At 35.9% G+C, this 144,179-nt stretch overlaps 9 protein-coding genes across 16 annotated transcripts in view; 5 read left to right on the forward strand and 4 right to left on the reverse strand.

The window, feature by feature from the left end:
* The first annotated feature begins 7,297 nt into the window (after window positions 1-7,297).
* On the forward strand, window positions 7,298-9,399 carry LOC133864744 (histidine-containing phosphotransfer protein 4-like). Of its 2 annotated transcripts, none has more exons than XM_062301154.1 (6): window positions 7,298-7,440; window positions 8,297-8,427; window positions 8,524-8,592; window positions 8,708-8,779; window positions 8,974-9,046; window positions 9,182-9,399. In XM_062301154.1, exons 1-6 carry the CDS (start codon window positions 7,381-7,383, stop codon window positions 9,233-9,235), a joined length of 459 nt encoding a protein of 152 aa, XP_062157138.1. In that variant the 5' UTR covers window positions 7,298-7,380; the 3' UTR covers window positions 9,236-9,399. The 2 variants fall into 2 exon arrangements, with proteins under 2 accessions (XP_062157138.1, XP_062157139.1); XM_062301155.1 differs by having other exon boundaries at window positions 9,185-9,399.
* A 6,635-nt stretch (window positions 9,400-16,034) lies between these two features.
* LOC133864975 (histidine-containing phosphotransfer protein 4-like) lies at window positions 16,035-17,933 on the forward strand. Its single transcript, XM_062301432.1, has 6 exons — window positions 16,035-16,189; window positions 16,832-16,962; window positions 17,079-17,147; window positions 17,287-17,358; window positions 17,613-17,685; window positions 17,777-17,933. Exons 1-6 carry the CDS (start codon window positions 16,124-16,126, stop codon window positions 17,822-17,824), a joined length of 459 nt encoding a protein of 152 aa, XP_062157416.1. The 5' UTR covers window positions 16,035-16,123; the 3' UTR covers window positions 17,825-17,933.
* Window positions 17,934-31,020: 13,087 nt separating this feature from the next.
* Window positions 31,021-38,436, forward strand: LOC133863451 (protein PAF1 homolog). The gene is made up of 12 exons (XM_062299381.1): window positions 31,021-32,719; window positions 33,276-33,344; window positions 34,807-34,914; window positions 35,008-35,188; window positions 35,281-35,357; window positions 35,471-35,590; window positions 36,276-36,381; window positions 37,026-37,106; window positions 37,261-37,329; window positions 37,414-37,485; window positions 37,581-37,724; window positions 37,809-38,436. Exons 1-12 carry the CDS (start codon window positions 31,683-31,685, stop codon window positions 37,950-37,952), a joined length of 2,208 nt encoding a protein of 735 aa, XP_062155365.1. The 5' UTR covers window positions 31,021-31,682; the 3' UTR covers window positions 37,953-38,436.
* A 3,315-nt stretch (window positions 38,437-41,751) lies between these two features.
* On the reverse strand, window positions 41,752-69,702 carry LOC133864359 (MMS19 nucleotide excision repair protein homolog). Of its 5 annotated transcripts, XM_062300662.1 has the most exons (21): window positions 69,455-69,702; window positions 68,281-68,343; window positions 68,117-68,171; window positions 66,547-66,644; window positions 64,402-64,560; window positions 64,208-64,267; window positions 59,710-59,898; window positions 54,059-54,112; window positions 52,158-52,244; window positions 51,696-52,050; window positions 51,339-51,500; window positions 50,624-51,003; window positions 50,230-50,303; window positions 49,680-49,785; window positions 48,602-49,506; window positions 47,640-47,712; window positions 47,440-47,551; window positions 45,391-45,467; window positions 42,526-42,606; window positions 42,242-42,316; window positions 41,752-42,114 (listed from the first exon to the last, which is right to left on the reverse strand). In XM_062300662.1, the coding sequence occupies exons 1-21, from the start codon at window positions 69,524-69,526 to the stop codon at window positions 42,058-42,060; spliced, it is 3,294 nt and encodes a 1,097-aa protein (XP_062156646.1). In that variant the 5' UTR covers window positions 69,527-69,702; the 3' UTR covers window positions 41,752-42,057. The 5 variants fall into 5 exon arrangements, with proteins under 5 accessions (XP_062156646.1, XP_062156643.1, XP_062156645.1 ...); XM_062300659.1 differs by having other exon boundaries at window positions 51,339-52,050; XM_062300661.1 differs by having other exon boundaries at window positions 51,339-52,050; window positions 68,281-68,374.
* Window positions 69,703-70,222: 520 nt separating this feature from the next.
* LOC133864064 (uncharacterized) lies at window positions 70,223-74,812 on the reverse strand. The gene is made up of 4 exons (XM_062300260.1): window positions 74,518-74,812; window positions 71,792-71,902; window positions 70,759-71,701; window positions 70,223-70,655 (listed from the first exon to the last, which is right to left on the reverse strand). The coding sequence occupies exons 1-4, from the start codon at window positions 74,728-74,730 to the stop codon at window positions 70,426-70,428; spliced, it is 1,497 nt and encodes a 498-aa protein (XP_062156244.1). The 5' UTR covers window positions 74,731-74,812; the 3' UTR covers window positions 70,223-70,425.
* Window positions 74,813-86,566: 11,754 nt separating this feature from the next.
* LOC133862965 (clavaminate synthase-like protein At3g21360) lies at window positions 86,567-88,301 on the forward strand. The gene is made up of 3 exons (XM_062298902.1): window positions 86,567-87,123; window positions 87,408-87,661; window positions 87,850-88,301. Exons 1-3 carry the CDS (start codon window positions 86,764-86,766, stop codon window positions 88,208-88,210), a joined length of 975 nt encoding a protein of 324 aa, XP_062154886.1. The 5' UTR covers window positions 86,567-86,763; the 3' UTR covers window positions 88,211-88,301.
* Window positions 88,302-88,476: 175 nt separating this feature from the next.
* On the reverse strand, window positions 88,477-96,434 carry LOC133862964 (lysM domain receptor-like kinase 3). Its single transcript, XM_062298901.1, has 11 exons — window positions 95,553-96,434; window positions 94,438-94,515; window positions 93,471-93,770; window positions 92,811-92,956; window positions 92,621-92,710; window positions 92,409-92,514; window positions 90,517-90,668; window positions 90,324-90,421; window positions 90,094-90,241; window positions 89,328-89,435; window positions 88,477-88,985 (listed from the first exon to the last, which is right to left on the reverse strand). Exons 1-11 carry the CDS (start codon window positions 96,169-96,171, stop codon window positions 88,821-88,823), a joined length of 2,010 nt encoding a protein of 669 aa, XP_062154885.1. The 5' UTR covers window positions 96,172-96,434; the 3' UTR covers window positions 88,477-88,820.
* A 30,442-nt stretch (window positions 96,435-126,876) lies between these two features.
* Window positions 126,877-130,561, forward strand: LOC133863462 (auxin-responsive protein IAA26-like). The gene is made up of 6 exons (XM_062299392.1): window positions 126,877-127,474; window positions 127,617-128,191; window positions 128,777-129,051; window positions 129,635-129,785; window positions 130,014-130,078; window positions 130,200-130,561. Exons 2-6 carry the CDS (start codon window positions 127,671-127,673, stop codon window positions 130,247-130,249), a joined length of 1,062 nt encoding a protein of 353 aa, XP_062155376.1. The 5' UTR covers window positions 126,877-127,474; window positions 127,617-127,670; the 3' UTR covers window positions 130,250-130,561.
* Window positions 130,562-142,993: 12,432 nt separating this feature from the next.
* The window catches only part of LOC133864105 (hexokinase-1-like), a 6,330-nt gene continuing 5,144 nt past the window's right edge, over window positions 142,994-144,179 (reverse strand). The window contains exons 9-10 of one of the 3 annotated variants that reach the window (XM_062300325.1): window positions 143,314-143,671; window positions 142,994-143,129 (exon numbers count right to left, since the gene is read on the reverse strand). In XM_062300325.1, the coding sequence (XP_062156309.1) occupies window positions 143,324-143,671 (348 nt within the window). In that variant the 3' untranslated portion in view covers window positions 142,994-143,129; window positions 143,314-143,323. Of the gene's footprint in view, window positions 143,672-144,179 lie in introns of all 3 variants that reach the window. The other 2 variants (XM_062300324.1, XM_062300322.1) reach the window with 2 other exon arrangements.

Raw genomic sequence — 144,179 nt, forward strand, 5'->3', positions numbered from 1 at the left:
AAAACATCCTAACAGAAACATCCGTCGGTGAAGTTGTCGTTGAGCATCATCCTCCAAACTCCCAAAACGCCCTTGAGCACCGAAAGCCACCATACACAACAAAAGGGAAGGAGCGTAGCTCTCACGCGTGACCAAGGTATGAACACACCCTGGCACGTGAGAACCACGCGTCGAGCTCCAGCGATCATTTCGACCGTTACAACGCGGCGGTTGGACCAGAAGGCGGCGGCGGCGAGCAAGGCTGGAGGGCGCATGTCGAACTGAGGACGGCGAAACTTTGTAGATTTAGAATCAAAGAATGGAGACAAACTGAAGTTCACCAAATCTCTGCTGCCAACGACACGAGCGGTGGTTGCTTCCCCCTTAGAGCTTCTCTGAAATGTTTTATTGTCAACAAACAAATAAGAACTGAAAAAACAAAACACAAACCTCCCTAGTCCTTTCAAACTTAGAGGACCAAAAAACCACCATCGGATCTGAGATCGGAGGGACGAAAAACCACCACCGGAACTAGTCCGGGGGGAACAAAACTCCACAGTCTTAGAGACTGGAAAACTCTAACCTCCATTGAGAAAACCCAAGGAGGACCAAAAGGACCCCTTAGTCCAAGAATACCAAGGGTACAAAACCATGCCGGGGGGGAGAGAGGTTTGGACCCCTCTCCCCCTGCAACACTGACTTCGTAGGAGGGGCATTCTGCGAGAAGGTTCGAGAGAGAGTGAAAATTGCTTTTGGTATTCTTCCGTGCAATTCTTTGGTATTACAAGGGTTTGCAATTTCATTTATTCAAAATGAACCGCATGAATTGAACTATTTGTAGTTAACAAAATAATGCAAAAAAAAAAAAAAAAAAAAAACCAATGGGTAGTTGGGCTTCTCTTTGAGAGGGTTTGGAGATGGTGCAACCAACCCTTGAGAGTTTGGGGGGTTGTGCGACTACCCCCAAGTGCACCACACCTTAGGGCTTAGGGAGGCGGTTGCAAAACACCTGATTGCTCCCTTAAGGGCTAGTTTAGGTTACCCCTAATTGTTTGGGTGGTGGTGCATAACCCTTGATAGTTCAAGGGAGTGGTGTGACCACCCCAAGGGTTCTAGAGTGGCCAACCACTCCCTCACAGGGTAAGACGGTGATGCGACCACTCTTTGGAAATAAAGAAGTGGTTGACCACCTCAAGGGATTGTCTAACGTACCATCTTTTTACTTTTTTGTTATTATTATTATTGTTCTTTAAAGTCTTACGTGGCTCAATTTAGGCCTCCTTTTTTTTTTTTTTTTAAACAAACTACCTGAATCCTTAAAATTGTAGGCCCAGGCAAGTCAAAGGAATGGCAAAGGACCTCAATCCAAATGCATATACAACTTTAATTTCTCCCTCGTACATGTATGAAAAATGTAATCATTTTCGTTTTATCTAGGGAGATGTATCACTTGTGAAACAAAAGTTCCCCAAGAATGGCATTAGGAAAAACTATTTGATGGGTATTGTGGGCTAACAATTTTCTAATTTGGCTCGTCTTTAAGTTGTAGGGGGTGATATTGCTGCTATTGTATTATTCGGTAAATATGGTGAGGCTGTCAAGCTGACTACTTAATTGGGTCATCTCTTGGATGATGCATAGTCTGCTCTTCGAAGAAACATTGATATTTGTTGTACAATCGAAGACTTGTCCTCGACATGAGGTCTTCCTCAACAAAGAAATTACCAGAGGTCAAAACCAACATGAATGATGAATATATTCCTAATGCATTGGAAAATAATAAACCAAGCTCAATAAATTGATTTCTTGTAACTCAATGTTGAAGCGCAAAAATCCAACTGTCAAACAGACCCAAATTAAAGCTAGCTTGCTTCAATCCAAGAGGTCCGAAGACTTCGTTAACATATCGGGACACTATTTAATTTGAAAGTTTAAACTAATGGGTTTGGGATAAATTTATTATATTGACCACTCGTTTTTATAATGTTTTTAATTTGGGACTTAATAATTTTTCACTCGCATATGTATACTCAACAATCTATCCCAATCACGCATGAGTCCATCGTTACATTGACGTCACTCTCCCTCGAATAGAAGTTCTTTTATCAAGTGTTCATGTGTCATCCATACATAGAGCCCAATGGGCGCTCAATTATACATGCAAGTCATGCGCTTCTTTAGTTCATTCTAAGTACTATGGGGGGTGATAACAGATCAAGAATTTCATTAGAATCTACCATATTGACATTGTGTTCAACGCTCTGATACCACTGTTGAAATTTGTAAACTCACATTGCGCATCCTAGAGGTAGTTTGAGATTTCATAAGAGAGGGAGAGAGGGAGAGAGGTATGGTTCATCTGTAATTTTCCTTGATACTAGTAGATCAGAAGAAACATCGTTGTTGCTGCCTATAGACGCACATGGGCAATCTTGTCAAACCACGTTAAATTCTTGTCTTGGTAATATAGCTTCTTCTTTGTTGATATTTTTCTAATATTTGGAGAATCGATCATGATGTTGTTTGGTTGTTTCTTCTTCAGGTTTTGAACGTGAATATATCACATCTCATTCAGTTGATATGATCATTTGGATAAAATTTGGGGGTGGAGCAAAAGATGGGTATAGTGGGGATGGTACTTTCAATAATGTCTAGCAGGCAATGGAAGCAATGGATTCTGAAGAAGATGAGCAGAATCGATGCTGCAAAGAGGAGAATATCTGTGAAAAGGTCACTGAGAAAGCAAGCTTAAAGCTAACTTCTGTACGATGCCAATGCCCACAAGTTTGGATTATTCGAGGAGGTCCTGAAAGCAGCTAATTCTTTGATGTTGCAACCAAATGTCCCTCTTTAGGACAATATTGTGGCATTGGCATCACAACCCCCCATGCTCCTTTCTTCTCACAGATTCTACTAGCTTTAGTTTTCTCTCTTTCTTTTCTTTTCTTTTTTCTTTTTCAGCAAACAGTAGTTAAGCAAGCTAGAATTTTGCTTTTGTCATGGCAAGTTTCGCCTTTTTTTTTAGGTGGATGAATTAAATATTTTATTAAACCAAACAACAATTACAACCACATGCACTTCCAGCACAACACTAGAACATAAAACTACACAGCCAAAACCAGGCCAACCCCAACAATCAAGTCTTTCCCAAAATAAAAGGGAAAGGAAAACTCAACGTAAAACATATATCCAAATCAACTATTACAAAGCTCAATATTTACATTAGAAACCCGAAAATTCTTCTTCCAGTTAATCCTATGCTTAGTATCCCAAATCACACCTTTCATGTACAATATCCTTTTCAGATCTCAAATTGTTTCCATGTCTAACAGCATTTCTCTGAAGCTTTAAGTAATTAATGACAGCAATTAAGCAAAGCTAGCTTGCATAAACTAGCTAGCTAGCCAAGAGACTAGTTTTCCTCCGATGCTGAATGTCATAACTCACGACATTAGTCCAACCAATAGGAGTAATAGAAATCAAGTTTTTCAGCATTGAAGTTTTCCAGATTCTGGCACTACTTAGCTGGGTTTCCAAGCATTTAACAGATTTCTCTTTGTGCCAAGCATATATATATATATATATATATATATATATATATATATATATGCAAAATGACTCGACCAGTAGTAAGAGAAGTTTGTGAAAGGAAAAACTTTTGTGGCTTTAATCCAACCTATTATATCTGAAAAATAAAGATGACTTTTATTTTACTAAGTGTGTGATAGTGTTCAACAAAATATTTAAATTGTGGAATTTAAATGACAGAAATATTTTGTTGACAAAGTGAAACTCAATTAAGAGAAAAATCATTCCGGGGCAGCCAAACCCAGGATATCGACTATTCAGAATACAAAATTAGTTACAAAGTAGTAGCACTCACATACCCTTATGCAGTGGTTGTACCTTGAACTCTGACGTGTAACCCAACACAAACGTTTCCCAACCAAGTAACCTACTTGAAGGGGCCTTCAATGAAATCCTTTACCTTAGGGCCAACCCCTAAGATAGACTTCAAATTCAGCACAGCAACAACACTTGGCAACGGCTTGAGAGTGAGTGGATCAGCACAATAACTCTTAAAATATTCTCTCTAAGCACTATGGAATTCAATACCAAATTCTTACAAATTACATGCTTAGGGGCTCTATTTATAGGCTACAGAAACCTAAATTGCATCTGATACGATTTTCCTAGGCGGCGTCCGGATGGTAGCTGTGGGTGTCTGGACGGACAACTGTGCAATTGGCTTTCCAAATTTGCTTGAAATTCTTTCCTGAATAGGGCCGTGTCTGGACGGTGTTGCCCTAGCGTTCGGACGGTTGCACTTTTGCTGCACGCAATTTCTATATTAAGGCTTGAGCGTCCGGACCATGGAGTCTGACGTTCGGACGGTTGAACATCTTCTGCACGACTTGCCTTGACAAGGATAGTGTCTGGACGAAATAGCCACGTTGTCTGGATGGTTGCAGCTGTCTTCCCATATCTGTGTTTTGGAAAAAAAATCTTTTAACTTGTCGAACATTAAAAGGCGTTCGGATGTATTGCTGATACGTCCAGACAGATGCAACCAAGAGCAGTTTGAAGCTTCTGGACATAGGAACGTCCGGACGGAAAGATCTTGTCATCCGGACGGATGATGCTTTGACAGATGAACGCCCGGATGGAATTCCACGTCATTCGGACGGATGCAAGGGAACTGAACTACACTGTTTTGAATCTTGCACAAAGTCTTCTTGAAGCTCATAACTGAAGGTAGACTCTGAATAAACAACTTTGTATAAAAAGCATCATTACATAGAAGCGATTTTGTCCAACAGAATGCAACCAATCACAAACTAACAATACCTTATTGCCATCAATTGAGACAAGAGTTATAAGAATTCAAGAGACAAGAGTTACAAGATGAGAAATTAAATTTATTGTTGTTAATATAGAAGTAAAAAAGATTTGTAACGTTCAGACTCTTTCTCTATAAATAGAATCTTGTATACAATCGAATAAATCAAAGAAAGATATAGCCGAGAAAAAGCTGTAACGTGTGGATGTAGGCCATATGTCGAACTACCTTACTTGGATAGAAAGTAAGATCATAACTTTTCTTTGGGCAGAAAGTAATAGGTCATCACTAGTAGCTTGTAGATGTATTTCATTTTTATGCATGCAAAATCATATTTCATTTGCAAGCACATGGTAGAATATTAATTAAATGATAAACTCATTTTTTCCTATCAGCTTAAGCTACTCTAACAGTACCCTCTTCTCACGTGTGTGCTCAAATTCTTCTCTTAATATATAGATGTTGTTTAACACGTAAAATATTTAATTGAAATGAAAGATGAATGACGAAGACATGAATTCGAATAGAAGACCGACGTCTTCTTCGATACCATGTTAAATCACAACCGGTATTGATCATCGTCTAGGGTGGGATTCTTATCAACATCGGGGAAAGTGAAAGGAAAAAAGAATCGCAATCAGTGCTAGGTATAGAGAACATATAAACATATTCTGATCCCACGCTCTACACCCCAAAATCCCTCAGCTTTTTACTCTTTAACAAAGTAGTATATGTGACCACGCATTTGCAAGAGAGAGAGAGAGCGAGCGAGAGAGAGAGAATTTTAAAACATCTCTGTCTCTCTCTCTCTCTCATCTCTCTTGGGCGTGGCAGAGGAATAAAGGATTATCTTTTCTCCAACACTCTTTCTCTTTTTAACATCTTGCTAAAATTGCAGGCTCAAGAAAGAGAAAGAAGGGGACATGAAAATGACCACTTCTTTGCAAGGTAATAAAGATCTCATATCAATGATTGGTGGGATTTTTCTCTCCTAATTAAATATTGTTTCCCCTTTTGCTCACTCGATGATTCTCTACTTCTTGGTTGTGTCTTGTCATTATTCTCCACCCACCAAATCTACCATTTTAACTAGGACCTTTGCATAGTGAGAAGCAAAAAAGGAATTACACATATTAGTACATTACAATAGAATAAAACTAATTAATAAGCTAAAGATTTAAATATTATAAACGGATATGATCCAATTTAGCTTAATGTATATGCAGCCATGCACTCATCACTAAATAACCTTTAATTGATCAAGAACATTCTTTATGTCTTTCTTCTTTAAATTAGTATTGATTTCCACCCTTTCTACCTAACGATAGAATATTATTATTTTTTATCGGCTTAAATTTTTGAAATATATAAAGTGATGATTTAACACGTAATATTAGGAAAAAAAAATTTCTAAGACAAATCAATCTGAAAAGGGCAAAACAAAAGCCTCTAAGAAAAACATCTTCAATTGACAATATATAGTATATAAGGAACAACTATAATATTGAGATCCATTTGGCAGAAGACCGTTAAAAGCTAGCTAGTGAAAAGTAAAATTCTGTTTATTTGTTAGTGCTTTTTAAAGTGTACCTTCTGTTTTTTTTTTTTTTTTTTTTTGGAAAAAATGTTCTGATGTGTAGAAAAGTGAAAATAATCTTGAGAGTTTTACGTTTTGGATAATTTTTTTTAAAAAAAAAAAAAAAAAATCTCCTCTCTATTATCCATAGAGTCTACTGTTGATATTATCCAAAGAGTCTACTGTTGATTTCATGAGGCCATCACAATCGGATGTGACCCAACCCTTCCCATGCTACAATTGTGTTCGGTGTTTATTTTATTTGGGTTAAATGTTGGTTAAATTAGACAAAATATCCTTAATTTCCCTCCCCTAACTAAAGTTGACAAAAGTTGTATTATTCTTTATTGTTGACATGCAGCAAAGCCGATATTCTTTTATTAATTACCTCTTCATTCTTCAGTTGTTTTGGCAGAATATTGGGGATTGAGTACAAAAAACGCTAGAAATATCGATTTCATTAGAAAAGGGTACATTTAGGAAACGTTATGTATAGAATCTGCGTGGATTTTGTTCTGGGAGTACTGAAGGTAAAATATAACCAGAAGACATACAATATATATATATATATATATATATATATATATATATATATATATATATGATAATATGATATGATATATTCTTGGTTTCTTTTTCTGACCGACCCCCTATACCTACCTACTAAAACATGCTTACAACATTACTCGAATCTGCCTTTTCACTTCACCCTAACAATATGTCCACGTATGTTGTTTACCCTCCCCTATATTCTTGAGACACAAAATAATAAATGAAAAAAGAAAAGAAAAAGATCAGACACTGTTGCCTCTCCTCTACTATTCATCTCTCTCTCTCTCTCTCTCTCTCTCTCTCTCTCTTTTCTCTTCTATATAAACCAACTCTGGCCTTGCCATGTCTATACATCGCATTGTCATTCAAGCGTTTTCTCTACTACATAAACTCTCTCTCTCTCTCTCTCTCTCTCTCTGTGACGTATTCTGTAATGGAGAGGAACCAGATGCTCAGACAGGTTGCCGTCATGAGGCAGTCCTTCTTTGATCAGGTTTGATCTTTTTCTTAACATTTGTTGCTGTCACTGCCCCAAACTTACTGTTGTTTCTTTTATTTGCAAATTGGAGAAACACCCACAATTGATCTTTTGCGTTTTAATTTGTTCATGGTAAGGCTTAATTCTATTAGACCACAACAACACACTTGCATGAAACAAATGTTCGTACACATTCATGGTACATGACACATGACACTAGCTTATCCCCGGCATAAATTAGCAAAAATGTAACGATTCACCCCAATGACATAATATTATCTACTTTTGGCTTCTCCGAATTAGACTTTCAGGATGTCATCCATTCTGGTACTACGTACTCTCATATAAGCATACTTAGCTGTGGAGTTCTCATAAATTTATCGTCATCACGATTTTAAAATGCATTTACGTATAAGTATGAACATCCCTATTCCATACCCAGGCAACTTGGAACGTCGCAATAAACACCCATAATAATCTCTTTTCTTTTAGAGTATAATATGGTAATGATTTTCTCTCCTCCTTATTATCATATATACGGTACTCTAACATATCCTATGAGTGTCTATTTCATAAATTATTTGTATCTATCTATGAGGTTATGTCAGCATCCGTATCTATTTGAAAAGTTGTGAAGCATGGCAGAGCTTATTACATTTCATAATTTAATCTTATTATACGGGATTCGATTCATTTGAGCAATATATATATATGCAGTCATAGAGGGTCGAGACTCAATATTAAATCTCAATATTCATGGTATATAATATATATGGATGCACATGTAAATTAGCATTCGAAAGTTTATGTTTGGTCTTCGATTTTCTCGTCGCGTTTCTGATGGAAAATTGGATATTGGACCTTTTTGCAGGGATTTCTTGACGAACAATTTGTCCAGCTGGAGGAGCTTCAAGATGATGCTAATCCTAATTTTGTGGAGGAAGTTGTTACATTGTACTATCGGGATTCATCCAGGCAAATCCTTAACATAGACCAGGCACTGTAAGTTTTTTCTTTTTAAAATAATTTTTTTTGTTTGTTATTTTATTTTCTTAATTGTGACAATATTGATAATGTTTCTATTAATGTTTTATACAGGGAGAGAAACCCTCTGGATTTCAATAAGCTGGACACCTATATGCATCAGTTCAAGGGAAGTAGCACAAGGTACATGCACATATATATATAATATAAATTGAGAACTAAAAAGTATATATATATAGTTGGTATCATGAAAAATATTCTGTTCTTTATCTCAAATTTTCTGCTGTAATGGGTGCAGCATTGGAGCCAAAAAGGTAAAAGCTGAATGCACACAGTTCAGGGAATATTGCAAGGCAGGAAATGGAGAAGGGTAATTAAATTATCACTTCATTTTATATTCATATATATATATATACTCCACGAACCAAAAATGATATTATGTGAATTGATCAGAGGTTTGATAATAAACCAAAAAATAAAATAAATCTTTAAATAGGTTGTGGAAAAATCCATGCATATCATATGTCATATTGAATTAATCATGTTTGCATGAACGTAAAGCAGATGCATGAGGACTTTCCAACAAGTGAAGAAAGAATATGCCATTCTCAAAAGGAAGCTTGAAGCTTATTTCCAGGTGCATGCATGCCTTTCCCTTTCCCATACTGAGTGGAATTAATGTATATTATTCTATATATCAGTTTTCCCACAAAAAGCTTATTTTAACTAATCATTTTTATATATCTCTTATTTCTTTTTTCTAATTATTCAGCAGGTAAGAGTACAATCTGGGCCCTCGGAGACGGCATGTCGCCCTAGGAATTGATGGCTAGAGAGCTAAAAAGGATACCACGTGGCAAGAAGTGATTGACGTCGAGTTTCACATTACATATGTATTATTGTACTTGAATCGAAATGTTCGGTTAGTGGGATTATATGTAGGCTTTGTTTTCCATTAACGATCGATAATGCTATCGAAGTTTTGCTCTATCTACTTTCTTTGCACTACTGTCCTGATCATGAACATGTGTGTACTGTACGTGTGTGTGTGAGAGAGAGAGACAGGGAGACAAGGAGATGATCAGGACCATGTCCATGTTCGTTCCAAACGTTGCTTGAATCGTTCATGCTTTGTCAATTTCATTTAAATAAAAATTCTAATAACATGCATGCATATGTTCAATTCTTTCAGTCCTGATTCCTTTAAAACTAATCCAAATTCATAACAAACTATAAAAGAGAAACCTTTGGAGTTTTTATAGCAATGGAAACTGCAATATTGCTGAGTACTGTGCCTTGATTAAAGAGTACTGTATCTGGGCAACCCTTGTAACAATTAAACACTGAAAGCACCAGAATCTATATAACCTAGTTTTTTTTTCCTAAAAAAACGTTATTTAGATTGCAGGTAAACTATATTGTGGGGAAAAATCGGATTTCCTTGAAGAATGAATCTAATTCTATCGTAGCCTAAGGTAAACTGTAGTACGTACTGGGGAAAATTTGGACTTCCTGATTGTCGTTCCACAAACACAAAATATGATTTCATAATGCTTTGTGTAAGTCAAACAACTGTGTTAATTAGTATACAATTAATAGCTTCTGTCTAGTAAACAAAAAGCTGATCAGTAGGCGCGCGGCTATATTATTATTGGCTAGCTACCCTTTCTCGATCTTATTCATAGGTCAAGAATGAATCTAATTCTAGATTTTATGGTGGGTGCATGTGAGCCTTAAAAGTCAGCGCAAAGTCACTAGCTAGCTAGTGGAAGTGGTTCCCGGCCTTTTGTATAAAGGACATTTCGTCTCTTTTCTTTGGGTGAATGCCATGGAGTGAAGGTATTTAACCTTCACATGAGTCAGTTAAGACCCCTTAATCATAAAGGTAGAATTAAATCGTAGCATAAGGCTTGTATGCTATTAGCAATGACATAAAAGTTGTCATTGATAACGTTATTGGCCATCGCGAATAACATAAAAAAAACGTACCTAAACTTAGGTGTCATCGCTAATAATGTTACTGCTTGTCGCAGATAACCTACCTACCCAAGCCATAATGTCATCGTGGATAATATTTATCAACAATGACTGTAGGTGTCATTGTTGATGAATGATTATGCATATGATCATCAATGACTAGCCCCTATCGTATTATTAGCAACGACTAGACCTGGTCGTCACTGATAATTAATCGAGATTTTTTTGCCAAATATATATAAATTTTAAAAAGTAATGGATTAGAGATATGATACGTTTACAACATCTGTATAACTCCAACAACTTTTTTTTTTTTTTCTTAAAAGAAAAATCAACTATTTGATGCATATGACTCATATGTAGAGTTGTTAGAATTGTACAGAAATACTTGTAAATGTATCATTTGTCATTAGAGTAACTCCCTTTGTTTTAAGTCCACCAGATAAGGCAATGGACCAAGTTCAAGATAACAATGGGTAAACTTCATCTTAAGTTTCAAATGTATTTGATTGTTTGTAACAAACTCACCGGCCGGAAGATGAATTTCATAGATTTGTATTTTAAACTTTGGTTATATATCCTGTATCAATCATTATAAATAAAAGAGAAATGACTTATTTCCTCCCATGGTTATTCTCCCATACTCACATTTTTCAAAATTACTATTAGATCTGTGGAGCTCATGTGTATCTCACACATGAACCTACATATCCAATGATGATTTTGAAAAGTATGAGGATGAGAGAAAGACCAAGGGTATAGCACGTCTCTAAAATGAATGACAAAGTACTCAATGAGGCAATTACAACACCTTGCTGTTAATAATTATATGGTATGAGAGCTCTAGAGACAAACGTCATTTGTTATTTTCCACCTACCTTCTTTGGAACATGTCAATTGAAACCCAACAATCTTCTACCATAATTCGTATGGTTCTTAGAGGTGAATACTTTGATATTATATTGTAACGTCCCAATAAATAATTAACTGGTAATTATCTCTCGGTACACCAGCTTCTCGTCGAATTTTCCCAATGAGCCGTCATCAAAGAGCCTACAATGTAAGACTTTTCTAATACATCAAGATAACAATTATAATATCCATCATAACAATAATACCAGAGCAATCACGAAAGAATCAACAAAAACATCAATTGTCTCGGTCTCAGACCAGTCATCAAGTCACAACCAAATCTTAAATAAGTAACTATAGTCTAAATAAGTAATCCATCAATCCATCAAAGCGTTACCATAAAACTGATAATACTGCAAAAAAGAAAAAACCATAAAGGTATCATGAAAATGGTCATCGAAATCATGCCACAAATCTATACTTAAAGGTGGGTCCAACTCCTCAAATATCAACTTAGCGAGGTGGTCCAAAGCTGGCTTCCTGTCTAGTTCTTCAAAGTCCATCTTCAAAGGGGGTTCGACATGTATAGAACACGAATGTTTTACAAGTGAAAAATATAAAGTGGACATCCATGACTTAGTGATTACGGATACATAGAATTACATGTTATCATATTGTGAACTTAGTTTAAATTAAAAAGGTCATTTCATTCTCCAGGCATTTATATGCATTAGTTATAAATCATGCGGATGCAATATAGATATAGATATACGATAATCAAGTGAACATACCATAATGTACTCCATATGGTCTATTCAAATCTTTAACCCATTGCTTGCTAGGGTTGGGGCTCTCCTAAGTAACATGTAGTACAACATCGGTGCCCTAATGTTGCCGCATAGCGTCATTGTTAATGTCTTGATGGGATTTAAACTCCGTATGATCCATATCACTAACGATGTTATCATTGTGACCACCAATCAAACATGGTTTCGCCGATCACCTATAAAACCATTGGATCTAAGGCCAAACAATAAATATAAATCTCTTGACCATGGGGATTAACCCGTATAATAATAGCACATAGTCTTTATCCGTACATCAAGTACCGCGTGATACGATGCGATTGAAATTGTATTTTACATGCATGCATTTACACACTCCCATATATTTACATCATTCAATATTCATCTATTTTTTTTTTTTTTTTTACAAAAATAGAGTTCACATTGCTCTAAAACATATTTTATATGCGTTGTAAATATGCATGTTTATCATATAAAGTAATCATGTTATGAAGTAATCTAAAATAACAAGCATCTGTGTGAGTTTATTTGCCGGGGTCGCAAGGCTCCACCAAATAACCTTCGAGAGACTCACCAGTCACCACCCACAAAATCTTTGAAAGAATCATGAATCAGAACTTAATCTAAGCTAAAACACCCTAAATCTTAATTTGAGGGCAAGATGGTCATTCTGCCTACCAATCGAACGTTCATTTCTCGGGTCAATCAATCAATGCCGATCAGCGGCTAGATCGACCACCGAACATTTGGTTCTCGAGCAAAAAGTCTAATTTCTAAAATTAGTCCAGTATAACCTATTCTAACATGATCTAAGGCCTATCATGCATCCTAACACTATCCTAACCGTAAACACAATAATTCAAACACATCCATGCTTATCAAACCATAACAAAAATCCAACTCATCACAAAACCAACCATAAATTCATGTCTAAGCACAAAAATCAACTTTCATACTTCCAAACATAAGCTAATCACCACAAAGTAACCATCTAACCATCAAACCATCAATAACTCATCAAATCCAATCCTAACATCTAAAATCTACTAAACCCTACGCAAATCTATGATCAATAAACTAACACAGCAAGTAATACAACTAATAACATGCTAGAAACAACATCTAAGACGAGATTATAGTAGATTGTTACATTTTCTTAAGTGCAAAAACCAAGATCCAATTTCTCTTCCCTCTCTCTCTAAGGTTTCCATAGGCTTGGAATAAAGAAATGAGGCTGAAGGATCCAAAAGATGCTTTAAAAACTGAACCATGCACGTATAAGAGGGTGGAGATCGATGTCTCACTGCAAAAAAAGACCAATTATTGACGGGTTTTTTTTAGACGGTTTTAAAAACCATCTAGAATTAAATTTTTAATGACGCTTTTCTGAAAAGCATCATGAATTAAAAATTTTACATAAGGTTTTCTAAAAACCGTCAGTAAAAAAAGAAATCATGACGGTTTCTTTTAAAACCGTCGTGAAATTTGTTGACGGTTTGGGACAAACAATGTGTAAATTCACTCAAATTCCTCCTTACAAAAAAAATCAAATTCAAATTCAGTGTGAATGAAACGCTTTAGCCATTTTCTTTCTTCCCCAAAAGCTTTTCCCTACAATATTTTCCTCCCTCTCTCCATCTCGTCCCTCAACCCCACCGACCGCCACCCACAAGCCCGCCACCGTAGACCACCAGCTACATCTCCACGGCCACCGGTACGTCCAACTCCATCTTCAGATCTCTGGCCAAAACATAACGTGTGTTCTCCATCTCCGGTTCGAGCCATAGGTCCTGGGCAAATCCTTCGAACAAGACGAGTCCCGGAACGTTAGGCCACCAGTTCGGCGATGGCACTTGGCGAAGTTGGAGGAGCGGTGGGGCTTTAGGGTTCGGCTCTTAGGTGAGGAATGCGAGGTTTGTTTCGAATCCAACATCTTTTCATGTCGAGACTGTTTGTTTCGAAAACAAAAAAGAAAAAATTTATGGGTGGGTGAGAAACAATGAATTTGAGCTCATTCCGCCCATGCTGTAGCTCGACGCCACCGCCGCTCCACCACAATCTTGGATTTTAATTATATATTTGGATTGTGAAATGTATTTGGATTTTAATTATGTATTTAGATTTGAATTATGTATTTGGATTGTGAAATGTATTTGGATTTGAATTATGTAATAAGTAAGTAGAATGTTGTTGTGAAGAAGTGTATCTTGGATTTTGTATTTGGATTGTGCATGTATTTGTATTATGGATTTTGTATTATTAATGATATTAATATATATAAAAAAGTAACTATTAATTCTGGACGGTTTGGGCAAAACCATTTAGAATTAATTCTAGACGGTTTTGCCCAAACCGTCAAGAATTAAATTTCCCGACGCTAGATTCTGGACGGTTTCAAACCGTCAAGAATAAACCATCAGTAATTGATTCCTAACGGTTTTTCACCTAGTTCTGAACGGTTCAAAACCGTCCAGAAATAGGGGAATTTTTGTAGTGTCTCAAAACTAAGTTGTTGTAACCATCCATCGATCATTCGGTCACCTCGTCGATTGTTCGGGTATTCTTACCAATTGTTTGCTGAGAGCCAAAACCTACAAAAAGTATGTCCAATTTAATACCCTTATCCCGACTCCAAATATTCTAGGTTAATATTAGAGCACTCCTAATCCTAATTATTTTTTGAGGTGTTACAATGTCTTACACACATACTTGTTGAAGTAGTTCTACACGTACATATTGTTGTACCTAAATTAGATTGTGGTACTATTCAAGGTATTTCTGTTAGTCCTTGAAATGGGATGGTGCCCAAAAGAATATACGCCAACGTACGTCGACCCACACTCTCCCTAGCTAGGCTCCTTCTAGAAAATATATGTGACACCATGCATGTGTCAAGGTACTTATGTTCGACGTATGTTGATGAATCCATATATATGCTTCGATCGGCTTTATTTGTTAAAAAAAATAATACTAGCTTTTGGGCATTTTAGTATAAATTCTTTGTCGATCTCATGCGATGCCCATTATTTTTTTTTTTCAGAAGCAGACATGGCATATGCCAAATCATTTTTATTTTTTATTTTTATTTTTTATTTTCATATTCGGCTCCTTCTATATATGGAAATGACTTTTTTTTTGACACTTACTTATAATATCAAAAAAGCAAAACAATATAGGAATATTTCATAGCATTAATATAGCCTAAATAGGAATATCTCAATGCATGCATCTTCATCTTTCTACGTCCCATCACGATTTTCTTCTTTCTTTTACTTATTAATTTCTTAGCTGTTTGGTGGGTAATAGCGGGTTTTATTGCCATGGTGTTGTTAATTAATATTATTGGCGCTAACTTTTGCATATATATATATATAGTGCAATGACAATTGTCCAATTTAAGTTGAATCAAAGAGATCGAGATTGCAACAATCTCATATATTGATGTCTAGTTAATTAGGTTTGATCCCAAAGAGATTTCACCGACCTGTTTCAATATTGATCTCAATCGGTAGCTTGAGTATGTATATATATTAAATTTCAAAGGGTGATAATAGGGTGCATAATATATATTATAAAACGCTAAAAATGATTTTTAAATTTAATTATGGGGTATATTTAGAATCCGCATACCTTTAGTTCATGAGTTAACATAAAATCATAAACAAATCAAATAATTGTGTCCCTAGCTGATCGATAGAATCAAATCTGCCAATCCCCAACGCCTGCCCTCCCAAATTGCTTAGATTCTTCTGGAAGAGTACTCCCTTAATTTAATTTTCACATGAATCCACACTTAAATACACGTCCACATACATTAATTATTTGCGCGCCCTCTAATCTAAGCAAAAAGAAAAAGAATTAATTAAGGAACTAATTAAACGTACGTGGAAGTGTGTTCGATCGATCCAATATCCATCCTCTCCGCAATATATTATATATATAAACACGCCGCCATATGCCTTAATTCTCACTACTCAAGCCATAACTTAACGTTGCAGCCTTCTCGATCCCCTGATCACCATCTTCTCAGAGACACACCGCCTGTTGCTTGTTTTCTTCACATTAATTCCCTTGCTCTAATGGCGGTGAACCGCTGCCGCTTGTCTAGACAAGTTGTCCTCGAGAGGCAGTCCCTCTTTGATCAGGTTTTTATGTCTTCTTAATTAAGATTTGACGTTGTCAATAGCCTGAATTATCTTTTAATTATAGCGACAAAGGGTTATATCTTTTTTGTTGAGCTGATGTAACAGTGTCTGTTAGTCATTGAATTTTTCATTTTTTTAATAAAAGTTGATGTAAGGGTTAATGGGCTCTACTACATCAGCTTAGTGGGACGATATTCCAATAGCTTCTAAACCTTCCTACGTTATTGTTGTGGGATATTTGTATGCTAAGAAACATTTCTCTTTTCTAACATCAACCGTACCCCACAAAAAACGCATAAATGAGAAATATTCATCAATTATATGTCACTAATTAATCATGTAGCACAATGAGTATATAACCCCACAATGGTAATGTCTATGTGCATAAATTTCAAGCCTGAGTGGAATATTATTATTAGTGTTTAGTTTATGAGCAAATTCATTCATTTATAAAGATCGAGTACTACTGATCATGATTCATGATTAAATACTAATTAAATTTAAAACACTGGTCGTTAATTGTAGTAATTAATTAGATAGAGAATATATAGATTTGCATGCACACATAAATCATAAAAAATGTGATCCATATATGATATTTTTGGGGGTTGTGATAGAGAAATGAATGATGGGACGTTGTAGGGATTCTTGGACGAACAATTTATCCAATTAGAGGAGCTGCAAGACGATGCTAATCCTAATTTTGTGGAGGAAGTTGTCACATCGTACTACCAGAATACATCTACAGTAATCGTTATCATCGAGCAGGCATTGTTAGTTTCTTTTCCCCCTCCGATCCTCTTTTATCTTGGTTTTCTTTTTCTTCTTCTTTTTGCATGCCTTTTCTGTAAAGGAGATAACGATGATAATAATGTTCTATTTCTCGAAGGGAGAGGAGCCCACTTGATTTCGATAAGCTCGATAGCTATATGTATCAGCTTAAGGGAAGTAGCTCAAGGTAAATATGTTTAAACAAAATAACAGTACTTAAGATTTATCGAAGTTTTCTGTGTTGGGCTCAACCGTTCAACACATAACATTAACATTAATGTTCTCTATCTCAATTTTTATTTTATTTTTAATTATTATTGGTGCAGCTTTGGAGCCAAAAAGGTGAAAGCCGAGTGTACACTGTTCAGGGAATATTGTAGGGCAAAAAATGAAGAAGGGTAATTCATCTTCCAACTTAATTAATTCCTTAATTAATTATCTTCACGATACTCTCCATGCATGGAGACTGTCAAGTTTGAAAAAGCTTTATCTAAATTTTATATATGTTAGAGCCTCTAGACTAGGTGGTAAAGTAATCTGTCCTAGTTGTTCAAGGATCGATATTAATTCAGAGGTTCAAAATCATGCCCCCATTTGACGTCACATAATTGGATTATTAAGTAATAATCATTGTGTTGCATGAACAAGACAGATGCATGAGGACTTTCCAACAACTGAAGAAAGAATATGCCAGCCTAAAGAGGAAACTTGAAGCTTACTTTCAGGTGAATGGGATTCTATAGAATTTATGTCAATTTTATTCATTAAAAAAAAAAAAAAAAACAGTATTAATTGCTTTTACTCCTAATTATTCAGATAGCAAGACAACCTGGGCTCACCGCGACAGCATCTCGACCCAAGTAAGGAATTGACAGAAGGAAGGCTGATAAGGATTCTATCTGTTAAATTATCAAGTTTGATCGAGGAATTTGTACTTTTCATATGTACAAATTCACGAAGTGAATGTTTTGTAACCTACTTTATAGATATCTTAATTACCTAATAAATAAAAATGATGCGGAAGTTTTGCTGTCTATACTACTATCAGGGACGGAGCCAGAAATTCTTATGGGCAGGGGTCAATGGCCAAAAAAAAAATTTTGTTAGAGGCTAAATAAGCTAAATTTTTACTTTTACCTTATATTTTTATAATTTTTTAGAAAAAAAAAAAAAAAAAAATTCTACCTAATAATCTTTTTTTTTTTTTAGAAAATTGTGGGGAGGGGGGGGCCAGGCCCCTGCCAGCCCCCCCTTCCCTCCGTCTCTGACTACTATACTTTGATGCAATAATATGCAGGGGTGACATTTCGTGTTTGCATGTTGGTTTTAGGTCGTGCATGTGGAAATATGGGTATAACCGTATAAGTAGGAGTATATATGCAGATGTGGTTATTTGCAATATTTACAACCACGTACATCCGCAAAATGCATATATCACTTTTGGATCTCCGCATGCATCCACATCATGTTATACGAGAAAGCAACACAACCAGTCAAACCAATGTAAACATATTATATACCTAATTCAAAACGACGTTGTTTTAATGAATTTATAAAATATAATATATATAAGAAATATATATTATATATAAAGGGTTTGAGGATGCGGTTAATAACAGCATCTACATACCCATAAACAGCTATCCGCATCCGTATGTGCGGATAGTCGTTTTTGCTAACCTTATCCGCATGTGCGGATATTTGTAGATAGCGAATGCGAGCAGATATTATCTGCCCGCATGTACACCCTTAGATATAAGACTATATAGGTAAACTCTAACCCGACCCAATTAATTAAACGGGTCAAATTCCTCAACCCTAACTCTCTAATTTTGTATTGGGTTCATGTCGGGTTCGCAAGTCATGTCAAAAATTGTCTGCTATTATGTCAGGTGTTGGGTTGGAGTCGTGTCAAAGCATGGCCGGGTATAAGACTATTTAGGTCAATCATAACCCGACCCATTTAATTAAACGGGTAAGACTTCTCAACCTTAATCCTTTAATTTTATGTTGGGTTCTTATCAAATTAACAGACCGTATAAAAAATTGCTAGCTTTAATAATATGTATGCGCATCAAAACGGAGAGTCCAACAAAAAAATAGTAATATAATCTTTTAAGTAGAAGATGTCATTGAATGCCATAATAAAAAGTGAAATACAAATTCATGATTCTATTATGACGTTACCACCAGACACATGAGTGGAAATAGTTATTCCATTAACAACTTTTATTATTATTTTAAATTACTAAAAATAGCTATTCCCTGATATTCTCATTCCTTCAATTTGTTAACTTATACTCATTCACTCACATTTACTGTTGCAGATAAAGAAATTATTAAAGGTTAAATGTTGTGTGACTTTTGAATTATACATGACAGTAATTGGATTAAATGCGTTAGTAACTGAAGGAAGTTCAAATTAATGTCTTGTGACTTTTGAACTACGAAACAATAGCTGGCTTAAGGAATGCGTAATTGAAGGAAGTTGATCATGTTGTTTAAAGTTTAAATTGTAACATTTAGTACTGCCACTTTATTGTATATGAAAATAAAATTAGACTCCTAATATTAACCGCAACCAAGCATGCAATCAAATATGTAAAGCAATAAAGAGATAGACACAAATATTTGGTTACGAAGTGGAAATCTTTGTACCAAAGAGAAAAATCACTCCGGGGCAGCCAAACCCAGAAAATCAACTAACTGAAGAAATAGCTAGTTACAAGACAGTCGTACTCACAAAATCTTTACAGTAGTCGTACCTTGAACTCTAACAAGTACCTATACTTGAATGCCTCTCTATCAAACCCGTCTGTAGAGTTCTTCAATTGATCCATTAACTAAAACTAGGGGTGAGCATGGGGCGGGGGGTTCCCCCTTTTTTGGCCCCGCCCTGCACCCCTGCGGGTTCCTTAAAGTGGACCTGTAAACCACACAGAAATGAAGAACCCGTGCGGTGCGGGGTGATGCGGGGCGGGGATGTGCCGGGGGTGGGGGGGGTGGGGTGGGTTTTCTCAGAAACAAGCAACCAACCAAACAAATCAACGATTTTCTCATGAACCAAACAAAACATAGTGAAATTTAAGCAACAGAGAAACACCAACTTACGGTTCGACGAGGAACGGAGGACGCAATTGCAATCGACTAGTCGGAACAGTGATGCCACGCCCGTCGCTCTCCATGGTCGCTATTCCGCAAACTCTAGAAGAACTGAAGAACCAGAAGAAGAAGAAGAATAAGTGGAGGAGCGAGTGAGAAAGACCAAAAGCCGGTGTCTGTAAAGAGATGGGCGAAGAAGATGAGGAAAATGAAAGAAGATTCTAGAGACTAGAGAGAGACCGAGAGCTAGCCTAAACGCACCATATGCGTGGCCCGTGGGAGTTGTTCTCAATTGTTCTTTATTTGTTTATTTCCACCCTTTCCTAAACGCACCGTATCAATATGCAGCCTGATAATGTCCATCAAACGACCAAACACACTGTTTGGAGTGGGTGAGTTGTTAACAGCTGTAGCATGCCTGTAAAACACTTTGAAATGTATCTCACTATCTCAACCTTCATTTTTTTTTTTTTTGAGAAAATGTATCTCAGCCTTTAGATTACCCACGTGGCTTCGTCTCTTTCTTTTCCTTTCAAAGTTTCAGGTTTCAGTGTGTTTCACTTTCATCGTTTCAAACTTTCAGTTTCAGGTTTCATCTTCTTTTGATCTCTTCGCAAATCTCAGCCGCTGTCCAGGCCCGTCCTCCTCCAATCCTCCTCAGTCATCAGAGCCAAAGAATCCAAAGCTAGTATTACTAATGAAGATGAAGAAAGGGTGACTCGTGAGGGACAGCCGGAGTCGTTGAAGTCGCCGGACAGGGGGGTTAGGATTTTTTATTTTTCGGTGTTTAGGTTTATCTGGGGAGGTGCGGGGATCCGGTGTTGAAAAAATCCTAAACCCGTGCCCCACCCCTCCCTGCACGGTTTGGCAAAAATCGAACCCGTGCTTGCAAATATCAACGTAAAAACCGGTAGGGGCGGTGAAGGGTGGTGTGGTTCATGCGGGTCGGTGCAGGGATGTGCGATTTTTGCTTAGTCCTAACTAGAACTTCTCTTTAGTTAGACTTCAAACGGTTGAACAGTTACAACACAAATAACTCTAAGAGAAATAGTACATAAAACAATTTCTACCTAAACTCTATTCTCTTAGCACACTGGAATTTTATTCAAAATTCTTAAAGAAACAATGCGTAGAAGCCCCTTTAAATAGGCTTTAGAAATCATAATTCTACTCAAATTTGAATTTCTTTTTGGTGGCGTTCGGGCAGGCAACAACAAACCCTACGTTTTGCTGAAGGGAGTTCGGATGGCTTGACCTAGCGTCAGGACTACAAGGAAAAGCTTCTCCGTCTGCAGTCTTCACTTTTGCGTCTGGACATCCTTGCAAACAGGTGCTCTTGGTGGTTCGCGTCCGCTAGGCTGTCCGGACAAGTTGCGAACAGGAGCTCTCGGTGGTTTACGTCTTATGGGCTTTCCAGACAGGTATCGAACTCTGACTTTCTATGGCTAGCATCTGAATGCTGATTCTAGCCGTCCGGACAGTATGTAGAAAAACCAAATTTGTTGAGCTGTAAAGTTTCCAAAATATTTCATTCACCAGAACCTTTCATTCTTAGTGATATTCTGTGCAGATCTTGCCTTGTTCAGCCCTTTCTATTCTAGAATAAATATTCTGCAAGAAATCTTATGGAAATACGGTGTCTCTGATATGGCAGTGTTTTGTCATCAAAATGCAACCAATAAAAATAAACGAACAGTAGATACCTTCCAAATTCCAATGTAACTTATGTTGTCTGTAATTGTATATATATAAACCAACAGTATATAGGTAACTTATGTTTTCTGTTAAAACTGTTGATTAGATGTTACGTTAAAGCCAATAAAATGATGATACGTGTCACTCTTAATAAAAAAAATATAAATATATTAAAAATATATATTTATAAAACTAATAATAATAAAAGGGGTGGCTGCCCAACCGACAACCAACTCTATCTTTTTTTTTTTTTTTTTTTTTTTATTATTATTAGTTTTATAAATATATATTTTTAATATATTTATATTTTTTTAATAAGAGTGACACATGTTATCATTTTATTGGTACTGTCGTTGACACTAACGAAATCTGTCAAGTGTTTTAATGGAATTTGACTGAAATCACTAAATTGTTATTTTGGCTTACCTTGAAGACCTTTGAATTATTTTTTATTCCGCAGGAAGCGATTTGTAATTTAGGTCAACCACAGAGACTAAATTTGCATTTATCATATATATATATATATATATTTTTTTTTTCCTTTGTTCTTTTGTTTTAAAATTTTAGTTTCGTTTAGTTTTTTTTTTTTCATTTTATTATTATTGTTTCTTATTTTAGTTTTTAAGAGAATTATGATATTATATGAATGCAATTAAAAAATGACATTTTTGGCAGACCTTGGTAAATTGATGTATCACTTTAGTATACTCGTCTCTTTAGTTCATGAGACTTTTTTATATTTTTTTTTCCATATATGATTCTTTATGATTGATGAGAATTGTTAACTTTGGAACTCCTTCATGATATATCTTAATTGATGGCTGCGAACTAAAACGAGTCTGATCTTAACTCCTTGATCTTTAATGTTTTTTGAAATTTTTCAAAAACATCATGAAAGTTTTTTTGCCTTTCCAAATAAAAAGATTCTTTTTATTTTTTGAAATTCTATATTTAAAACTTCATTTTCTAATAGATCAAAAAGACAACGGAAAATATTTAGATTTTTAAAATTTTTCTCTTCATCCTAATTTGTCTATTTGACAAGATTGGTATAGAAATTTTTAAATTTTTATAACTTCGTTGTTTTATCACATAGTTTTTCTGCCAAACAACTCATATGTTGTTTGAACTATGGGTGAAAATGCAGATGTGGTTATCATTTTTAGGTATCCATATCCGCATCAGCGCGGTTATGATCCACTATCCGCGTATGAGGTGATACGCATTTTGGATTACTATATAAATCTATATAATAGATTAAACAGTACGGTTATTACTATATGCAAGCTTAAATAAATTAAGATATTATTTGTTACACAATTCACGATCACTTCTAAAAAAAAATGGCAATTTCTACCGTTTTGGGTAGTGTATTTTTTTTTTTTTTTAAAAAACAACACTAGCCCACGTCGTTTACTGTTGAAATGACGTCACTCTTGTGAGTGAAAGTGACGTCGTTTCAACAATAAAGAGCGACCTTGTTTTGACCCCAAACAACGTCGTCCCCCTTTTATTTGGGGGGGAGGGAGTGAATTTACCTATCCCGCTTACCCTCCCGGGATATTAACTGTGAAGCGTGTCGTCATTTTATTGGTGCTGATGTAACACAATAACGGAATCTATCAAGTGTTTTAACATAATTTGACTGTAGGGAGTGATTTAGTTTTATAAATGTATAATTTTAATATTATGATATTTTTTTTTAGTAAGAATGACACATTTAATGATTTTATTGGTGTTAATGTTAAAACTAACAGAATCCGTCAAGTATTTTGACGGAATTTAACCAAAATGACTAAATTGTTATTTTTTGCATACCTTGAAGAACTTTGAATTATGTTTTATTCCGCAGTGAACGATTTGTATTTTAGGTCAAGCATAGGGATTAATTGACTTTGTATTTATTCTTTTTAAAAAAAAACAAAATAGTTTAGTTGTGTTTTTTTCTTCATTTTTAATAGAATAGGAATATTATAGAAATATAATAAAAAAAAATGGTATTTTTGGCACACTTTGATAGTTTAATAGGTCACATTAGCACACTTGAAAATTCAATTAGCTATTTTAAAACGGCTGTTAGTTCAATGAACCTTTTTATATTTTTCCCAAGTTTGTTTATTTGATTGTGTAACATGTTTCTGACTATATTTAACTTGTTTAGTGTAACAAGACCCTTTATAATCAACAATGGGTAAACTGCAAGGGCAAAGTTGATGATAGATAGAAAAGGTAAGGAATTCGGATGCAAGCAAGGAGAATACTCTTTTCTCTTCTTTCATTCCTCTTTACCTTTTTAGGACTGCTTTACTTCTCTTAGCATAGCAGCAACCAAGCTTGTAATCCAAGTTGTCATAATAACCTCTACATACATACTAGCATCTCACAACATGGACACATCACATTAGAAATCATAACATCGCAATGGAAAACAATTAAAAGTAATATTACATAACACGTAGAGCTATCAGTCAACATCAATGTTTTTATAACTTTAACACTCTATCATTATATAATTGAAACCATTGGCTATATAAAAGTGTCACAAGCGACACAAATCCATATACATCATGAGTGTTTATGAACATACCAAAAATGATATACAACCCAAAAGATAGACTGAATCACTAGTCTAACCAAAATGCATGTTGCATCCCATGACCTCAATTATAGTAGCCTAATTATGTGGCTACCAGATCCGCATCAACATCCTCGTCACTTGCAATCACAACATTATCTACGTGATCGTGGGGTTATCATGTTCGTATAGGCGGATATGCAAGTTCATGGTCTCAGCAAGTATAAAAATTACCGACTTTTCGCACTAAGTTGACTTTTCATTTTTCTACCATGAGTTTACAATAATAGTTACACTAGGCTTTACAATGCTTACAAATATTTTTGTAACTGATGAAGTAAACAGTGTAAACATGAAAACTATTAAAAAAAAAAAAACTATTTTAGCTATGAGTATATAAGCACATCCAATCTCCCGCTTGGAAACATGCGCATATAAGCCCATCTAAATCATATAATTTTTATACATCATATAACTCAACTATCTACTTATATATACATTCCACAACTTAAACAAACATATGAGCATATCTAAGCAAGAAAACATATCATAAACATCATATGCAACCAGTTGTAACAGTGTACAGATGCTCTATTCCATTCAGACACATATACATAATGATACATCTAACATGAAATCCATCATAAAACATCATCATATATCAACCATAAGACATTTGTCATACATGCTTTCATTCATTTTCTTCTTCCCATTACCTGTATTAACTATTACGGTTCTGACCTAAATGTGCACATTTGGATATTACAGCTGACCCCTGTAATTCTAGGTATTATGGCTGCCTCCATAATTCAGGTATTATAGCTCTGACCACCGTAATTATGGTATTATAATTCTAACCTCTATAATTCTAGGTATTACGATTAACTAACCCCCGTAATTTAGGTTCATTGTCATCATTCATCATCATAACATCTCATATCATTACATTTCATCATTTGTTTACCGTTAACTTCTTATTCTCATTTACTCATCCATGCTCATACTCATCACGCCTAATAATGAAACTAGTTTTACTTTTTTACTTCCATTCTCATGTAGCAATCAACATCAATTTCATAAAACACAACTTAACACTTGTATAGTCATATCAAATTCTCATGAAACATCCATCAAAATATTTCACTAATCAATTGAAATCATCGAAAGAAATCATAAATCATTTATCATTATAACATATCCTTAGCTTGATTAAAATACACATATCTCATTTTGAAAACCATTTTTTAAATTGTTCTTTTGTTCCATAAGTAATATACTTACATATCATTGACAATGCTTACGGAGGATTCCCCACAATGCAAAATATGATAAATATCATTATACTCTATTCATAATCATACTTTAACTCTAAACAACCCATAATGCTCAATTTTCTTTAATTAAGCACTAAACTTCCATAACCACCCATTAGCCATCAAGAATTTACTTTTACTACCCATTAATTAATTAAATTAACCTATAAACTCTAGAGTTTACAACCAAAAACTTTCAATTTATACTACCCATGCCATTATTCATATAATCTAAACCTCATAAATACCCATTAGTACTTAAACTCTATAAACACCCGTTATCCATGGAACCCATAAAAGACTTAGGGTTAATTAACAATTATAAATGCAATTAACCCAACTAAATAATAGTGTTTAAACATCAAAAGCCCTAAATTAATCAAAACTACACAAATTGGAGTTTTAACCCGCTTAATCAACAACCCAAAGCTTGAATAGTGCACAGCAATCCACTACACACAAAAGTCCTAAGCCAATTTTAAGACTTGAGCCTCACATTTAAAATTAACCTAATGTAGATAAAACCTAGGTTTCATGAAATTACCTCAATTCAATTGGTAAAATTGAAGCGCGAACGTTGATAAACGCTATTCAAAGCTTAGAATTGATGGAAAATTCAATTTGAATCAAGAGGCATGCTCCAAATGAAAGAAGAAGAGATAGAAAAAGAGAGTGGAGAGAAATTGTGTTAGGTGTGAATGAGGGGAAGAAAAGAGGTGTCCCACTTTTTCTTCTTCTTCTTTCTTTTTCTTTTGCTTTTTCTTTTTTTCTTTTTTATTTTTATAGAAGACTACATGTGGCTTGTATTTTAGTGAGGAATGAAAAAAAAAATACCCCTCTAGCTTAATTGAATATAAGAGTAAAGTGAGTTTTAAGGATTTAACTAACACTTGGGCCCTATATTGCCACCTTTATTTTCTTTTATTGGGCTACAATTTTCAAACCTTACAAGCCCATGGTATAATGATAAAAAATACATGGTTTTATTTTACCACACTAACCCATAGTGTGAGAATAAAACCATCTTATATTATTTTACCATACTAAATAGACTAAGTATAATTCTTAAGAAAACTTAACAAACTATTTCTATTAAAACTTCGACTGTGATTTTACCACACTAATCCTGCTTATTTTTATTTAATTATAATAAACTCATTAAATAATTTATTGGGCATTACATTTAGGATATTATTAAATCAGTGCATGATGTGTTTCTTCATGTATTCTTGAAGTTATGGAAGAGTGTCTTCAAGTTATTGGTCTAGAATACATGATTGATTGTTTAACATGTGTTGATGTTTAATTGTTTTCTTTTATGGGTGTTTTTGATTCAAAAAATATTTTTGAATTTTCTAACACATGTTTAGAATGCAAAATGTTTGTTTTGGGGCTAATTGCATGATGGCAACCACCATGCAATGAGGGCTACGAGTCCAACCCGTGGTTGGCCAACCACCCTAACGTAGTGGCTAAAGGGTTGCCACACCACCTTGGGCCATTCCCAAAGGGAGCTACACCACATAGGTGGTGGCTACCCTTGAAAACTAGGGTTAGGGTTTTCTAATCCTAACCTTAACCCTAAACCTGATTTGAATTTAGATTTTAAACCCTATTAAAATTTGGACCTTTTATATCTTTTAGATGGTTTATGTTTAATGTTTTCCTAATGGGAGAGTGAGTTTGACTCTTAAACCTAAGAGACAATATTCCAATTTTATTGGAATGTGTGATAACCATGTTATGTTGGATAGGGTTCCCATTTTAGGCATTCTAATTAGATTAAAATGCATAAACGCTACTTAAAGAAAAAACCTCAATGTGATTAGGATTTCAAAGACCATGTCCAACTAGGATTCCCAGTATGACTAGGATTAAAAGTAGGATTAGGATTCCTAGTTCGACTAGGATTCTTACTGTGATTAGAAACATTTGATTAGAATTTCGATCGGGACTTGGACTCCTATTTTAAATAGTATTCTAATGGTATTAGGACTTCTAATTTAAATAGGACTTTCACAGGATTAGTTTTCCCGCTTTGATTAGGATTTCTACCTAAACTAGGATTCCTAATGAGATTATGATTTTAGTTCAATTTTGGAATGATATGATAGGTTAAGGTTACAATTGTGGTGAGATCACAATTGGTTGAATGATATGATAGGTTAAGGTTACAATTGTGGTGAGATCACAATTGGTTTAATAAAACCCTAACGTTTGAAATATCAAGTGTGAAAGAGATTCAAGAGTTGGGTCTCATGACCTCTATTGTTGGTCTATAGTAATGTAAAGTAAAGCACCTCACCCAACCATGGGTAATGCTTCATGGGGAGGGTGTTTTACTTTACGGATTACAATAATAGACTTATTTTGAATAGATGAGATGTGATTACATCTGGAATGACTATGTTGCTGTAGAGTCACTCGAGGATCACTTTAAATCTATACAATGGTGTACACTTGATTAAGTTAAGATAATAATCTCCCTGCGGAGTTCTTGTCATCTTAAAATTAAGGGAAGATCGGAAAATTATTAATTTTTAGTATGAGATACCTAGATGACAATAATAATGAGAATAGTTCTCGCTTAATTATATTAGTTATTGTCACCTCGCCGAGGGATATTAATTGTGAGATTAGGTTGTCATTGCGTTCTAATATATCAATTAGAGATATGTTAGCTGTACAACAATTGCACAATAATGCTGATGTGTCCAGCATTTTCATTTTTAAAAAAAATATTGGACACATTAGCATTGTTGTGTAAGAGTTATGCAAATAACATATCTCTTATGGTTTTTTGGGTTCCATATTATATGTGTTGTTTGCATAATTATATTTGCCCTGCTTATGTTTGTGTTTATTTTTCATATTATAAATGCTTTCATTTAGCCCTCTTGCTACTATTTTAAATCAGAACAAATTGATTGGACCAAATTAATTTGAGTAGAAACGTAATTTGGATTTTGTGCTCACAGCTAATGGGTACAAATATGTGTTGTCTTATCCTTATCCAACCAATGATCATGTGGCAGACCAATGATCATGTGGCAGTTTCAACCAACCCTTAGATCAGTTCTTGTTAAAAAAAAAAACAAAAAAACAAAAAAAAAAAGTGGTGAAATGCCTCATTAGTACCTGTGGTTTGCCTCTTCATCAAATGGACCTCTCGATTTTAAAAACTATCGTATATGGTACCTGTATTGACTTGAAAGACCCAGATGGTACTTCTGCCTAATACTTTTAACGGGGTGTCATTCTACCAATGAATGTCTGCCACATGTCTCGTATGCCTTATTAATATTGTTTAAAAATTAATAATAATTATTATAATAATAATAAAGCTAAGGGTGGCTCGAGCTACCCCCTATTGTCGGCCAATGGGTGGCAGCCATTTATGGGTGGTTCGTTCACCCCCAAATGGCTATGGGGTTGCTAAAACTACCCCCAAGGCCCATTGGCTAAGCTATTCCCTAGCCAATTAGGGCTAGTCAGCCATAGGGGTGGCTCAACGACCATTGATTTTTTATTTTTTCTCCTTCAAATATGGGCGAGATGTTAAAGATGTGCCAATCTAACATGTTTAGTGTAAGCATGCTCATTGGATGGTCTAAATAGGGGTGAGCAAAAACCCGCAAACCCACCCCGCCCCGCACCCTCCTCCTCGCCCCGCCCCGCCCCGCCCCGCCCCTCCTCGTGTAAATAAATAAAAAAAAAAAAACCCCTAATTTTTAGTGTTAGAGACTTAGAGTGCCGCCCCCCTCCTCATATATTTTCCTTTTCTTTTTCTTCTAGATTCTTCTTCTTCTTCCTGCACCATTGCCCTTCTTCTCTTCTTCTTCACAGAATCACAGCCCCCCCTCCATATATTTCCTTTTTCTTTTTCTTCCAGATTCTTCTTCTTCTTCCTGCGCCTAGCCCTTCCTCTTCTCTTCTTCCTTCTTCTTCTCTTCTTCTTCACAAAATCACAGCCCCCCCTCATATATTTTCTTTTTCTTCCAGATTCTTCTTCTTCTTCTTGCGCCTAGCCCTTCTTCTTCTCTTCTTCTTCTCTTTGTTTAGGTGTTCTATACCCGCGGATCCCCGCCCCATCCTCATCCGCTCCGCATGGATACAAAGGGATTTTAGCGGGATGCGGGTGCCCTTTGGGAAACCCACACCCCTGCGGGGTAGGGCCAAAAAAGGGCATCCCCCCCCCTCCCCCCGCCCCCCCCCCCCCCCCCCCCCCCCCCACCCCATGCTCAGCCCTAGGTCTAAATACATATCGCCTTTTAATTGGATATGACGTGGTCTGATGGCCACATGCCACGAAGCACCATTAAAATTTAAATTGAAAGATCGTTCGAACATTATAGAGTGATTTGAAAAAGTTTAAGGGTAGAGATTTGATAGATGAGTAATGCAATAAATCACATTTATTTCACAATGATGATGTGGCAATTTCAACCAGCCCTTAGATTAGTTCTTATTGAAAAAAAAAGGGCTAAATGCTTCATTAATACATGTGGTTTGCCTCTTTATCAAATGGACTTTTCGGTTTTAAAAAGTATTGTACATGATATCGGTATTGACTCGAAATACCTAAATGGTACTTTCGTTCAATATTTAATGACGTGCCCATGTAAACCAATCAGTTTCTATCATATGTCACATATACCTCATTAATATTATTTTATTTTTTAAAACAAAAAAACTAAAAAGCTAAAACTAAAAACAAAAATAAAAAAAGCTAGGGGTGGCTCAATTTACCCCTATTGCTGACTAGGGGTTGTGGTCATTTTGGGGTTGTTCATTTACCCCCAAATGACTATAAGGGTGGTTTCAGCCACCCCCTAACTGGCAATGGGGGTGGTTTCCATTTGGTGGTAGCTGAATTATTCCCTGGCCGGCCATAGTGGATGGCTCGACCACCTCTATTTTATTTTATTTTATTTTTATTTTGGTTTTTTAAATAATGTGATGTGGTTTATAGGAGAAGTGTCACATTGTGAGAGGCATTGACATGTCTCTTTGTTAAAATATTGGACGTAAGTACCGTTTGTGTCTTTCAAGTTACTACAACGAGTGATGATATTTCATATTTTATAACAGATTCAATAGTTAATTTGAATGAAAGATGCTCTACTACAAATACCATTACAATTATTTTGAGACCTATGAGTCCATTTGATAAAGAGACAACCAACATGCATTAAAAAAATCAATTAACCAAAAATTAATTTAAAAAATTAATTAGAATTGTTATAAATAATTGTAGAATAAAAATATAATTTTTAGGATTCATTTAAATATTATGAACTCCTTTTTGCAGAAAATAAATTACAAAACAAAACAAAAAGAAAAGAAAAGAGTGACTTAAAAGAAATCTAAGCTCACAACCAAAACAGTGTTCCGTGTGTCTCTCTCTTAATCACACACAAGCGTCAGCTTTCTGTGATCTCTCTCACCGACAATCTCTTCGGTCACTGAGCGCATTTATACAATTCAGGGTTTTGGAGGGATTTATCTTTGTGATCAGATAATTTGGGCCTTCTCTCTCCCCTAGGGTTCTAGTCCATTTTGCGACAAAGGTTAAGAATTGGGCTCGGAATTTTGGATTTTCTCTCTCTCCTAGGGTTTTACTCTGTTCGAAAATAAGAACTAGAACTGGGGTATCGATTTTCATCCCAGGGCTTGTTATATCATAAATTTCGTTTTTATGTTTTATTTTTTTTTTATTTTGCTTCATCAGCGATTCTAGAATCTGCAATTCAGTTTTTGCGTTTTGATCTTATTTTGCTCACCTAGGGTTTCTATCTCTGTTTTTTCCCCATATTTCACGAATCAGAGATTGGAAGTTCTGTGTCCTAGGGTTTTATTTTCTGTGTTCATTTTGAATTTACAAAACTTGGAGTTCCAGAGCTCTATGTTCTAGAGTTTTGATCGGTTTCTACAACTGAGCCAAGAGAATCCTGAATTGGGAATTGAATTCCCTCTCTCTCTCTCTCTCTCTCTCTCTCTCTCTCTCTCTCTGTGTTTATTCGGATCGAAAATCGCCATGGCCTCGTACAGGCCCTTCCCTCCACAAACCTCATTCGCCCCGCCACCAAATCAAAATCCCCTTCCACCACCACAGCCACCACCACCACAAGCACATCCACCGCACCATCGAGCTCAGTTCAATCAGAATTGGGGTGGGTATAGTGGTGGTGGTGGTGGTGGTGGTGATGCGTCTATTCCCTCAGCTTCTCTTCCTCCACCCTCTTCTTCATATCCCCCAAACTACAACACCACCCAAATGCAACCCAATCCCAATTACCACCACCAACATTACAGCCTGCCGAGAGGTCAACAGCACCCTCCACCTCCTCCTCACCAGCAGTATCCCTATCAACCGCCGCCGCCGCCTCCCGAATCTTCTTACCCTCCACCGCCACCGCCCCCAGCACCTTCTATGCCACAAACTTCGGTGAATATGCAGCCCCCACCAGCTCCTATGTATTACCCGTCTAATCAGTATAATCAGTACAGTCATCAGCCAATGCAGCCAATGCGGCCACCACCCCCGCCGCTACCACCTTCCTCTCCGCCCCCGAGTTCTTCGATTCCACCACCACCTCCCCCGAGTTCACCGCCTCCTCCTCCTTCTGCCCCTCCGCAGAATAAGGAGAGTGGAGCAGATAGGGGGTCCCATGAGCGTGATAAAGGGGCTTCCAAGGAGTTATTGTCTTCCGGAAGGCGAGAGCTTGGGTATTCGAATCATGGGGTTCCTCCTAAACAGCAGCAGAAGCCCCCGGTCCCTCCAGTGCCGGTGAAGAAATCAAATGGGCCTCCGGGGAGGGTGGAGACAGAGGAAGAGAGGAGGTTGAGGAAGAAGAGGGAGTTTGAGAAGCAACGGCAAGAAGAGAAGCAAAGGCAGCAGTTGAAGGAGTCCCAGAACACTGTTCTGCAAAAGACCCAGATGTTGTCTTCTGCAAAGGGGCATGGGTCGATTGTGGGGTCACGGATGGGGGAGAGGAGAGCTACTCCACTTTTGAGTGGTGAGAGGATCGAGAATAGATTGAAGAAGCCAACAACATTCTTGTGCAAGTTGAAGTGAGTGTGTTGATGATGATCCTTGGTTTCATACTTGAATATTTGTTTCTTAGCATATTTTAGCTCCTACTCTTATCGATGAAGTAATATTGGACTAGGACTGCAACTACAGCTAGCTGGCTGAAATGGAGTTCTCTTAAATTGTAACTAAAAATTTAATCCTAGCGGCTTGACTAGGAGTGTCTAAACATCAACCTTTTTGATCATTCTCTGTTGTCAGTAGCTTTTGATTTGGGTATTTTTGGGACAATGTGAGAGCACCAAATGTAAAAGTCGATCATAAATTTGTGAAGAGTGCAGATGGGAGGGGTGAATATATGAAACGGCTTTTGGATTTTTAATTTGATTTCTTCCTATGCATACTATAAATCTACTTGCATAGAATATTTGCATACTCTCATGCAAATGAGTTTATAGATACTATATGTAGGCTAGGATCTTTTGGTTAGAATTGATACTCCTGCATCTGCCCTTGTGATAATGTTTACATTGTTGACTTCCCATGCTGACTCTGTTTCTTTATTGCAATATTTACTCTTGTTTCTGCTTCTTTAAGATTTCGCAACGAACTCCCAGATCCAAGTGCACAACCGAAGCTTATGGCTATGCAGAAAGATAAAGAACTGTATGTTTCTCTGCCTCTTTCTCTTCCTCTCTCATGCCTACGTAGATGTAGCGTTTGTTCGTTTTGGTGCTGATACTTATAAATTTGTAAGAATTAAAGGATGAATTACTTGCTTTAGTATATTTGCAACTTTCAGATTCTAGTAGGCACTATATGACAGCAATAATGAGTACTCTTTTAGTTGGTTTGTCTAAATACTTGTTTAGGTGTTGCTGGGATGAAAAGTGATATGAGGGGTTCCTCGTTATCAAAAAAATTGAGGAATTGTAAATTTTATATTTAATTTTTTATAAGTAGATTTTATATTCAATTATTAAATGGAAAATTAATTCTATATGATTCCCTTAATCGTAATCAAAGTAGAAAAATTGGTGTAACCTGTAGAAACCGGAGGTTCATCTAAAGGAAACAATACTGATTTGAAGGAGTTGAGAAGAAGGAAGCTGAGGGTTGATACATCTAGTATGTAGTTCATGTAAGGAAGGAGAATTTGCCCCAGTTCTTAGGTGGCTGCCATGATTCTAGTGTTGTTGTGCTACTTTTCTCCTAGCCATTGTTAGTGAAAAGTGATGGAGAAGCACAAGAGGAAAGGACAAGAGAAAAGAAAAATAGAAGGAAGAGTGATAATCCAGTAAGGCAGGTGGTTTACACCTAATGGAGTGTACACAAAACTGTAAACAATCTCAGTGTCACACATAGCTTACACGTAATGGGATAGGCCTCTTGATGTTACGAAGAGGGCATCTAAAAGTTATAGGGAATTAAGTATGGCACTGGGAATGGACAATCAATATAAGTGGAGCCTCGAAGACTGCAACCCTCAACACTTTGATAGTTTGAAAGCAAATGTAAGTGGAGCTAGCTTTTGCAGTTTCTAGTAGATTTATGTGACCTTTCATGGAAAATAATTTTAGGTTGAGGTTCACTCATTTTTCTGAACTCTGGTCACATGGAAAAGCAGTTGTTGGTATATTAGTTCAATGTGTAAATGGACAATCATGATAATCAAGCATGGAATTGCAAATGGACAATCAAGATAATATGAAGGCAGTGCCACTTGTATTTCTTAGGTCCTTGAAGATTGCAAACCTCAATATTGTGATGGTTTGGAAGCAAATGTAAGTGGAGCTAGCTTTTGATTATGTGGCAGTTTATAGTAGATTCATGCGAGCTTTCATGAGAAAATATAGGTTGAGGTTCACTCATTTTTATATACTCTGGTCACATGGAAAATGGTCATATGGGGCATATTTTGCTCCTCCAGTATACCTTGGTATTTAAAGAAAATCTTTATCGAAGCTGGTTTTTGTGATTGAAAATCTAATTGTTTGACACCAAGGGTTTTCTCTGATAAGCTTCTGGGCATTTTTTTTTTTCCTTTGTTAGGTCCTTATGTTTAAAGAATTATGCTCCAAATCCATTGCCTAAATATTGTGGTAATTTTTATGCTCTACTTTTGCAGATATACAAAATACACAATTACGTCTTTGGAGAAAACTTACAAGCCCAAACTTTTTGTCGAGCCAGACTTGGGGATACCTCTTGACATTCTTGACCTCAGTGTATACAAGTATTGTCTCTCAATAGCTTTAAATTTTGAGAACCGCAGCAGTTAATTTATAGCATGACAACTCAGATCATCTGTTTGTACTCGTTTAATCAGCCCTCCCAGTGCTAGACCACCCCTTGCTCCAGAAGACGAGGAATTGTTGCATGATGATGTAGCAGTGACCCCTGTAAAGAATAACGGCATAAGAAGAAAAGAAAGGCCTACTGATAAAGGGGTTGCGTGGCTTGTTAAAACACAGTATATATCTCCTCTTAGCACGGAGTCAACAAAGCAGGTAATTGAATACATATACTACTCCTAAAGAACAATACTCTCTTGACACATATACTTTGCTTCTATGTCAGCTAACTATGTTGGTATTTCCAGTCTTTAACTGAGAAACAAGCAAAAGAACTAAGAGAAATGAAGGGAGGCCGTAATATTTTGGAGAACCTTAACAATAGGTTTGTTCTTACTTGAACCTATCCTTTTGAAGAGAATTTTTTACTGGAAATATACCATGAGAAACTTGTTCACATTCTTTGACTGATAGGCATTAATAATTATTTGTCTTCAGAGAACGACAAATCAAGGAAATAGAAGCCTCGTTTGAGGCATGCAAGTCACGGCCTATTCATGCAACAAATAAAGATCTATATCCTGCAGAGGTTCTGCCTTTGTTGCCTGATTTTGATCGGTATGGATTTTTTTAATGCTATTGCATAGTTTTTAGTTTGGTAAATTTAATGTTTAATCACCTCGCTCTCATCCACAAGACCTTTCAGTTAATGTCATTGCATTGTTATCCTGTATACATCCTGTGTGCTTGGGCTGCGCCCCTCTGCGCTTTGAATTAATATATACATTATTTATCAAAAAAAAAAAAAGTTGATGTCAATTGCATTGCAAAGAAGGGAGCAACAGCTTCTTGTCTGTTGCATGTTTGTTTATTAATGTGTCTGTCGCTGGCCCTAATATTGTATGTTAATTGATAGCCATAGATTAGTGATTTGTGGTATCATTGGTGTTGACACATTGACTCATTTTATAGTTTTATAGTGTATGTGTTGCTGAAAACTGAAGTATTTTGAGTCACATCTGAGCTGCTCGCTAGTATCTCATTATTTTAACCTCGTGGGTCTGGGCTTTTGAAAATCAAAAGGTTGCTACAACAAACACGCACACCTCTTTTTTTTTTTTGGTGGTCCTCTATTTCAAATCCTATTTCTTCCTAGAATAACAGGTGTTAGGGGCCTTTGAATGAGGGATTTTGCTAATGACTAATTAATTATAAGATCTTTACCATTTAGTCATTAAGGATCATATTGCATTGAACTGTATTCATATTGATTTGTGAGTTTTCTATGATGCTATGGTACTAGGTACGACGACCAATTTGTTGTTGTGGCATTTGATAGTGCTCCTACTGCTGATTCAGAACTTCATAGCAAGTTGGACCAAACTGTTCGTGATGCCTATGAATCACAGGTGAGTTCAGCGTCATGTTGAGCATACAGATGGCTAAGGAAAATTTGGAAGTAAATACAATTTGTACCTGCAGACTTGTATGCTATCTGATACCTTGTACTTGTCTGATCACTGTGACATCCCCATGCCTATCTGACTATGTGGATTACAGTTTGCTTTCCTTTGTTTAAAAGAATTGATGTTTGATAGGATCAATGTTCTTGGTTTTTGATACATTATTTAAAAGTTATAACAATCAATATTTTCCAGTCATTGTCGTCCACTAGATTCTAAATACCATACCCTTTTCCACCAATCCCCTTACCCCCTTCCCACAAAAAAAGGACAAAAATCATAATGTGGCATTTCTTATCAATCATTTGGATGGTGCTGTTTTGCTATCCCCCTTTCATATGTTCATAAATTTTCAAGGAGTTGCAAATTGGAGTTTGAAAGGCTAAAACTGGAAGTTCTGCCCATATTAGAACTCATAATTTGTTGACACGTGCACTCCATATATTGGTGGTTGATAAGAAGCTATTATGAGCCAGTAATACATAGACTTGAATTTATACTAGCTATAGTATTTTCAGGAATTTCTATTATTTTATTTGTGTGCTATTGATGTGTACATGTTGAACCTCACCTATTATGGTCCACTTCAGGCCATTATGAAGAGTTATGTGGCAACAGGCTCAGATGCAGACAAATCATTTTTAGCGTACATGGTTCCTTCTCCAGATGAGGTAGATATTGCCTTACTTTACCTTCCAAATATAATTCACTTGAATAAGTAAAATGCAATTCTGAAACCATTTTTTGTTGCTGTTGTTCTATCATATTAGTTATGATTGGTAAACTTTATTAATTTATTGGTCTGCATATGTTTTATGGTGGCAGTTATCCAAGGATATGTATGATGAACGCGAAGATATCTCATACTCTTGGGTTCGCGAATACCATTATGAAGTAGGTTCCTAGATTTTTGACATCATACTCCCTCAGCAAGCATTTAATCGCTTACTGAAAGATTTTTTCTTTGTACCTCAACAGTTTCGTCTTGATGATGCGGATGACCCCACAACATACCTTGTTTCTTTTGATGAAGCAGAAGCACGCTATTTGGTATCCACTTCAACCTAGATTTATCTCTTTCTGCGTGCGTATGCACAAACCTCCGTTGTTAGTGAGCAGCTTTTACACATTGTCTTTTAATGCAGCCTCTTCCAGCAAAAATTGTTTCAAGAAAAAAGAGGGCCAAAGAGGGAAGATCTAGCGATGAGGTTGAACACTTTCCCGTACCTTCTAGAGTGACTGTAAGGCGGAGGTCAGCTGTTGCTGCGGTTGAACTGAGGGATCCCGAGGTATGACCATGGAGCTCTTTATTGATTAAAGCAGCAGTATTAGATTTTTGTTATTCGATACCATTGATTTGATTATGGTTCCAGGTTTATTCCAATTCAAAGGGTAGTTCTTCAAATTCTAAGAGGGGAGGATTAGACATTGAAGATGGTCTTGGAAGACCACAGAAGGTTGCACGACATAACGATATTGATCAGTACAGTGGAGAAGAAGATGAAATGTCGGATTGATTTTCTTCTAATCCAAATGATGCTGCCTTGAAGTGAAGTTTCGAAAATGTTCTCGCAGGAGGACTGGTGGCAGATTTCTTTGTGTAATATTATTGTGCTAGATGCTGCAGAGCAGAGGAGTAAGGTAAAATTTAATGTATCTTTTATATGTTCATTCCAATCTCCAGTCCATCTATATAAAGAATATTTTCAGATTGTAGCTGATTCTAGTTTGACATAGGTTTTTCCTTTTAACACCATGGATCGAAAAAAAAAAATGAAAAATTAGGTACTGTAAAAAGAAGTCAAGATGTAATAGAATTTTGTTTTGATTTCTCTAACGAGTTGATTAAAATCATTGAAAAGATGTAGTCCTTTCCAGCAAGGATAGTTGTTACTTCTCTACTTTCTACTCCATTAGATGTTGTTTGGTATGGCGATTCAGTGGTTTATACTATTTTGTGTTTGTTTCATATTGAGCATAGATTTTTGTGCTCATTACCAATCGAGTGTTATATTCTATTCCCTCTTGTGAAATAAGATTTGCCAGAACTCTACAGCAGTAAAGCCACCATTCTAATATTCGGGATATAATCTGCGATGCCATAAAAGAGAAGTTTTGTATCCTGTATGGTAATGGTAGAAACTTAACGTGAAGAGCGTTTACGTCAGTCATATCGTTCACAATTCTAATCAAATCATGTTCTCTTGATAATAACAAAAAATAAATAAATTTGCAGAAGATGGGAAAGGCTAAGGTCTCGTTTGGTTTGCGAATAAACCCATAGAATGGAATGATTATTTTTATGAAATAGTTATTCTTCTGTTTTGTATGGATCTATTCTTTCGAGTAGTTATTTCCTTACGAAGAGGAATATCGATTTTTTAAAAAAATGAAATGAATAGCTATTCTAATGAGAATGAATTATAATTTTAAAGAAAAAAAAATTCTTTCAATTTTATTTTTCAAAAAAAGAAAAAAATGAAAAAAATGAAACCCAACTCCCAACACAGTGGCTGGGGTGGTCGCACTGCCATCCATTTTTCAAAATTTTCTTGTTTGCTTTTATTTTTTTTATAATTTAGGTTTTATTATATATATATATGTGGGTATTTTTAGTAATTTTGATTGGATTCCAAGTAAAGTGTGTGTTGTTACCAAACTAAAGATTATAAATAATCATTCAATTTCTCTCTTTTGTATTCTTGGGAATAACTATTCATTTTTTCAATTAAATACTCATTCTACAAACTAAACGAGGCCTAAAACATGAAGTTGAATAATAAACATTTTGAAAACTAAATTTTATGACTTGGAGGGCACTGCGAGGTTGCCTTCGAAGTCCAAAGAAGCCATAAGGAATGAGCAAACCTTCTACATACTGACTCATAGTCATAGGGTTGTCAAACGATCAAATTAATTTATAATGGCTGAAAGTTGGGATGGTAAAGTGTTGTGGCTGGATATATGAATTAACCAATTTCAAAACGGTACTTGGTTCGGTTTGATATTTTTTTTTTGCTTGGGTTAACTTCACAAAAGAGTATCGAACTATCAGCCGTTTTGAGAAAATGGTACTGAACTATCAAACGACTCAAACTGGGGTAAGAAGTTTCCAAACGTCTCACTTAAGGATACTCCGTTAGAATTTGATGTTAAATCCTGCCAAAATTTTCAAAATATCCATGTGTTTATTTTTTTTAAAAAAAATGTAAACTTTTTCAAAGATTCAGGTATGGTCTTTTTGTAAATTCTGTTAAATTCTTACCAACATCTAAATTCTAGCATTTTTTTTTTCTTAAAAAATGAGGGGTATTTTGAAAATTTTGGCAGAATTTAATAGTAAATCCTAACGGAGTACCCTTAAGTAAGACGTTTGAAAACTTGGATACACTAGTTTGAAACGTTTGATAGTTCAGTACTCTTATCGTAAAATGATATCGAGCTATTCAATTTAGTTTTTGAAAGGGATAAAAATGTTTGACTCAAAAGTAAAAGCTCATAATACGGATGGACCAAGCTCAAAGTTGCTGGCCAATAGGGATGGGCTGGGTGGGCCAAGAAACTCAACCCAAAAGTAGGGCTTGGCCTAGGTATTAGGCCTCTCTAGTAGCCATATTGGGATCAATTTATTAGATATTGTTAAATTTTGGGTTCAGGCCTGGGCTTGATGAACTTTCGGCTTTGGCCGTATTTTATGTTTTGTTAATTACTTTTTCATATATTTAACAAAAAAATTAAATTTTTTTTTATTTTTTTTTTCTAGGTATGAAATGATTTGAGGTAGAACCTTTTAGTTTAATATTTGAATTTCTAAACTTTTTAAGCTTTTGACGGTTTTATGCACACTTGAAATATATGAGAAAAGAGAAATGATTGAAGGAGACCTTTAACCGGCTCCCTCTCTCCCCCTTTTTGAATATAAAATGATTTTTGAATAAAATTGCATTTTATATTCAAAACGAGGGGAAGGGGGCCGGTTAAAGGTCCCCCTCAATCATTTCTCATGAGAAAAATATTTAAAAGTAATCGGAGCAGGGTCAGGTCTTTGGTTTACCTAGGCCCCCCTACAATTTGAAGCCCATGACACTAAATTAAAGGTGTAAAAAAAGGGGGGATTGATTTCTATAATCATCTTCCCTACTAATAGGGTAGCTAGAAAGTTGGTTTTATCTTTGACCTTCCAGTGCCATGCCTGCTGATAAGCAATTTTTTGCAGACACCAACCGGATTAAAGTATAAGTCTTTAATTTATTTCTGGTTTAACTCTTAATACCAAATCAAATTGATCAGGACAGACTAGTTACCATTTGGTGATGGTTCTAACAAACCCTCACTCCTTACAAACAACTAAAAATGTGTACACATCGACTCAATTTAGTCCCACTTCTACGGGTTGCAAATTGCAATGTCAGGTGGCTGCATGAATAAACAAAGTGTCCAGACAATTAAGGGACACCATCTTTTCATGCAACCTTGCTATACAACTTACTTCTCATCATCTAATATTCGAGAATAACTTCTATCAGGTCAGGACAAAAACCAGACCTGTGTTACCTTCCAATTAGGAGTTGACACGTAAGCCTGGAACATGAACATTAAATACATTGAAAACACTCTATCTGAATCAAAAAAAAAAAAAAAAAAAAAAAAAAAAAAACACCCGATCTGATTTCTTCAACGTCCGCTCCATTACTACAAAACACCATTTTTCACTCTGATTTCTACCAATGCTGTTGTTTCCATACGCCGCTCAAGATCAAAGCTGAAATCCTGAAAGAATGCTCTAGCCGGAGGGTAGAAAGCTTCAAAAACTTCCCCAGAAGCCATCTTAGTGTCAATAATCGCTATAATCTTCCCCCCTCTCTCCACCCAAAGCCTTCTATAAACCACAATCCAAATTCAATTTTAGACTAGCCCTCAATTAGCACAAGGAAAAAAAAGGAAACATAAATATCTAAGCAAATAAGATCAAGACACTAGAACCGCACCGCAACAACAAATCGTGCAAATTTGAGGTGGATGGGCGATGATGGTACAGATCTTCTGGTTGGGGGAGTTTTTCTTCCGGTGATGGTGCAAATCGTGATTTCATTGATTTGGGCGGCGGGGGTTTGAGTTGTGAGAGGGATCCGGTACTACAACAATATTTTACTTTTTAGTTTTTAATTGACGTGTCGACTGATTATTGGTGGGCATAAACTCCTCGTTCTCTACCATGACTGTATAGAAGGGGCTCTCCTAATATTCACATGCAAAACCTTAACGACTTCTCAAATCCCGCGCTATCCGGATCTAGGTCTGTTATTTTGGACATAATGATGCCAGATTTGTCATCTAAGTTGTATTAAGAAGACAGCCTCTTCTCATAGTAATGAAGTTTTGCTGCTTTATCGAAATATGATTCTGTAAAAAAAAAGATTCTTACTGGTTTGAAAAGAGAAATGGCGCAACGGAAAATTAAATTTCTCACATAAATCTCTTAATAACAACAAAAAGTCTTGTCCAACTAGGATATCTACAGGTACTATAATCTTCTAATCCTGTCCTAAACCTAACATTTCATCCACCATGCTTACTAGTAGTAAAAAGAACAAAAACAAGTCACCAATCTTCCAACCAGCCTCAGAAAAACTCTGCTGCGTCATTCAGAAAAGAAGACTTCCCGAAGCAAGTGATGCCCTAATAGATGACCAACAGAAATCAATTAAAATAAACACAAAAATCTCTACCAAAGCCCCCCACATACATGCGCACTCGTGTGTGTGTGTGTGTGTGTGTTTGTGTCTTAGAAAAACACCAACCATGCCTGTCGGCATCTGACGGCTTCCTGACGAACAGCACTCTTGGGGTCATCAAGAGCCTTTGATATAGCTCGTAGTACCTGAAAATGATGCATATAGACACTTAGTTTCGATGATAAGTGGATACAAAAGTGCTTCTTATTAAAGAATTAAATGGAAAAAAGGAAAGGAACGAAAGATATGTTGGTGGAAAAGTGCTCCAGTGAAGCATTGTTGTCAATGTCAATGTCCTTGCTGGGATAGTTCTCATGGATAATAGCAACTGGCTCTTATGCTAAGTTTTACAGACCTGTATTCTCATGGGATAGATCCTTGCATGGGGCAGCTCAGACATGGCGACCAGACACTGAATTGCTGTCTCTCGGACAAGCTGAGCACATGAAAAAGAAATCCTCACTAATTCAATTTGGCTCTATTATGAATATATATTCTAAAGCCTTGTATGCACAACAGCTATAACACAACAACCACCAAAAAACACTCAAAAGTATAGTAATTAATAACAAATGGATTCATTTCTAAATTCATATCAGTTCTTAACGAACTTGTAACCTAATCATACTTCTTTAAAAGACAGTGAAGTTCAATCCATAGTTGATAGTATCTTACAATACAAATCCGTTCTTATAATACAATCGATCTTTTAAACCATTATGATACATATCTTATAAGAGTATCTTAAATGTAAATGTATCGCACGACAAATACATGTATCTTATGATTCGATGCCTAATATTGATTTGCATCATTTTCATTTAATTTTTGGTATTTATTTATTTATTTATTTTAAAAAAAAATATATAGTTTCCTGTTAAACATTTTATAGTAAAAGATCTATAAAAATAATATTTTATCTAATTCTTTGATTGAAAATGATTGAGAAGTAACACATAATTATACATTGAATTTATCAAACCATTGTACACGTCACATGAGTAATAGATGATAAATAGCAAAATAAACAAATACATGAATAAAAAAGAAGCAAAAGAGCAAATATAAATTTTGCCTTAAACAAAGCTCTCAAAGGAAGGCCTAGATATTTCATAGGAAGAGATGAGACTCTGCAACCCAAAGTACTAGCTAGACCTTCCACATTATTGACTTTGCCAATGGGGACCAACTCTGATTTAGCTAGACTAATCCTCAACCTTGACAAAGCATAGGAACAAACAACGCAAGTTATGAAGATGATCAAAGATTAGCCTCACAAAAAAATCAAAGAATCATCCGCAAACACAAGGTGGAAAATGTTGAGGGTTCCAACATTCCTGGAACCCACCAAAAAGCCTGATAAGAGGCCCCCATTCACCATAGCAAAAATCATTCTACTTAATGTCTCCATAACAATAACAAACAGAAAGGAAGACAACGGGTCACCCTGTCTCAAACCACGCGATCTACTAAAAAAGCCTATCAAACTACACCATCTCTCCCCCAAACCGCATCTCCTCAACATATACAACAAAAAATCCCAATTAACATGATCATAAGCCTTTTCAATATCCAACTTGCATAGCACGCCTGGATTCCCGAATCTAATCCTACTATCAAGACACCCATTAGCAATGAAAACAAAGTCTAGAATCTGCATACCCCTAATGAAAGCATTATGAGGATTGGAAATGATCTTCTCCACTACCATTTTCAACCTGTTGGCTAGGACTTTGGCAACAATTTTGAAACTCTGCCCACTAAGCGTCCTGAATATGAACGGCCCAAGGTTTCTTCGGAATAAGAGTGATGAAGGTGGTATTGAAGCTTTTCTCAAACAAACCTCTAGCGTGAAACTCATGATATCTACTTTAAGAACATTCCAACAAGCTTGGAAGAAACTCATAGTAAAACCGTCAAGGCGGGGCCTTATCACTATTCATGACTTTCACCAGCTCAAAGACCTCATCTTCCTCAAAAGGCTATCCAAACTAAGCCTCCAACTGTGTTGTTCGGTAAACATGTTATCGTAGAACTGCACAATGTGATCTCTAATCTCAGATTGATTGGAAGAGACTATATCATTAACCTCCAACTGTTCAATGGAGTTATTCCTCCTATTCGAATTGGCCACTCGATGGAAGAACGTTGTGCACTTGTCACCCTCTCTTAACCACAAAGCCCTCAATTTATGTCTCCAACTCACCTCCTCCAGAAGAATTGTCCTCCCAAATCATTAATCACCATAACCTTCCTCAACTTCTCCTCACTAAGAACCCTCCCTTCTTCCAAAACCTCAAGAACCCGTAAATCCTCCAATATAAGCTTTTTCTTTCTTTCTACATTACCAAACACCTCCTCATTCCAAACTCTTAAATCACCTTTCAAAGGCTTAAGTTTGCAGGCCAAAATATAACTCAAGAACCTAGAAAGTGATAGGAAGACCACCACTGTTTCAGCCTATCTACAAAACCCTCTGATGTGCACCACATGTTCAATCAAGACGGATAGGGAAATGATCCGAATACAGTCTAGGCAACCTCCTCTAGATCAAGTCAGGGAACTAGGCTTCCAATTCAGAGGAAACAAGAAATTGATCAAGTCTAGACCAAGAGGGAGGATCTTTGTTGTTTAACCAGGTAAAAGAACCTCCTACAAGAGGAATATCCATAAGCCCCTACTCAAAGATAAAGTCTGAAAATTTCGCCATAGTTAGACTGAAGCAGGCATCACTGGATCTCCCACTAGGAAAACAAGACAAGTTAAAGTACCCCCCCCACCCCAAAAAAAAACACCAGGGCAAATTCCACCAAATAATCTACCCAGCCAACTCATCCCATAAAAGCCTTCTATCACCATCAATATTAATCCTCAAAATTGGTCCTCAACATTTCTGAAAGAACATGCTACCGAAAACTCCCCCACACACTCTTCGACCTTTTCTACTGCCCTCCTATCCCATTTGATAAAAAAAATAAAAAAAAAATGTTGTATTCATTGAATAAAAGCAGATAGGGAGAGTGGCAACAGTTGGCTTGCCATTGCTGAATAATGAGGGAAGACTCTACAACTCAACGAAAAACTATAGTAGAAACAAAGAGGAAAGATGACGACATTTGAGTAAAAAAAACTGGTTATCAATTTATATCTAACAGTGATCTAAAGGGAATTAGCAAGTAACAAAGTAAATTTGTTTTGCTTTTGAAGAAAAACTGAGTACCATCTTATGAGGGTAGGAAATAAGTCCTGTGAGGCAATTAACGACAAGATGAGCATTCTCAATGACAGCTTCTTGCCCTGCATGCACAAAAAGAAAATAGATCATTTAGTACTAGAACTGGGTGAAGAGTCTTTGTAAAATGCAGATCATAATCCACTAAGTTTGAAGTAGTCATCTACTCGAAGAGACACAGTATTGCATTTTTCATAAGAATCATATTTCTGTCAAAGGCCTCTTTAGATCATGTATATTTCTTTCCCCATGAAAAGCAAAAGAAACACAGTCTGCAACAACTGCAGATACTATGTAATGACTAACATGAAGGCTGAGGAAGAAAAGAATGACACTGGTTAATGATCAAGGTATATCTGGGCTTTTTTCCCAGAAATACTGTCCTTTAAGCATGCATTTAAAACCATTACTTCTCTATGGAATTTCCGAATAAGTTTATAAAGATTATGCCTTGGTGATAAAATGACCTGCTCTGCACCGATTAGGTTTTCTTTCTTTGTTTTTACATTTTTCTGGATGAGTGTAAATTATATTATAAAACTGCTGGAGAGAGAACAACCCTTCTGCAGAGGAAATATGCATAAGAAACCCCTAGGAAAAAGAAAATAAAAAATAACATAAACAGAAAGGTAAACATTTCCTTAGTTCCATTTAGTGAAGAAAATAAAGAGATTACTTAGCACCATCGTGCAAGGAATCTACAGGTGAAAAGGAAGGTCACTTACCCCCTCTCCCCTTTCATGGTCCGTGGCAGTTTCGTCATGCACAGAATTCATATCAGGCCACATTTCATGATTGTTTCTTTTGCTTATTTTCTGCACCAATGTCTAGTAGTTATGAAAGGAATGAGCTGGACGGCTTTAAGAGACATCCACTTCCCAGTCAAATTTCTCAGTTTTGGAGTAGGTCAAAGCACCTAATTGGTGCAGAACCTTTGCCCCCGTGGCAATAGGGGTGAGGGAATCCATCATGCATTTAGCCAGCTGCCAAACCAAATCTCCCCAATCCTAGATTTAATTACTCATGGCTCTTTTTGAGAAATCCAGCATTTGGAGTAGTGATGGAAACATTATTTCCATATTAAGAACCAACTGGTTACAAATGGACTATATAGCATCTCTTGATATGTCAATGCCTCCACAATGCACTTTTCTCTAGATCTCTAGTGAGCTTAATTTAACCAGATTTCATATCCAAGTAGAGAACTACAAAAATAATTTCTCTCGCCTAATTTTTTTGCTTTTCACACATTTGTTTTCATCTGTTATCGCTTATTTTCTCACTTTCCAATTTCCTTGAGAAGTTTGTACTTCCTATATGCGACATATTTTTTCAATTCATATCATAACTGAACAAAACCTATAAAGTCAAACCATAGTAGTGCTGGGGCTGCACAATCAGAAAAATATGATTAAAACTTTCAATACCCTATTGGAGCCCAAGCCTAAAAATTGCAGCTTACATTTGAAGGATAAAAAAATGAAAAATAAAGGCACGAAAAAAGAAAAACATTCTCTCAAACAAGAATCAACCCCAAGTCTAGACCCCAAATCTCAAAAGAGCAACAGCAAATCAATCTCAGAGCCCCACAACGAGATATACACCATTGTAAAATCTAATTTGGGTAATGACCACATAAGCTACAAAAAAAATTATTCAGTTAGGGAACTAAAGTCCTAATGGGCAGGAGAGCCATAATATAGTATTTCGTATTTAACATAACAATGGGGATATGCCTGCAACTTATCCAGGCCAACAATTGAGAGCGCATATCAGAATTGCTCCAGAAGAATATGTTGTTATGGACAACAGCCTTGAAAATTAAGTTAAAGTTCCACTTTTTACACAGAAATATCTTTTATAGCTATTTTGGTACCTAAAACATCTCTTCCCTCTATTTTCTTTTTCACGAAATTAAAAATCCACAGGGATTAAAGGAAATTTGTACAAAAATTAAAGAATGTGCTAAACACACAAGTGGGCACAAAGCTGATTCACTCTGAAAGAAGAAAGATACAAGCATACATTTAGCATTACCATTTTTATCTGTCAATATCCCAGATAAGACTAGCAGGAGACTGTACAATGAATGTTTGTCCTGAATATCCTTGTTCAACATGGATAAGCAATCCAGAAGAATAGGTAAGAGCTGCAAAATTTGTATGGCATCTTTTAATAATTAGTTGCTTGATGTAATCTAAGATGTATAAAAAAGTATTGAGATGTTTGATACTAACCTTGGCTTCGCTCAAAATAGCAATTAATGGAGTATCAGATATAATATGTGCAAATGCCCGATACAGCATAGATCTGAAATTAAAGCGCAGTTAAGAATATGCAGGATAAAAGACCATAAAAGGGTCAAAATTCCATTCTTTAAGGTGATGTAGCAAGTAAGTTAATCACATGCTGTGCAAGTTCATGGTCCATGCAACTATGTCACAAGGATGTATCATCTTTTGCTAGACAAATGAGTTCGACTTCAAATACCCACTTCCAGCAACATGACTAAAGTTACCACTTTTAGAGATAAACAAGATATAGATAGAGATGAGGATACAATGTGATGGTCAATTTGACATATATGCATATATATGGACTAGAAAGGAGAGAGTAAGCAAGTACAATGTGAAGAAGTCCTGTGATAGTGATCATGGCATCTATATGGACTTCTATGCTTTTGCGAACTATTGGAATATTAGTATCAAATAAATGTACATATATGCATCTATATGCATAAGGTGATGGTCAATTTGACTAATATGAAGTAAAACAGAAAATACTCTGTGGAAAATAAAAGTGATAAAACTGAGCACAGAGTTAATTAAGTTTCCAGGATATAGTTCAGAATGTAGCAATGCAAACCAATCCTTCTGATATGTAGAAAACTGCAAGTTTGCAATGACCGAAGTGCTTATTGGCATTGGAAATATGATGACATGTCATAACAAAGGCAAAATATTTTAGGAAAGGAAGACAAAGAAAAGTTAAAACTATATGAATAGAACAGATGTTTCGATTCATTCTAGAAAGGATCAACCATTCTGAATTTTCTTTCATAACTGGGTAACAATCATTAATCAATATTACAATTTTACAAGATGAACAGTGCACAATTACACAAAACAGCTACACAGCATCTGATGACACTAATACAAGCCAAGTGCAATTAGTACTGAGACATATGAAAGGTCTGTACCTGGAAAATGACGAATCATTTTTCATTATCAAAGGTTGCAATATAGGCATCATGGTAGAGAAAAAACGTTGCTTATAGAGTGGCCGTATTATTGCATGAAACTTTCGATTCAAACAAACTTCAGAATCACTCATAAGAATATGAAATGCATCTGCCGCACTTTTCATCGTGGAGGGATGCAAATCCTGCTCAAAACTTTTCTCCAGTGAATGATGCTTTAATGACAAGGCATCCATTCTGTTATTTGACAGTAAAAACTCCAGAAAAATCATTGTTACATCTTTAACTTTTTCATGACCACGCAGAAGCAAACCTTTTCCAATCCATGATAGTCCAGCAATGGCATGTATCTGGGGCAACCTATTGTTCGCAACACTAAGGCATAAATCAGTATCACCCATTTCACTTCCATTAGTCATTCCACTACAGCTCATTAAAGCAGCATTATTATGAGGGTTCCATAATTTCATTTGAAAAATGATATCTAGTGCTTCTTCCAAGGTACAGTCACTTGAAATCTCTGATCCACTGGATTTTTTACCCATTTTGTTAACCATGGAACCCAATGCCTGAGCTGCCGGAATATAACCCTTGAGAAGAGTTGTCATAAACAAATACAAGATTCCTTTTACATCTGGAATGTGTGTTTGGGGACGAACTGCTATAACTACAGATGCAAATAGCAAAAGAATCCATTCATCTCTATGGGACAAATTGTCAATCCTCTGAGTGAGCTGTAGCCAATCCAGTTGGGATGGAATGGTGAGAGACGTGAATTCCTTTAGAGAAAAAGAAGTGCTTAAAGCAAGTATGCTGTAAGCTTTTTGGATTATTTTGTTCTGGCTTTCCTCTGTACAAAACGCAACGGCATGCCTCATTGCAGTCATCATTGCATCAAGAAGCTCCTAAAGAAGAAATAAGATATACCATTGCAACTTCTCAGAATAGAAATGTATTTAATTATTTATTAGTAATCAGTGAAGCCTGACCAGCAATGACAAACGTACTCAGAGGTTTCAGCACATCAAACATCATAATAAGAAATGGTAATAAAGATAATAAAAGCAGCTGCACTTACCTTTTCTTGAACTTGAACACTAAAATCAACACAACTTTCAATTTGGTTCCAAATATTAACAGGAAATCGCAGCAACACTCCCTCAAAATCTCCATTGTCATGGATCCTGCAAACGTTCCAATAAAAAGTTTGATGTCATCAGCAGGAAATCACATTGAGTGGCACCAATAGCAATACAGGAACATAGTGATATAACCTTTCCTCCCATCTTCCCTACTTTGGCTTAAGGTTTTCTGATTGAAGACATTCATGAATTCAATATAGAAGTCTTTAGAAAAGAATATATTTATTTGTGAATACGAATATAACTGAACTGCAGATAAAAGGTATAAGTGAGGTTAGTCTTCGTGGCAGTGCTAGTGTTTGATATTTTAAGAGAGGAGGGAAGGAATAAATCTTATCTTCTCAAAGAAAAAAATAAAAATAAAGATGACCTAAATATAGTAACCATATCGTATGTCGCAATAATCAACTTTAAATCCACTCAATGCACATTGGCAAAGCAGAAGTACAAAATAAGGAAAGCAACATTCAGAATAGAAATGTATACCATGGAAGCACCTTATTAGAGTAGCATTCCAAAAGCCTAACTGTGATTTCAGCTGACTTCAAATTTCCATGGACCTAAACAAACAAAATGCAAAGTTGAAGTGTCATTAGATCAAGAAAATAAATGAATTTAAATTTTGCTTAAGCAAGAAAGAAATGAAATGAAACCAACAACGAAAAAACCATGAAATGCCCTCAGCCCCAAGGTACGCAGACAATTGATTTTGCTCACAAATCAGATATACAAGCTAAATAAACACACAGTTCAAATAAATTGACACCACAAAAGAAGCCACAAAGATGTAAAAGGACCAACTTTTTTACACAGGACACACCGTGACCTAGCTTCTTTACTCTATCAAATCCTAAATAGAGGAGTCAAATGTTATACGTACATAAACCTCAAATATATTGGCATATATAGCTTCTTCCAATCCTTGGACAATGTTCAGCATATAATTCAGCCCACTTGTGCCAATGCCAGATATCGCTTCCAGTTTGAGTGGAAAAGGCATGGTAAGATCATCAAGAGACACCAGGGAAACAATCTTTTCAACTACTATACCCATATAGCTTGAAAACTTCTTAGACTCATGATATCTATCAATAAATGAGCCAATGTTCACCAACGCCTTCAATGCCAATTTCCATATTAATGTCTCACTGAAATTCACTGTGATAATTGACATGAATGTGTTCAAAATATTCTCAAACTCTGATATCGGTATTGGAGAAACATCTCCTGGGAAAGTAGCCAGAATCTGCAAACCCTTCACTGCATATAAATCCAAGACCAAAAAAAAAATCAGCATAGTCAGGATTTACAAGTACTTTATTCTTTATAAAATCAACAAATTTGACCAGTGATCACTAATTCAAAGAGAAAAATAATGAAAGCAGAATAAAGAAAAAAGAAAAAATCGACCAGAAAAACTTTCATAGTGACTGATTTTGCACATGAGAACATGTTGTAATTAGTATTATTCACGATATTTTATTCTTGACTAAAAAAAAGCCTAGTATAGTTGCAGTTATGGAAGGGAAACAGCAATAGATTGTTAGAGCAAAAATCTATATAATCCTAAGATATTGCAAGACAAAAGCATTCACCTCCAAAATGAATATGTGCATCATGAGGACTTGTCGCCAAGGTAGAACAAAAGGCCTTAGTTAATGAAGTTGAAAAGCTCTGAAGCATGCAGTAGCATGTCTCACATGCAGAAACAGATTGAGATGAAATTTCCTTGGAGCCTGCAATCAAATCTCTGCATGCTGAAAGAAGTTCAACACAGAGATAAAGAACCCCAAAATTTAGTCTTTTGGAGAGTAAATGATTGTCATTTGGTGAGTGAACCCCAGATGAATTTCTTACAGAGAGCCCTAGAATTTCCATCAAGCGGGGGAAGAAACTTTCAAACACTCTATTGCAGGAAGTAATGGAACTCTTCGTAGAAATAGAAAGGATACAACCAACTGCATATAGTTTCAGCTTGCCTTGCGAGGGAATATCATTATATCTCTCGTAATCAGTGACGGTGTTCAAAATCATATTTATGTCTTCATCTTTAATTATCAAACCTAAAAACAAACCATTATTTTGCATAATAACCTGCTGCAGAAGTGCTAAAGCTTCTCTTGCAATTTCATTCTCCTGAAAGCCAAGACTGTCTAGATATTCTGAAGTAAAGGATAAAGCAGGCCCTTGAAGTGAAGTATAAATTGCATCTTTAATTGATAACAACCATATAGCTTCAGCATGTTTTGCCATTCCTTCTGCTCCATACTTCAATGTGCAATCGTTGAGATACTTCAGGGAATCGACCTACGAGTGTAACAGATAGGGGCTCAGCAGATTTTAAAGCATAATAGTAAATATTGCTGAATTACAATCAACCACAGAAAGCAAAACTACATTGAATTGGAACCAACCTTTGCGAATGGCAGAGAAGAAGAAAGTTTTTCAAGAAGCAATGGAATTGCAAATGGCTCAAAAAGAGGAGTGGAGGAGAAAGCCAACTGCAGAAGTATAAGATACAAACAATTCATGCTCAATACCATGCAAGTAAATATCAATCTTGAACAATATTACAGTTTCTATATACAAAATCAATGATAGCTACAATGAAGCTGTTTGCCAACCATTTTAGGAATCATACATCATATTAAATGCACCTAGGTATGTGCATTAACTTTACTCTCAGAAAATTAATATTATAGGAAATAGTATTATGCATATACATACTACTCACTCACATCACTTAACCAAGATAATACTATTAACTCTTCAAATAACTCTGCCTATGCCATGGTAAATGTCTTAGAAATTTACACTGCCATCCTCTAGCTTGGATAAAGGATTATTGCAATAGGAAGACGGACAGCCAGTAAAAACCTCCTCCCCCTGATCAATGAAAAGATTGCAGTTGCATCAACTGGGACAAGATGAGGGAAACCAGTTCGTGAATAAGCAAGAAGGCCAAGGAGTGTACCAGCACAGATGAGTGATGTTTTTCAAGTTGAATGCATCACAGGGGAAAGAGGCCAAAAAGGAATGGGCATAGATGGCGACAAAGAACATGATAACTAAAGGAACGAGCAAAGGCTGTTGACATATTGTTCTAGTTAGAGAATTGAAGTACCAAACCCACATAGTAGCGATGAAGGCTTATTGAGTGGGAGTCCAGCTGAGTCGTAATTAAATAAGCTGACAACTGACCAGCCATGGTTCTTTTCCTTTTAGATTCATTTTTTGAAAAGTAATGTAAATTCATTCAAAGCGCAGAGGGGCGCAACCTTAGTACACATGAAGTATACAAGAGACCCTAAAGTATAGAAAAAGAAAAGCAAAATTCCAAAAACTCAGAAAAACTAGAAACATGCAAACTATTCCATGCATAAAGGGATTGTAACATTATCTTCTTCATTTCTAACAATCCATTTGCACGTCTTCAAAGCTCCTTGTGTTCCGCTCTCTCCACAAACACCATATTAAACACAAAGGAGCCAACTAATTTCAGATTCAACAACAACATTTTCAATAATGTCTTTTCTTTTTGATTTTGCATAACTAACCACTTCTTTTATATCCATTAAAGCTATTTAATGCACAGTCCACTTCCAAATAATAAGCGCATACTTATGTGGCCATCTAAGTTCAAAGCTTAACATAGTGGAACAGCAACATGAAGCAATGAAGAAATGCAAAAAGGAAGCTTATGTTACCCACATACACATACCAAGCACACACTGCCTTCCTCTGCTACGTTTTCAACCTTTTTTTGATAAGACTTATCAAAAAAAGGTTGAAAACGTAGCAGAGGAAGGCAGTGTGTGCTTGGTGAAAATCAGAGAAAATTGGTTATATGATTTCCTTAAACAAATTGTATTAGATGCAAGAACCCAGGTTCATAATGCCTTCCAAAGGATAAAAAATAAGAGGCAAGGTAGTTAACTATTTACGTCTTCTATAAATTAAAAAATCTTCTGAGACCAAAAACCCTAAACTAAAACAGTTTGATGACTAGCTTTATCAATCAATTCACAATTATTTTTTTATTACTTAATCACATCCAGCTAGAGCCTCAAACAACTGCGAGGCAAACCATATGCCCTAAAGATTAATGAAGTGGGTATATGCATAAACCATTAGTAGAGACATTCAGTTTTTAAGTTTCCAACAAACCTTGCACCAAAAATAATGGGAAAAAAGGCGTTTTACAAGAAATCACCATAGAATTCTACATTGCAAAAAAGCATTAAAGCACAGATCAATTCAGGCATAAGATTGAGTACAATATACTTTAAAAAGTCTCAACTTAAGCACCACATACCATTAGTGCCCTCGCGAGGTCGTCCCTTTTGATATCAAGATCTTCACCTTTTGGCTGTGACAGGAAAGAGCATGTGAAACAATATAAACCACAGGATAGAAATATTAGAAATCAGGGAGTCTATATTCTGAGTCCATGTATACACCAAGATCAACTGTGATGGAGTGTTGCAAGAAAGCTCAAATACTTCCATTGAGCTACATCATCATTTTCAATATCATATATAAAATTTATCCCTCACAATTCTTCACAACTTATAGCTCAAAGCATGAACTGTATCTTCTCTCATTAAGTATATATCCTCACAGAATATCAGGTAATGTTTGTCAGAAACCCAAAGATGTGGGGTCCACAGGTCAAACAGCAAACTCAAACAGTTTGCTCAATGTTTCTCCCTGGTTTTAGAAGAACAAATATCAAGGCCACTTAAAATTAACTTTTGTGCTCTACAAGAAAAATACAGTGGCTAAAGAATATCATATTCAAATATCTGGGAAACCCACATCCATTATTAATTGTGTAATCAGTCATCATGTGAGGCCTTAACCTCACAAACCCACTGGTACATCTATTGGTTAAAGAGAAAAAAACTATGAGATTCACTACTTTCTTACCCCTTCGTTCCTAGAATTTAGATGCATGAATCAATCATGGTTTCAGAATATCATGCCCTACCTACAAAGTTGCACAAATTATTCTAGTTTGGAAGTATCTTAAGATTAACACAAAGGAAGAAAAAAACTTTTTTATGATACAAATTAATGTTTCAGTTTTAAATTTTTTCTTACTTGAAGAAAAATTAATTCAAATTTGAAATAGCTTCAACCCAGCTAAAAGTCAAAGTAAAGCAACCTTAACAATTTCTGTGAAGTGTCACCCGAACCAACTATTCCAGTTTGAAAGTATACAGTGAAGTGTCACCATAGTACTGTATGTCCAGCAATTTTCATGAATTTAGTTTAATGCAGAAATACTTAAATATGAAACTTTATGATTCAAATAAGTTGAATCACAGCCTTGCATTGTAACTTATGTAGATTGTATTTTTTTTAAAACGTATTAATTCATACAAAATTATGTTAAATTAGAAAACGGGGCTTCAAACCTTGGGCATTAACATTTGAAAATAAGTTTGACTAAGTCGAGGAAGATAGACTACGCGTAAGTTTTTCATTTTTCATATAAATAATTCAATCTTATTAGAAAGTAAAAAGGAGTGCAACACAATGAGTATACAAGAGAGACACCCGCTTAGAGGGAGGAGAGAGAACACAAATCCATAAATTCCAAAAAATTAGTAAAGCGAGAACTACTTTTTGATAAGTAATAAGCCAATCTCATTAAAAGCATAAGGCCCCTTAGTACACTGGAGTATACAAAAGGAAATGCCTAACTAGAGAAACGAGCTAGAAAATCATTAAAACTAAAAGATAAGGAGGACACATAAGCCATAGTCTAAAGATACAAAATGTGATAAAAGGAAAATCTCCTCTGAGGTCTTCTCCAAATCATCAAAGCTCCGATTATTTCTTTCCCTCCATAAGCACCAAAAGAGGCAAATAGGCGTCATTTTCCACACCGTAGCACTCATCGGCCTACCCAACAACCATAAGCAAGCAAGCAAATCGATAACCCGTCGAGGCATAACCCAAGACACCCCAAAGCGACTGAAAATAGTATTCCACAATCCAGAAGCCACATCAAAATGGAGAAGAAGATGGTCCACGGACTCCTTAGTCTTCTTGCATATGCAACATCTGTTTATCACAATAACATGGCGCTTCCTGAGGTTGTCCAAGGTGAGGGTCTTTCCAAGAGCCGCCAACCAAGAAAAAAAGGCCGCCCTTGAAGGAGCTTGGGTCATAAAACCTTTTAACTCTGACTACTCTCACGCAATCTTCAAAATTTCGGGAGTAGCGTTCTTTTCATATGCACCACATCACACAAAGGGGGGCCATCCTCCAGGCTTCTAAATTGCGATGACTAGGAAACCGACCTCTCCAATTCGCTAATAACTCCACCACCCGTTGGAGCATTACCCACTCAATCCGAAAAGATGGAAAATCGGAGCCCACAAGTCTCTAGCTACTTCACAATGGAGCATCATATGATCAATGAATTCCTCACTCTACTTGCACATGCAACACTAATCCATTACTATGAATTTCCTTTTTCTTAGATTATCCAAGGTCAAAATTATCACAAACATTGTTGTCCAAACAAATGAAAGCCACCCTTGAAGGCGCATTGCTTCTCCAAGTGCTCTTCCAAGGGAAAGAATAGCCAGCGGGGGGGACTAAGCGCATCATAAAAAGATCCAACTTTAAATATCCGCATTTTGAAGGGGGTCCAACAAATCTTATTCTTGCCTCCTTATCTCAGCCCAATAGAGTACAAGAGGTCAAAAAATGAGGTAACCAACTCCATCTCCCAATCATGTATGGCTCTGATGAATTTAACAATCCACTGATAGGTGTCATTAGAAAACTACAAACGGTCTACAACCAAGGCCTCCTTAGAGCAAGCTATGCTAAACAACTCCAGGAAGGCTTCCTTCAAGGTCATATCTCCAACCCACACGTTGTGCCAAAATCAGATCCTAGACCCATCTCCCACTTCAATGTTAGCAGCTTAAGTCCTTAAATGCTCTTACATTCTGGTGTGGGCATTAGAAGAGAAAACCATTGGTTTCTAATTTTTCTGAATGTCTTTAAGAATCCCCATTTATGAATTCTAGTTTTCACTTGCTTGAACATAGTCAAAAATGCATAAGAAAATACTGATAGATCATTGTTTCTTTTATGAATAATAATTTTATTGAAAGAAGGAGGCAAAGCCATCGTACATGAAGGCTATACCAGAGAGTTGAACACACAATAGGCTTCTACAATCTAAAAAATTAATCAAATCTACCAGATCCACTAAGGCAAAATTAGGAACAAGTATGATAACCCAATTTAAAAGAGATCTCAAAAAAGAGGATTTTTGAGAAAGCAGGTTGAACTCACATTCCTCAAAAAGGTGCTGATTCCTTTCTCTCTAAATGCTCCACGTTAAGAAAGCAGGATTGACTTTTCATATTGCCTCTTTGGGGTGTCCCCGCCCCTGAAATCTCCATCAACGAAGTAGCTCTAGGATGTTATTAGGCATCAACCGAGAAACCCCAAAAAAGTTAAGAACCAAGTGCTAGAGATCAATAGTATATTGGCAATGGATGAGAAGGTGATTAATAGTCTACTCATTCTTTTTGCATAGGCAACACCATTTAGCTAGAGAGAAACCCCGTCTCCTAAGGTTATCAACCGTGAGGATTCAACCCTTTGTTGTTGTCCATAAGAAGAAAGCAATGCGAGGAAGGGCCTTTACCTTCCAAAAACTTTTCTAGAGGAAAGAACAATGCTCACTTGACTATAACATTTTATAATAGCTATTCACTACAAACCCATGGCTGCTAGTCTGACGCTAGGGCCTCTTTGTTACGGGCTATAGAATACAATTATGAAAATGAGTACTTAAGAGCCTCTTCTCTACACCACACGTCATGCCAGAAGCGAATGCGGAAACCATCCCCAACCTTGTAGGATACAAAATTGGAAAAAGATCCCCAACTGTTTCTAATATTCCACCAAAGATTCACCCCGTAAGGTCCTCGTGCTTCATTTGAACACCAACTTCCTCTCTAGATCCCATACTGCATAACAATCACTTGTCTCCATAAAGAATTTTCCTCTTGCCCAAATCTCCATAGCCATTTACCGAGGAGAGTTTTGTTAAACAACATGAGATTTTTTATACCCAACCCCCCTCTAGGGACTGGGGAGCAAATAGTCTTCCAATTCGCCAGGTGCATTTTGGGCTCCCCGCCTAGACCATCCCAAATAAAATCTCTTTGAAGGCGCTCCAGTCTCCTAGTCTTTAGATTCTCAAGGAATTGGATGAAACAGGGAAGCTTAAGCTCTGGTATCTGTCTGCTCGTAGGGGAAGAGAGATAAGAAGTATGTAGGTACACTGGAGAACGTAATCTTAACGAGAGTAAGACGCCCTCTATTAGACAAGTAGATCTTCTTCCAACTAGTCAACCTTTTCTCCATTTTCTCGACTACCATGTCTCAAATGGCTTTTGATTTAAAATGAGCACCTGGAGAGAGATCCAAGTATTTTAGAGGAAGAGGAGATGCTACAACTAAGAATACCGGCCAACTCTTCTTTATGCGGAATCTCCCCTACGACGACTAGCTCAGATTTTTGGAGATTGACCTTCAATCTTGCAATTGCCTCCAAAGACAGAAGAATGTGATCCAAATTATGAAAATGATCATTGACTGCATTACACATAATAAGTGTATCATCTGCAAATAGAAGATGAGATATTTCCAAAGGAGTAGCGTAGAGGTTGTCTACTCAAAACCTGATAAAAATAAAAAATAAAACCCTAACCATCGCTCTAGAGAACATCCTACTAAGAGCGTTCATGACTATCATGAAGAGTAGGGGCGAGAGAGGGCCCCAAACCCAAGACGCCTCAAGAGGTAAGAGAGGAATTTCCAATTGACATGACCATAAGAATTTTCCAGGTCTAGTTCGCACAAAACACCTGGAATTCCTTATCTCAGCTTGTTGTCCAAGCACTCATTGGCTGTAAGAAATGAGTCTAGATTTGTCTCCCCCCAATAAATGCATTTTGGCCGTTTGAAATAAGCGCCCCAACACTTGATTCAATCTACTAGCAAAAACTTTCGCAAATATCTTATAAACACTCCCCACCAGGCTGATAGGCCTGAAGTCCCTTTCTTCCAACTGTCCAATCTTCTTAGGGATGAGAGCAATAAAGGTAGCATTGAGACTCTTCTTGAACATCTCATGCTCATGGAAGTTATGAAAGACTTTCATAAGATCAGCCTTCACTATAGATCAGCAAGAACGAAAAAACGCAATAGATTACAAAGGAGATCATTGTTAAATCACATTACAACCTTCACTACGATAGATCATTGCTAAATCACATGATAACATCATTAGTCACCTCTAAAAGATAGTTTTAAGGTTATTGAATCAAATTGGCAATGTATGAGCAACTGTGGGTCATTTGTTTATAAAAAAAACAAATTAAAAAAAAAAAACCCCATAGATTACAGATCAGAACAGCATTAAAGTCAAGAACAGGTCAAATAGATCAACTAATCAATTACAATCAAGCAACTACTTTGAAGATTCAACTGACATAAGGAAATTTTCTCAACAAATGCATACCAGAAGTAGACCAATACATACATACAAACATAAACAAGAATCCTAACTGTCTTTCAGAGCACAATAGCCATGCTCAACGGGGTGATTTAGAATTTAATTGCTTATCAGGTACAGAAGAGGATCTTAATAACAATCAAACTCCGTATACTTTCAGGTCATACGAGAAAGCATCCTAAGTTAGGACAGCCAACCCAAAAACAAAGCTCACATGCATCACTTATCATTTTCAAGGGAGGCCAAAGAAATTCAAGATACATATTTTTCACGGAAAGACATAATGCAATTCTTAAACTAACACGACTTGCAGCTTGAAATTGTTGAAAAATAGCTAAGGCCAAAGAATCATATGCAGAGAAATAAGAAAAGATGCAACAAACTTGAAGGCGATACGTCTGGCTTACATGTGTAAAATGAATAGGAAAGTAACAGCCCAGAATTTCAAAAAGATCTCCAGCAAAACTTGCAAGTGGACCAGATGGATCTGGAAATAGCCGCACCAAAATTTCAACGATATGAAATGTAAGCATTAAGCATTGAGGATCCTTTTCTGAATCAATAGCTTCACAGATTCCATAAACAAGCTCATCGCCCTAAATAACAAATGACAACAAGATTAATGTCAAAATACAGAAAGGATGAAGTATGTTGAAGAGAAATATTTACAAATGAGACACCAGAAGGACGACTTTAATAATTCTAATAGATAGTTTGATGGCGCCTTGTGTGTGTGTGTGTAGTTTAACACAAAGAGAGAGAGAGAGAGAGAGAGAGAGAGAGAGAGAGAGAGAGAGATTATAAAGGTCAAGTCGCATGAAGAGGCCATGAAGCAAAGTTGCAGCAAGGAGGAACAAATAATTGCACAATGGCAGCAACAACCCATATTTGGATGATCTAAAGGATTTTAATATTACATGACTAACAACTAGCTTATAGTTTTGGGATAAAAGACTTTATGTGAAGTCAGCCTTAATATAAATTCCAGTGCCAAGCTAGACATGTTCAATTATGATTTTACATTATTAGTTTAAACTACAACTTTGCAGGCTCGGTGTAGATGCATAGAAGAACTTTGACACTCATTATGGAAACTAACATCAATCACACAGTTATAGAATAAACTACGAGACAAGATAAAGGGTTCTTTTCACGTTCAAGAAACTAACCGACATAGTTCTTCATTGATCAAGAAAATTTCATCTTGAACTCAAAAGCTTTTATCTTAGTATTAAGTAGACTTGCTAAGAAACTCTCAGTTCATATTTGGTTGCTGTAAAAATGGGAGTCACTATATTCTTAAAATTACTAATCAATTTTTTTTAGAATATAGTGACTCCCATTTTTACAGCAACCATATATGAACTGAGAGTTTCTTAGCAAGTCTACTTAATACTAAGAAAAAAGCTTTTGAGTTCAAGATGAATTTTTCTTATCAAAGAATCATTTGGGAGTCACAAAGAATCATTAAGTGATCAATAGACTCCTCACTCTTCTTGCACATACAACACCACCCATCCACCACAACACTGCTATATTTTAAAATCAAAGGGAAAAATCAAATTGGGTCTCTAGGTTTTCATGCAATTTTATAGTCCCTGTTTCAAATATCGGCAATTAGGTCTTTAGGTTTTCCTCTAATTTCAAATAAATCCCTCACTTAACCTACCATCCAATTAGTTAACGGTATGCCACTTCAAATCAATCAATTATTGTCATGTGGCTCTCATTTAACACGTCATGCACCAACTGAACGTACCACGTGGTACAATTACTTTAAATTATAAATATACCCTAAATAAATAAATAAAGATAAGTAATTCAATCTTATTAGAAAATAGCAAAGGGACAACCCTAGTACACAATAAATATACAAGATAAACCCCCTACTAGGAAGAAAAAGACGAACCAAAATCCAAAAACTTGTGAAAACTAGAACATGGCAAACTATTCAACACTTTTATCCATGTGTAGAGGGATTTGAACATAATATTTTTCAGCTCAACCACCGAAGTCTCTCGATCTTCAAAGCTCATCGCATTCCGCTGTCTCCAAACACACCACATTAAACACAAAGAAGCCAATCTCCAAACAGCTCATCGCATTTCACTATCTCTAAATACACCACATTAAACACAAAGAAGCCAACCTCCAAACTTCCAAAACCTTACGGCTTCCCACCTGACCTCACCAACTCACCAAAAACTCTCTCACCCTTCCAAGCATAACCCAATCAATATAAAAAAAAAAAATGGAAAAGTGAACTCCATAATTCTCTTGCTACTTCACAATAAAGAAGTAGGTGATCAACGAATTCCCCACTTCTTCTTACACATACAACACCAATCCACCACTATGACGTTCCTTTTCCTCAGGTTATTCAAAGTCGAGATTTTTCCTAATGCCGCCATCTAGACAAAGAAAGCCACTCTTGAAGAAGCCTTAACTCTTCAAATACTCTTTCAAGGAAAATGAGAACTAGCAACAATGGATAACACTTGATAATAAGACCTCACTTGGACCATTCTCCTTTTGAAAGGGATCCAACAAAGCTTATCCTATCTTCCTTGCCTTACTTTGAGAGAATACAACAACTCAAAGAAAGAAGAGACCAAACCCACCTCCCAATCATGAATTGGCTTGGTAAAAAATATATTCCATTGAAGATTTTTACTTCAGAACTGCAAGCATCCTTATAACGTACAATACTAAATAAGTCTGAATAAGAGATCTTTAGGGATTGTTCCCCACACCACAAATCATGCAAAAATCTTACCTTAGATCCATTTCACACCTCATATCCAACCAATCTAGAGAACACTTCCCACCCCCTCCTTATCTATTTCCACACTCCCAAGGCCTCACTATCTCCTTAGACCCCCAACCTCCCCTTAAACTATCATACTTAATTTCCACCACCGATCTCCACAAAGCCTCCCTTCCGTAACAAAACGCCATAACCATTTTTTCAAAAGAGCTCAGTTGAACGAATCAGGTTTTTTTACCCCCAAACCACATGATTTTATCGAAATACAAATTTGCAACCAATTCACCAAATGGACTTAAACTCATCATCAATTCCACCCCATAAAAAATCCTTATGAATTTTTTCAAGCCTATTAGCAACACCTACAGGAATAGGGAAGAGAGACAAATAATAAGTAGGAAAATTAGAAAGAGTGTTCTTTATCAAAGTCAACCTACCACCCTTAGACAGATAAAGCCTCTTCCAACCAGCCAAACGGTGTTTCATTTTTTCAATAATGTCATTCCAAATAGTATTAGACTTGTAAGAAGCTCCCAAAAGAAGACCAAGTACTTCATCAGCAAAGATGCTACTTTACAACCAATAATACGGGCCAAACCTTTTACATCACCCACAAGAACTAGCTCTGATTTAGCCAAATTAATCTTCAACCCCGAAACCACTTCAAAACAAAAAAATACACATCGCGGATGATGGAATTGTTCACAATTTGCCTCAAAAAATTAGAGTATTATCCACAAACAATAGATGAGACACTATCAACTCTTCATTATTCCTCAATCCCATCAAAAATCCTGATAGAAGTCCTTTATCCACTGTAGCAGACAACATTCTACTCAATGCCTTTATAACAACCACAAACAATAACAGCAATGACGGATCTCCCTGCCTCAATCCACCAGAACTGCTAAAAAATCCAGGAGGAGAACCATTAATAAGAATGGAGAACATCACCGTAAAAATACAAGGCGCTATCCAAGCTCTCCATTTCTCCTCAAAGCCACATTTCTTCAATAAGTATAATAGAAACTCCTAATGAACATGATCATAAGCCTTTTCCAAGTCCAATTTCAACGACACTTTAGGTTCCCCAGATCTAATCTAAGTGTCCAGACATTCATTAGCTACCAGAACTAAATCCAGAATTTGTCTACCTCTGATTGAACGCATTCTGTGAACTTGAAATAATCTTTCCCAATACCAATTTCAACCTGTTTACCAAGACCTTAGAAATAATTTTATAAACACCACCTACCAAACTAATAGGACGGAAGTCTTTAATGTCCACGGCACAGGTTTTCTTAGGGATAAGGGACACAACAGTAACATTAATGCTCTTCTCAAACTTTCCTCAACAATGAAACTCCTTGAAAACTTCCATGATGTCCTCTTTCAAAACCTCCCAACACTTCTAGAAAAAAGCCATAAAGAATCCATCAGGGCTTGGGCCTTCTCACCATTCAAATCTCTCACCACCGCCCACACTTCACTCTCCTCAAAATATCTTTCCAACCAATTTCTCTCATCCGCATCAATGGAAAGGAATGAAAGGCCATCAAATTTTGGTCGGCAACTAAATTGTTCGGAATGCAGCCAATTGTAGAATTGCACAATATCCTCCTTTATTTCTATAGAATCAAAAGACATAGGCCCACTAACAACTAAAGAATCCATGGAGTTATTTATTTGATGCGAATTTGCCCCTCGGTGAAAGAATTTAGTGCCTTTATCCCCCTCTCTCAACCAAAGGGCCTTTGACTTCTGCCTCCAGCTCATTTGTTCAAGAAGGATAATTGTGGCACGTGGCACGTGGCACGTACAATTGGTACATGACAAATGAGAGTCATGTGGCATTCATTGATTGGTCTAACGTGACATGCTGTTAGTTAATTGGACCGTAGATTGACAAAGGGACCTATTTGAAACTAGCAAAAAATCTAAGGACCTAATTGTCGAAATTGAAAACTCAGGGATTAAATTGAAATCGCATGAAAACATAGGAGTTAAATTTGATTTTTTCCAAAATTAAATGGAGAAAGTATTAGATCTATTTCTATAGTAGCATGTATGAAAATAATACCAATGCTACAAAACGGGACAACATAAGTTGAATATAAAATAGAGACAGCAAATGATACCAGTGGAGCAACTGCACTGGGGTAGCGTTCCAACAGGCACTCCAGAAGTTCAAAGCACAGCTGCAAGAACATTATAGTAAAGTCAAAAAACTTCGAAATTGATGTTAAGGCATTGGATAGGTAGGTATCTGGTCTAGATTTTAAAATTTTGATGCCACCATTGACAATTAGTTGAGAGAGAGAAAAACAATTACCTTCCTATCATGCTGTCCTAAAGACTGCACCTGTAGGTTCTGTAAATAAGACTGGGCAGCTGCTTTTGCATCAGTGCCAGTCACCATACCAGCAGTACTTTTTCTCCTCATTAGTGCCAAGCAACCAACAAGTGCACCACGTAAAGCTTTCCAATCTGCCTGAGATAAAAATATATATATATATGTATCATCTATTTTACTTCGATGTTGCAATACAGTACAAAATTCATAGAAGACGATGAGGTACTCTGAAGGGAAGATCCTCTTCTCCAAACTAATAAGAAACAACTCTAAATTACCAAAATATAGAACCTAATCTGGAAAAATGTTTGTAGCTCTCATCCAAAGGGGGAAAAGACCATAAAATATCAATCTTTGTTTATCATATGAGGAAAAAATCCTAAAATTTCAAATATTAAGCGAGAAATAAAAATTAAACAATAAGAATCTCAAGGGCAGAGTGAGTTGAAGACAAAACCCCAGGCCTTAAACCAATAGAAACAGCTCTGAAATAACAAACCATATTAAGAAAAGACCAAAAAAAAAACCATATGAGAAAAGAAAATCCCCTAAAATCAGGAATCATCAGAGAAACTTCATTGGTATTTGTCAATTTGAGAGGGTATTTAAGATTGAGAGAGTGTAAAGTAGTCTTCAGATTTTTTATCCCTTCAATCATATATACTACCATATGACCATGAAAGATACCCTCCTTAATGGAAAAAATTACAAATAGAGAACACACACACACACACACATATATATATATATACAGACACATGTAGATGTTTATGCGAATAGAGTTAAACAAACATAAATTCCCATGAATGAATATTAATTATTATTCAAATGAACATTCAACTGGACAAACACCTAATGATATAATAAGCCTCACATTAGGGCTTCAACTTGTTTTTTTAAAGAATAACCTTGAACATGATCAAAGCTGGTCATGCACAGCTATGTTTCTTTAGGGGCATATCCTGATCTGTTAAGACCTACATTGTGTCTCAGATGAGTGCCTATTAGGTACTGACAGCTCTTATCACAAAGTGTCCGAAAAGAAAAGAACAGAAGAAAGAAATCAGGAAAAGAGACTCCACTTGAACTCCCTTTGACAGAATGATCCAAGAACAACCAAATTTTAAAAGGATATGTATATGCTACTCTATCCATACACATGAAGAAGAAAAAAAATGTCAAAAAGGGCAGCTATCCAAATTCCCAAGTACAAATGAAAAGCATCTTCCATCATGATTGTAAGACCCCAACGCAATCCAATAATGCCATAGCCAAAAAGATAAAAGGGGGGTGATATAAAAATGACCAACCAAGTTCAAGCTCTCTTTACACATATAACATTATGTTCACATGATTAACTATGATGAAAACAAATGCAACCTCTGAACTAGGATCAAAATCACAAACCTGCTCTCTTGGGAAGAGCCCTTCCCCCATGCCATCAACTTACTAAAAGAAAGGCTTCAAAATAGAAGACCCATCTAAACAAGAGGAAGAAGAAATTAAAAATACAACCCCAGAACCATCTAACTCAAGCAGTGTCGATGAAACTTCTGAGAACCATCTAACTCTGAGAATGAATAAAGTGGTCCTGTACCCCAAAGATGACACCAAGACTTCTAGTGATCAGAGCACTAAGCAGTTCCCATAGTATGACAGATGTAGAAAGCATTTTTTATATATAAAAATAAGTGCCTGAACTCCGTTAAGAATTATTTAACAATCTCAATAATAAGAAACATAGGGTATTAATAACACATATTTTTGTAATCGACTCCTGATAAGAGTTAATAATATGTTTCTATCCACAGAATTAAGAAAAATATTGACTGAAATAAGTAAATCTGTAAAATATGTAAATACAACAAGACAACCCAATGGAGCAACATCTGTCCAAGGCTCCAGGCACATTATAAAATCGCGCATGCCAGGAACATTTTAGAAGGAAAAAAATTGAAAAGAAAAGGTCAGAAAAATAGTGAAGAAATGAGATTAAAAGGAAAAAACAAGAAGAACAGGAAGAGGTGGAAGTCATAAGCATGAAACTACAAGATCAGAATCAGAAATTAGAAATCAAAATGTTTTCTATGTAAATGATGCTGCAGAACCAAAATTTCTACACACCAATCTGTTGGTGAAGAACGCCATCAAGCTATGTATAGTAGTATTGTCTAGTGGCTTTGATGGAAGACATGCAACCACTTCCCCAAGGAGAAGAATACCTGTAAAGGATTAAACTGTCAGGCACTGATTTCATTTCCTTTAAGGAATATAAGAACTTATAAACAATTTGAATTGTATGGTTAAATTATAATGCCCACAACCCCCCAGCAGCCAACCAAACAGCGGGAAAAAAATAAAAAGAAAGACAGAACTTTTCCATGCAAATATCTAAAAGGGACTATCCATACATCTATATGTATTTTAAACAAGTTATTGCATATACTAGCACAAAGGGCTACTTGCTCGTAAACTTTGAGTACTCAATTCAATCTTTAAAGTGATTTATTTAAATACCTATTCAGCTTGGAAGGCTAGGGATCTAGAGCTTGACTACTTTCAATCAGGTTCTATTGGGTAAGTGGTTATGGAGGTTTGTTGTGGAGCGAGAGGCCTTTTGGCGTCAGATCGTGAATAAGAAGTATGGAAGTTTGGCGGGTGGATGGTGTACTAAGGGGGCCATTGAAGCTTATGGGGTGAGTTGTTGGAAACACATTAGCATGGAGGTGGGATGTTTTCTCTAGTTTTACTAGTGTGAAGGTGGGTAATGGCTCTCGTACCAGGTTCTGGCATGATTTATGGTGTGGAGGTCGTCCTTTGAAGGAATCTTTTCCGGAATTATTTTGCCTTGCAAGGAATAGGGATGCAATGGTGGCTGGCCTTAGGAGTGTTAGCAATGATACGATTCATTGGGACATTCACTTCACCAAGTTTGTGCATGATTGGAAGGTGGGTCAGGAGGGCAATGATAGGCTTTGTTGGACCCCTTCAAAAAGAAGACCTTTTAAGGTTTTTACAAGGTTCTTCTTCCTAACGTTGACCCCTCTTTCCCTTGGAAGAGCATTTGGAGGACTAAGGCTCATTTGAGGTTGGCTTTCTTTACTTGGACAGCTTCCCTTGGAAAAATTCTCACTTTGGATAATCTCTACAAGCGTCACATCATAGTGATAGATTGTTTTTGTATGTGTAAAAAGAATGGCGAAACTACGGATCTTCTTCTTATTCAACATGATGTCATGAGAGAGCTGTGGATCATGGTATTTCAGATGTTTGGGCTAGAGTGGGTTATGCCTAGACTGGTGGTGGATCTTTAGGCATGTTGGAATAGAAGGGTCGGCCAAAATGATATCAATATCGTTTGGAACGCAATTCCTTCCTTTTTAATGTGGTGCATATTGAGAGAAATGAATGCTCAAAGCTTCGATGATCGAGAGAGAACGAGCTTGGATCTATGGACTTGTTTTTTTAAATCCCTATTTGAGTGGATCTTTCTCAATATCTCTAGCTATGCTGATTTTTGTTCTCTTTTTTCTCACTCTTGATTACTGGGTGTTTCTTTTGTATATACTTCCTGCGTACTTGGGTTGCGCCCCTTCTGCTTTTAATGAATTTCTTTTACATATATATATATATATATATATATATAGAAAACAAATCATGCAATCCAACTTATCGTAACATAAATTAAAGGTACCTCTCGCACGAAGGACGTTATCTGTAACAGTCAAATACATTTCCATCTCTTTGACCTAAATATAAACCAAAATAGTAAATTGATGAACAAGAGAAACATACAAATAAACAACTAGCATTGGATTTATAGTACTAAACAAAACTAATGATGCAAGTGAAGCATACCAGTTCTTGCATAGTTAATACATCATTCTTCACAAGAGAAGCAATTGTGTCCAAGCTAGCAGCCTGCAGTGCTCATACACTGAATAAATTTAACCTATCTTACAACAAACCAAAACATAAACTAAACCTGATGTAGAAGTTCTATAAAAATAAATTGACTAATCAACAGAAACGGTCCATTTGAACAAAGCAGCTATCATAAAAGATTGCACTGGTAGTTGGTGTTGAGCAATGCTAAACATATTGAAATTAAAACTTTCCCAACCTAATTCAAAAAAAAAAACCAACAAGAGCAAATGTTTAGCAACATAGCATGATCATATCCCTTCTTGCTGTCCGATTTATTCCATACATATAAAAGCTTACAAGCCAAATTATTGGTGGCATCAACGTGTATGGTGCCATGGAACCACATTAAGACTACAGGGGGCATTGGCCCCATTGTTTTTCAAAATTTCTTATAAAAAAATGTTTTTAAATTAAATATATGCCCATTTTTTGTTTAAAAATTAGGCTTGGCTCTTCGTTGGCCCCGTCAAATAAAAAATCTTAGTTCCGTCCCTGGATATCATATATATAACCTTAACATAAAACATTTTTTTTTACAAGTAAGAAAACATAAAACAATCTAGAATCACACAAACACACATATAGGCTTCCCTCTCTCTCTCGGCTGTGACGAACCTAACCTCTTTCAACTCATGACGGCCAAGTAACCGAATGCATCCTTTCCGACATTCTGTAAAGTTTTGTGCTTGCAAGCAATGTACTCGAGGCACCCGAGTCTTTCATTTGAGAAAAATACGATCGCTTATTCCAAAAATATGGTGTAGATATGACCACGTACAGCAAAATAATCACACACCACACCCATCATAGTTTTTGCCCCAATAACAAAATAGGGAAACATCTACTTGAATATTATAAGAACCAAAGTTAGTAGATAAATACTCTTTTCACTTCGTTCAAATAATTTTTTGAATTACGGTAGCTTGAGCAGAGATTTGTGATTGACTTAACACATATAACCACGTAAATTAGTCCAAATTCGAAAATTGCTATTACATTTGCATTAATTTTCTCGGCAACTAACAAGGCATTAAAGAACTTAATAGTGAAAGATAATTCACAATGGAAGTCGACAATTTGGAGCAGAAGGAAGCAGAGAGTGAACCTGCTGACTCGGGGAGCGAGACGAGTCGACGAACGACTCAATGAGCTGACTCAACTGGCTCGGTTCTGTCATTCCAAGCCAAACAAAAATGGGTTTTAGGAGTTTCGGAGAGAGAGAGAGAGAGAGGGTTTTGGGAGTTCGAACTGAACGCGCCCTCAGAGCTCAGAGGCTAGAAGCAGAAAAGCGACCGAAAAGGAATACGGTTTATGTAGAAGGACTGTTTGTTTTATATTATTTGTTCTGCATTCTGATTTTTGTGTTTTTCTGTTTTCTCCCTTGGCTTTTGGGTGGGCTACGCAAAATATACTGAGAGTTTTTTTTTTTTTTTCTTGATTTGGTTTTAACTATTAATTAATATTATATACCACATAAATATCTTATTACTATCCTACAAAGTTAACACGGCAAGTTTTAATAAATATTTTTTTTTTAACACAAATTGCGTATTTTTCAGGTTTTACTTATCAAAAAAAAAGAAATAAACTTTATCAAATCAGCTTTACGATATATTTGTGTACGTGTAACATTACTCAAAGTGTGATTTCGTGTAGGGAACTGGAATAATCCATTTGGGATTTTATCATAACAAACTTATACAATTTTCAAATTTGGTACATTTTTGTTTTAGGGTACAACTTGCCAATAAATCAAGAGTCAAGAGATTAACAAACGTAATTCTCTATGATCTTGATATAAAATTAAGTAATGCAATGTCATTTTTGTCCGGCAGCTACTCGGAGTCAATCCAATTTTCTTCATGGCACCCTGTTTAATTTGGAGGTTTTTAGTATTTTGGGTAATTCATTTTCTTTTTACTACAACATATCAGGTTTGTGTCAGAAGCAACACATCCATTACATCAAGAAGCCAATTACTGAGCCCTAAATACTTCTAACATACAACATGATCTGCCATTTACGATTCAAAAATTCTCTTATGTTTTGCCAGCTCGAACCCACATGCAGCTAACTTCACTCGTCACAAGAGACCTCATCCAGTAAGTCAAGAAATCCTCTCTGAGCAGTATTTTGGGGCACAGAGACATTAAGACGGGGGCCATGGGTAGATGCTGCTTCAAACTTTGTCCACAACTCTTTCTTTAGAGTATTCTCACCCGCAACTTTGCCTCTGCAGATAGTGCTTTCAGGTCCCTTCCACATTGGAGTGCTATCCATGGATGCTAAATTACCACCACGAGGTTCTGTGGAGAAAGAGAAACTTTTACTTTGTATATCATGTTTAACATGCTAACTCAGTTGACCAAAAGAACAGGGGGGGAAAAATCACAAACAAGCAAACAATACCTTGGTTACAAGATTTGTTGGTTTGCTGAAAGCCGCATTGAACGTTGTCTTCCTTTGATAAAATCGAGTTAATTTGCTGATTGAAAACATCAGACGTTATAGGCATCTGGCAGTCATCGGCTGCATTCTTCAATGATTTCTCATCAGGTGGGTTGAGTAAAACACAAGTCTTAGGAGGTGAAACAAACCAATCTGGTGATGCTTCTACCTTTTTCTTTCCAATTCCTGGTTTATAAGCCTGTTGAATCCCTAAGAGCTCTGGATACTTTAAAGCGAGACCCTCAGAAGCATCACTGTCAGAGGATTCGGAAAGTTGTGAACTGCAATGAATGCCAAAAGGAAATGGGGTGGACTTACGGAACCTATGGTTGCCTTGATGAGAGGACTCGGATATAGGTTCAAGCAATACACAAGATTTTAGAGGTGACATTTTCATGCATGGAGTCATAACAAGCATGGAGCAGTCTCGTTTAGAAAGCATGGGTGAAGACACAAATTCAGACTGTAAGGTGTTTTCCTTTTCAGTCACGGCAGAATCAGAAGGCTTACTAGGTGTTGGCCTTATAGGTACACCTTCAAGTAAATTATCATTTATATCTCCTGAAATAGTAAAAAAAGATGGTGGCACAGTAGTAGTAATGGACGTAATCCTTTCAAATACTGATTTAGATGGGCCCTGATGTTTGGATGATAGAGCTTTTGATATAGGAAGAGGTGTAAGCAGAAACATCTGTCTACCTCTATCAATAGTGCAGTCAGCACGCCATGACACAAGGGGAGAAGGAGAGATCAAAGAATCCAACTTGCTTTGCTCTGGACTGTCAGGAGCATTGCTTTCAACTTCATTAGTCGAAGACACTATTTTACTTGCGCCAGTCTGTCCCAGCTGATTCTCAGATTCCATAGGACTGGAGAGCACCTTCTGAAATCTGGGGAACCATGGCTGCATTTAGAGAAGATGGTAGTCCATATCAGGGGAAGAAAAAAAGGTACGGAAGTGGGATATAGTGACAGAAATGACAGAAGGATTAACCTTTAAAGAGTAAAGCATTTCAGACAAGAAATGCGTGAAAGATTCAATTTCTTTTCTCCCGTGTTTGCTGGTTGCCTTCAGTTTAAATGCTTGCACAACGAGTTCATCAATCTGCCATTACATACATCAATTCATGCATAATCTAGCAACTCGCATCAAAGAATTTAAGAGCAATGAGAACAGCATAACAAGCATGTTCATTCACTGTCAAATAACAGATAATAGTGGTTGAGCAGAAACAAGTTAAATGATAAGTGGTTCACCACAGTAAAGCAGTGTAAAGCATATATATCTATTCCTACTGGAAAAAAGTTGACACTTCTCCAAACAAAATAGCAGCCCATTGAAGTTTGTGGCGAAATGCATATATAAATTATTTGACCAGCAAAAATATCTGTAAACTGAAAGTAAAATCTTTTAAGAAGGTTCACAGAAACCCTCAAAAATAATATGCACAGAACTGCTGCCACTGAAATATAGTATAGAATCAATGAAATTTAAAGCTGGGACAGACTCCACTTTCAACAGGCAGTGATTTCAAACACCACTCAATTATCATATATAGATTCAAAAGACTCTACTCACATATATCTTAACCTCAACAACGTAAGAAAAAACAGTTAACACATTAACCAGATCTTCCAAATACTAGGACATGACTGTTTGACCTGAACCATCGCAAACATATTCACACAGCATTCCAATTTTCCGAGGTCATCTTGGGCATGGCGACATGGTGATGTCATCAATGGCAAGAGGGGGGACTACGGGTGCTATGGGGCCCCTGGATTTTTGTAATAGCTTTTCACAGTTCAATGATAACTCTTTTTCACATTGCAATACTATATTTCAAATTATGGGTATTGAGATATATGTTCATATCAAAGTATGGGTGCCATTTTTATATATTCTATTAATTTACATTGTTTCATTAATATGGATTATCAATTCATGAAGCTAAAATTATTATATCAATACAAAGTATTGGCCAATTGCTACTCATACTCATAGGTTTCAAATTTATGTGGCACATATACAATGATGGATCAGCTTGTAACGTGTGTCACCTAGTGACCACATTATTACCAATTTTCAACTAGCATTTGTGATCAACATATGGCCTTGGTCCTCCTAAAAAATTTTCTAGCTCTATCACTGAATGTTTCTATTACTTACAGAAAAAGATTTCCTCCAATTTGGAGGGTCCTCCAACTCAGTCTATAAAAATGCCATGTGTCCTTTTGCATGTGAGAAACACATGCTTTTTTAATAGTAAGAACAAAGTTGGAAGAAAAATAAATAACATGCACGTTTGTGTCCAATAGGTGTCCTAGCCCTAATTACAATTTGTTGCTAAAATGAAGAAAAATTTGCTAGACGGAACCAAGAGGGCTCAAAATTACACATGAAGAACTTCAATGAATGACCAATTTAAAATCCATGTTATCGTCATATACACTACCTTCTTGGTTTATTTCATCTTATTCCATAATGCTATGGTTCTTAGAGCCGCATTAACTATGTTTAAGCAAAGATGAAAAGTAAAAATTGGGAATTTACAACAGGCAATGTTACCATTCATTCCAAAATTCTCAAACAAACAATCCCCCTCCTCCCCCTCTCAAAAAAAGAAGCAACGCTGAAGTTGCATCAAATCACAAGCACAATCGTATTGCTTACAAACATTATTAGATGATAAGAAAACACAGACATTTCTCAGTCAATCAAACATAGATTGAAAAGATCGAGATCCCAATATCCCAATTTCAAAAATCTACATATTTTGACCACTTAAATATCTTCTCTTAAGAAATGCCAAGCAACTCGGAGTTCAGTTATAAAAATGAGCAACATGTTAAATTATGTCAAATTACCACTTATCCCAAAAGCTTAAGTTGATAGGAAATGTGAATTTAATCATTTAATTTATATTCTAACACTCCTCTTTAAGTGTAGGCTCAAACTCTCTTAATTAGTGAGGCCCAACACGCGAGATATCTAATTGAAATGAGAGGTAATGACAGAATCAAGATTCGAACTCATAACCTTTGGCTCTATACCATGTTAAATCACCATGTATCTCAAAAGCTTAAGCTGATAGGAATAGATGAATTTAATAATTTAATTTATATTCTAACACAAAACGAGCCAAGTAAAAGTTCTCAAACCTCAACATGCATAACGAAAGTATAGATAACTCAAAATGCATTTGCAGAACAAAATGGAAACCATATGAAAGAGGAACCAATTAAACCAATAACCAGACTACCAACTAGAATGATGAAGTATAAAATAGCCAATACATTCCATCAAAAACATTTAGATAAAAATCGCGCCTCAAACAAACCCTTCATTAAGAATTTCCCTATACATTCTCAAACAAACCCTCTCTTTTTCCCACCTACCAAAACAAAGTCCATAGAAGACAGTTCAAGAAATCAAGAAACAAAACCAAATCACAAGAATAACAAGATTTGTTAGACTATAAGATCCAAGTACGTATATAATGTGTTTTCTATAATTTGAAATGAACTCTAACTTTGTCATTCATTTGAAGCTTATTAGATTCTTTCAAAAAGGAAAAAACAGAATATTAATAAATTCCTTTGGGATTTTAAAGATATAAAAGCACACATTAAGTCCTTTTTCCCTTCATTTTACACTCACGATTCCCGAAAACCAAACAGATCCTGAGGGATCTCTTTCTCTCTCGCTTAGAGCGTTACCTGGTGGACTAGAGAGGAGAGATCGGACTGGACGAGCAGGAGGCGGTCGAGCGCGTCGTCTTCTTCGCCCAGCGTAGACAAATCCTCGCTGGTCTTCTCCGAGAATTTCTTCTTCGAATTGAGGGATTTGGAGAACCTTCCACCATTGTGTTTATTTGATACGTCCTTCAGTGCCTTCCTTCCAGACTTCGCTTTCCATTCGTTCCTTGGCATCTCCCTCTCTCAAACGCTCTGGCCGTGTGTTTGAATTTCTTCTTGGGTTTTGTAAGGCGGGCTATTTTGTGTATTTTTCTAGAAGGTAGCGAGTCTGTGACTGGGAACTTGGCCTTGAATCGGCCCTTTGCGATTTACTCTTTTTTTTTTTCTTTTTTCTTTTTTAATTTCGTTTTTTAAAAAAAAAAAAAAGTTTTTCTATTATTTTGGTTTTAAAAAAATAAAGAATATTATATGAAGACCGATAGAAAAGTGGACACGTGTGTGACCACTTTTCCATTCAAATAAATGGTAGCCAAAAATGGAGTATTTTTTGGTAAAAAAAAAATGAAGTATCTTAAATGCAACAAATTGATAGTTTGACGGGTAAGTATCACGGCTATCAGTTCGTAGAGCTTTATAAAAATTAAAGGTTAGTTAAAGAGGCTAATGAAAATTTTGTTCATCTTCAACCTCTTTAAATAGAAATTTTGTGTGATTTATGTGCATTTTGATCAATCCAATTAAATTGGATCAATCAAGTTTTTCATTAAATGACATCGGCCAACATTGCGTCACACCTAACTCTACACGTTGAGTGACAAATGGAGATATTACTAAAACTCACCATACTACTCTTCCATTTAACAAAATACCAATCTTAATATATCAAAAAACCTGTTTAAACAAAGAGAAACTCAATTAGAACCTTACTTTTGGGAAGCCTATCTCCAAGCTCTCTTTCATCTTTCTCATAACTTCTCTTTCTCTCTCTAGAACCTCTCTCTCTCCCTATCGCTCTCTCCCTTTCCTTCTATTTTGTTGGAATGAATGAAGGGAGAAAATAAAATTTCTCATTTTGTTTCACGTTATGTTTACTATACAATTCCATTCGAACGTGACAAACCTCCATTCAAACACGATAAAACAGCCATCATTAAACAAGCATCCAATCTCACCTAACTCGCAAACTTTTCAACATGTAGAGATGTCGTTCCGTTCAAACACACCTTTCCCAAAGATCAATATGGACCGTCCATTTTTTTTTCCCACACACACGACCCTCTGCCATGTGGAGACTCCATTTGCGTTTGAACGCACATGCTCAGGATTCAATCTTGACTGCCAAATCTTTTCTCACACGAAATTCCAAATGGCAAGTGGAAATTCCTTCCATTCGAACTTGGTTCCATTCCGTTTGAATGCGACACACCTAAATCGAAATTATAAGGTTCTTAGCTTGAGATTTTCTCCTATTTTCGATCAAATACCTACTAGCCTCACATTGCTCAATCTAATTTCACCAAAATATTTATTTAAATTGCTACTTAATTTATTAAATCTTAAGGGTAATTACATTTTCTCCCCATCAACTACCAGCCATTGTCAACATGCCCCTCATGAACTGACACCTCGACCAAAATAGAGCATCCAACTACCAACTTTACACACTTTGCCCCCTTCCATCAAGGAATTCCGTTAACTTGGACGGAATATTCCATTTTTGGGCGTTAATTTTGGTTTAAAGACCAAAATGCCCTCCAACAGTAATTAATAAAAAAATATTAAAATTAATATGTTTAAAAAAGTTGAGGGCATTTATGTCTTTTTACAAATTAAACTGACGAAAGGGGGCAAAGTGTGTAAAGTTGGTAGTTGGATGCTCTCTTTTGGTCGAGGTGTCAGTTCATGGGGGCATGTTGACAATGGCTGGTAGTTGATGGGGGAAAAAGGTAATTACCCCTAAATCTTAATTTACTATTTTTCGTCGTTTATACCCAGATGTGTTAGTATTTTATATTGGCAACATTCTGGTTGACGAAAACACTTTTATGTAACGGTTGCTTTTTAACAGGATTTCGGTTCTATTCAAAGTCTTCAAGTAATATGGACAGTGTCTCATTTCATGCCTTGTGTCTGATCACAAGTTTCTAGAAGATGTCCATGAAGATTTCATGTAATTTTCAAGTTAGAATGGTCGATTCCTATGCAACCGTCCGGATGGGCCTTTGAAGGCGTCCGGATGCCCCAAAGTGTCTAGAAGCTTCAGCATTGTAGCTGTCCGGACAACCGAGCCACACCGTCCGGAGGCTAGGTCAAGCTACTTCGAGTTCGACACGGAGTTGGATTTTAGACGACACTAATTGGGAAGGTTTTGCCAAACGTCCGGACGACGTGGCAACACATCCGGACGCTACCCAGTGTTCCAAAATATTCCGGGTCTCTTTTACGGATGAGGAAAGGAGTAACAGTGTTGACTATCTGGACGCTCAGTCAAGCCGTCCAGACGTGGTCCTGTTTTGGGAAGAATATCGCTATTTTGGAAAGGCGGTCGCAGAAGACCATCCGGACGCAGCTAAGTGACCGTCCAGACGCTACTTACCAGAGTCCAAAATTGATCAAAATTAAGTTTTCTGTAAGCCTATATATAGATGGCTCTAGGCTTATATTTTGTAAGAATTCAGTATCGAATTCCATAGTACTTAGAGAGGGTGTTTAACTATTCGTGTGAAGTCTATCTTAGGGGTTAGCCCTAAGGTAAATGATTTCATTGAAGACCCTTGCAAGTAAGAGACTTGGTTGGAAAGCATTCACAATGGGTTTCGTGTCAGAGTCATAGGGACGATTGCTGCATCAGGGTGTGTGAGTGTTAATTTCTATGTACTAGCTTTGTCTTCTGAATAGTGGATATCCTGGGTTTGGCTGCCCCGGAGTGGTTTTTCTCTTCACAGAGTTTCCACTTCGTCAACAAAATATTTGTCTATTTTAAATTCCGCAATTTAAATATTTTGTTGCATACTATCATACACTTGGTAAATTAGAAGTCAATTTTATTTTTCAATTGGTATCAGAGCAGGTACACTCCGTTTAAAGGATTTATTTTCTAAGTGTGATCCTTATCTCTTTGTGACTTCTATTTTTTTATTATACCTTTTATCATAGATTTCTCTTAGTTATCTGAACAAAATTATGATATTGAACTCTCTAAAATTTTTGTTAAATTGAATAAAATGGTTTCTCCAAAAGAGCTCAAAAAGGTGAAGCAAGAAAAAGAGTATTTGATTATACAATTGTCTGAATCACGTGCTTTGATTGACTCTTTGAAATCTGAGAATACCATGTTGCTTAATACTATTAATGAACTTGAGAATAAATTGAAAAAATTCACAAGTGATAATTTGAAAAGCATGCTTTGTATTCACTCAAATGTTTCTAACAAGCCTGATTTAACTATTGATGATTTAAGTACTTCTACTTCACATGCTTCTGATTCTGAATTAGATTCTATTGATATTAAGCCTATGATAGAAGATACAGCTTGTTTAGATAATTCTTGCTTAACTAATCGTGTGATGCCTAAATCCAAAGAATCGGGAATACAAGGTAAGTTTATTCCTAAGTGTCATAATTGTGGGAAGATTAGGCATATTAGGCCAAATTATTATTTGTTGAAATCCCACAAGCCTTGAATTAAGCAGGATGCTCTGAGAAAAAGTGAAGTTTAAGATTCTTCCTCATCAAAATATGTCCTTCCGCATAGGAGACATATAAAAGGTAAGGGCAATATTGTTTGTAAGAATACTAACCATATTTCTGCAGAAAAAGTCAAGCAGCATTCCAACAAACGAAGCATGCCTACCTGTCATCACTACCGCATCACCGGTCACATCCGACCCAAATGTCCACATCCAAGCTCAGAAGAAGAAGGCTCAAAGGAAGTTGCCTACTAAGACCACATCAGGTACTCTACCTTCGGCAGGACATCAGGTTCCACAGCATCAGCGTCGACAACAGCGGTTTGTTCTGAAGAATACATCAAGACACTACAAGAAAAAGCCACAAAAGCTCGATAGCAACCATGCCTATGAAGGGTTGCTGGGCTTGTTACAAGGTATGCTGAGGAGAATGGACAGTATGAGCAATACCCGATCACATCTACCAGGGGTACACCAGGTATGGTTCAGAAAGGATGAGACTGTTCACCCCTTGAGGGGGAGTGGACTCACCTAGTATAGGTGCAGTCTCACCATGCCTAGGATTTTGGTTCCTAAATCCTAGTGCATACCAAGTACATTTGCATTGTATTGATTGTCATATCTTATATATCCTATTTTTGTCTTGCATTCTGTTTGAGGAACCACTTTTTCTATTGATAAGTATTGAATTATTCGATTCAAGACCCCTTAATTTGCATTTGTTAGGCCTAGTTTGTGTTGTATATATAACGTTTTGTTGTAGTTTTGTGTTATGTCTTATTTTCAGGTCTTAGTTGAAATCTACAAAACACTTGAATTAGACCTAAAAATACATCAAGGACAATTTGGTCATTTCTAGAGTTCAAGGTTGATCTTGAAAAGAAAATCGTCCAAGGCATTTCGATCGATCGATTATTTGTACAGCCAATAATTCGATCGATCGACTTTTAGTCGACCCAACTTCGATCGATCTAGATGCGATCGATCGATTCTCAGAACATGATACAGTCGATCGATCGATCGACTTCGCATCTTCCAAAAAGTCCAGATATTTCCAAATCTTTGTGCGATCCAAATCAAAAGTTGAGTTCTATGGACAGAAATGGACGGTGACCAACTCTAAATACTTAGCTATAATTAACTCTTGTAATCTTTTTGTAAATCCAATTTCCTATATACATGGAATTAGGATTTAGGTTTATTTTATGCACCTTTTAGGGGTTTCGGATTTTCTCAGGTGTATCACTTAATTTATTGTGTTTTTAGTTTCCTTTGATGCACGTTTTCTAGGCTTAATTCCAGATAGCCTGTTTCCTTTGCATTTCTTCTTTAAATTTCATGTTCTTAGCTTAGTTTGTTTTTCTTTTCATTTCTTTTCTTGTAATCCGAATTTTAAAAGTTCAATATAGTTGTTGCTCTTCAATTTTCTAGCTTATTCTTTACTGTTTTCATTAATTTTCATACTTAGATTAGATTCAATTATGTCTAGCTAAACCCTTTCTTAGGGTTTTGATCAAATCTTTTCCAAAAGTCATGAAGTGTTCTTGAGTTTTTCTTGATATGTTTGATGATTGTGTAAGGTTAGAGGATTTCAAAACTCATGCTAAAAAGTTTTATCTTCAATATTCCAATCCATTTATTCATGAAAAAGAGTTATACTTGTCAATGAGTTTTCTTGATTTCTTGAATAAAATCAACGTTCTTGAAAGAGAACAATGTCTTTTGCAATGGTTCTATTTGACATAATATGTGTTTACTCATTAAAGTTACCTTATAGGGTATGCCAGAGAGCACCGGTCATTTCATACCTTTGGTAATATAAAACATCTTTCCATTGTAGTTTAATCTTTTTTCATGGAATAGATCGGTGTGAAACTAAGATACCTTATCATTGTGGCCTAACTAGGGTTTTCACGTATTGTGTATGCTTATTAGGATGTTTTATAGAGTAGTAAGCTAGGGAGCATTAATCACCCCATACCTTTTGTAGTGTAAACTTTTTTCAATTATAGACTAATCTTTACGTGGAGTTGTTTAATGTGAAACTATGTGTTTTAGGATTACATCTTAACGAAAGTATTTTGATGTCGAGGTCGTTGTAATGGTTGACACCCATTACGCGCTCATATTATGCATATTAGAAAGATTCGTATAGAACTTAAGCATTTTATTGGTTTAGGATTAGATGCGATCATTACCCTAAGTTTTCTTTTAAGTTTGTTTTCATTTTTCGTTTTCCTTTACTTTACTCGATGTAGCTTCAATTCTACAACTTTACTTTTATTTTTATTTTTATTTTTAAGTTAAGTTAAATACGCTCTTTAAGTATCCCGTTACGCAAAACAACCTCACAATCTCTGTGGTTCGATAACCCTTACTATAGTACAATTGATTCGTACTATTGCGAAGTGGTTCAATATATAAATTTAAAATCCACGTACGGAGTCGTCTAGACTCGACGTACCATCTATCCCTAGATTTTCTCTTGGTTGCTTTAAGAAATTTCTACAAGTACATTCTAGGAATGACAGAGAAAGCATGTCAAACCTCCCTCCCTGAAGTCAATTTTGCTCTTATCTACATGCTTTGTCTAGACATATGTTCTTTTCTTTTAAGCATGTCTTTATTGTTTTTGTCTTTTATTTTTTAACAAAAAAAAAAGGAGGGGAGGGGGGGGGGAAGGATGCAGATTTTTATTGTTCCCTTATATAGCTTCTCAGATATCTTATGTATGTTTAACTGATGTCTCAATTCTTGATGCATTAATTATTTTTGCCTTTATATAACTAAGAGTTTATACTTGTTATCTGCAAAGTTTCCAAGTTGCATCCATACTAAATAGTTGCTTTTCTCATGCGATGAAAAATGTGCACTATCCAAGGCTACCCTAAGGTACACTTTTTATCTCTGATTTCCTGCTTTTGAAAATTATTTAAGAGAGATTTTTGTGTGCTAAGGTGGTCAAATTGACCAACTCGCTAGTTGAACCTAGACCTCATAAATTTTGGCTTTCTCTCTAGGTTGTAGCACTAAGTGATACAAGCAGTTATAATTCTGTGCTTATTGATATATGAATAAATTCACTGCTTCTGTGCTAACTCAGCTATTAATCTTGTCCTCCATGGTACAAGTGAAAAGAAAAATAGTGCTACTTCTTAGGGTGAGAGTATCAGATGAGGGTGACTAAGCCTAGTAAGATAAGGTTTGACTTTTGACTGATCTAACTATGAATTTCTCTCAACTTTAGAAAATTCAGTTGCTTTAAATCATATTAGCGAATATCATACCTTATTGAGAAAGCTTTCACACACACGCGCATAACATGAGTTAAGTTTACTATTGAAAAATTTATATCTGTAGGGAAATTTTTGTGCTTATTGACTCTTAACTCTCAATTATATCTTGGTATATTTTTGAAATGATATTGAACTGCTTTATCAGTTATTTATACATGCGTGTTTTGAAGCTAACGTTAGGAAAAATATTTGTTTGCAGATTTTCCTCTAGTTTCAGCTTTCCTGTGTGAAACGTCTAGACAGACCTTCTTTTGTGTCCGGACGCGTATGCTTTCACGTCCGGACGATGTTGTGCTATGTCCGAACGCACGCATACTTTTTTTCCCCGAATGTTGTTCTTACAGCAGGCATTCAGATAGGTTAGTGTTTTGTCCGGATGGGATCTTTTTTGGGTAAATATTCGCATTCCTTTTACTTCTTGCATTTAGCATAGCATTGCATTGTTCGCTTATTTTTTTCATGTTGTGTTTTTTCTCATGGTTTTATCCCGAGATTTTGGCATTCTTTGCATACCTCTTCTCATTCCCAAGTATTTTCTTTGACTTCTCTTATTCTTTTAAGCTTTGGTCCTTTTTAGAATATTGGAATAATCGTTGTTTGGGATGTTGATTTGAGATATTGTGCATGATTATTCTGTCTTTGTACTGTATGGATATTGATATATTTGTGTCTTTTGGATTGCTCTATTTTTGCATTCATTTGTGCATCCAATTGACAGCCGTTTTATACCACATATTTTTTGAACTAATAGGATTTAATATTTTCTTGTGGATAAAGGAAAGCCATTGGTATTTCTGTCTAATCTTGTCAGGAATATGTTGTTCTGCAGCTTCCAGCATAGTGTTAGATAGAGGGCTCTTTGAAAAATTGACTAGTGTTAAAGTTGTATGTTCAAAATTCCAAAGGTCTCAGATTTCAGATGAGCTCATTCCCCCCGCTCATACAAAGTCTTCCGTAACTTCTTCCTCTAGATCTACATCAGCTAGAGATTCAGTGGTGACTCTTCTTTATCATCTTGCAGATTTTAGTTTTCTCTTATGTTGATTTGAGCTTTTGATGAGACACTTTACTATTATTCTCATTGTTTTGAATTTTATTAATTGTGGTTTTTCTCTAATACTCTGTTTACCATTTGTCATTTTGTGACAAAAATCGGGAGTATTTTTTATTTTTGAACTGAGAATGTATTTCCAAACCGGTCAACTATTTTTTGTCTCAGAATAGCCAAAGGGGAAATTTGTTAGTATTTTATATTGGCAACATTTTGGTTAACAAAAACACTTTATGTAACGGTTGTTTTTTAACAGGATTTCAGTTTTATTCAAAGTCTTCAAGTAATGTGAACAGTGTCTCATTTCATGCCTTGTGTCTAATCACAAGTTTCTAGAAGATATCCATGAAGATTCCATGCAATTTTCAAGTTAGAACAGCCGGTTCCTATGCAACTGTTCGGACAGGCCTTTGAAGGCGTCCGGACGCCCCGCAGTGTCTAGAAGCTTTAGTGTTGCAGTTGTCCAGATAGCCAAGCTACACCGTCCGAGCGCTAGGTCAAGCTACTCCGAGTTCGACACTGTAACGCCCTCAAATCAGGCTAGGGTTAAGGTCAGGCTGTCCTTATACTAATATATATTATTAGTGTCATGAAATTCGAAGAAATTTGGTGAGGTTAGTCCAATAAGAAAAGAGGTTACAAAGAAGGAAAAAGGAACAAAAGTAAAAGAAATAAAAGCCAACAGTTTCATACATACTATGGTTACGCAAGGGGAAAGAAGTAAAAATCAAATAAATGCTGGGTGTCAACTATTTATTATACAGCATGGTGAAAGAAGGATGACATTAAATAAACACAGGAAGAAATGATGGGTCTCACAAGCTACGGCTAAAGGCAAAGGAAGATAAAAGAAACAAAACTAATGTTTCAGGAATGGAAGCGGAACAGTCACTGCAAGAAAATAAAATGGCAAAGAAACTAAAGCAGTCTCGGTTCAGACAAAAGAAAGGAGAAAATTAATGCACAATGGGTCTCAAGTACATCATGGAAGAAAGAGATAGAAAAATAAATTATAGTATGTAAAGCAAGAAGTAAAGGTGCATGAAAGGTGGATCTCTTTCTCGTACAACAAGAAGGAGAGAAAGAGAAATAACAAGCAACATAAAAAGAGAGTAAGGGATGGGTCCCACGTTGAACAAAGAAATGGAAAATTTTTTTTTTAAAAAAAATAATAAATTACAAGGCTACAACAAACCAGACAAGGACCAAAAATAAAGGGTGAAGTGGACAAGTCATGGTACGGTATACATAAGTCCAGATCTGCACCTGAGGAAGAAGACAGCAAAAATAATAATAATAACTGCTCCACAACCGATGCAGGAAATTTTTAAAATAAAGGAAAGATACAACCAAAGGTAAAAGTACTGCAAGGTGAGTAAAACAATAAGGCAGGGAAAAAAAAAACAAAGTCAGTAGCAGAGGTCAAGAAGTACCCCCGGTCACACACAACTGTACTACAGACCAAATAAAAAGGGAAAATGGAGCTAAAAGGAAAACAACAAGACCATTAAATAATATCATGTCTGATAGTCACCTTGTACAAACGCAAAAGGAAAAGTCCAGGTATATAAGGAAAATGAAAAATATGTACAGATGGTTGCTGAACGTCAACTAGAAAAAATAAGGAAAGAAAGAGACAAGGGATGACCTTCTTGTCTGCAGGTACCAAAGTTCTGCGAGAGGAGTGTGGTGTGCGGCTGGTAGGGTTTTGAAAATGGGGGATGGGCTGACTTAAGTACATATTTATAGGGCTAAGGTTTGACAATTTGGGCTTTTGCATCTAAGATTAAAAATTGGGTATAAATATTAATATAATATTATTAAAAGTAAAAGTATTTACTTAATAAAATATGAAAATCGATTATCTGATAAAATATTTTAAATAACTTTTTCTTTTTTCTTTTTTTTTAAAAAACCATTCTCATTGCTAAGTCAACCCACCATAACCTAGTTTCTCAATTAAAGGAAAATTATCATGCTATCCCCTAAAGAGGGTCAAGGTTATTATAGACACGAAGTTGGATTTCAAACAAAACTATTTGGGAAGGTTCTGCCAGACGTTCAGACGGCGTGGCAACACGTCCGGACGCTACACAGTGTTCCAGAATATTCCAGGTCTCCTTTACGGATGAGAAAAGGAGTGACATCGTTGACCGTCTGGACGCTCAGTTAAGCCGTTCGGATGCGATCCTGTTTTGGGAAGAATATCGCTATTCTGGAAAGGCGGTTGCAGAAGACCGTCCGAACGCAGCTAAGTGACCGTCTGGACGCTACTTGCCAGAGTTCGAAATTGATCAGAATTAGGTTTTCTGTAAGCCTATAAATAGATGGCTCTAGGCTTGTATTTTGTAAAAATTGAGTATCGAATTCCATAGTGCTTAGAGAGGATGTTTAGGAAGAATTGAAGATCCGCTAGCTCTCTAGTCGTTGCCAGTGTATGCCCAACTATTCGTGTGAAGTCTATTTTAGGGGTTGACCCTAAGGTAAAGGATTCCATTGAAAGACCCCTTCAAGTAGGAGACTTGGTTGGGAAGCATTCACGATGGGTTTCGTGTCAGAGTCATAGGGACGATCGCTGCATCAGGGTATGTGAGTGTTAATTTCTATGTACTAGCTTTGTCTTCTGAATAATGGATATCCTGGGTTTGGCTGCCCCGGAGTGGTTTTTCTTTTCACAAAGTTTCCACTTCGTCAACAAAATATTTATCTCTTCTAAATTCTACAATTTAAATATATTGTTGCAGACTATCACACACTTGGTCAATTAGAAGTCAATTCAGGGTGTTATAGCTCGGTCTTGCCAACCGCTAGCCGCCACCCGGCTCAACCCATTGCTGGTCATCATTCAACTCGACCTAATGGTGTCAACCATATCTAGCGGTCATATGTCGTCTATGACCATCGTTTGCAGTCGTCCTCAGTAACCACTCATCGTCTCTAACCATCGTCCCTCGATGACCTTCAGTCGTCTTTGGCCACCGTTTGCCCCAACTCATCATCGGCCATTGCCAGACCTGAGTCATTATTAGCGTGGCCGACGATGAGTTGGATCAAGTGAAGGTTGGCGGCGGGCTAGGGCGAGTAGTGGCTTAGGTCAAGCGATGGCTAGAGGTAGGCTAGGATAGATGGTGGCCTGAGACAACGGGGGACATCTAGATATGATTGCCAATAGTAGGTCGGGTCAGACGGTGGTTGGTGTTGGGCTAGGGGGTGGTTGCCGGCAATTTTCAAGGCCAAGCGGTGGTGGTGGGCTGGGTTGGGTCGTGCTTAGTGGTGATCATTAATTTGGTAGTTGGCCGATTGAGAGGAATAGTTATTCCTCATTTTAAGGAAATAAATATTCTTAGTTATTCTCAGCAATTGTGGCGTGACACATCTAAATGATGAAATACCTATTCTATTCCTGTGTACCAAACACACCTTGTATTTTATAAATTGGGAAAACTTCACATAACTTTCTTTAACTTTCATTATTTTTGCATTCTCTACCACAAAGTTCAAAAACTTTTAATTTAGTGTATCGAATTTTAAAAAATTTGAAATCTCACCCATCCGTTATGATTTTCCATTAAATCCTAATGGAATGGAGAGAAAATTCTAAAATGCCTTTATTTTTTTTAAAAATAATTTGTAATTTAAGGGTAATTTTATAAAAGTTTATGGGGTATAAGGGTCATTTTACCTTTTGACAGCCTAATTTAACCCAAAACCTTAACGGGAATGGTGAGATTGCAAAAAATTGAAAGTTTGATAAACTAAATTGAAAGTTTTTGAACTTTAAAGAAAGATTACAAAAGTAACGAAAGTTTAAGAGACGTAAGTGGAGTTTCTCTTTATAAATCTAATAGTGTATAAGTTAACATATGGTAAATATATTGTCATATTGTTTAAATTTTTTAAATAATGTGATATTATAGACCCTGATATGCCCAAAAAGAAAAAAAATTAATAATAATAATAATAATATCAACTATAAAATGGATCCCTTCAGGCCTACATTTCCGAGTTCGGTTGCAACTTATAAGGCTATGAGTTAAATATGGGCTGGGCATATTTCCCAACCGAATACAAGCTTAAATATCCGAAGGCGCTGTCAACCCGGTCATGAAAACCACCATCCACTGAACCTGGACGCCATATCGATTCCACGATCAAACTTCCACAGAATCACGTCACTGCAGTCCATAAGACCACGCCTGAGTTGTTCACAGAGCCAACTAAGAGAGAAACTATGGCGGAGATTTTCTTGGAAACCCACTTCCCGCACCAAAAGTCTTACAACGGAATTCAATTCCCTTCGGTTCTATCTCCGGACCCGAAAACCCCCTTGTCTCTCTCTCGTTTTACCCAAGCCATCAAAACCCAGAAAGTATTTCTCGACTCTCTGCTCCACAAGTCAGGCGCCGTACTCCTCAGGGGCTTTCCGGTGAGTACAGCCTCGGACTTCAACGACGTCGTTGAGGCCTTTGGCTTCGAGGAGCTCCCCTACGTGGGCGGAGCCGCCCCTCGGACCAGCGTGGTGGGTCGGGTTTTCACGGCCAATGAGTCCCCGCCGGACCAGAAGATTCCTTTTCACCACGAAATGGCTCAGGTATTAATTTGGTAACGAGGTCTGATTTTTTTTGTCGGTAGTACTAGTGGCCTCTCATTCATGCTCGCCGTTTACATACAAAAACTAACTAAACGACATGCCAACAGCTTTGAGCTGAGAGCAGCCCAAACGGGGTGTCGTTTTTGGTCCAGGTACCGAAACAGAAAACGACGCATCGTTTGTGCAATAGCACCACTGCGAATTGCGAAAGCATTGCTTTTCATCACTGTATGTTCAGTTGAGAGTTGTGTAGGAACTAGGACTAAACTTGGATTTCTGTTTAGGTTCCGGAGTTTCCCTCCAAACTGTTCTTCTTCTGTGAAGTGGAGCCTGGAAGTGAAGGAGAAACTCCTATAGTTCTCAGCCACGTTGTGTATGAAAGAATGAAAGAGAGGTACCCAGAATTTGTTGAAAGACTGGAAGAGCATGGATTGCTATATACGCGGGTATTAGGGGAGGACGACGACCCTTCATCTCCAATCGGACGTGGGTGGAAGTCTACATTCTTGACCACAGACAAGAGGGTGGCTGAGCAAAGGTTTGTGCTTTCAACCATTGTTTGATACTCTGAAATGATGTGTGATCAGTATCCTATTTTCATTTGAAGTTTTTGCACTTTGCGTGTGGCCAAGATCATTCCTTCATATGGTCTTTTTCAAAGTACATTTAACAGATTCATTCATTTACAGTTAAAAAAGTTATTTAATATATGGAGATATTTGACAGGGCTGCTAAGTTGGATATGAAGTTGGAATGGGTGGGGGATGCAGCGAAAACAATAATGGGTCCAATCGCAGCTGTTAAATATGACAAGACGAGGCAGCGCAAGATTTGGTTTAACAGCATGGTTGCTGCTTATACAGGGTGGGAGGATGCAAGGAATGATCCTGTGAAAGCAGTTACCTTTGGAGATGGCAAACCGCTACCGGCTGATATTATCTACGACTGTCTAAAAATCCTTGAAGAGGAATGTGTAGCCTTTCCTTGGCGGAAGGGTGATGTTCTTTTACTGGATAATTTGGCTGTCCTTCACTCCCGAAGATCATTCAATCCACCTCGCCGCATACTAGCTTCACTTTGCAAATAGCATGGTTTTTGGTTGTTTGAAATTATATGTTCATTAAGACCATGTTATGCAGAAGTGTGTATTAATAAATTGATCAGTACAATTTAAGCCATGTTATGGAGAAGTTTGTATAAGCAGAGAGAGAGAGAGAGAGAGAGAGAGAGAGAGAGCAGTCTGAATGGATATAGCATCATATATATTAAGGTTCCAGTTGGAAAATCTATCCCAACACTGGTCATTATCATCATCTTAGGCAGAATCTTTGGGTAAAGTTTGTAGCAGTAACAGCTGTGAAGGACAAACATTTATAGATTTAGGTGAATATAATCGCTAAGCTACTCAAATAGCTTGTTTGTAATTACAATACAACAACATCCTCCCTCAGCTACATCACATTTTACATCAAAATTTTCCCAAACAAACTTCAGAAAGAATTGAACATTTAAAAGAAAAAAAAAAATAAATTGAAAGTGAGAGATAAAGGATGACGACATATAAATACCATCTTAATTACCACCTCCGTAGAATGCCTGAGCTTCTATACACGCATAGCTAGAAAGATAAGGCTTTTTGTAAAGAAAAAAGGAAGACTTAAAATTAGTAGTGGATTGAATAGAAGCTTGTTCCACCACTATCTTCCTTGAACAAGGCCACTGAACACTTGGCTGTTCCCAGCAAGAGTTGCTTCCCACTCTACAGAGGACAGGAGAATCTGAGACAGGGAAATCACAACTTGCTTCATGTCAGGCCTTAGGATGGGGTCATCATCCACGCATTGCTTTGCCAGCATAGCCGTCTGTATGAAGAGAAGAACAAACAGGAAAAATGAAGAGGTAAGTCACTATTGTGCAACTTCTAATTCAATTGACGGATCGATGGTAGTGCTTATTTCCCAACAGAGAAAATAATAAGTTTTCCATTGCCAGCAAGTTTGTAACATAAAGTAACCAGATTCCCCTAGCATGACAACTAGATATAGAAATAAAGCTTAAGGATGTATAGGCTTGGTTCCAAGCTATAGAAGATATGTTGAATCACCACTTAGCGGGTAAATAGGACTGGCATTTCTTTCTTGCTGGGGCATCAAATGAAAAAACCACATACACTAAAAGAGATCAAAAGATCATTTATAGATTACCTTGAATAGACAGTCATGGGGATACAAATCCATCATATTTGGATCAATGTAATCCTTCATGCTTGACATACTCATGAAGTCAGGTGAGCTCCTTAGAGCTGCTAAAATCTGCAGTTTCAAGAAAGCTTTAGAAAAAGCAGCATCTAACATGCATGCTTGCACAAGAAAACAGCTCCAACATGAAAACACGACTTATGGAACTACAACTTGATAAATCATACAGGGAGAGAAATGATATGCGACTAAATTAGAGCAAAAAAATTGAATCATTCACAAATACAAGACTTTACAGTGTAAATCAAAGTCCAGCATAAGATAAACATCGATGAAGACCTTACTCAAATGTGACTTATTTTTCCCACCAGATTTAATGCCATGTTTAAGCCCTTAGCTTGGAACTTTGGAGTCTTTTAGAAATGAAGTCCTCAAAGATATGGAGCATTTGGTTGGGGAATATTTATTTCTGACTAGAAGCTTTTGCAATTACCTGTCTCAAGCTTTAATCTTACAAAAAAATTGGAACCTCAACCAACTGCAACATAAGTAATGACCACAGGATTTGGAAACAGGCATTGAATTATTCATGAGACCAAACTCAAGCTAGTCTACTACAGAATCTTTATCTTTTGAGATTTTGGATTTAGTAAAATGAGCGGGTCAACCCATGGGGTTTAAGTAGAATACTAATTTTAAATGAAAAATACTTTATGATGAATCATTACAATTATTTATCAGACAAATGTTATGCCTCATTGACAGAACTTACAATCGATGCCAGTGAGCGTCTTTCGGGATTTTTCATCATCATGCCTTCTGTTCGTATAATTGCCTCCTTTCCCGATATAATCTCAAAAAGAACAACACCAAATGCATAGACATCGCTTTTGGTTGTGGCAAGACCATTACTCAAGTATCTGCATTGAAACAAGAAAGCAATTGAGCCTAGATGAACTACTTGTTAAGTACCACAGTAGCCAACTATAAGTATTTGCTTACTCTGGAGCCAGATAACCATATGTACCAACAACTTTGGTTGTTGAAGATTCTCCCTCACCTGTTCTTCCAACAAGTTTCGCCAAACCAAAATCTGAAATCTAGATGCAGAGAGAGGATAAGAGCCTATTTAGTGGAATGGACTAAATGTATACACAGATTAACATATGATATCAATGAGGTGTAATTGTTCAACCTTTGCCCTGAAGGTACCATCAAGTAAGATGTTGCTTGTCTTGATATCTCGATGTACATAATGGTTTTTAGTGTGCTCGTGGATGTATTCAAGACCTCTAGCAGCATCAAGGGCAATCTGGACCCTCATGATCCAAGAAAGTGATGTATGATCTACAGGCAAATTGAAACTGTTAGAATATATTCTGAATAAAATATTATCGATTTATATTTCCTAGTTTAGGTTGATTTGTGTTTCCTTGTATAAGTTGATTTAAGTTTATTTGTATAGATCGACGTATTCAACCATAAATAAAGACCTATGTATTGTAAACAATCAAGTAATGAACACAATGTGACCCTTAGGGCTAATTCGTAGTGGTGGATGTAGGTGTTTAACACCGAACCACCCGTAAATTCTGTGTCTCTTCTCTCTAATACTTCCGCTATTATTCCGCTTTTATTCTCATTTTTTAGATTTATACACAAATCTCAACATGGTATTAGAGCCACTTTTCCTTTAGACTCCAATTATTTACTAGCATCTTCCTTTTTTTTTTTAAGAAAAAGAAAAAGAAAAAAAGAGGTGGTGCTGGGGTTTGACGTTATCACTGGCTTTCTACGGGTCCTAGCCGTCGTAGCGTTTGCTCAACTGGTTCGATCACAATTGAGCGTGCCAGAGTATAGATGTACCACACAGAAGGTCTTCAACTTTCTCAATTTATTTGTGGAAGGCTTCAGTCAGATTGCTCAAGTTCTTGGTTTTTTGTGTTTCATCTGAATGTGCATAAAGTTTCCATTAGAGATTGTCCAACAGGTATTGCATATGCCAAGTCTTTCTTTCTTCATGAAGTGAACTTTTGGTTCTTTTATGGTCAGAGATTTACTATCAGATATCATGAAGGCCATGCCTCACGTTCAAGTTAAGTTGGGTAAGGAGTCATCGAGACTATTTGCAAGTTATTCTAAATATAATATTATTGATTTATATTTCCTAGTTTAGGTCGATTTGTGTTTCATTGTATAATTCAATTAAGGTTTACTTGTATAGATCGACTTATTCAACTATAAATAAGGACCTATGTATTGTAAACAATAAAGTTAATGAGTACAATGTAGCCCTTAGGGCTAATTCGTAGTGGTAGACGTAGGTGTCTAAGACCGAACCACCCGTAAATTCTGTGTCTCTCTTCTCTCTAATACTTCCGTTTTATTCTCCTATTTTAAATTTATATACAAATCTCAACAAAAACATTCACAGATTTAATAATATATACCCATGGAAGTCTCATGCATATAAGGCGTCATTTGCAAATTTGGAGTTCCAAAACCAAGCTCCTGCCTTGACCTTCTAAAAGAGCCAGGTTTTTTGAAATGGTATGTGAAGACCAGGAAGTTAATCGAGAGAAATTGTGCAAATATTTAAACGCATCTACTATTGATGGATACTTTACCTAGAACAATGAGAATAGCATTTTCTCGTGTTTCAAAGTCATAATACACAACGATAAGCAATTCTTGTTCATAACCTTTACTTTATATTATTTTCATGCAAACTCTGATTATAATTGGTCAACATATGGGCCAAAAAAAACTTGAAGATGAGTATCTATATCAAAAATCATTTTGGGAGCCAGAAATTCATGCCAAAACATATTTTTTGCTTGAGTTTTCTGTGTATCTTTGTTAGAAAGCAATAACTTTGTTTGTGTTCTTATTTTATAGTTGTATAGGTACATCCTAGTACAACTCACAAATCCTCCAATTATTAAGACTCAATTTTTCTCATAAGAAATTTTTTTATCAAATTTTAGAAAGATGAGCCCTGTAAACTTGGTAAAGTCAGAACAACTAGATCCTTACAGAACATACGATATAATATATTGTTAGCAAAGCATTAACATGTATTCTTACCCTTGTTATGAGGATCATGTAAATGGCTTTTAAGGGAACCCTTTTGGGCAAATTCATATATAAGGAAGAGCTCGTCATCAGTAGCCGCATAGCCAATCAATTCTACCTTGATAAAATTAAGCCAGAGCAGGTGTCAAAGCTTGAATTGCTGAGAGTTACAAACTACAAAGCTAAAAGATAATTGATCTTTATTCAATCTACAAAGAAATTACCAGATTTGCGTGATGAACCTTGCACAGGACTTTCATCTCTGCCATAAATTCTTTAGTTTTCATAGCAGTCATTCTTTTAATAGCAACTTCCTAGAAATATTCAAATCCATTACTGATGATTCATTGTGTAAGCTTACTTCAGACAGTAAGGAAATCGAAGTTATAATAATAAAAGTAGACAGCTGCAAACCTGGTCGCGAAGCAGGGCATAATACACAGAACCATAAGTTCCATGTCCAAGAAGCCTTGACTCAGAGAACCCATCAGTTGCAGAAAAAATTTCTTCATATGTGAAAACCACAGGCTTCTCCATGTCAAACACATCGGTCACTAGAGCTGCAACAAATAAGATAAGAAAACAAGTCAGACATCCCAAGCTTAAAGATGATAACGAAATCACTATATCCGCAAGATGCTAGATGAACAAATGATCATGGCTCATAGGACCAGCTTAAGATGTTCCCAATTACTAAAAGCTGTTGAAATCTAAAGCAAAATTAAATCAATATACACAGAATAATCTACAAGTATGGATCGCCCATGCCATATGAAGTAAACAACTTTATTTATTTATTTTTCCCTAAATATTGGATGCAAACATACAGAAAATACAAGATTAGCATTTCTGCAGTCCTTGGCTAAGCCATATAGGTAGTTTTGAATTATTTTCCACACGTCATTCTTACAAACCCTATGATGCTGGTATCTACGATTCTTGTTATACCAATCAAAGTAATATATTTCTTCAGTACAGGGAATACACGTTACAAACATTTGGACGGATACTTCAAAATGAAATCTCAGGAACTAGATACAATGTAGAGTATAATAAGTAGTTTGGACACGATACCTTTAGGAATAGTAATCTGGTTATTGCTAGATTCCCCATTGGTTTGCTTCTCATCCCTGGACTGGCAGCAGATATACCTTCCTGAAGCACAACAGAAATTGCTTTTTCCAAGAATATGAAATTTATGAGAAACTTTGCTATCGGGATCTTTTGTGTCACTCCTTCGGGCTTCAGTAAAGCAGTTTGATGACCTCAAGGAAACACAAACAACTATGCTTAATACAACCAATGCAAGGCCAATCCCTAAACCCCCAACAATCCATCCATATGGCGTATGACCCTTGTGATTCACTTGATTTACTGCAAACAAATAGCATACTAATCGTTATTTTCTTATAAGCATGGCACATAGGTTGATGCATAATTGGAAGAACCTTAGGGAAAATAAAACAAGCAAAAAATACCAAAAAAAATCAAAAATCAAAATAAGAAATAAGAAATTAAGGAATCACAGAAAACCAAGTAACTTCTAAACCACCATCTCAAAAGGGAAATGCAACAGTTGAATATCACTAATATAATGTTCTGTGCCATTAATGAAATATCAAGATTAACAACAAACATAATTAATACTAGTCATTGTTCATAGCCAATATCTACGTCCCCTCCACAGGAATCTACATGCAAGCAACTTTGCATGATTAGCTTCATCTTGTTTCTAATCAATTAACAGTGCAAGCAACTTTATTTAATTTAAGCATATGCAACATACACTTGAATGTTAAATTCTCTGGCAAATCTCAGTATAATGTTCCATTCACATTTAGACCCAAAAATGGTATTTCTTCTTTAGAGTTGGCAGCTGTAACTCAATTGACTTTTATCAAAATCATACAACACTATTACATATTGAAGCGACTAGTTGTCATCTTTGATATATCGTATTCATGAAGGAATAGAACAAACAGTTTGTGCCATTCTAGCAAAATTGTTTGAATTTATTTAAGAAAGATACTTTATTCCTTACCTGGGAAACTGTCAACAGATGGAGCAGGAGTGGGTGCAGGAGGAATATCTTTCTCAAGGGGATAAGGCTCGCCAGGAACTAAAAAATGTAAAATATAAATATTAAATTAATAAATAAAATGCAGGGGAATCTAACGTTGATCATGTTATTATGAAAATGATTGAAACATTAAGTCTAGTTTGCAACTTCGACATTAAAAGAACATGAACAAATTTAATGCATCATGAAAAAGACCATAATAAAAAAATGTGTTAAGCCAATTGCAAAATCATACTCTCCATTTAGCCAATTAATTCAATGGGATTTTTGGTCTAAGACCGAACATACAAAACTATATTAAAACCGACGATAAGTTATAATACAGACTTCAGGTAGAACTCACTCTTGAAAACCGACTTGCAAAGGGAAGGTGTCCAAGAGTTTATATACATCTGGTTAAGATTGTACATATAAATCTCGAGTAAAACTCACCCTTTAAAACCGGCGTGCAAGGGGAGGGTGCCCAAGAGGTTATATATACAAGGTTAAGATTATACTCAAGCCATGTGGGACACTTAGGATCGTAACAAGTTACGCGCTAGAAACAAATTTGCTTATTGGTTTTTCCCTCACTAGTTCTTCAGTTCTTCTAGCAGGAAATGTCGATTACCCCAAATTGGACAATTTGACAATTTGACATCCTTTCACGCAGCACAGAGTCATAGATACCTATGAGCTCAATGAGAATTCTGATAACAGAATGGCATTTTACAAAATGCATTTCATCCCAGATTCCCAATACAAACTCTGTTCACAGAACCCTCCTAAGGAAGCATATAGGTTATTTGAATCGTTAAATTATCCCTGATGCTAAAAGCTTATGCTTACATATCATATCCTAACACAAATTGAATTTGAAATTTTGGGCTAATCTTCAGCATTATTAGAAAAATAAAATTAACAAGTCAAAACAAACCCAGATAAAAATTGAAAACCAAAACCTTACAAATCAAAAGGGGTAACAAAAACAAGAAAGAACAAGCAAGAAATTGACCCAAAACCGACAAAAATTTTCAAATCCAAGCATTATTAGAAAAACAAAGACAACAAGAATAAAGAAAAAGCAAGGGACCAACCTGAATCCAAAGGAATATAATAGAGAGCACCCACGGTGACATTATCAGGATTCAGAATCCCATTCACTTGCTCAATGCTATCCATGCTCACACCAAACCGACTGGCCAAGGACTGCACAGTATCCCCATCTCTCATCACATAGCTCATCAAGTAATTCCACAACCCACTGGAGCACCCACAAAAGAGCCTCAGGGAAACGATAGCCCGGACCGATGCCTTCCGCGTCGTACTGGGCAGCGGGAAAGCCAGCCCATCGTACGCTTCCATGGCTATGTCGTTGACGAATCCCTCGCTGGATTGCACAGTGAAGGTGGTGTTGGTCGCGTACTGCTTGTCGGTTTGCAAGCACGAGCAGTTTTTCCGGACGAAGAGGTAGTTGAGGCCGTTGCTGCTGCTCTTCTCCACGGTTACGTCGTTTGGGAGGACATCGAACATGGACTGGATCACGGCCAGGGTCTGGTTCGGCTGGGGCTTGAACGCCAAAAACGACGTGCACAGGCGCGTGGTATCCGTGCAGTTCATTGGGGTTGGGTACGAAAACAGAGACAGACTATGAACAAGAGGAGGCACAAGCAGAAGAAGAAGAAGAAATGAAAGAGGTGTGCGTGCTATACTCATGGTTCGGTAGCCGCTACAACTTCGATCAGCTGAAAAAGAGTAAAACAACAAGTATATGAATTTGTGGGAACTAATTAGTTTGAGCTGAATTTCGAGGAAAAATCAGAGAGAGCACAGCAATTTCGATGAGATAATGGGTAGATGAACTTGGAAGAGGCGGAAGAGGTTGATGTCCTCGTAGGGGTGGTTTGGAAGGATTGGGAGGACTGGAAACAGAGCATGTTTTTTTTTCTTTTCTGATTTGGTTTGGTTTTTGGTAAACTGCTTACAGTAAAAAGAGAAAGCGACTTGGAGACAGAGAAAAAGAGAGGGCTTGCAGAGCCACCCACCTGGAGATATTTCATATTTGGGGGTTACTTTTTTCTGTTTTACTAAATTAGCCTTGTGTTCATTAATTCCTATATTAATTATTTCGATGATGAATAATGTTATAAATTATATATTTACTTCATAATTATTTTACCGTCTTAATCAATACTTAAATATTTTTTTTATTTAAAAAAAAATAAATTTAGACTGTCAGATCAATATTATAAAATAAAAATATAATTGCTATCATTACTTTATTTCAAATGTTAAATGCATACAAAACTAATATAAAATATGTTATTTGTACATCAATTATACACCCAATGAATTTGATAGCATGAAATCCACATGTAATGCGCGTCCCATGGTGTTAAATGCACTAGGTATACACTTTATATACAAACAACATATCTCGAACTAATATATCTTGTGAAGAGTCCCATTCTAATTAATCTTTTTTATTTTCACTCAAATGGACTAATAATAAGTAGCACAATTCATAAGCATATTGAGTGTATATTTCAAATAAATTACATATAAACTATGCAATAAGAATTACTTTTTGAAAAATGATTCATTTTCTTATTCTCATGTCATTTTTTTTTATCTTTTTATTTTAAAAAATTATTATTATATCTGTCGGTCCATATGAGTCTCTCATGTGAGCTCCACATATATAATGATGATTTTAAAAAATAAAAGGTTAAGAAAAAGATATATAACACATCTCTTATTTTTTATATTTAACATGATATTAAAATATTAATTAGCATTAAATTATTAATTGTCTATTTCTCATTATGGTAAAAAAAGAAAAAGAAAAAAATTTTCCCGATAATCCAAAATGAAATAGGGGTTTAAGCCAAATTACCCGAAAGGGTAAGGCCAATTTAGGAAATGAAATTCACGAGATTAGTAATGAAGGCTGGTTTTGGGGAAAAGGTTGGCACAAGTTGCGAAGAGCTGGCAAGAACGCGACAGTTGGTTGGGTCCCACGAAAGTCCCGCCAATATTTTCCGAGACTCGCCGACGAATTGACGACTAAAAACAGGGACTCTTACGTTAGAAGGTAAAAATCCGTTGACTCCAATGCCTTTGACCCTACATAACCGACACTTACGGCTTAGTAATAGTAGGCTTACACATCCTACAGTTCCCGATTGTTTACAGCGTACTCGTGCATTATTGCAGGAGAAATGCTACACTTAATTTTTAAATATTTATTTTCAAGTGTTTAATTTTTATTTTTATTTTTACGTGACAATAAAAATTATGATTCAATATTATATATATACTTCAAAGTAAAAACTTGTAAATAATATATGTAACACTTTCTTCTTATTGTATTGGAACAAAAGTCATTCATTCGGAGGTGAATGAGGGCATCAATGAACCTAACACTAAACCAATCACTCATTATCAATAAATCAAGTAATCTAATAATTGGAAAGCACACTTATGTTACGTTTGTTTCGACGTAAAATATTTTCTGTCATAAAATATTTTTAACGAAATCATTTTTCTGAAAAAAATAATTTTTCTGAAAATATTTTCTGACAAGTTTAGCTTATACGAAAAAATCACTAACAACGAAAAATCACCGATGATAAGATTCCGTTACTAGCCGACAAAATTTCGGTCACTTTTATCGGATTCGGGCAACGGTGGTCAGAAGTCGCCGGATTCTAGCATCGGCCGGATTCTGGCCTGTTTTGCCAAAATTTGTGTAACGACCCACCCTCAACGACACAATATTATCCACTTTTGTCTCCCTCGAACCAGACTTCTGAGGAGATCATCCATCCTGGTACTACTTTCGCAGAAAGACGTTTAACTGCGGAGTTCTGATAAGCTCATAGCCATCACGGCTTTAAAACGCGTTGTGTCAAGAATGGTGCGTTTATACATATAAGCACATCCTCATTTCCAAGCAATGTGGGAAGTCACAATCACCCCCTCTTGGGACCCAGCATCCCCACTGGTGACCCTAATGGGCTTGTGCACGCTCTCCCTCATCTCAGACTGGGCAATGACTCTGATACCATTTGTAACAACCCACCTTCAACGACATAATATTGTCCACTTTTGTCTCTCCCAAACCAGACTTCCCAAGAGGTCACTTATCCAGTACTACTTTCGCAGAAGCACGCTTAACTGAGGAATTTTGATAGATTTATGACTATTACGGCTTTAAAACGTGTTGTGTCAAGAATGATGTGTTTATACATATAAGCACATTCTCATTCACAGGCGATGTGGGGAGATCACCCCATTCTTAGTGTCCCAGCAGGTGCTCGCTAGCAACCCTAATGGGCTTGTGCACGCTCTCCCCATCTTAGGCTGGGCAATGACTCTGATATTATTTGTAACGACCCACCCTCAACGACACAATATTGTCCGTTTTTGTCTCTCCCAAACCAGACTTCCTTGGAGGTCACCCATCCTGATACTACTCTCGCAAAAGCACGCTTAATTGCGGAGTTTTGATAGATTCATGGCCATCACGGCTTTAAAACACGTTATGTCAAGAATAATGTGTTTATACATATAAGCACATTCTCATTCCCAGGCAATGTGGGATGTCACAATCTGGATTGCCGGATTCTAACAATGGTGGCCGGAATCCAGCCAGTATCGCCGAATTCCGACAATCAGATATAAAAATTTGGGGACCTTCAGCGGTATATTCAGACTACCAACAAACTCCAATGTCCAACAGTGACGAATTCTCACAAATGTGCGTGCAAAAATAAAGAGTTTAAATCTAAAAAAACAATTTACATTTTTAAAACCGTAAATCGTTTTCCAAAAATTAAATAAGCTTTTACGATCAAACTGAAAATAGTTCTTATTGATCGTCATTTTCGGTTGCACTAAATACCAAAAAACATAAAAAAATATTTTATGCTCAAACAAATAGTGCATAATATCTCGTAAAGTAGTTTTTGAGGAAAAAAAGATTATTGATTTTCCATTGTTTAATTAAGACCCTGAAAAAAATATCAGAAAATATTTTCTATTGTTTTGCCCGATACAAGTCTATAACTGAAAACTAAGCAGAAACTACAACGTCAAATACCGTTGCCAACGGTTCGAAAAAGAAAAACACAAAAGCTTAGTGCACTTTGAGTTATTATCAAATAAATTATTCAATTTAAATTTGTTTTGGTTTAGTACGTGGCTCTGTTTCATTGGCTTAAAGTTTCTGTACTTGTTAATTACAATAGTACTGTATGTAGCAAACAGCCACCCGTGGTTGCCGATACACCGAGGGTAGAAAATTCGGAGACTTTTTTTATTGACCGGGTAGGCCCGCACGTGGGCAGGAGACAACTGTAAATATAAATATATATGTTTTCCAGGGGACAGTCAGATCTACCCTGCAGCAAACGCCAAGAGATACTCGAACAACTCCCTAAAATAGAGAAACTTTTTAATTTAGTTCTTTTTTTTTCTTTCTTTTTTTTTTTTTTTTTTTTAAAAAAAAAATTACTTTCCAGTTGATTTATTACTCAAAAAAAATAAATATATAAAATGATCGGTTTGTTTCGACATCTAATATTTTTCATTGTAAAATGTTTTCAACGAATATAAATATATATATATTTTTTTAAAAATATTTTCTTGAAAATATTTTTCAAAATTTGGCTCGTACGAAAAAATCACGAACGACAAAAAATAATTGGTGATGAGATTCTGTCAATGGTCGACAGTATTCTGGCTGGAATCTGGCACAAAACAACCAGATTCAGGCTAGATTCGTTGGAATATAGCTTGGCCGGAGTCCCGCGACTTTCGCCGGAATTCGACGACAATACCGGACGTCGTCGGATTCTGGCATTGGTTAGGTTTTGGCCTGTTTTGCCTGAATTTGATGGTGGTTGCCAGCGCCGGAATTGACGAGTGAATGCCAAAATTTAGGGATCTTCAGCAGTAAATTCGACCTATCAACAAATTCCAATATCCAATGGTGGTGGATTACTACAAACGTGTCTACAAGAATCAAGAATTTAAATCCGAACCGTAAATCGTTTTCTAAAAATTAAAGAGACTTTTTACGATCAAACTAAAAATAATTTTCATTGATCTTTCTTTCCGTATTGTTGGAATAATTAAAAAGTAAAAACATTTCCTCCGCTGAAAAAGGAAAAATTGTTACAAATTACCACTTCAAGATAATCAATCATCGACAAATAGTCACATACTACTTCTCATGACCTCTAACCCAATAATATGAAGAACTAATGAGACTCATTCCACGAAAATAAAAGATTATAAAACTGATTTAATGGAAACAAAATAATAACAAAAAAGAAGAAGAAGTAGTTATTACAGGACAGAATTTAGGCGGAATGGTGGGGCTGTCGCGTAGAGTGGAACCACGCGGAAGTTGTTGGAATTTTGATGATGTGACATAAGAGAGGCAACATTTGTCAAAAGAAAAAAAAAATGATTTCGTGTATGGGGCTGAGTCATATATGATAATTGGCTATATAATCCTGGTACTAATTGAGGTTATATTTTCATATTGTTTCTTTTTAGTAAGCAATCAATCATCCAGACTGGACGTGTCGTACTGGATATGCTAAAGGTACACCCCATCTTTCTCTCTTCTCTTTTCTTTTTCTTTTCTTTTTTTCTTTTTTTATTTTTTTAAAATATATACTCGAGATCCCACTGCAATTGGATCTTGTGTGTTTTTTTAACGAAATGTGGCCCCTTTCCTTAATTCACTTCACCAGGGCAAGTGGCAAAGTTTAATGGAGTACGAATAAAGAATGAAACTTAGTTTATAATTTATGTTTGGTTTGTTTTGACGTAATTTATAATTATCCAAGTTCAAGTTAAATACAATAACTTTATGATTAGAGTTTATGCTAGTCAAAATTCAGAAAGTGTTACAGATTCATTAGTATGATTATATATATTACAAAATTTTGAAAGCCTATATGTTTAATTTACCGAATGAATGTCATTTGATTGGTATATAACAAGAGTTTTACGATTGATTTAAATGAATATAATGAAATTTCTTTTCAAAAAAAAAGAAAGAAAGAAGAGAAATTGGCTCAATTCGGCGATCAAAATTGGTGTTGTAAACCTTTTAACACTTAAATATTTTGGTGTTAAAAGTTAGCTAGGCTTTAAATTTGAAGTTTTTGTAAACTTTCAGCAAGGTTGTCAGTCCGTCATCGACCTCTCTGACGTGTTTTGTGATTCTAGACTTCCAAAGCTTACTTGAGAGCTCTGTCACCAAGATCGTTAGCAAGACTATCGTGATGCTACTAAAGAATATGACTTCCAGATAGCTCCATTACCTGGACTGTCTTTAGGAGTGAGCAATACCCACAGATACCCTCCTCGACTCGAAGGAATTGCCCGCCCCGCCCCATCTAACAACAAAACCGCACTCTTGGTACAAGCCACGGGACTTTATTTGGGCCCCCCGCACTGTGTGGTGCGGGCTGCGGGAGGGCCTTTTGAAAATTCTCTGGTCCCCGCTCCGCCCTGCACCCCCACCGCATAATTAAAAAGAAAAAGTTAAAACTCTCTGGCTCTTTGCGTGCTAACCTAACGCTAGCAAACTTAAAACTAAGTCGTCTACTCCTCTCCAGTCTCCGCACAGCGCCGCACCCGCATGGCCTCACCATACGGTCCATCCATCCATAGTCCATACGTCCTGGTCCCGCAGCCCCCCTGGTCCCCTAGAAGTGCCGTCATGTCAAGCTGCCGATCCTCATCTTCGTCACCGTTGTAATCCTCGTGGTACACTTCATTTTTGTCTTGGTTTAGGTTTGTTTAGTTCCCAAGAAAGGAACAGGGAAAGTGAAATTGGGTTTTCATGTTTGCTTTCTTTCTTTTTTTCTTTTTTTTCTTTTTTTTTTTCTTTTTTTTTAAGAATAAGCAGCTTTAGTCAACTGAACTAAAAGTTGCATTGAGCTAGGATACTGATTTTCTTATACATTTTGTAAGTAACCAAACATAACATGTAGGTTAGTTTTCACTTTCTTTTTTTTCCTTTTTTTTCCTTCTAGATTTGAAATAAAATTCCCTGTCGATGCAAGTGGATTTTGGCTAATGATAATAAAGTAAATTTTAAAAAGAAAAAAAATTGGTTGGTTTACTTATTTGTTGGGGAATTTGCTAATTAACTTAGTAAATAATGGGGCTGTGGTTAAATATTTAGAAGATCATTATTCTTTGGTAACAAGTTATTGTTTTATTAGGTAAATAACGTAGTAGTGTTCAACCTTGAATAGGGTTTTGCTGTTTTGTGTTTGGTACTTTGGTTAGTTGCTTTGGTGTTGTTTAGCAAGTAATAGACTAATAGTTGTGTTATGTGTGGCTCCTGTATGCTATTTTATACATTTGCCATTATGTTGTATTTAGAGTCATTTGGTTTTGCTGATTTGTATTTGGTACTTTGGTTAATTGCTTTGGCATTGTTTAGCAAGTAATAGTTGTGTAGCTTCTGTTTGCTATTTTGAGAGATTTGTTATGGATTTTTGCTTTTGTTGATTACGTTGTTTTTTTTCCACTTAAATTGTAGGCTCAAGTCATGGATGATTCAACTTATGATACTATTAGTTCTAGTCTGCTTCATTTAGGCTTAGTTTTTTGGATATTAATATTGGTTCTAGTTTTTCAACTATTGGCCCTCAAAATCCTAATTTAGTTCTCCCACCAAAACCTAACAAAATTGAGCAAACATCAACGGTTTGGAAACATTTTACCAAGTTAGAGGCGAGTGACCCCAATGATCATAAATCACAGTGCAATTATTGTAAGAGAGAGTTTAATTGTCACCCTAGAAGTCATGGTATTTCATCTATGCTACAACATATCAGGAAAAGCTGTAGAAAATATCATAGTAGGTTTGATAAGACACAATCGAAGTTGAGCTTTGAGGAAAAGAGGGAAAGACAAGCAGCAATGGGTGAAGGATCTAGTGGTAACTTTGTGATTGCTATATTTAATGCTTCAAAAATAAGGGCAGCAATTTCTAAGATGATCATAGTGGATGAGTTGCCATTTCAGTTTGTGGAATGTGAAGGGTTTCAGGACTTCATGAAAACAGTTGAACCTATGTTTTCAATTACTTCCCTTTTTACTATGATGAGAGATTGTGTTAGGCTCTTTATGTCCGAGAAAGGAAAGTTAAGGGGAATGTTCTTGACATCCGGTGTTAGGGTTTGTCTTACCATTGATTGTTGGACTTCAATACAAAACCATAATTACACGTGTATCACTGCTCATTTTATTGATAGTGAATGTAACTTACACAAAAGAATTTTAAACTTTTGTTTAATTTCTAATCACAAAAGTAAGATCATTAGGGGAAAGATTGAGTCGTGTATACATGAGTGGGGCATTGGTAGCATTTTCACTATCACAGTTGATAATGCTTCTTCCAATGATACCCCTTTAGAGTACTTGAGGAAGAGAAGTGCTCATAAGTCTAGCGCCACATTAGAGAATCAGTATATGCATGTGAGGTGTTGTGCACACATCTTAAATCTTATTGTGTCTAAGAGGTTGAAAGAGGTTGATGAATCCATTATGAAGGTTAGAAGTGTAGTTAAATATGTAAAGTCTTCTCCTGCAAGATTTGAGAGTTTTAAGACTTGCATGGAAAGAGAAAAAATTAATTTAAAGGGGTTGTTGTGTTTGGATGTTCCAACTAGATGGAACTCTACATTTAAGATGTTGGAAGGTGCAGAAAAATATCAAAGTGCTTTTGAACTTATGGAAGAGTTCGATGGATATTATGTTTCTGCGTTGTGGGATGGTAAAAAAGGTTTGGAACCTCCTAATTATGAAGATTAGGCTCGTATTAAGATTTTTTTTTAAGTTTCTTAGACTTTTTTATGAAGCCACGATGTGACTTTCGGGGTCTTTGTATATGACATGTAATATGTATATTCAAAAAGTTTCTGCCATTCAACTGCATTTACAAGAATATTGTGACAGTGATAATTATATATTGAGTTTTATGGAGGGAAATGATGTCGAAGTATAATAAGTATTGGAGGGATCTTGATAAGGTTAACGTGTTGTTGTTTGTTGCTGTTATACTTGATCTACGAACCAAGTTGGGGTCATTGGAATATTGGTTCAATGATGTTCTTAGTGTTGAGCAATGCACTAATATGATGATAAAATTGAAGAACCACCTTCAGAAATTATATGATCACTTCAACATTTGAGAGAGTTCATCTCAAGATGAACACAGTGGTACATTTCCTCAAGGTTCCTCAATGGTAGAAGAAACTGAGAATCGTTCATATCACTTGATGAATAGGTTTTATAAGTACCTAACTTCTAAAAGTGATATTCTAAGCAAATCGGAGTTAGATTGGTATTTGATGGAGGAGGTTGAAAAACCGAATGTGAACTTCGATATTTTAAATTGGTGGAAGGTGAACTCAACCAAATTCCTATACTTGCCCAAATAGCACGTATTGTGTTAGCCATTCCCATTACTACAGTTGCTTAAGAGTCGGCATTTAGCACTGGAGGGCGTGTGTTGGATCCTTTTCGAAGTTCATTGGCCCCAACAACGGTTGAATCATTGGTGTGTGCACAAAACTAGTTAAGATCAAAACCCATCAATTGTTATGACACAAAGATGGTTGATGATCCTGAAAATTATAGGCTTGAGTCAGGTAAGCTTTTAACTTTCTATTATTCACTTATTAATTTATTTTGCTATTTAAATATTATAATTATTGGTTTCAATTGAGAATGTAATAATAATTATTATTATTATTTTCATTCTTTGTAGAAATAACTTTGAAGAACATCAATATTTTGCTTGATGATGATTAGTGAAGTGAAGATTGAAGATTGATGTTGCAACTGACAAGGCTAGATGGGTGACATGGGTCATTGACTCATTGGGTTGCTAGATTTTGTGGATTGTTTCACGTTTTGTATCAAACTGTTAAATGAGATTAATGTTTAACAATTTACTCGTTTGTGCTTTTTATATTGAATGTTGCTCTTGTTTAGATGCGATTAATGTTTAGATATGTTACTATTTAAATGAGATTAATGTTTAGATATGTTAAATTTCTATATTGAATGTTGCTCTTGTTTGTGTACACTAATATTGCTATGTTAACACTAATATTGCTAACTGTTAAGATTGTTAGTTAAGACTATTAGTTTTGTTAGTGTACACTGTTAGCTTTGTTATTTTAGCTTTTAAATTCATGTTGGGTATTTTAGTTTATTGTGGGCATTTGGCTTTGTGTTGTGTGATAGAATATGTGAATGTAACCATGAATTTCATATATTCTTTGAGATTGCATTCCGAATTAATCCTATGTTTGTCTTTGGTTTATGAAATATGAGTTTATTTCTGAAACATTCGTTTGTAGTTGGTAATTTGGATATTTTATGTTGACTGGCTTGCCATTTTGATGTCATTTTCTACTCTCTTCGTTATTTGTGCAGATGAAAATAGTATGGCTATAGAAGTTGTTAGTTACTTATTGTTAGTTACTTAGTTTCATCAATAAATTTTTGCAGAATACACTAACAGTAACAGTATGGCAGTATGCTATATTGTTAGTTTCATCATTAAATTTCTTCAACTTTGCTCTTGTTTGTTGCTTCCGTGTGTAATGTGTTGCAGTGTTACTGTATGCTATAGCCTATATTAAATATTGCTATAATGCCATGTATATTTTGTCTTTGAAAGAGAGATTAGTATTGGAAATTTCTACAGAATTTATGCAGTAACCTCTATACCCACGGATCCCCGCATACCCGCGAATTCCCACCCCATCCCCAACCACCCCGCACGGATACAGGGGGTTTTAGCGGGGTACAGGGCAACCCCCCCCCCCCCCCGGCCCATGCTCAGCCCTAGCTATCATCGAAGTTAGCGATTAAATCCCAATGATTGTCCTTACACTTTCGTACTCATCTCGACATCGCAGGAAATCCTACAAAAAAAAAAAAGCTTCATTTTTACGTTTCAAATGAGGTTTCTCCCATCCTATAAATATAATAAGATGTTTATTATTGTTGGTAAAGTTTCCAGTATGGTGTGAACTAAACGTTCTACACGCTTTCAAAGATTCCCAATATCATTGCAAAACAATTAAAATTAAGAGACTCTTCGGGGGGTCTCGCTCTGATATCTAAATTAGCTTATGTGAAAAAAATTATACTTAATGCACAAAAGTTCAGTCTGTCGTTTATACCTGGGGTATGAGCCTATTTATAGGCAAAGAGGTAGATGTCAACCTGAATTAGGTTTTCTACTCTTTCTTAATCTAAGAGTAATGTCAGCTTGGACTTTGATTCTTTATTAGACATATGATCTGATCCTGGAAAATTCGGGATCAGACTGGACTAGGAGTTCTATCCTAATTCAACTGGGAATAGGACTATTGATCAAATTAGATTTGGACTAGGAGTACTCCTATCCCGATTCTACCGGGGATAGGACTGCTGATCGGATTATGACTCGTACTTCAATTCAACTTGAAGTAGAGTCCCAATTCGAATTTCCTGAGATAACTGATACCTGATTTCCCGGGAGAAGTTTGTCCTGAGCCTTGGCTCGCTGAGTTGACCCTTGGTTTCAGGTTGTCTACATTATTAGGATCAAGTATAGATTTACCTACTATTGTGTATTTTTGAGAATAGTTACTTGGTGTATGACTCCCGGGATAGGACTTTTTGGGAGTACTGTTGTCTTGGCTGCTTAATGCCTATCTCGATATGTCTTCCCAGGAGTCCTGTTGTCTCCTCGTTGGCCCAATACTGACCCGAAAGCCCATAATTTTTTTGATAGGCAGGTCTTAATGACATTATTCCCAACACTTATGTTAATTTATTTTGGCAGGGCGTTACATTGTTGGTTGAATGCGTAACTCCATCAAACTCTGGCAGAAACTACTATATTTCTGCCAAAAAGCCATGGTTTTTCTTCTATTATATACCCTTATTTTGCCCCTTCCAAAAGTAAACTCAATCACATATAAAGTTTTCATTGATCGATCTTTGAAGATTGCTCCCCATGAAGCTTACAGATCTTCATCATGGTTATTTGAAAGAGAAATGTTACATGTATTTAAATTTTTATAAAAAGAGCCTTACTAAGATGATGTGAAGCTTATTCATTGGTACTTGTAGCATTTTTTTTTTTTTTTTTGTTAATTGTTTTGATAATCTCCAATGAATAAGCTTCATATCTGTTAGTAAGACTCCATTTGTAAAAGTTTAAGTACATGTAGCATTTCTTATTTGAAAAGCCTCCTTGTTAGCATGTTTATCCGTTGTGATGCTTCCCTCCCACTATACATCTCTCTCTCTCTCTCTCTCTCTCTCTCTCTCTCTCAATATATATATATATCTCATGAATCTTGATATTATCCTTCTCTTCTTCCGGTAGATTTAGTTTCCCCCAAAACACAAGCAACTCCATTTCACTTGACGTAGTATCATTTATACCGCTAAATGCAATAATATTAAATTTCAATAATAAAACAACTCATTTCCATTTCAAGTCCTTATCATGTTGTTTAGTGAGTAGTCAAGCGAGTTACTTAAGTGGATCATTGTCATCTTAGTCAAGTGTTAATGAGATATTGGTTAGTCACAACATCCCCAAATATGGAAAGGGAAATTAAGGACAAATGATGTTCATAAATATGTGTGATGTGTGGTAATAGAGAAATGATTCTTCCACCTCTTTCATATACTTTTCTCGCACCTCATCTAACATGGCCTTTTTAAAATTTTTATTTTTTAAATCTATATAACTAAAAGTTGGTTAATAAAAAAAGAAAAAAGAAAAAAAAAAGAACGCCACGTAGATATATTTTATGGGTTTGGATCTTCTTTTTGATAATTGGATACATTCAGTACACAAGTATGTACTTCGTTATGAAGAGAATCCAAACCCATGTTTTGTTATTGGGCTTATTTGTTTTCATTGATCTATCCTTGCTGGGGAAAGAAATGTGAAGGAATGACCCAAACTCCAACTATGGCCTCTGCGGCTTTGTAATTGGGCCTTTGAGTCATGCTTTAATCGGGCCTTTTTTTTTTTTTTGTTTTATTCTTCAACTTTATAAAATTTTATGGAACCTATTCAAATCGGATTTCACATTTTTGACCTTTTGAGTAAGACGGGCTGTTTGAATAGTAGTAAGAAGAGATTGATATGATACAAAATTTGAAAATGTTTTATAAAAAAAATAAAAAAAAAATTGTTTTGTAATGAATTTTTTTTATTTAAATAGTAATAAAAAAATTATTAATGTGATATAAAAAGTGTAAAAAAGTTATAATATTTTTTTTTTAGAGAAGTGAAAAGAAATAAATGGAGACTTGGAGTGGTTTGCCAAACTATAATTGACGATTTAAATTTTATAAATAAATTTCTCAAAGGGGAAAGGCTTATGAGAAAAACACACTGGAATGGTCACGCAAAAGGAGTCCAGTTTTTTTTTTTTTTTTTTTTGGGAATCGGTGAATAAAGATATTAATAAGATGCTTATCTAATAGAAAAAATTTAAAGTTTCGTTTGGTTTGCAGAATGAGTATTTCATTGACAAAATAAATAGTTATTTCCAATAATAAAAGAAAATGGAATAAAATGATTATTCTTAATATTTAATTTGGTAATAACACATACGTTTTAATTGGAATCCAATCAAAATTATTAAAAAAACCCCACCCCAAATGATTATATTATAAAAAAATAAAAAGGGATAATTGCACCGGAGGTCCCTGTGGTATACCATAATTATTTTTCACTCCCTATGGTTTAAAAAGTTCACTGGAGGTCCTCGTGATATGCAATAATTACAAATCGATCCCTGGCGTCAAATTCTGTTAAAATTTTTAACAGATTCCGTCAAATGCCACGTCAGCGCCACGTGTCGTCATCTTATTGGTGACACGTGGCGCTGACATGTCTAATTTTAATAAAATAATATAAATTTATTAAAAAATAAAAAAAAAAAAAAAAAAAAAAAAAAAAAAAAAAAAAAATGGGAAAGGGGTGGCCTGGCCACCCCCAAAAGGGGTGGCCAGGCCACCAACAGCCCATGGGGGTGGCCGCGCGCCACCCCCAGAGGCCGCCGGCGGTGGCGCGCGGCCACCCCTAGATCTTCTAAGGGTGGCCCGATGGCCACCCCCGGCCACTGGGGGTGGCCGCGCACCACCCCCAGAGGCCACCTGGGGTGGCGCGCGGCCACCCCCGGCCACTGGGGGTGGCCGCGCGCCACCCCCTGCAGCCACTGGGGGTGGCGCGCGGCCACCCCCAGTGGCTGGGGGCGGCCAGGCCACCCCCAAAGGGGTGGCTGGGCCACCCCTTCAGCTTTTTTTTTTTTTTGTTTTTTTTGTTTTGAATTTTTTTTATAAAAAAATAAGTATTTTTATTTATTTTTTAATAAATTTATATTTTTTATTACGATAGACACGTGTCGCCATCTTATTGGCGACACGTGGCGCTGACGTGGCATTTGACGGAATCTGTTAAAAATTTTAACAGAATTTGACGCCAGGGATCGATTTGTAATTATTGCATATCACGAGGACCTCCAGTGAACTTTTTAAACCATAGGGAGTGAAAAATAATTATGGTATACCACAGGGACCTCCGGTGCAATTATCCCAAATAAAAAATTGAAAAATAGTGGGTGGCCAATCACCCAAAATGGTCGGTTAGCCACTGTGTAGGGGGTTGTTTCTTTTCTTCTTCTTCTTCTTTTTTTATTTTTTTTTATTTTTATTTTTTATTTTTATTTATTTATTTATTTGTTTTTAAAAATTGTAGTTTATTCCCATTGGAATAGCTATTTCTTTCATTTTTTAGAGAAATGCAAGGAAATAATTATTTCAATGAGAATAACTATTCCAATGAATAAACTCCTACCAAACAAAAGAATAACTATTTTATGGGAATAGTCATTCCACAAATCAAATGAGGCCTAAGTATTACATTCTCATTTTACTTTTATTTTAATCTGCTGGTGTGGTAGTTAAGTGTGTACATACAGACATATATTAATTGTCCACATTCGCTATCTGCAGATGCAGATGCGATTAGCAAAAGCAATATCTAAATATGCAGATGCAGATAACGATTTTAGGGTATGCGTATACGGTTATTTTACATATATATATATATATATTGTAAATTATATTTAATATGAATAAAATATTATTAATGTAATATAAAAAAAAAAAAAAATTGAATTTTTTTTTATGAAAAAGTGAAAAAAAAAATTGTTTTGTTGTAAGGTTTTTTTTTTTTTTTTTTTTTTTTTTTATAATAATAAAAAATAATTGATATGATATAATAAGTGAAAAAAAGTTACAATGTTTAGATATTAATTTTTTTCTTTTTCGGAAGAAGTTAAAAAAAAAAAAAAAAGGGTGGGGAGAAAAAAGGAGAGGGGTTCATCAAGCAGGGCCTTTGTGCCTTGTGGAGCAACTATGCTTAATCCGGTCAACATTTTAAGTTTGAATAGCATGGCATAATGCCATGTCAGACTGCAGTAACTTTGGTAGGAAAGGGGGTTAGGGGTTTGACCTACGGTTAAAAAGAGGGGGTTTAGGGGAACCAGTTTTGACAGCAAAAAATTCCTTGTTTCATACTCTACATATATTCTACAACATTGAGAATGTGGAATTTAACTTATTTTTAAATTTGTTGTCCTTTTTTAATTAAGATGAATTTAAAAGTGGATTGAATATTACTTGTGCTTGTAGCCATTTAAGTGTGTGGCGCGTTTCACCAGTAATTTATTATAAATGCGATTTAAAAATGTACGATTTGAAAACGTCAAATTTAAAAATGTAGTTAGCGTTTGACAAAATTGCAGTTTAGTCTTTATAATCATAATTTAGCTTTTAAAATTGTGCGTTTTTAAAAAAGTATCCCCTTACATACAATTTGAAAAACACATATTTTCTTTTGCATTTTCAAATCGCCATTTTTAAAAAAACGCAATTCTAAAAAATTTATTTTCTGTTATTTGATTTAACATCTTATTTTTTATTTACAAAATCGCAATGTCAAACGAATCCTTAATTGAATTGAAAGAAACTCGAGCAATAACCCTCTTTTGTTGACAATGAAGAGCATAGATCACTTTCAAGAGATTACATAGCCTGTAAAGAAGAAAAATTAAAAAAAAAAAATTATGGTTAAAATACCTTTGACACATTGTGGTTTAAAAATTTTATTTTTTGCCCTCCTATGCTTCATTTCGTATCATGATGGTACATTGTTTATGGCCAAAGATGAATATAGTACTTTCGTTTGAAAATTGACGAAAGTCTACATCACTAGCCTTAAAAAAATGGACACGTGTGTCCCTTGCCAAATTCAAAATTAAAAATTAAAAAGACTTTCGGAAAAAAGAAAAAAGAAAAAAGAAAAAAGAAAAAAGAAAAAGTGGGCCTTTGGGAAGCCATCCCCACAAGGCCACGAAAATTATATATATATATATATATATATATATATATATATATACATATATATCGTTTAAGGTTTGTTCCTTGGGGGTGATTTCGGTCACCCTATTTTACTGTTTGGGGGTGACCGGCCATGAGGGTGGCTCGAGCCACTCCTTTTTTTCTTTTTTCTTTTTTTAATTTTTTTTTAATATATTTAATTTTTGTAGTTTTTTAATTGTTTTACTATTTAATTTTATTTTTAAATTAGCATAGGACACATGTCAGTTTCTTAATGGTACTGATGTGAATTTTTGCCAATTTTTAGACGGAAGTACCTTCTTCGTCTTTAACCATAAACAAAGTATCATCTGTAATACGAAATAAAACATAAGTGACAAAAAATAAAGTTTTTAAACCGTATGGGGCAAAATTGTATTTAGCACTAAAAATTAAGATAGGAATTAAGCCTAGATAATTAGTGTTCTTGGGATCAACAATTTCGCCACACAAACCATAGTTTATAATTAAGAAGAACCTTGGCTCGGTTCAAGCTAAAGATCGACCAATAAAACTAGGGGCTACAAGCCAAATAATACGAGGAAAATATGTGGGTTATTATCGTTTTTATTATAATCACATCTTTATAAATTTACGTTGCAATATACAATTCATGAAAATAAACATCACGTGATAATTTATATTTTAGTGATTATCATAATAAATACGATGTGGTCTATTATGTATGTTTATAAATATAATAAGTGCCATGTGGATGCCCACATTTTAGTAACTAATATTGTTAATATTAACTTGCAAAGAATTTATAATAAAATTATATTACTCTTGACAACACTCATAACATAATCACCTTCATCGTTTAGCCAAACCAATTAAAATCCATTGTCACTATGATAACAATAACGATTGAAATTATGTTTACTATTGTGACCTAAAAAGACAATGAATGATCAAATCATGATATCCTCTAGTTCTTAATTATTATTATAAAAAAAAAAAGAAAAAAAAAAAAGAAAAAGGACCATCATTGTTCTTATTATTAAAAAGGACCATGTATGATCAAATCATCAAACCCCTTTTGAAGAGCCTTTGCTTTAGGTGGAGGGTCCTCAAAGTAACTTTAAAGAGCATATAATTGTAAGATTTTTGTAGGAATTTTGGGAACTGGCTTTGCCTCGTAGGATATTATTATGGGCTGCAAAAACATCATTAAAGCTAGCTTTCTGTATGTCTTGTCATTTTAATTAGTTTTTCTTGGAGACCTTGACATGGTCTCAACTCTCAAGTCAACTTTCTCAACCGTCCAGATTAAATTGCACACGTTTCTTAGAGACAATGATACGTTTTAGTGTTCCATCCATTATCTTTGAATTATTGGATTCCACTAAAATGGTAAAAGAAACATTCAAAGGACACACGAATTTTTTAGAAAAAAAAAATCATGTATTATTTTTGTTGTTGGCCATGATTTGAGATCCTGTAAACAGTGTGCTAGCTATTTAAACAATAAATAGACCATGGATGTATAATCAACTTCAAGAAATCAAGTCAATTTACTATACTTTGTCACTTTTGTACACATGCAGTCATTAAAGTATTGATTAAATAATTTATTTATTTTTTTATTAATTTAAAATTTTGAGATAAATTGTGATTTAACATGATATTAAAGCTAGATTATAATGCTATATGGTATTGTCAGCACTATATGAGATGGACCTGAAGAAGATTGTCAAGAATTTAAGAAAGTGAGTTTGTAACGCCCCGCCCATTTAGGAAGATGAGTCTGTAACACACACTCATGGGTGATAGATTCCATATTGCTTATTTATTAGGTAAAATTAAACTTTATAAGTGATTTTAAGGGAGCTTTAATTGACTAATTATTTTGGGGTGTCTTTATTTTATTTTATTTTTTTTTTTTTCTGGATTCTTACAAATGCTCTGATACGATGTTAAATTAAAATTTCTCCTAAAAGCTTAAACCGATAAGATAATGAAATTTTAACCGGTACTTTAACATGTATATATTGCATCCAAAAATCATCTCCATTTTTTTTTTTCAGTCAATTGAAATTCTTTCTTTGTTTTTCAGAATGACCAAGAATTCCATTGATCAGTCAAACAGAACACATGTATGTCTATGAGCATATATTATTCTTGTAATGTGTGAATCTCCAAAAGGCAATAGTTTGATGGCACATAATGGTGCCTTCCCACTATTAATTAATTCCAAGCATAAAGGCTTTTTTCATAAAGGTAAAACGATGTAATGCTTAATGATAAAGCTAGCAACATTATAATAGAAAATGATGCCCCTTAATTTCCTTCCAAAACAATAAAAGAGATGAGTATATATGGTTAAAATGGTTCAACCCATTTGTCCATTTGTTCCAATTATGCATTTGTAGTACTATTTCTTATGATTATGGGGACGATTAGCCCCAATCGCCACACCCAAATGTCTTACTTAAGCATGCTCATGAAATCTATTTAATATTGTGTTTCTACTATGTATACATGTCCCACAAGTCTTGTTAACGTTCATCTTCTTGCACTTCAGTAAGATCAATCCTGATTCCTATGAATCCTAATATATATCTCTGCTCTGCAACCATTTTCAACTACTGTAGATAGTGGGAATTAAGGATATATCTTTCCTAATTAACATGACTAAGAGAGAGAGAGAGAGAGAGAGATTGTTTTGTAAATATAATCTTGACGTAATCGAGGGGATGAAGATCACCAGAGAAGAGGTCATCATCAGATTCAAAGCAAGAAGATTGCCTAAGCTAATCATAGGGTACAGTTAATTAAACTAATAATTAAGCTTTTAATTAGATAAGGACTATTTTTTGGTCCCCTCTTGGCTTTTGTGGAAACTCGACTTTTGTTCTGGAAGAAGATCGAACCCCCGTCGCCGTCGGAGATCGACGACTGCAGTATATTAATATTTAGCCAAACAGGCTTCGTCATGGTGCTTATCAACTCTCTTACTTTCTTTCTTTTTCACCCTCCAACTTCATGCTTCTAATTATCACAAATAACAACAACCAATAACACTTCCCCGCCCACTTCCTTCTCCATTTTTTCCTCTATATATATAAGCCACGCCTTTTCCAGCGTGCGTCTATGCATCTTCTTTCATGATCTAGTCATACAAATTTAGAGCAGACTAATCATTTCCAATAAAAATATGATACCCTTATTGCCCTTTTAACATTCCCGTGTCTAATCATGGATATAATTAAACAAATCAGACCTTAGCTCCAACTCTAAACCGTTAATTTCGTGTTGGGTTCTTTTTAGATTTGCGAGTCGTGTAAAAAATTGTCAGTCCTATTGTTGCGTGTCATGTTCGGGTCATGTCGAGACATAGATATAAGACTATATAAATCAATTCTAACTTAACCCGTTTAATTAAACGGGTTAAACTCCTCGACTCTAATATGCTAATTTATTTCGTGTCGAGTTCGTGAGTCGTGTGAAAAATTGCCAACCTTAATTCAAGGTGCATATCTATATATGTACAACATACGTTAAAATATTAATTGAATTTTAATGTGTTTTTAAAATGTTATGTATTTTCACCTACCCATATTTGGATTATGAGACCTAGCTAGCTCCCATGGAGGATTGTTTTTGTCTAAGCTACCTCGAAGTACAAAAGTATCACCATCGATCCCTTCCCCTGTTCTTCTTCCTATTCAACTTCAAGAGAGCTGCAATTGAAGCTTCCTACATTGAGTTGTATGTATGAGTCGGCAAGAAAAAGATTTCAGCTTGTGTGATGATTGAGGCAGGTTTTTCCCCCTGTGAAATCATTTGATGGAAAAGAGATAGGAAAAAAGAATCTGTTAAGAGGCAAGGAGTGGATATCAATCCCCAGTACTGATAAACTATACTAGCCACAATAGCGGCGCGTGGGGACAATCTATTTGTAAAGGACACAGAAAAGGCCACAATAAAAGATATTAAAAAACAAAAAGAGAGACAGTGATGGAGGCAATGAATACAGTGAAGAAAAACTAAGAAAAGAAAAGCCAAGAAAAGAGGATATGGGAATGTATCTGAGTGAACTAATCATATAGATTGGATCATAGAGTAGAGTGGAGTGGTGTGGTGGGGTCTGCCACGAACAAAGTTGGGGATATGCATCAACGTTATATGGTTCTGGTTGTTGTTCTTTGTGGTGATAGTGGTCTGGATGATTTGATGTTAAAACGTGCGAAAAGCTTCTCACAAATTAAATGGGGCTAAGCAGCCCGTCTACCACGCTGCTCACAATGTCCCTCGTAACCAAGCACCATTTGAGGGCGTCCTCATATGAACGCGTTGAAAGACACGTAGGTTGTAGGTCGAATTACCTTAATTTTTATGTTTTTTTTTTTCTCTTTATTTCATCTCTCAATGGATATCTCTTTGATTAAAATAAAAGTGATTATGGATTCTATATCGAAGAGTAGCGTTTCCACAATGCTAGATATGATCATTCAACACACTTAAGATTTTGACCTTGAAATATCTCACTCCTAAATGCATCAAAGTGACATCTACTTCACATTTGAGTAATTCAATTGACAATAGTTTATAGAATAATAACTCACGTGGTCCAGTTTATTGCATTGTATCTAGGGGTGGGCAAAAATCCGCCCACCGCCCTGACCCGCTCCCCTCGCCCCGCAAGGAAAAGAAAAAGAAAATAAAAAAACCCTAACCTAACCCTAACTAAAGCCAGTGCCACACTATTTTTTTCCCATCTTATTTTCTACTTCCTACTTTCTAGAGCCTTCTTCACTTCATTCTCAAAAGTCTAACCTGAAGGAACAAGATACTCTTATCAATGGAATCGTAATTCTCTAAGCCAGCGTCGCTCTTCCACTTCCACAGTTCCACTAAGCCTTTTCAAAGTTCAACCTTTATCTTTTGGAATTTGGACTCATCTCTTTCTTTTCTTGACATTCTGCCATTTCAGGTCTGTTTTGTGCTCTCATTCTCTCCCTCTTCGTGCCAGATCTGTTTGGTTCTATAATTTATAAATCTTATTTGTTTCGACTTGTGAGATTTGGTGTTGAATTGGTTGATTTGTTTTTTGTTTTAGTTTTGGTTGATTGGGTGAGATCGGGTGCTGCTTTGCAAATTAAACTTCGAGCTACCGATGGGAACAAGACCCACCCTGCCCCGCCATACCCGCACCCCGATGGGAACAAGCTACTGATTGATTTGTGTTATGTTTTTACATAAAGAAGTAATTTATGTCAAGAATTTGGTCTCTACAAGTAACTCATTTACTGGGCTGTGTAGGGATTGAGGCAAAAAAGCTTTCTAATAGGAGATGGTGGGAGTAAGAAAAGAAAGCAGAAGATTTCAATGCCTCCATGGATCTAACCTCTGTATCTGCAAATCCCCGCCCCATCCCTAACCGCCCCGCACGGATGTAGGGGGATTTTAGGGAGAGAACCTGCACACTCGTGGGGCGAGACCAAAAAATGGGCATCCCACCCCCCCTGTCCCGTGCTCAGCCCTAATTGTAACCACACCAACATATCAATCAAAACTTTTAACTATCTTGATAATTATGATTGATATATTATATTCTTATCAAATTGAATGCCTAATTTCATTACTGATTATGAATTAGGGTTTGTAAGTCACAAGGTATTATGGCTTATATCTTTTGTGTAATAATCTCATTAACACACATAAATCATATTCAATGTAACTTAAGGATTAAAAAACGTCACACACATGTATATAATTATATGCTCAATGTTTTAATAAAATTAAGAAAATAAACAACTTTATTAATAAACCGAAAACGTCATACAAATGAAATTGGCTTTTAATGCATTGTCCCCCTAATAGTGTGACTATAGGTGGATTGAGCATCGACTGAAGCTCTTGGGTTGCCCTTGTGATGCACATGGTCGATCGAGACCAATATTTTCTAACCTTCGAAAACACCCAAAAACCCACATTTTTCGCCATTTCTCACACGATCAACCATCACTCCTACTACTCTACCACAACCAAAGCAACACTCATTCACTTCCAATAACTATCATAACAATCAAACCATGCCCATACTTCAAACATCATCCCAAAATCCTTTTTTATTTTTTATTTATTTTTTATTTTTTATTTTTTTTATTTTTTATTTTTTTACAAAACTTCATCGTCTTATGCTTACTATTTCAAAACTCATTGTAACACCTTCATGAGAGCTCCTCATGCTTCTTTTATCAAAACCAACACTTAATCACAACTTAAGGAAAATCAAACTATAACAATAATATGCAAATGTTAAACCCTACATACATTAGAGTTATAACAACATTCAACTCAACAAAAACCCCCGTCAAAACTTCCAACTCCCATCCTTTGTAACTCAAAATCACCTTCACAACATGATAATCAAGCACACATTAAACTACGAACTTCAAGCATCAAACTTAAAATGGAAGAGTGAAGTTATGCCTTTCGGATTTGCTTCCTCAATGATTTGCACTACAACAATCCACTTCATTTCCTCTCTTCTCCCTTCTCTCACCCTCACTTTCTGAGTTCTTAAGCCTTTAGACGAAGCTTAAACAAAATGTAAGCTTTTTCTTAGGCTTTCAAGCCTTTAAATAACCTTATAAGTCAGTTCAGCACAAGCTCGATTGATTGGGCTTATTCCTCAATCAATCAAACATGATGGATAACACTTAAAATGAGCTATGTCATTGCTCAGTTGATCGAGATATTCCCTGACATCCCTTATATGCTTGAGACACAGGTCAACCGATCAAGATCATTATCACCGCATTACATGTTAGTCGAGTCGGGTCACTTCGCTAGTCTGCCACATTAAATTTGTGTGACACAACCAGTTGGTCAATCGAGATCACCTAACCCTAATTTTGACTATTTGTTTTCCTGCGAAATTTCCCATCGACACGTGGCAAACCCTAACTCGGTCGATTGAGACTTGTACAAAAACACTAAATTTTCTTGTTTCGATCCTATTTTTTGTACCTTTTTGACCTAATGCTCATGGAACTCAACATGCTTATCATATCATTGAGTGTGACTTATTTTAATTTTATTTTTATTAAGTTTTGAAATTCTATTTTTTCCTGGGTGGTGGTGGGGTGGATCTCCACCTTCTTTTTTTGGCTGCTTTCTCCGTCTTCTATTCCTTTAATTTTTTTGATGTAATTGTTTGTGGCAAATTGACTTGTTTTAGATATATGTGTTACGGTTCTTATGTTGACAATATAACCGGTGGCAAGTTTTTTTCGCTAAATATTAGATAAAAAAAAATGTGACAAAAACCTATATTTTTCTTAGAGGTGAAAATGCAGATGTGGATGTGGTTCTCACTTTTAGGTATACGCATCTGCATCCGCATTATGCGATTGCTATTCGTTTCCGCACGGTTATTATCCGCTATCTGCATATGAGGTAATGAGCATTTTGGGCATTGAAGTTGTAATTCATGCTTCTAGTAAATACAAAAAGACTTTATTTATAGTTGAAAACTATTATTTAGATCAAATTTGTTAATCATTTTGTCATAAAATTTTCATCTCATACATTATTTAGCTTCTTGCATTATCTATTTTTAATTGGTAAATAGAAAAAATAATAATAATAAAGGAAGAACATAAAAGACAATTAAATTAGAACAAATCATAAGAGTTTCCTAGCACTAAAAAACAACAACATTACAAATCCGACAAATATAAAAGTAACAATATCCAAAATTCAAAACATAAAAAACATAAATTAAGTCTAAATATAACACATTTATAAGTGGATGTTGATGGCAACGAATTGAAGGCACCACATGAATCCAAATATATATAATTAATATATATTATATATAAAGAGAATATGAATACGATTTTCAAATTCAAATTCTCTAAAACTAATATTTGTATCTGTATATACGAATAGTGGATAGCAGATACGCCGATAGAGTATCTACTAAAAACTTTAATTATCAAAATTAGAAAACTTCCATCTTTATACATCATTTTCTAGACAATTTCACTATAAAAGGCCCTAAACATATTTGTGACAACCAATGATGGGAAACACGTGGGTACTTAGCAAAGCCACCTTGCTTAAAAGGTCTTAGTCAACCGACAATTAACACGACCATGGGAAGGACATCATGGTAGGCTGAACCCCGATGACCCGTTTAATTTATTCCGTCGTCCAACCCATTCCAGTAATCTCGGGCCGGCAATTAGTTCGGTCATCAATGCCGTGCCCGTGTAAGGTCCCATGACCTTCTTAATTTGGTCATGTACTCATGTGCCATCCTTTATGTCCGCCTGCCATCCACGTGTCACATTTTGACTATAACAATCACTAGATATGTTTAGAACAATTTTGCACAACAATTAAGTCAATTACACAAGGTTAATGTGTCTAGTATTTTTTATTTTTTAAAAAAATTACTGAATATATTAATATTATTGTATAATTGTTGCGGAGCTAACATATCTCGTGTGTATATATATATATATATATATATATGTTATTTGCACAACTCTTATACAACAATTGCATAACAATACTGATGTGTCCAGCATTTATTTTTCTTAAAAATAAAAATGTTCGACACATCAGCATTATTGTACAATTATTGTGTAAAAATTGTACAACTAATATATCTCTATATATACATTTTGGGAACAACTTATAAAAAAATATATATATTGGGAACAAAATTACCTTCAATACACAAATTCAATCTTCACTTTTAATCATAAAGTTAATTCTAGATACTATATTCTTATCTTACAATTTTCTAACAACGTTAACGTGGCACTTCAAATTAATTATTTTGTTTTTTATTTTTTTATTTAATAATAATTAATTAAAAAGTTAAATGAGAATGCAACGTTAATTTTATTAGATAAATATTGAATAAAATTGTTTTATCTAACAAGTTTTTTATTCAAATTCAGTCTATTACGTTAGCTTAATAGATTGAAAAAGAATTTTAAAAGAAAACTTATCCAAAACAGTATCTATCTCCTTCAAAACAAACACGTCTTCTACAATTTTTTTTTTTTTTTTTCCTGTTTATTTCGTACACGAAGTTTTTGGTTGACAAAATGTTTGGCTGTTTTATTACTTTATTTTTATTTTTTTTTATAGATCGTTTTATCGTTAGTTCGTTCCTTCTCCTTACATGATTAAGCTTCTAAATTGTTACTGAAAACTCTGTCGATGATAGAATTGATAATTTTTTATATAATTTACAAATTTGATACGAGTTCAACATAAGATTAAAGGATTAGAGTTAAAGAATATGACTCATTTAAACACAATCCGAATACGATATGTAACATATTAATAGTCAATTTTTGACTAAACATGTGAACTCGATACGAATTAAATATAAAATTAAAAAATTATAATTAATCACTTGAACCCATTTAATTAAATACTCTAATTTTAATTTATTTATATAATCTTTTACAAATACTTTAATACGACACAAATTAAACACTCGAATACAAGAAGTAGCGCTTCTAATTAAGGCAACGAAAAAGAGTTATTTCTAACCACGTTTCGCAAACCATCCAAACACCACCTTTCGATTGCCACGTAAAAAATCATTCCCAAAAAAAAGAAAAAAGAAAAACGGATGAATCAGAGGGTCCATATTATCCCATCAAGCTGAGCCCCCACGATAGGACTAGCAGCCTATAAGTGCGCCTTGTCTGACTTCCAATACATTTATAATGCTGCGGGACAAAGCATCATTGCCGATACGACCTCTTCTCATAAAGTCGATTTTTGATATGACATTTACGGCACGAGTTGTTCATCTCCGTCCACTCTAATATCTACGGCTCCTGAGCCTTTGATAATTGTTGAAAATCCCTTGTCATTGGTCGGTCATCGCTCAGGTTATTGCACGGATCGCAATAATACATATTTTATTAGTACGATGGTGATGGCCAATGGGTGTATTTATGCTGTTGTAGCATTAAATACTGTGGAACGCGAAGTATCAGATCCAAGGGACCAAAGAGCAAAGATTCCCGATTGGGGCAATATATTGTATTAGGATTTTTATATGGTTAAAATGTACAAAAGTCCAACTAATTTGGACTGTTTTTTAATTATAATCTTTTAATTATTATTATTATTATTATTTTAACTATGTCTCATTATGCTCTACCATATGCGGAATGATTGCTAATCGAATTATGTTACATGATATTTATGGATGGATGAATATGTGGCACATGACTTCAAATAAGTTTATGATACTAACTGTTAAATCTAAATAATTTAAATATTTATTTATATTTCAATCTTTCTAATTTTAAGAAATAATTTTAGACACAAAGTATAATAACATAATATGTACAAATTTTGTGGTCAAATAACGTGTGATGTGCTTATTGATTAACAATAGAACATGATTAAAACACTTATAATAATAAAAAAGACATAATTGTGGTTATGATTTTAGATAAAGGATCCTCATTAATTAACTATTGATGGCATTATGTGCTGGCCAAGATAACTATTGATGACATTATGTTGTCATTCATATAGCATAGGTAGTGAGTAAAAGTGTGGTACACTAAGGACATAAGGTAGGTTCATACTTAGGTATGCCATGATTGGAAATGTACCTTGTAATGGCTAAGATAAAAGTGTTAGTCACATTTGCTTTATCATCTCAAAAGGATTAGTTAATTTGGAATTTTTTTTGAATTTCTTATAAAGCTCAGTTTTACCTAATAACTAGGCAATGTAGGACTTAACACTCATGAGTATCTTTATAAACCACTTACTCTATGTGAGTTATTCACCTTTCTTAATATAGGACTGAGATATTACAAATTTCCCCTCTTAAACTCCTGGCGTCTTCGTCAGGACCATCTTATGCGATGCTCCAATATCACATGACCTAGTTGTTACTAGGTGGCTCTGATACAATTTGTAACGATCCAGAGAGAAGCGCTAACCATATCTGCGCTATCACCCCAAAATGACTAGTCAATTTAGAACTTTATTTGAATTCTTTATAAAGCTCAGTTTCACATAGTAACTAGGCAATGCGAGACTTAACACCCATTAGTATCTTTACAAGGCACTCACTCCATGTGAGTTATTCATCTTTTTTCAATATAGGACTGGGATGTTACATACCTTATACAAACTATTTGGATTCTCATAAATGATGAAATGGATTGCTGAACCAACTATGTTGGCCTATAAAAGTATGGTTTATGCATTTTGAATTTTTATGTAAAGTATCTAATAAAGTGTTGTATGCGTCCCATGCAGCACATGTCTTATATTTATATATGCCAAAACGCTCCATTGATTAGAATCGGTTGGATTTCTATCAAAAAAACAGAGGGACAGAGCTGTCATTTGTCTCAGCAATATAGAAATTTGTCATTTTGTTTTATCTTTTGGGAAATAATCTCTTTTGACTTATAGTGAGACTTGGGTGCCCTCAATTGTTTTGTCTTCACTATTTTGTATTTAATATTTAATAAAAAAATTATTTGTGATCGCTTTCATACGTAAACATACATCATAGTGAAGAAAACGAGTAAATTTTAGTGTTTTTTGTGTGGTTGTTTGATCTTATTTATTGTAATTAAGGTCTTTTACCAGACAAATTGTGATTATGATATTGGATATGGGATGCTCAATGACTTACTACTGATGTCATTATGTGCTGGTCACTAATACCAAATTTTGTTGTCTCTCTCTCTCTCTCACAGACATATATCTAACAAAGGTTGGGTTGTTTTTATTATTATTATTATTATTGATTTTTTTGAGGGACAGTAAAAGTGTGGTTCACTAATTAAAGACATAAAACCATTTCCAACAAGCTAGGTCTCCAAATTTTAAGGGGTAATTATCTTTTTTTTTTTTTTTTTTTTTTTTTTTTTTTTTTATTTATTATTTTTTTTTTTTTATGAATTATCAATTCCCGTCAATATGTCTTCACAAACTGACACTTTCACCACTTGATCACATCGAACTATTATTTACTTATCAAAACTCCCATTTCGTTAGTCAACCTTGTTAAAAAACTTGAAATGACTCAAATACCTTAACTTTATAATCAAAATTTACATATAATACCTTCAAAATTAAACAAATAAAAAAAAAAAAAAGAGGAGAAAAAAAGGGGGAAAGAAAGGGGGTGACTACACGTCCACCCCGATTTCCTCTCCCCCGGGCACCATTTTTTGCTGATTTTTTCTTCTGTGTTTTTTTTTTGGTGGAATAATAGAACGGATAATCATTTTGGGTAGAGAGGGAAGCTATTTCACCTTGATGGAACCGGTTGCTACAACGGGTCAACACTCAACCGCACCACCCCAAATTCAAACAGCAGCCAACGGAATCACTGTTAACGATTCACACCAAAAATCTTATTGCTCGTTCTCTTGGTATTCTTTAAATTTTAGTGAAAATTTTAAAATGAAAAACTTGTTAGAAATGCGCTAAACATGCTTAGATATGCCGTGTACTGAAATGTACGCTGTACAAATTATTTGAATTCTCATATAAACAAGATATAATGCCCAACTACATTGCTATATTTATAAATCTGTGAGGGAAAATACAGAGAACTAATATGAAAAAAAAAAAAAAAAAAAATTATATCACGTTATCATTTTTTTAAGAAGTTAGCTGTCCAATTTTTATTATTATTATTTAAAAAAAAAACAATTTTGCCCATGATCATTGCTAAGAAAGTTTTACATTTATTTTTGGTTACCAATGTATTATATTATTGGAGCATAATATTTGTGATGGATTTGTACGTGAAATAGTCATAAAAAAAAAAAAAAATATAGTTATATTTATTGGATCAATCATCAAATCTATTAGAAACTTTTAAATTAATCTCATATGAGAACTTTCATATATAATCCTATTCCCTATTATATATATGAGTCATAGCATTTTCTCTTACGAGTAAAAAAATTAAAAAATAAAAGGCATTTTCTGTTCCAGTACTGGCTGGGATATAGAAAATAGAAAATAGAAAATTAGAAAATTAGAAAATTAGAAATGGAGCAGACAAGCAGCTCCGAATGTGTTAAACTTTCACCGCTCAACGCGCTCCAAGTGAAAGTGCGGGAGTTGAGTCCAGTTAATTTGAGAAAGAGAACCTAAAAAGCAATATATATTATACGACCTACCGTACGTAATAATTTCCGCCGACTCGGAAAAGAGGGCGTTAAAGGTCGAGCATGTTGGATGGTCGGAGGCCAAAGGTATCACGAGCACCCCACGCGAGGGAGAGAGAGAGAGAGAGGCATAGGATAGTGACCCTATCTAGAGGGGCCCACGCAAAGTAAAGACTAAAAGAGCTTTCTGTACATGGACACGTGTCCGGCAGTCCTATATTGGACAAGCCCAGGCTAGTTGGATGCGTTTCCCAGTATCCAACCAGACCAGCCGACCAGGGCTCCCCCGGTCACCTGTTCGAGGTTAACCCTTGCGGTCCGGTTACTTGACACTCTGGTTAAGGCATATAATGCTACAATGTAATGATCCAATCGCCGAGTTATGCTTCTTATCGGCAAATTGGGAATTTATTAATCTCAAAAACTTAAAAAACAATTAAAATTGAAGTTTTTAAACTAATAATATGAATTTATTATATATTGGGGTAGGTGTCATTTGTTAAATTAGGCCTATTAATATTTCAACATTATAAAAGAATAAAGTCAAATAAAAACCATTTTCAACACTATGAAAAATGTACATTTTAAGCATCAAACCCCAAACAAAACACGATGCAATATGGAGATCGAGCAGTAAATTTAAATGTATTTATCATCCTAATGAAAATAACATATTCCAAATTTATTTATTCATTTGTTTTTACGTGGGGAGGTGGGGTTTGCCTATTTGACAATTCCAGACTAAGAAGATATGTGACAAAAAACACAAGATACCATGCCCGATCGAGTTGACTAGAAACAGTTCATTTAAGAATGACACGCCCACATGTTAGGTTCCATTCACCTCTAAATTTTGACAACTATATATATATATATATATATATATATATACCATAGCTTTGATTTTCCTTGTCTCTGACTCTGTAAATTCTTTTTTATTTTTTATTTTTTTTGTTGGAAAATTTTGCTGAAAGAAGCCGAAATTAAAGTATCAGGGCAACATAGTTCAAGGTTTGGTGAGCCACCTGGAACGTGGATTCTTCATGTAAAAGTGTAAACGTCAGGTCAGACGAGTTTTTCCCGAGTTATACAAAACGTTAAGTAGCGTACGGGGGGGAGTTATGATTCCATACAAAAAGCAACAAAAGAAGGTCTCCTTTAAGCTGTTAGGGGTCAGAGTCCTCTTGAGCATCGTGTCATATAAGGCCGATTCAGCTCAAATCTCAAGGAAAATCTGATTATCCAACGGCTGTAAATCTTGATTTACACCCCATATAAATGTGGGAGACCTCTTCAAATCCTGACTCTCTTACACATATCGGAATAATTGGACGGAGAGAGAGGGCAGCAGACAGGATCATGGGATCTGCATGTTTTTATTGCACAAGCCCTGCCAAAATGGATCATGCAAATCCTCTCTCTCTATCCACTTTTCAGATTTCTCTCTCTGACCAATAAACTTGTGTAAAATAAAAGATAATTATCAAAGCCATCCCATCCATCCATTCTTGACCCCTAAAAAGCAACCGAATTTAATTAAGCTTTAATAAACGTAATTGACCTCATTTATCTCTTACTTAACCAGTGACTTTTGGCACTAATAACTGAAAAAAGTTTTTGGATTTTGTGCTCTCTCTGTTTTTAGGGTTTAACTAAACCAGATTAATTACAATGGAATTAACTAGTGGGAATGACTTTCGTGGCAAGAAAGTATATGTGTCTACTTTCTCTCTCTTAAGACAGGACTCCAATAAAGGAAGATGTTTGGGATAGCGCAGCACAGCACGCTTTGTTGCTTCCTGAGCTGAACGACCTAACGTTTTTTAGGGGGCTCTGGTTGCGTGCGTAAGGCTCTAATTCCGCTTCCTGTTTTGGGCTCTTGAGTGAAGGGGAATCTCTCTGGTTCTTTCATCCTCCTCTTTTTCGCCTCTTCCAAATCACCGTCTGTAAACCTCTATATATCAAGAGAGAGAAAGAGAAATAAGGAGAACCCACTAGGCGTGCAAATAAAAAGTTTTTAAAAGAGAAAAGCCAGATATCAATCCCATGCTATTATAGCTCCCTCTAATCTCTATCTTTGCTTTCGGGTTGTTATTCTTATTGGGTTTTTCTTTCCCTTTGGTGGGGTTTCTCTTGGGTTTTAAAAATCTTGCGCTTTGGGTTTAAGTCTTGAGGTGTTGGTTTCAAGGATTTTCATGGGCTGAAGCTCTTAAGGTTTCTGGGTGTTTCTTAGTTTCCCTCTGTTTTCTGCATTTTCTCTCTGGATTTTCGATTCAGGAGCCAAAAGATCGGGTTTATTTTTTAATGATTCGAGGATGTGGGTCTTCTTGGTTTTGAGCTCTGGTTAACATATTAGTGTATGTAAACTTCCTGTCTTTTGATTTTTCCATTTGTTCAAGTCATGTTTTTTTCTCTCTTTTTAACTACTCTTTATGACTTTATGTAGTTTGCTTATGTGAGTCTAAGCTTTGAACTTTTTGCATATTTTGCATTTTCCAGTTGAAATCTTCTTGTTTCTGATCGACAAAGTTGTAGAGTAAAGGTGATTTAGCGATGGAGGGGTCTTCAAGAAGTGAGGTCTGTCCTCAGTTGCTAGATTTGATTCCCAAACAGGGGGAGTGGATTGCAAACAGAGACGGAGAAAGAAGGCATGGCCTTTCAGAGGAGAAAAAGCTGGAGCTAAGGCTTGCTCCACCTGGTGAAGACTGGTCTGTGAAAGACAACACAAAGACAAACCATAGAGACAGAGATGAGTCTCTATTCTCTCTTGCATACTTCTCTCCTATGGCTTCCATGAACCATAACACTAGCATCAACAACAACAGCAATGGAAGCACTGTTTTCTCATCTCCGTGGTCGTCTTCAGCTTACCAGGGACAGACCCAGCACAATCACCAGCAGACAAAAGCTCCGTCATTTCTTCAGTTCCCTTCAACCCCTCAGAGCTTGCCTGTTATGGCTCAGGAAGCATCACAGCCCTGTTGCACTAAAGTGGTCGACTTGCAGAGTTCAGAGAAGAAAACATTTTCACCATCTTCTGCAAAGACAGCTGTACCCAACAGCTCTCAGAAAAGGTACTCCAGCTTTTCTCTCTTGTGTTCATTTTTTTAATCTTTTGGACAGAGGATATTCACTTACTGGTCACGTTTGATTTGGGTGGTCCATGCATAATTGCTCCAATTCTTTGTTTTTCTAATGTATAAATGGATCTATTGCTTCGAACTATATCTATATTTTACCTTTATATTCATTTGAATGCAACGGTTAAATTGTTTCCATTTTTCTTATCTCTCTGATAATTTGTGCCCATTAATTTTAATTGTTTATTAATAATTTTTCAAGTCTCGGCCTTTTTTCTTTCCTCTCCTGCAATAATCATTTCTTTCCATGTAAATGAAGTCTAATATTCTTTATGCTAATTTGGCTATATTTTCTTGAACTTTGAAATATATATCTCCCCCTTTCTCATAAAAGGAAAAATAGGGTACTTGAGTTATAGTTGTGTTGTAGGCTTGTAGCTACTTCAGTGAAATAACTTCAGAGTACTTGAATTTTGGCTTCTCCTTGTGAAAGATGCTTAAGCTCTGTTTTCTTAGTTTGTGTTGGTTTTATTGTGCGTCTCCTTGTCTTAATTTATCTTAATGTCTCCGCAAAAATAGGACTGCTCCAGCTCCAGTGGTGGGGTGGCCTCCAATTCGTTCATTCAGGAAGAATCTTGCTAGCAGCAGCTCTTCAAAACCAGCTCCAGAGTCGCAAAATGCGGCCCCAGACAAGACTGCCACTAAAAAACCGGTTGAAACTTGCGGCAAAGGCCTGTTCGTGAAGATCAATATGGATGGAGTGCCTATTGGGAGAAAAGTGGATCTCAAGGCCTATGACACCTATGAGAAACTCTCCTCTGCTGTTGATGAACTCTTCAGGGGCCTGCTTGCAGGTTCTCTTCATAATTTTTTTCTTTTTTCTTTTTCATGTAAATATATTGAGTGAATTTTGTTTGTGGGTGGGTGGGTGGATTGGTGGGTCAGATATTATTAGTGAATCTGTTTAGATGTATTTATTTTTGTTTCATATGATTGAGAGAGAGAGAGAGAGAGAGAGAGAGAGAGAGGGGGGGGGGGGGGGGGGGGGGGGGGGGGAGGGGGGGAGGGGTGTGTGGGGTATAAAATAAAATTTTCTCCTTGGTACCAATATCCACTTATTCAACATAATTTCGGTATGATAGTTACTGATGTCGATAAACATGTAGTATTCGTAGTCTGTATGTCACCATAAATTCTACTGGCCAAGCCATATGGTCAAATTCTCTTTACCAAACAAATATTTTAATGCATGCATATGGAACAGAGAGAAGGAAGAGAAAGAGAGAGAGTGGGGGTTGGGGGCAAGTGAGGGAGTGAACATTAATGGGTTTTCCTCTAATTATTATTATTATTATTCCTTAATTTTTGGGGTTTTTGTTTGTCCAAGTTTTTAGCATTTATCTAAATTATTTGTTTGTCGTTTGCTTAATTGTTTAGCTCAAAGAGATTCCTGTGCTGGTGGAGTCCACCAGAAGAAGCAAGAGGAAGAGAAAGCGATTACGGGTTTACTGGATGGAAGCGGCGAGTATACTCTTGTTTATGAGGATAATGAAGGAGACAGGATGCTTGTTGGGGATGTCCCATGGCAGTAAGCATCTTATCACAGTGGATCTGATGCAATTCTGATTTGTTTAGATTATTCTGTCCTCTGTTATATTCTAACCCTTTTACAGATAACACAACACCAAATTTTTATGCCTTTTTTTTGGTTTAATATGCCCTGTAAAACTGTCTTGGATTCCTTGTCTCATAACTATGATTATGATATCCTGTCTTTGTTTATGATAATAGTCTTTCTTATATGTTTAACTTACAGCATGTTTGTATCTACCGTGAAGAGGCTGCGCGTGTTGAAGAGCTCTGAACTTTCTGCACTTACCCGTAAGTTCATTTTCTGGTGGTTTTTTTTTTTTTTTTTTTTTTTTTATACGTATAATAGCTAAAAGCTGCCTGCTTTGATTGAGGGATTAAAATTTGATGGCGTTTGGTGTTGTTTGTTCAGTTTGCAGCAGTAAGCAAGACAAGGTGCCTCTTGACTCTCCAATGAAGTGAGGAGGGGGAAGAGAAATGTTTCTCCGTGGAATCCTTGCTGAAGTTTGAGGGAGATTTGATTTCCGTTTCCATTTTGACATTTTGGTGCATATTTTCGTTGGTCAAGAAAAGAAGAAAAATTTTCAGCTCACAAAAAAGTCCCAAGTGATGTTTCATGGATGGTTTTTGTTTTCTGTCGAGGCTTCCTCCTCCTCTATTTGTAGAAAGTTTTTTTTTTTTTTTTTTTTTGAAGAAAAACAGCCAGACAAATGTTGTTCTGATGATGCACTATTGAGTAACAAGTAACTTGTGATGTTTTTGGTTTTGTATTTACTGTGTGGTTTATACAAAAGTGGGATGAATGTCAATAAGAAATAGGCTCCACTTCCCCAACCTAAACGGCACCAAAATGGGCGTGTAAACCTGTAAACGTCTATTTGACTTTCTACCTCAAGAGGTGAAAGGGCCACTAAAATCATATTTGACCTTAAGACCTGCGTTTTTCTTAAAAAAGAAATATGGACCACAAAAAGGGGTGTATTTGGTTTGAGCTGGCAGTGGTCGTGTGCAGTGATTAGGACTGTCAATGAACGGGGGAATGGTTCTAATCGGTTTGAGCTGGACTTGTATCAATTGACTTTGACTCGAGTTTTAAACTGACTTTAAATGTATAAACGAGTTAAATTTTTTTTAAGTTCAATTTTTATAACTTGCATAAGTTTATTTTTATTATTGTTTTTAACTCTGTAGGGAAAACATCTTTTTAAGTTTTTTTTTTAATTTTTTTTAAATAAAGTGATATTAAATTATAATATATCAAAGAGAGACCTCTTGCTCAGCAAGTACAATACTCTGAATAGAGATAGGATATTTCTCAAAGCAGACTAAATCTAACGACTGTGATAGAGCTAGCTTTGTCGTTCAATGAGCCGCTTTATTAGCTTCCTTTTTAATGTGCCGAACAACATATGATTCAAAACAATAGAGCCGTATTTGAGTATCTTCAATCATTTGGTCAAAACTACTCCAACAAGGAACACCTTGGCGCAAAGCATTCACGATAGTCAGGGTGTCTCCTTCAAAAATCACTTTATGAAAACACAAGTTGCTGTAGAAATTTATAGCCTTCCAAACTGCCACTGCTTCTACTACAGTCGGGTCGATAGTAAAAGGAACTACTGTCGCCAAAGCTGCCAACACGGAGCTTGAATTGTCACGCACGACCACTCCCACACCCATATTCTTATTTGAGATATCAAGGGCTGCATCTCAGTTTAGTTTCACCACCCTTTCAGAAGGTTTGTCTCAACGTGGGTAATGTTGCATAGGAGAATTGTCGTTCGGGTCCGGGCTCTGATTTGCTAGTGAAATTTTCCACTGAATCATTAGCACTAATTACCAGTTGAGAAGGAGGAGTAAACTCTCCTCTGAACACAAAGGAATTTCTACGAAGCCAAAGCATGCGGGTCACCGTGACTGCCACTTCAAGATCTCTTGCATCAAGTTTTTCCATAAACTGCTTCACAATACACAAACCGTCACTCTCCATAATAGAGAGTTTCTGGATCCGTCGACTACACTCCTGCCAAGCAGCCATCGAGGAGGGGCAGCTCCATAGAATATGATAAAAGGTAACTATCTTTATAATACGATATATATATATATATATATATATATATATATGAAATTGGATTATTTAATAATTTAGATAAGGCTGTTAGATATGATATAAATAATTCATTTTAGGGTCTTCACCCCTCTAGCTTCTTCATCCTTTTCATCCCCGTCGCCTTCTTCCTCTACTCTTTCAAGAAAACTCATTCTCTACTCTTAACCTTCTAGTTTCTTCATCATTTTCATCCATGTTGCCTTCTTCCTCTACTCTTTCAAAAAAGCACATTCTCTACTCTTTAGTTTGGTTGTTGTTTGTGTGATGGCCTCAGAAAAATTCCGGACATTCTTTGTGATATCCCGCTCGAAGACTTGGCAATTATAAAAAATTTAAAAAACAATTTTAATAAATTTTGAGAGTGGGATTAAAGCACATAAATGAGTAGGGTTATTAATTGGTGAATGATAGACATGATATGGCTAGAATATAAGAAAAAGGGGTTCAGAAAACTTAGAATTTCTAAATCAAGTGCTGCGTTCGAATGACTTGAGCTATGTTCGAACTACACATGTTAGGATGAGGAAAGTCGTTTGTGCAAAGTTCGAACGTGCCACGTAGAACGCCACGTCTTAAATGATTTGAAACCATCGTTCGAACGAGAGCGTCCTACATGCTAATTAGATAGGTCCAAAACGCTACAGAAATTGGGGAATGACTTTATAAGCCCTAGAGAAACCCTTAATCATCATTTCCCTTTTTTTTTTTTTTTTTTCGAAAGCGATACATATATTATATACACACAAGAGAGAGAGAGAGAGAGAGAGAGAGAGAGAGAGAGAGAGAGAAAGTTCTTGGAGAGCTTGTATTCGTGCAACACTTGAGAAAAATTAGGAATATACAGAAAAATGTAAAAACTAGGAAAATAAAACACAGGTGTATATCATTTGTTAAGTAGAGTACAAACTAACATGAGTTAACTCGTGGTATTGGGTTAACTTGAGATCAAGAACTCGAGTTAGAACTTAAGGAAAATCTAGAAAGCTAGCACCTTGTCCAAACATGTGGAGGATGTCATCCAAACGAGAAAGTATCAGAGATTTTTTGGACAAGAAAGTATTAATGTTTGGATACGAATGAATCAACGGCCATGATCTTGCACATGTGTGGATTTGACGGATGGAACAGGTCTTTAATACAACATATTTGTTTTGGTACGGATGAGGGACATTTTCCCATCCGAACAAGATAGGATCACCGCCTCTCAAGCACTGGGTGGAATTACAGGATTCTGACTCGATCACTTCCGGAAGATCGAAATAATTCGCCCGAACAAGCTTGCACTATGAACGTAAACTTGCTTATTTAAATGATTTCAATTGAAAGTCAAACATTTTTTTTTGCCTTTCCCTTTGTTTCCAGATGAGAGAGAGGTAGGAGGAGAGCATCTCTAAGGGTGTTTGCTAAGAAGAGACCAAAAGAAGCTAAAGAGAAGGAGATCGAGGAAGAAGTGGGATTACAAATGTATAACCTTTCATTTTTCTCCCTCTTTCTTTAAGTTGACTTATTGATTTTGTGTAGTATATGTTCGCTATTGTGGGTTGTGTTGGATGTTTGTAGTGTGTTAGTGTGTTGTCGAGGTTGTGTTAGTTGGAAATGGGGTTAAATGAGTTGCAAAGGAAAAAGGCTAAGGAAAAGCCAAGTTTTCCCCAAAAATGAAGGATTTTTGGATGTATGAAGTAGGTGTTTAGGCTTGGATGTTGTATTCGTAATGTTGTAAAAAAGGTTTGTGGGGATGTCATAAATCAGGTTTGGATGTGATTTTCAAGTGACAGTGTGATTTTTGTACTTTGGCGTCTGGACGTGCTTGTGATAATAGGCCTTGTTAAAAACTCAGCACTTGTTTGGAGTAGGTCTGGAAAAAGTAACGATAAGGGAGATGGGGAGAAGGATCCGAGAGGCTCGTTCGGCAACCTTGTTTGGTATGGGTTCTGACAAGCTCCACACAATGATGCTTATTCGGTGTGCCATCCCTAGAGCCCGTCCAAATGAGCATCTTGTTTAAGATATCATTATGGCTTATTTGAAGCACTTGGTTGGACCTTGTCCAAACAAGCATGTTAAAAAAAAAAAAAAAAAAAAAAAAAAAAAACCCAAGGTTTTTAACGGGCGGGAGGGCTGAAGGTACAATAAAGACTTTGGAACATAAAAGAGGCAGAACCTAATGTATAATCTGATTTGATGCTAACAAACTCGAGGAATGGGTCAATAACATGTAACCAAAAGTGGAACTGAGAAAGAGTAGTAAGTAGAACTTTCACCCAACGGAAACTTAAATACTTTACTTGAAATATTTTGTATTTGATTGAATGCATTGTTGTGAACTGTTTTAATTATGTACAACATGCATCAACTTTCATTGAATATGAGCCATATTTTTTGCGTAGTTTAAACTATAACAAAAGTATGTTACCAAATTCATTGACAAGAGTCATAAAGAAAAGGTATTTTTCAGGAGAATGACATGGGCACAAAATGTATTGCATGAAATGTTTTTAAAGTTAAAGTTCATAAGCTTTTTTGATAAGTTTGTTTCTTCTTTTTGAGAAAGTGACCTGCCTATTTGTTGCATTCTCAATCCTCTTAATTCAAAGATTTACTCTCTCCCCATCTCTCTATTCTTTGTTTCTTGCGGTTTTTTGTCTTTCTGACTCTCTCTCTTTCTTTCGTCGTCTCACAAATTCCTGAAGATATTTAATGAAACTCACGTGAATGCTCTTGGAAAGGTAAAGAAGAAAATGAAATTAAAAGAGTAGGAAGAACACTAAGATAAGGAGGAAGGCAAAAGAAAAGTAGAGGCGATGAGTTTTATCACTATCACGTCATTCATAGAAGATGACGAGAGAAAGAGAGAGAGGTGTGACAGTGTAAGGCTTACTTGGGGGATTTGATTTTTGTTTGCCTTTCCTTTTGTTTCCAGATGAGAGAGAGGTGGGAGGGGAGTACTTTAAGGGTTTTTACTAAGAAGGGGCCAATAAGAAGTTAAAGAGAAGGAGATTGAGGAAGGAATGCGATTACAAAGGTATAACCTCTCATTTTTCTCCCTTTTTGTTTGAGTTAACTTAATGATTTTGTGTAGTATATGTTGTTATTGTGAGTTATGTTGGATGTTTGTGGTGTGTTAGTGTGTTGTCGAGGTTGTGTTAGTTGGAAATGGGGTTAAATGAGCTGTGGGGAGAAAAAGGCTAATGAAAAGCCAAGTTCTTCCCAAAAAAGAAGGATTTTTGGACGTATGAAATGGGTGTTTAGGCTTGCATGTTTTATTTGTAATGTTGTGTGTTGTGAAAAAGGATTATGGGTATGTCAAAAATCGGGTTTGGAGGTGCTTTTCAAGTGAAAGTGCGATTTTTGCACTTTGGCGTTCAGGTGATCATAATCTTGTATGGACGTGCTTGTGAGAATGGACCTTGGTGAAAACCAGAGGCACTCGTTTGGAGTAGGACCAAACAAAGTCATGATAAGGAAAATGGGGAGAAGGATTTGAAAGGCTCATTCAGTAGCCTTATTTGGTATGGGTTTAGACGAGCTCCAGGCAGTGATGCTCGTTTGGTGTGCCATCCGGTCCATCCCCAAATCTGTCCGAACGAGCAGCTTATTTAGGAGATCAAAATGGCTTGTTCAAAGAACTTGGTTGGATCCCGTCCAAACAAGCATGCTTAAAATGAAAAATTAAGGTTTTTAGTAGGTGAAAGGAGCTGATAAAGGTACGGCAAAGTCTTAGGAATATAAAAGAGGTAGAACTTAATGTATAATGTGATATGATGCCGACAAACTCGAGGAATGGGTTAACAACATGTAACCAAAAGGGGAACTAAGAAAAAGTAGTAAGTAGAACTTTCACTTAACCGAAACTTAAAATACTTTACTTGAAATGTTTTGCATTTGATTGAATGCATTGTTGTGAACTCTTTTAATTATGTATAACATGATGGACGTTTAGTGAATATGAGCCATATTTTTTGCGTAGTTTAAATTATAACAAAAGTATGTTACCAAAGTCGCTGACAAGATTTTTAAAGAAATGTATTTACAGGAGAATTGCATGGGTACAAAATGTATTGCATGAAATGTTTTTAAAGTTAAAAGAGTAACGAAAATGAACAGTTAAGTAAGTGAAAACAGAAATAGGAATCACGAGAATATGGTATAAGGCATGGTCATGTTACTTTGTTGATGACTCAAGAAATGGGCAAAGCAATGATCAAGATACTTGGCGATGGTCCAATAAACAGCCAAGTGCGGTCACCTATGTTGATGGCCCAAGAAACAGGTATAGGTGCACGGTCTTCAGATGATGATGATTAAAAAAGGGTCATGTGAAGATGTCTCCTCTCTCTCCCTCAAGTTTAAGAAATGATAAAGAATTGGCAAATAAAATGAAAGTATTACAGAATGGCAGCAGAACGGTCACCTTGCTATGTTGATAGTTCAAGAAACAAGAAAAGTAAGGGTTATGACGTTTGGCGATGGCCCAAGAAATGGCCAAGCATGGTCACATATGTCGATGGCCCAAGAAACAAGCATAGGTGACTGTCTTTACATGATGAGAATAAAGAAATAGTCATGTGAAGATTCCCGCTCCCCCAAATTGAAATGGTAAAGGAATTCTAGTGGAAAACGGTTAAAGGAATGAGAAGGAAAGTTACAAGAAAAATTAAGAATGGTAAATGCATGATACATGTAAAGTAAAGTATGTTTATATTGTTATGGTGCATGTGATTCTGGTTTGGATTTAAGTAGGTGCATATTAACGGTATGCTTATCTAGTAGCTTCTTTGATGCATATGTATGATACTTATCTTTTTATGCATAAGAAGATATGTTATGATGTGCGCTATTTCATGTTCATGTCAAAGTAAAACTCTCTCTAAGTTCTAAGAAAAATGATAGTAGGATTAATGGTTTTAAATAATATTTGATGTTCTTGTATTTATGAAAGGCCGAAGATGTATTTCAAGTAAATGTTTTAACTGATCTCTCTAAATAATATTAAAGCTAGGTTTTTCAACGAACGAGAAAGAAATTTTATCAGTTAAGGGCTCATGTCACACACAGATTCTCCATTTTGATATGTATATCCTATATGGATGTAGATATGAAATGTAATTTAACTAAGTGTTATACTGAAATTATGTAAAGTTTTAATGCTTTGGTGTTATTATTGTCAACCAGATGAAATATGGTTGTATGAGAAAAGAATAATTTTGTAGCTTGTTTCTACTCCTAAGTATATCAAGGATAATAATAGCGTCATGTGGATAATGCTTAATAAAGCCTTTCTTAAGTTATGGTGTTACAATATGGGTTGTGGTAGGTTTGTTTCGTGTGTGTGTGCGTGTGTGTACTAAGTGTGTGATTTTGGGATGCTTGAGGTGAGAAATGGAGAAAATGATGGGTTTTTTTTTCACAAGAAAAACCCAAACTTTTGGAAAATAAAAAATGTGAAACTTATTAACGATTTGGGCTACCAAATGGGTTATGCACTGTAAAAGGGTGAGGTTTAGGGATTATGGGTTCCAATGCTTAGAGCTAGAGGCTGTCTAGGATGCTTGTTGGAGGAAAATTGAGTTAAGAGGAAAAATTTTGGAATCTTAAGAAAATATATGGTAAAGCTAGGTTTTTTAGGCTCAAAACAGTGTTAAGAGGAGGAAAAGAAGAAGAAGAAGAAGGTATGACTTTAGCGTTTTGGAGTATTTAGGGAGTGAAAAGTGGAACAAAATCGATGTTTAGGCAAATGGTGGTTTAGAGAAGATGATGAATAGTATCTTTGTTCAAACCCTTATTCTAATGAAACTCCGGAAGTAAGTCTTATTTGAACTCTTGTTCGAACATCGTTCTAACGAGGCTTTTTCTAAGCATTGTTTGAGGCTATCGTTTGAATGAGAAACCAGCCGTTCGAACGGTACATGGGACACAATGCTAAAATCTTAGGGTTAGATTATAAGTTAGGTTTTGCAATTTGAAGACCCAACTAATAATAGAAAACACTTGTAGATGGAGGAGCCTAGTGATACGAGGAAGAATATTTTGAGCAGTGTTACGCCCAAGATGAGTAAAATTACATGAAACATTAAAACAATCATTTTTACAAGGATGACTACTTTGGTAAGGATAAATACAATTTTTTCCTAGCATGGAATTTCTTATGATCTATATGTTGTGAACCCTAAAATGAAATGTATCAATTCTTGGGACACTTGACTTGCATGAAATTTTCATAGTAAAACTGCATATATGATGATGAAAAAAAAAAAAAGGAATTGTATGACATGGCCACCAGTTAATTGTTTAATGAAAATATTGGGATGAAATTTTGTGGCATGTCTATACCAGTTTATATAGAATTTACCCTATGACCCAGTTGATAAGATGTTACTTTGTACACTAAATCTGAGTGCTATTGTGACTAGTGTAACCATCTATGGGGTGCGATCATCAGTTACAAGTATCACTAGTTAACTAAGTCACTCGAGGTGGACCGAGTCAATCAACTAGGGGATAACTCGTTATGTGTAATGCCCGGAGCACCGAGAGCATGAATATAAATACACCTAAATCCTCCCCCCCCCCCCCCCCCCCAACACACACACACACACACACACACATACACACATGGGCACATTTACATGATTTTTATGTCTTCTCTTATGCTGCATGAGATATTTCATTTACATAACTTAAATTGATCGGGTTCACCGCTTAAATGTGTTTCACGCGTGACTTACTTCTATATATAAGACAACTGCTTTATAGAAGATAATGCTTTTGTAGCTGTTCAAGAGGACTCAGAGGTAGATGCAACTACCTAGAGGCTTAGATGATTTACATTATATTTTGATGATATTTGTAGGCTTATGAACTTTAATCGACCATGTGTCTTCAGTTGTGATTTGTCTTAGATTATTGATGGTATGTACTAAGACAAGTATGATGATTGTATACTTAAGAGTTGAACTTATACTTTATGATAATAATGAGATGGAATATGTTGATGTTTCTTAGAGGCTCTGGTTAACCTATTGACAGTAGTAGTTATTCCAATAATAATAATAATAATAATAAAAAGTTTTCCATTGCAAAACTCACTTATGAGGGATAATAGTAGCACTTTACGTTAATTACTAGTTAATAATTTTTGGGAGCGTTACATTCCTAGTCTCCAACCTTGATTCCATCCACTATGTTGATTTACAGGTCTCTCTCTCTCTCTCTAAGCAAGTGTGTGTGTATTGTGACTATTGGTGGGTTTTGTGACTTTGTCAGATTAGCGATATCACTGGAAATCCTAAGTGGGAAATGGATTATCACTATGAGATACCCGTGGTGGCCGAAGTAATCTCTGATGGTATTGAGGTTTGTGTTTTCTTTTTTCCTTTCTCATTTTTGGTAATTTTTTTTTTTTTTTGTTAAATTTGTTCTCCTAAATTTTGTCATAGTTTAAGAGCTTAAAAAATGTCTTGGTTTTGTCATAGTTGTTTCAACTTCAGTAATTTAGGGTGTCATAAAGAAATTAGCACATAAAAAATATTCGTCGCCTTTTTGGAATTTATGGTTTGCCATATTGCTTATAATTTTCTAGTAGCATCAAGGAAGAACTAAAACTGCCATTATATGTTATGAATATTTACAAGCATGTATTCCACTTCACATAAATGTAGGTTCTTAATACATGACAACCATTGATGATTGCAATTATGTTATGTTGTGCTTGGTGCGTGAGATTAATCCTAATGATGTTTTAGAAAAATTACCATATAAGTTTGTTTAAGTAGTTATAGCATGTGCAAGTATGCACCATTATATTATAATAAATGGGTGAATTTCTTGCAATGTTCACCACAAAAAAGTTCTCAGAAAGATATTGTCCCTCTTTCCCTTTCCAGAAACTTCTCCCTATGAGTTTTTGTTTCTTCATTCTAAGCAACAACTGAAGAGGAGAGAGGAGCTCAATATCCTTTCTTCTCCTTCCCATCAATTTTCCTTTATTTCTCTCTCTCTCTCTCTCTCTCTCTCTCTCTCTCTCTCTCTCTCTCTCTCTCTCTCTCTCTCTCTCTCTCCTTTTTTATCAGCAACTTGGAAGCCAGATATATTGTACACCCACTCCCTCCACCCCCAACGCACCTGCACCCTACCTTCCTCTAGCCCTAGATCTGCCTGTCGACTACCTCCTCTGTTGCACGTGCACCACATGCACTGTCATGACGCATGCGATCTGCATGCACTGCCCCTATATTTTGGCTCCCACGACATACCTTTGGCTCCCCTATTCCCTCATGATTAGTTTTCCATAGTTGGTGCCCTTGTTTTGTCTGTAGAGATCTCCAAATTCCAGTTGCGTTGTCCCCAAATGCTTTCATCATTGGATACCTCTCTCGTCGAACTTCACAGTTGCTTTCTGTTCTAGTAGCTTTGATCCAACCGCTACCAATGCTCTCCCCCCGTTATGGTTCCCAAGCATGCTTGTTGCAATAGGTTGCTACAAGTATATCCGCCGTTGGTCTGTCCCTTCAAACTACCATTTTCGACAACTATTTTCTTGGCTCACCGTAACCCAAGCGTGCTTGTTGCAATAGGTTGCTACATGTATATTCGCCTTTGGTTTATCCCTTCAAACTACCATTTACAACAACTATTTTTTTGGACGGTGAGCCAAGATTCAATTGGGCTGGGCCAATCTTTTGGCATACTCCCAATAGAATTAGGTTTCTTATGCACTGCGTTAATTGTAGTGGAGTATTTGTTGAGCTTCCCCACCCATTTTATTTGTTTTTCTTTTTTCTTCCCTTGTATTTTCTTTGAAAAAAAAATTGGAAAGTTTCCTGTAAATAATTTAGCTATCTCAGAAATTGCTTAGAACTTCAATTTATATTCGATACTTGATGATTTTATTTCTCTAAAAGAGCAAAGGCTACAATTTTAGACACTTTATTTTTCTTCTTCTTCTTATTTATTTATTTATTTGTTTATTTTGTACTCGTGCCTACATATTACATTACTGATATATCAATCTTGACACATATTTACAAAGTTTAATAGATATATTTTTGTGATACACATATTGTGTTATAAAGTATTTCATTTATATTTTAAATTGTGTTTATATATATAATAGAAACATAGTATATATAAAGAGAACAAAACAAAATTATCTTGTAATTACATTTTAATATTTTATTATTTAAGTTTTGCCCTCCAAAGATGAATTCCTCCCCTGAACACCCGGTCAAAGTGCAAAAGTTCAAATGATTTTATGCTTGAAACCCCACAAAGTGAAGTAAATGTTAGCCAGATGCAATCTTGATCAGTTTTAGCTCCAAAAAATTAAACAATGATGGGCTGTAAAGCCTCTACACTTTTTTTTGTCTTTCTTTTACCCTTTTTGGACTGAATTGATGCCACAGCTACCAAGTACACTATTCAAAGGTTCCTTTCAGCTTTGGGTGGGGAGAAAGTGTTAACATTATAAACTGCTTTTGTAATCCATATTAAAAAAAAAAACTGCTTTTGTTCAAAAGGGTGGACCAAAGTCCTCCCTAGCAGACCATCGATAGTGATGCCATCGAATTTTTGATCCTTAATATCATTTTTCTTTTCAACAATTATCCCAAACAAAGATGCTTGTTAGACATTCTTGATGAACTGGAGAACACGACTAGATTAAATGCTTTTGGATTTTATAGGCAATGGACATGAGGAGCAACTAACAAAAAGTGGGTGCAATATTTGGGAAGGATTGAAGGGTCATTGTCGTTGAGAGCTGCCTAACTTAGACTGGTCTCACTTTAAAGGGACTGTCGTATGTGGCAGGAAAAGAGAGGGTGCTCTTGGCTCTTGGCATCATCGTTTGTTCTGTTCCACTAGAAAAACCTCATTTTTTTTTTTTTTGGAGTTGCAATGTAAATAGTACATGATCATGATGAAGCTCGAGTAAAGGATAAACTCAATGGGGGGATAGGGATTCTCTATAATTTGATATCTCCAAAAATTCCTCTTGCTCTTTGCAATTGGTCAAGAGATATTAGAGGGGCCTGTGGAGCCACCTCCTTCTACCTCAGCTTGAGGCCTACTGCCTGAGCAAGTTGCTCGAATAGGTAGTTTCCTGTTCGGGTAGGAGGCTCTTCTCTCGGGAGCTCTACAATTTTGCCCTGAAATGACAATTTTGCCGCTCTTAAAATAAGGAACCGGCTCTTATTCCCTGCTTTTTGGACAGAAAATTATAGAGGATTCCATTTGAGGGTGGTTAAGTCATGTTATTTTTATTCGGTGAACCATTTTCGTTTTCTTTTCCCTTTCAAAATTCAGTCACATGCAGGTCAACGGGCGTGGGGGATGCATGAGGGTCCTTTCCAGTTGAGAGGAACTTGAGAGGATCCTGGTCTGTGAGGGATGGGATTGAGAGACTGACTTAGCATATTAATAAGTCCCGAAGACTAAGTTCTTCTGTGGGCACCAACGGATGGAAAATTTGCAATTCTTCGTTTGCTTTATTTTTGAAGAGGGAACAGAGTAATTAGTTAATAAACTCAAACGTCATTGTTCTAGCATGTCATGTTTCATTTTAGACCGTTTGAGCGTGCGTTTGGTCTCGGTTGAAGGCCTATGATCTCATTGAATAGGATAGGAAGTTGGATACCCATCAAGACTGACCCAAACGACTACGAGTATGAGGTCTTCCTAAACCTTTTCTTTTTGAGGCCCAAAAGGTTAGCGATGGTGTGGTGGATGGAAATTCTCCTTAGGAAATTTGTGTACCCGCCATGAGAGTATTACATTTACAAGGTGCCTTCCACCTCCTTCGTAGGATGTCTGCCTTTCACATCTAATTTGAAGTGAACATGTTTGCATTACCAATGCCAATACTTTCTCTTCAAGAAAGCAACTTCTCAAGTTCTACACAAAAGTTTTATTGCAGAACTCTTCTTGAGATTGGAGGTTGAAGAAGCTGACAGTTGATTACTCTGCATTATTACTAAGCAATTGATCAAGGAACTTATGTCTAAATTCACACTTCTTGAGACCTAACACTCAAGAGACTCCACCATCTGACTTCCACAATGAATGAGTAATAATAAAAAGTAGTATCCACCGATGAACAATTTGAACGCAAAAATTGGTAATTACCAGCAGGATAGTATTTTGATAGAATAAGAGTAAGATTGCAGGCCGAAACGGAAGAGCTTTGCCGCTTCCAGGTCCCGCTTTTATACATTCAGTCCACCTCTTTTACATGTTCTGCAAAGCCATACTCTAATAATTCACACAAGCAACCTCCTAAACCAAGAAGCACGGAGGATGAAAATTAAAGAGAAGCCATTATTGTTTTAGAAGTGGAAAAGGTGACCTAAGGTTGTAAGAATGCGAAAATGATACAGTGAAAATTTACTTAAAAGAAAAAAAAAACCTCAATGATTCGGACCTGACCGTTCTCAGGACTCGTCGGCTTCAAGGTATCGTGAGTGAGACGCAGCAAGAAGAGCAGCTCCGATACCTGACCCATCTTTGGAGAGCTCAATGACAATGCTTTGTGAGACTTCTTCTCCGAGCAATTCTTTTAATGTATTCTCCAAGCACTCCCTATATTCAGTGTAATGCTCGTATAATCCACCATCCAAGGCTATCGCTGCCCTCTGTTTCTCCACATGCTTGATTGTGTCTCTTCCTAATTTCATCAGGATGCCCAAGATCCCAGCAGCAGCAAGACGAGCCCCACGTGTTGCAACAATGTCGCAGAGCTCGACGACAACTTTTCTTATTTCGAGGGAGGTATTAGGTATCTGAAATAAATATATGTAAATAAGTCATTACAAAAGCTTGTAACAGCAGTTCAGCATATAATACTTGGATGTTTCGTCATCAATTAAAGGTGTTAAAATCCCTCTCTCTCTCTCTCTCTCTCTCTCTCACAGCAATGGAAAATCCTTCATTACATCTCCCAACCATATGTCACGAATGAGATATTAATAGTCTTCTGAAATAGGTACAAAGCAGCATCTGTCTTTTCTATTACGTAATTCTGTACAAGCTGTGTCACAACAATTGACAGAGCCATCTCTAGCTCTAATTCCGTTATCCCCTTTGTTTAGATAAGAAATTATTTCGGAGAAATTTTACTTAACCCTGAACTTCCATCACATTTGCAATTACTCCCCTAAACTTAAAAAACTCTCAATATAGTGTATCTATTTTTCAATTTCAATCTTCCATTAGGATTTAAGAGGAGTATCAAAATTTTCAAAATACTTGTTATTTTTTTAAGAAAAAAAAATTGCAAAGATTTAGGCA

Source organism: Alnus glutinosa, chromosome 3, assembly GCF_958979055.1.
Source record: "Alnus glutinosa chromosome 3, dhAlnGlut1.1, whole genome shotgun sequence".
Lineage (NCBI taxonomy): Eukaryota > Viridiplantae > Streptophyta > Magnoliopsida > Fagales > Betulaceae > Alnus > Alnus glutinosa.

Excerpts from the sequence above, each read along its gene's own strand:
- LOC133863462 (XM_062299392.1), top strand. The coding sequence starts at position 127,671 with ATGGAGGGGTCTTCAAGAAGTGAGGTCTGTCCTCAGTTGCTAGATTTG. Across the intron at positions 129,052-129,634 it reads CTTCAGGGGCCTGCTTGCAG|CTCAAAGAGATTCCTGTGCT; the intron begins GTTCTCTTCATA and ends TTAATTGTTTAG. Across the intron at positions 130,079-130,199 it reads TGAACTTTCTGCACTTACCC|TTTGCAGCAGTAAGCAAGAC; the intron begins GTAAGTTCATTT and ends TTGTTTGTTCAG.
- LOC133863451 (XM_062299381.1), top strand. The coding sequence starts at position 31,683 with ATGGCCTCGTACAGGCCCTTCCCTCCACAAACCTCATTCGCCCCGCCA. Across the intron at positions 34,915-35,007 it reads CTTGACCTCAGTGTATACAA|CCCTCCCAGTGCTAGACCAC; the intron begins GTATTGTCTCTC and ends TCGTTTAATCAG. Across the intron at positions 37,330-37,413 it reads TTCGCGAATACCATTATGAA|TTTCGTCTTGATGATGCGGA; the intron begins GTAGGTTCCTAG and ends GTACCTCAACAG.
- LOC133864064 (XM_062300260.1), bottom strand. The coding sequence starts at position 74,730 with ATGCCAAGGAACGAATGGAAAGCGAAGTCTGGAAGGAAGGCACTGAAG. Across the intron at positions 71,702-71,791 it reads AAATGCTTTACTCTTTAAAG|CCATGGTTCCCCAGATTTCA; the intron begins GTTAATCCTTCT and ends CTCTAAATGCAG. Across the intron at positions 70,656-70,758 it reads CAACAAATCTTGTAACCAAG|AACCTCGTGGTGGTAATTTA; the intron begins GTATTGTTTGCT and ends CTTTCTCCACAG.
- LOC133862964 (XM_062298901.1), bottom strand. The coding sequence starts at position 96,171 with ATGAGTATAGCACGCACACCTCTTTCATTTCTTCTTCTTCTTCTGCTT. Across the intron at positions 92,711-92,810 it reads ATGCCCTGCTTCGCGACCAG|GAAGTTGCTATTAAAAGAAT; the intron begins GTTTGCAGCTGT and ends GAATATTTCTAG. Across the intron at positions 90,422-90,516 it reads ATGGTACCTTCAGGGCAAAG|ATTTCAGATTTTGGTTTGGC; the intron begins GTTGAACAATTA and ends CTCTGCATCTAG.
- LOC133864975 (XM_062301432.1), top strand. The coding sequence starts at position 16,124 with ATGGCGGTGAACCGCTGCCGCTTGTCTAGACAAGTTGTCCTCGAGAGG. Across the intron at positions 16,963-17,078 it reads GTTATCATCGAGCAGGCATT|GGAGAGGAGCCCACTTGATT; the intron begins GTTAGTTTCTTT and ends TATTTCTCGAAG. Across the intron at positions 17,359-17,612 it reads AGGGCAAAAAATGAAGAAGG|ATGCATGAGGACTTTCCAAC; the intron begins GTAATTCATCTT and ends TGAACAAGACAG.
- LOC133864744 (XM_062301154.1), top strand. The coding sequence starts at position 7,381 with ATGGAGAGGAACCAGATGCTCAGACAGGTTGCCGTCATGAGGCAGTCC. Across the intron at positions 8,428-8,523 it reads CTTAACATAGACCAGGCACT|GGAGAGAAACCCTCTGGATT; the intron begins GTAAGTTTTTTC and ends TGTTTTATACAG. Across the intron at positions 8,780-8,973 it reads AAGGCAGGAAATGGAGAAGG|ATGCATGAGGACTTTCCAAC; the intron begins GTAATTAAATTA and ends AACGTAAAGCAG.
- LOC133864359 (XM_062300659.1), bottom strand. The coding sequence starts at position 69,526 with ATGACAGAACCGAGCCAGTTGAGTCAGCTCATTGAGTCGTTCGTCGAC. Across the intron at positions 64,561-66,546 it reads CGTTCTTCACCAACAGATTG|GCAGATTGGAAAGCTTTACG; the intron begins GTGTGTAGAAAT and ends TTTTTATCTCAG. Across the intron at positions 50,304-50,623 it reads CCAATATATTTGAGGTTTAT|GTCCATGGAAATTTGAAGTC; the intron begins GTACGTATAACA and ends TTGTTTGTTTAG.
- LOC133862965 (XM_062298902.1), top strand. The coding sequence starts at position 86,764 with ATGGCGGAGATTTTCTTGGAAACCCACTTCCCGCACCAAAAGTCTTAC. Across the intron at positions 87,124-87,407 it reads TTCACCACGAAATGGCTCAG|GTTCCGGAGTTTCCCTCCAA; the intron begins GTATTAATTTGG and ends ATTTCTGTTTAG. Across the intron at positions 87,662-87,849 it reads AAGAGGGTGGCTGAGCAAAG|GGCTGCTAAGTTGGATATGA; the intron begins GTTTGTGCTTTC and ends GATATTTGACAG.